Here is a 141924-nt window from a genome sequence, read left to right on the forward strand (position 1 = left end):
TCTGCCAACCTGGCTTTCCCTCCACCATCCTTCATGTAAGAGGTATCCACATAACCTTTAATTCCCAAAACGGAGCCTTGTTCCTTTAAACCACTAGCAGGAATGCTGTTCTTCACCTACAAAAATCTCAGGAGCAGACTTGGCAAAATACAAATCTCTTTTGAAACAGCAGCAGCCAGTAGAAATTTCATTGTATCAAACTGTTCTGTGAACTCATTTAAGGTTCATGTGGTTATTCCTGGAGAACAGAACGGCCTTTCCGAAACACAAGATGCATTGCCCTGGCATTTTCCTCAATGGAGGTTGCCTTCAGGTATTTTATGCTTAGACATGTCATTTGATGTATTTCGGGCACGTTTAAAAGTTTGCTCTCAAGAGCAAAGGGAAGTATTTTTTTAGTTTTTTTTTTCAGATTTCCAGAAAACTGAAAATTGATCTGTTCTTGCTACTTCCATTAGGAATAAAACAGGGTTACAGCAAAAATGCCCAGCTGAGGAGAGAAACAGAGTAGAAAAGGGAACCTTAAGGACAAAGCAAGAAGCTGCAAGACAGAACACAACCTCCAGTTGTGTGGGTTGACATCCAGACACTGGGGAGCTAAATTCATTAAATAAATCCTAGTATTCCCCACTGTGGAACTACATCACTTTGGATCAGTAAGGATCCAACCTTATACCTGTTGGGGTTTTTTTGAAGCCTCTCACTGAGTGTTCTAGAAAAATCATTTCAATTTTATTCCATGTCCTGGAGCTCTGTGCAAACTGCACAATTCTTCCTGTGTTTGATCTCCTAAGCTACTGACTAATGAATAGGACATTTTCAGAGAGGAAAGTGGGGCTTAATTAAGAGATTACTCTTGGGAGGATGTCAGTACAAATGAGGAATTGCAAAAATTCTGAAATGACAGCCCTTGCACATCTACCCATGTGTTTGGCTGTTTTTATGGACCCTGGTGAGCAGCAGCACCCACAGAAAACCAGAACATGACCTAACAAATCAAATGCTCAGATCAGCCCTAGATGTCTAGATGAGCCATCTCATCTTCTTAAAGTGATTTAAAATTAAAATTCTCTAGTTTCAAGTGGACAAAGTCCTGTCTGGGTGAGTTGTTACTGCACAATACCAACCTGCTTTGCTTCTGAACAAATACCAGCAAAAAAAAAGGCTATAGGATTAGCCCTGATGACTTTTTCGTCTGATGCCTTGAACTCCTTGTTTGTCATTTGATAAGGAAATTTACGCAAAACTTTATCTTTTTGGGTGCTGGAAGGTTCGACCTCTTTGGGACAAAAAGGCCCAGAGTAACAACACCTAATAAATAACTAATATCAAATTCATTTTTGGCAAGGGCAGCCCAGGTTTTGTAATCTTCTTTGGGCCAGATGGAAATGTACAAATGCCAGCTCAAGGGTTAATGTTTTACAGGCACAGCTAGTAAAGGGTATATAAGCACATGCTCTCCCTTTGCTCTTCCTAGCAGTTCTGAGCAATTTTGCTCACATCATAATCTGAAACCATGAAGTGGTTAACGTTAATTTCATTTATTTTCCTCCTAAGTTCGGCCAGATCCAGGAATCTGCACAGAGCTGCACGAGATGCAGGTAAGAAAGGACTAATTAGTTGTCTCGGGAGTTCTTTGTTCTATCAATTTAATGCCTTTAATGCAGTTTGGCAAACAAGTAAGAGTTGGGTATCTGCAGACAAATGGACAAGAAAGGTTGCCTCGGCCAAGTATGAGCTGAAGTTCTTATGCTCTTAAGTGTAAAAGCTGGGTGAATGCTGAACTCTTGTGACAGTGTGGCCTGTGGTGCCCAGAGTGTGCAGCACAGCCGGAGTGGCAGAGCATCACTGTTCTCTTTGCTTTCCTTCCTAGACCACAAGAGTCAGATTGCCCATCGCTACAATGACCTGAAGGAAGAGACATTTAAGGGAGTGTAAGTGAGCATTCAGCTTCCATTTTCTGCTTGCTTTTTTGTCTCTGTTGATATTGTCCCAAAAAGGGAAACTAAGACACACAGTATGAGCTCGTGAGGAGTGTGGATGTCTCACTGAAACACTGAGTTAGCCTCTTACTGTTACTATGCAAAGCCTATGAATATTCTAAGACCTGCAAAAGTCATGATGACTTTCTTGCTCTCTGGGAAAAGAACTCCCTGCAAACCTTAGGAAAAACCTCTGTTCCTTATGTGAAAATAAAATAGACATGAGGAATATAGGTTTGATATCCTTAGAATGAAGAGAAATTATGCTGGATTGAGATGCTGCCAGAAATATCACAAACAAACCACCAATCTCAAAAACCGAACCTGCAATGGGTTTTCTGAGACAGTTCAGTGATTTCTGTTTCAAACTGGATTTGGGAAAGGCAGAGGGCTCTGCCAGGAACATAAGTAGTGAGAGAAGACAGCCTGAAGATCATAATTTGTAACAGTGGCCAAATCCAGTTTAGGTTATGGCATTTATGAATATGCTGGTAAAAGTGGCAGAAAACTCCAATCAACAGTCTTTTCTGGTTTATTCCTAATCTATTATTCAGGATTCTGGTTTTGGGATGTAAGGTTAAAAACATGTTCAGAAGGGAGGTGAGAAGAGAATGGATGTGGGATCTGGCAGGATGCTCGTCCTGGTACCCTGGTTAACCTTTGTGCATGTCATTTGACCAAACAATTTTAATTCAGAAGCACCTTTGAAAATCCTGACTGAGATGTTTCTCAGCTTCATATTCGCACCTGTGTTTTGTGTTTCAGTGCCATGATCACATTTGCCCAGTACCTCCAGAAATGTTCCTACGATGGACTGTCTAAGCTGGTGAAGGATATTGTTGATTTGGCACACAAGTGTGTGGCCAACGAGGATGCTCCCGAGTGCACAAAGCCACTGGTAGGCAGTGAATCCTTCCATGTTGTGTTCCTCCTCGCCCTGTGCAGCTGCCAGGATCACCCTTGCTGAGGGTTTATACCTGAACCTCTCAGGTGTGGCTGCTGGCATCAGCCAATGCTCAGCTTTCAGTGCTCAAATAAAGAACTTGGTTTTGTCGGGTTCTAAAACTCTGCCTTTCAGAAGTGCCCAAATGATCTGTGGCACCTTATATTGGAGACCAAACACCACAGTTTGGCACATTAACTTTAGCATTGCCTGGAAAGAAATGTTGGCATTTAGTACAAAATCCTGACCGTAAAGTACAGGCCTAATTCTAGGTATTAAAGTGACCCAACTGCATGGGTCACCTAGATATTGGTTCTCCCTAAAGGCTTCCCAAGCTGCTCATTACACAGAATATCAAATACTTTCCTTGATAATTCTGAAAATTCCTTTTAGTTGGATTATAAGTAAAAGAGATCATTGTCTTGCACAGAGTATTTTAGATTATAATTAACATTTTTTCAAAAAAGCATTGGAACAGTTTGGATATCAGATCACATAAAACTTCATAAGATTGTGTGAAAATTGATTATTTTGATTTATGGTCTAAATCTTAAACAGTACAAACATATTTGCTATTCAGCCTGGCCTTTCTTTTGCAGATAAACAGAACATACATCCCCCTGTCTGTAAACACTAATTCTGACCCTTGGCATCTCCCTTGCAGCCCACCATTTTCCTGGACAGAATCTGCCAAGTCGACCAGCTCCGTGACTCCTACGGTGACATGGCTGACTGCTGTGGGAAAGCTGATCCCGAGAGAAACCAGTGCTTCCTGTCCTTCAGAGTTCACCACCCAGACTTCATTCCTCCATACCAGAGACCTGCTGCCGATGTGATTTGCACCCAGTACCAGGACAACCGGGTGGCACTCCTGGGAAAGTAAGGAAAATGGATGCTTCTGCTTCCTTACACTTATCACATTCTCTCATTGCATGCAGGCTTTTCCATTCAGAATGGGGGTTAAGGGATCACATTTTATACATCTTGGGTGACTTTTCTTCTCCAAAACCCCTGAAAGCCCACGGCCTTTCAACATTTATTTAATAACTTAGTTACTCCAGCTTCCCACTACCCCCGTTGTAATCGGCAAGAAAGAAGAAAGATAACAGTACAAAGAATAAAAATTGGCAGTAAAATCTTAGTGAAAGGGCCACAGATGAATTTTTCACACTGAAAATCAGAATTTTCAAATATTTGACAATGCATTTTTTAAAAAGAAGACATACATGAAACCAGGTGGCAGACAACATCAGGAGTTCACTCTTCCCTCACTTTACTGAGTCCTATGGGGTTTAGCAGAGCATTTCAGGCTTTATGTCAGGAAAATAGATTGCATATCCAAACTGGAAAAAAAAGTTAGAGAAGCTGCAAGAGATTTAAGGCTATTTGCTGTTGTTGTTGGCACATGGAACTTAGGTTTTCCTCTTCCTTCTAGTTTCGTCTACACTGTTGCAAGGAGAAACCCCTTCCTGCACGCCCCAGCAATCCTGGCTCTGGCTGCTGAGTATGAAAATGCCCTTAAAACCTGCTGCTCAGAGAGTGATATTGGTGCTTGCTTGGATGAAAAGGTACGGCAGATTTGTCTCTGTGGATGGACACTAAGCAACTGAGTGAGAGACAGGCAGGATTTTGCTGTTCATGCAAGTCTTGGCATGAAGAACTCGCTGAGACAGGTCAGGAGAGATCCCACGTGTTGGATGCGATCCGTTGAATGTGACAATGTGCCCCCTGTCCCCACAGGCATCTGCCATCAAGGACAGAGCCAAGATAATCGGGGTGCAGCAGCAGCACGGGTGCCGAGTGCTCGAGAAGTACGGCGAGAGAACCTTCCAGGCAGAGTAAGTTCCAGTTGCTTTTCACCTCTTTATAAAGAGTGGGCTTGTCAGCCTGAGAGTGAGGACTAGGAAAAAGCTCAGCTGCGGGAGTTGCAGAGCAATGAAATTGTCTCTGGAACAAATCCAGGAGATGCAGAGTTAAATGATGGAATGTCACTCAGAACCAGAGATTCCGGTGTGTTTGATCCATATTTGTTCCAAAGCTGTGCCCCATTCCAATGCCCACAGCTTTTAGTGATGGGTACATCACTGTTCAGCAAAGTAGGTTGCTGGTTTGAACCTTAAAGCAATGAGAAAGTCAAATTTGGCAGAATCACAGTTGTTAAAAGATTGAGAAAAACTTTTACAATTAAGAAGTGGATCCCCTGCCTGAGCAGAGAGAACTGCTTCGGTGACCAGCCTGATACACTAACACTGACTAGGATTACCTTATAGATATGGTCAGCTTTGATTTAAAGTTTTAATCAGGACTATATCCGTCTGTGCCAAGAATCTGGAGTGCTTTCCAATCACTCAAGAGCAATGGGGAATTCTTACACAGACAAGAACCACCAGAAACCTGTTTCTTTCTGGCTATATTTAAGGAGCTCTGGTTTACTCTAGCAGCTGTCAGTGCCCTTTTTTTTTAGCCACCAGAAATTAGATAAGAAGAATGAATATTTCATTGGAAGAATCCTGACCTACCATATCACGTGTTAGTGACTTGCAAGGTTTCTGTTCCCCACGCTGCTTTAAAACAAGGGTATTTCTCTCCTTTTCTCCCCAGCAAACTTGCTCGCATGAGCCAGAAATACCCCAAGGCTTCGTTTGCAGAACTCATCAAGATGGTCCAGGAGGTGAAGAATGTCTACAGAGAGTGCTGCGAAGGGGACATGGTCGAGTGCGTGGATGACTGGGTAAGCTCACTAGTTCAAACAAATGCTTACATACTTGAAAAATGTTCAGAAAGATAACAATTTGTGCAGGCATTCACAGTGCAGGGAACTCACACTTGTGCTCAACACTGCTGGGAGGTTCCTCAGGCACTGAAAAACTCAGGGGCAGCTCAGCTGTTCCTGGAAGTAGGTTTTGGCCCAGTTCTGGATCTAGCCCTTAAGGATCATGAGGGCAAGGAGCTGTTGCTTGCAGCAAGTGTGTTTGGCTGAAATCAAAACATTTATCAGGGAAGTTGTTTGATGGTATTTACTCCCTTTAAATCAATCATAAACAAAGGAAAAGGCAGCAGAGGCAAAAGGGCCACAATTTTTTTCCTGTCCTGTCAGGTGCACTGCCATTAATCCAGCTTTCCCGTAGTGCCAATGAATGCTGGAGAACAGATTAACAAATCTGTGCAATAGTGACATGATTTCAATATATCCTGGCTGACTGAAACTTGGGCACACTTATTGAACCAGCTGGTGTCCAGTGCTCTGGGATTTTATCATGTTTTGTCCTCTGCCAGAGCTGGGCATCTGTCAAGACTGACAAGATCCATCAGGTGCCCTTGTGACAGAGCACTCAGTGACTTGCCTTGGTTTTCCAGAGTCTGTGAACATTGTGTTTAGCACACACAGGACGTGCTCCTCCCTCTTGTATGGAGACAGCATTTCTTTAGGAAAGTGCTAAGTACATAGGTGACCTGAATGAAAATGGGAGAGTCCAGAACAGAGAGAGGAGAGTGATTAATTAATGTCTTTAAATTATTATTTTATAGCTTGTCTGATACTATCTTTTAATTTTACAGTCAGAGCTCATGAACAGTTTGTGCTCTAAACAAGATGTTTTCTCAAGTAAAATCAAACCCTGCTGCGAGAAGCCAGCTGTGGAACGGACCAGTTGCATCGTGGAAGCAGATTTTGATGAAAAGCCTGACAATCTTCCTTCACTGGTTGAAAAATACATTCAAGATAAGGAAGTGTGTAAAAGCTATGAGGCAGGCCATGATGCATTCCTGTCAGAGTAAGTAGTGCCAAAAGCATTCCAAGCTCATTGCCTGACTGGATCCCACCTGCAGAGCTGTCCTTGTTACTGTGTTGTGCTTGATGCAAGCAGCCAGTTATTCAGGAGCTCTAATTCTGGCTGCTCGTGTGCCTTGCAGGTTTGTCTATGAATATTCACGGAGACACCCCGAGCTCGCCACAACAGTGATTCTGAGGGTTGCTAAGGGATATGAAACACTCCTGGATAAGTGCTGCAAGACAGACAACCCTGCCGAGTGCTACGGACACGCTGTAAGTGTAAAGCTTTGCTTGCAGATTACTGGAATGCTTGGTTGGTACTTGCCGTGAAAGTACTCAACTGGGGTTGAGAAGCTCCTATGGAAGAGCAGACAGAAAGCTTTGGAGAGTCCAGTCCCAGGGGAAATTAAGCACTCTGATAGGACATGAAGCAGACCAGGGCCAATGGCAAGAATACAGGGTTTTTCTCAAATCACAGAGTAACATTTCAGACTAGTGTGATTCAAGTGCCTGATGCCTCTGTCTCTCTAAAGTGATTCTACTTGTCTTGAAGACAACAATTGATAGCTGAATTATTCTGTGGGCTCCATGGCCTGCACTGCTTATGGATTGTGGCTGCTCATGGATTGTGATGGGAATGTGCAGGACCAGCTCACACAGAGACACCTAAACTTAGGTCTCTTAATCTTCAACTCAATCACACACAAGACACGACACAAGTTGAGCCCCTGACAACTTTGGCTAAGAGATAGAAAGAGTTCCCTTCATGGCTGATAATCCTATACTTGAAAAATATTAACTTGATTTAAACAAACATAAAACCCCACTGCTTAGAAAGTAAGTCCAACAGATAATTAATATAAATTAAATTTCAAAAATGTGTCTGCTTTCTTGAAGGGAATTTCTGTTAGAACAGGGAATCAAGTCCTGCCTATTCCATCCTGGCTGTACAGAAGTGATCAACCTTGCAAAATGAGTATTTTGTAATTAATAAGGTTTAGAGGAGGTATTTGTATGACTTTTACCAACAAGTCCTGCTCCAGTGTTACTGATAAACTTGTGCTTGTTTGCAGGAAGAGGAACTGAACAAGCACATCAAGGAAACTCAGGAGCTTGTGAAGACAAACTGTGACCTTTTCAATACCCATGGCGAGGGAGACTTCCTTAAAGGGTGAGCATTTCCTGATAAATATTCTGGAGTGTAATCAGCTATGCTGGCAGCTTTGGGCAAATTGATTTGTCTTCAGAGGTTAGCTCTGCTCACATTTGAAGAATGCTCTACTAACAGTCATTTTGATTTGATTTTGTCAGAATTCTGGTCCGCTACACTAAGAAAATGCCCCAGGTATCAACTGACACCTTGCTTGAGATTGGGAAGAAAATGACAGCCGTGGGCGCCAAGTGCTGCAGCCTTCCCGAGGAGAAGCGCTTGGCTTGCTCGGAGCGCTACGTGAGTCCATGCATTTATTCTTCTCCCTTCTCCTCTTGGAGATTTCAGTTCTCAAAAGTACTGAGTTCTGGTGAGCGAGCAAACTCACAGTGATTTTTCATCAGCACCGTGCTAAGCATCTACCTAGCGGAATTCCAGGTCTGTTCATTTCTAATGGATGAGAGAGCCTCAATAGATGTTTGAAGGTAGCTTGGGAAAATTTTACTTAAACTTTTCTCTCCCTCAGAACGCAAAAGTAAGTTCATAAAATCATAGAATCATGAGTCACAGAACATGAACCCATCGAATGGTCTGGGTTGGAAGGAACCTTAAAGATCATTGAGTTCTAACCCCCTGCCATGGTCAGGGACATCTTCCACTAGACCAGGTTGCTCAGAGCTCCATGATTGAGTCTGGGGCAGGTTGCATTTGGAAAAGCAAAACAGTTTCTTAAAAACCCCAGACTTACTGGTTGTAGCCCAACACCCAGACTGTTAGCAGATAGGAAATGCCCAACTCCAGGAATATCTATTTATTTTAAATTTGAAACCAATGCCATTTCCCAGCAGGTGTTAGATCCGACGGCTTCCACTTCCAGTGATGCTACTGTGACACAAACATCACCTAGTTGTTCTGTTTCTGGGGAAAGTGTAACTCACCTTTGTCCTTTTCTTTTCAGCTGAGCATTGTGATTGAAAAAATGTGCAAGAAACAGGAGAGCACACCCATCAATGACCAGGTCACACAGTGCTGCAACGAGTTCTACTCTTACAAGAGACCATGTTTCACTGCCATGGGCGTGGATACCAAATATGTGCCTCCCCCATTTGACCCGACGATGTTCAATTTTGATGACAAGCTGTGCAGCGCTCCTCCTGCCGAGCGGGAAGAAGGCCAGCTGAAGTAAGCTCCAAGAAACACTTTGTGGGAAAACCTGGAAAGCGTAGCACTTTGAGGGGGTGCAGAAGGAAGCTCCACTAGTGACAGAGAAAAGCAGATGGAACTCCGTGTCTGCACTGACCTGGTCAGTGTGTAACATCATGCAGTTTGGAAGAGGCAAAATAGGTTTTTTTTTTCAAATAAAATCACTCTCTTAACTGACAAGTTTTAGGTAGGTCCACTGCCAGTGCAAGTCTTAAGATGTACTTAGATAAGACAACATACAGATCATTTCCTTAAGTTTTTCTGCCCCTGTAGGTGGGTTAACACAAAACAAAGAGATGGTTGTGTAAGACTGGGAGTTTGGAGTCACCAACAGGCACAGGCTCCTCTAGGCATGACCAAAAAAACCCCATAAGTGAGCTGTACCTGGTTAGAATGGGGTCTTTTGAAAGGGGGCACCCAACTACAACAGGCAGCATTAACTGTGTCCTGTGGCTTTGCTTCCAGATTGCTCATCAACCTCATCAAGCGCAAGCCCCAGATGACAGAAGATCAAATAAAGGCAATTGCTGGGGGTTTCACTGCCATGGTGGAAAAGTGCTGCAAGGCAGCAGACGTTGACACGTGCCTCGGGGAAGAGGTAATTCCTATCTTCTTTTTTTAAAAAAAGCCCAAACCTAACCACAGAAAAACCCCAATCCAAAAACACATATGGAAAGCTGGAAACTGTGCACTGGAAAAGTAGTTCTGCAAACCGCTCTGGCCACTTGTCTGCGTGCCCTTACAATACATGTGCAGAGCATAACATACACCTTGGCTGTGCAGATTGTAGTCATTGAAGAATTTCTTTGGAAAGGTTGTGTAAGGGTAATCTAGTCCAATCATCTGCTCAAAGCACATCTAAATCTTAGATTAGATAAAGTTCTTCAGGACCTTGTCAGAAGAGTTGAGTATTTACAAGCTACAGTTGAAAAGTATCCATTTAAATTTAAATATCCATTCAATTTAAACTAGATCTCCAGCATATATAAACTTCCTTTTGTGCTGCAGATCCTTACTGAACTCTGGGATTACCAGTAAAAATTGCATGTGGATCAGTTATCAGAACTGCTTAGCAAATACAGATATATTGGCAGGGGGAGTTCAGCTGATTATGCCACAGGAAAAGTTTTATATGGAGCCACATTGCATTCCCAGGAAGTATAAATGACAGTTTCCAATAGCACCCTCATTATCATGTAAGGCATAGAACTCTACTACTAATATCTTAAACTGCTTATTGACTGAATCCTCTTTTATTTATATCCAAAGTATTGCATAGGTAAACATATTAGGAAGACTCAGGAAAGAATTATTTTGTCTCTAATCCACTCCAAAAGCTTCTTTTCTACCTTGGCAAAAACGAAAGATACCCAACATCCAGGAGCAGATAGATTATAGGGTCAGGAGGTACCATTAGAATGATCCTTTGAACCACAATTCAGGCACAAGTTTAAGTTTATAGCAGTTCCTGCTCTTGGTTTCTCTCTCATCACTGTGTGTGTTCCTTTTTCTAGGGTGCAGCCCTAATAGTCCAGAGCAGAGCCACATTAGGAATTGATGCTTAACCCAAGGTAGGCGACAGCAATAATGCACGTTATCTTTGTCTGTCTGTCTGCCCCTCCCTGCCCACCCTTCCATCCACTTAACTCCTCTGTCCCCAAAAAGTACCCAGCTTCCCTTTCACCACCGCCTTTGCTTTCTCTAATGGATGTTTTACCACCTGCCATTGCACAGGACACAAAAAGTTGAAGTACTGCCAGTATGCTGCCATTTTACCAAATACTCCTTTTTGTCTCTCCAGTCTAGGTCACCAGTGGGAAAAATATGAAGAAAAAAATCCCTTCTTTGTAACTTCTCCCACCCCTTACCCTTTTTCCTTCAGTACTGAATGAATATTTCATGACTCTTCTGGTTTTTGTCGAACTATGTGCTTTTCCAGAAACTTTTCGATTCCTTTACTTTGAAAAAAAAAATAAAAAATAAAAGCTTTATAAAACTGCATCTGACCTTGTCTGTTGGTGACTACCATAAGGCAAAGCTCTGCAGTGCTCCCTACACCAAATGGTAGCTCTAAGTAGAATATATGGGCAGGGATTCCATATTCCAGATTTTTGTTTTCTTTATTGCTCTTGGAAAGTTTGTAAGAAAGAATATGAAAGGTGGTAAGATATTTAGCCAGACTTTAATACTCTGATTCTACTGCAGATTCATTTTAGGCTTTACTTCAGCCATTATAATTACATACTTAAGGGAAGGTTCAAAGGTACTGTTTAGTCTAAATAAATGTATTAGCAAGGAGCTCTTATTAAAAAAAGGATTATTATTACATCAGCCACAAATCAAGTATCTCTTCACTTGCAAAGAGTTGCAAACAGCACTGATTTTTAAACACTTTTCATGTCTTAACTTGTTTTTAAAAAAACTTCTAAAATTTTCTCCTGAAAAGCCCACCACCTAAATCATGTCCTTCATTGCAGGAAGCTCCCAAGGGAGACATTTCCTGGTTCCATGCCACCAAAGCAGTGTGATTTTCTAGTACATATTTCTTGTCAGTCCATGACCACAATCCCCCCAAGTCTTCAACACTTTAACAGGGACCCTTGCACTGCTAAAAGAGCCCTTTGTGTAACAAGGCATTTCACAAGGGCAGGTTTCTTGGCCTTGAAATGCTTTGTGCCTGGAGTTCTTGAACTGGGAGTGCTCTCCAGGCCATAGGGTTAAATATTTAAGGCACTGGCTTGAAAATTGAACAGAAAGACTCACCAATCTTGTTACAGTTGAGAGGTTTGAACATTCAATCACTCTGAGTCATAGTTACGTGTTGGTTTAGAGAGTTGACGTGACCCCAAGGCATTCACAAACATCAAGATTCCAACTTTTGTGAATTTGGGGAAGAATCATTTGGCAGTTTCAGTTCAGCTTTTCCCCTTGGCTTAAAGTAGCACAAGCAGTCCTTATAAAGACCATTCTCATATCTAATTAATCCAAAAACGTGACAGTCATTCCCTGCAGCTAAAACCAACCTGCTCTAGGATGGTGAGGCTATAGTGAAGTGGGACAGGTTAAGCCTGTTGGTGGCAGGGGTTCAGGGAAGATTCTGAGGCACAAAAATCAGCACCAACCCCACAAATCTGTCAAAAACCTTGAGTTTCTCATTAGATTTCCAGCTGCTCCTCACACCATTCTACATTACGATTCCTACATGTGCCCCTTCCTTTCCTGTCACAACTGGTGTGGCTTTTCAGCTGATCAATTCCAAATGCAAAGCAGGTTAAGGATTCCATCCAGCTTTAGTAATTGAAAATGTGTTTATAATTCATGTGTCTGTCATTTTACTGGCTCCAGAGAGATACAGAATTAACAGAGAGATTCTTTCCAGAGAAGGAGGAGGGCAGGGTGGAAATCTGAGTAGTGAAACTCACAGGGTAGAATTCTGTCCTCTGACCAAATTGCACTTTAAATGAAACCTTGGCATCCCACAGAACAGTCCTCCTGGAACACCTGGCAATTTATTCCTAACACCGGGGCCACGCCAAGCACCCAGTGCACTTTCCACCCACATGCCATTGGCACAAACCTCATACCCAGTATGTCCTCACAAGCCAGAAACAAATGGGATCGAGAGAAGCACTGCCAGAAAAGCAGCGAGGAAAGTTGTGACAAACAGAAGTTTCCAAGTGATTCTGGTAGAATTAATCATTGACAGGGGCTGAAAAGAGTAATTCTTGCCATCAGACTCCCCAGCACAGCCAAGTAATCACAGAATCATTAGCGACAGTGAAGTGAACAACTTGGGATTTCCATCCTATATTGCCTGCAGGCCACACAGTCTGGAAAAGGTTTCCTGAAGAGACAGGTAATGAGGTTGCATAGCAACATCCCTGCCACACCTTAGGTTTTGAGGCACAGATTCAGCCACTGTCACACTGTCCCAAGTATCTGAAGGGAAAACCTTCCTCTCTCTTCCATAAGCTCCCAAGGAGACCCAAAAGCCAAGCAGAAACCCCTGCTGTGCCCCAGCAAGCCTCGAGTGGTAACACTGCAGCCAAAGAAGTGGATTAGGCTGGATCTGACCCAAACTGCCACAGTGTGTGGAAAGTCAATCCCATGTATCCAGTAAAACTGAATCTGTCCATGCAGTTTCTGCACTTTGAAGGACAATGGCAACTTCTTAATGATGAGTGAGTTCCCCATTGGATCTCATTCCTAGTGTTGGCCACACTCCTTTCCAGTTAAGCACTCCACACGTGTCCCTCCTGCAAATGAGTGTACACTGGACACAACCTGATTGCCATCCCAAGAGTGGCAAGGGTTTTCCAAGGAAAGTGAAAAGCAGTTCCCCATCCTGCTGAGCATGGAAAGGGACGCTGGAGACATTGAATTTAGAGGGTTTAAATGGGTGCCCCATCCCTGGAAGTGTCCAAGGTCAGGTTGGATGGGGCTTGGAGCAAGCTGGTGGGGTGGTATGAGCAGAAAGGTGCCTCTGGGTGCCCTGCCCACGCTGCAAGTGCCCCCCACAGTGCCCTGGTCCCTGGCAGGGCCGTGGGGACACTGGTGCCACAGGTCTGGTGGAGTGCACAGAGGGGGGTCTGTCCTTCTGGATGATCAAGCACCGCTGCCACTGCTGGGTACGCGTACAGTGTTGATTTGGAGTCAGATCCAAAGGTGCTTTACAGCCACAGCTGCCAGTTTGCGGGGCTGCACTGGGCAGACAGAGCCTGCTGTAGTGCCACTGCTCGTCTCGTGCTGTGTTTGGGAACCTGCCGGTTCCTGCTCATGAGGAGGCTGATACACCAGACTTACTGCCTGAGGTACAAAACACTCTCCAGAGTAATCACTCCAACAACTGGATCAGATAGAAACACATACTTAGAAATAACAATTGTGATGCCAGGGTTTCATGTTTTAAATGTTCTGTCTCTCCCTCCAGAGTTCTCCTGGGAATGTAGGCCAGCCCTGGCACTGCAGGGATGGTGTTTAATAGCAGCATAAGAAGAACTGACAGTCACTGTTTCCTCCCACATTTTTCAGAATAGCAACACACCCAAACTGAGCTTGTAACATAGACACTGCCAGGATAATTTGTGTATCACGTTAACAAGGTTTGACACTAATGCTAATTCTTCATTAGAAGAAATATGACAGGGAGGCTGATTTCATATGCATTTAGCATTGAAAGATTTCCAGCACATGCAGTGAGACTTGCACTGCTGTCTGACAGCTTTGGCTCTCTTGGTCTCTGCTCAGTCAAAGAAGAGGTGCAGCCAACAGTGCTGCTGTCCCCTTCTTTGACTGTGCTGGGGTCCTGGTGAAGAGAACAAGTCTTTGTGTACAGGTAGAGACAGTTTAGTTTAGTTTGGGGTCTCCCTCCACAGACACTGCAGAGGAGCACAGAAATGGGAGGATGTGGCTTTGCTGGGGTGTTGGATGAGATTTTAGAAGCTGCCTGTCTCCGGGGATGGGCAGGGAAACAGAGATTTCCTGTGACTGGGAGCAACACAGGGCCTTGGCAAGGCAAGAAAATCACTCTGGCTTCAGGTCACCGTGTGCAATTCCATATCCAGGTTGTCTCACACAACAGCAGGTTCTTGTCAGCCAGTTCCCAATATCCCTAAGGCCCATATCTATCAGCCCAAATGCTGCACAGCTGCAGCTGTCAGCAGGAGGGTGGATTTCAGCCTCGAGGTGCCCAGTGGTGAGCGGGCAGGAGGCTGCGGTGTCAGCCCGGCACAGCCCTCGGGACCCTCCCTGGGCCCGTGGCAGGGAAGGGGCAGGTCCCTGCTAACGCGGTTCTGCTTCCAGTTGGGCTCCAGGGGCTGAGCCGGGGACAAACATCCAGGTCTCTCGCCACAGGGAACAGCGGAAGGAAGCCCCGTGTGCCCAGCTGGAATGAGAGCAGGTGCACCCTCCAGGACCGACTGGCTCTGATTTCTCTTCCTGAATTCTCTCCAGGCTCAGGAGGGGCACACAGCCCCCGGCACAGGCCACGCTGGGCTTGTTCCTGCTGAGCTGGATGGGAGGCTGTGCCCGTCAGACCCGCGGGTGCTGGGGACCTTCCCGGAGCCGTGCAGGGGACAGGGACAATCCCTGATGGAGGTAAAAGAGCCCCCTTTTCCCTGAGGCTCTGAGCTTCCCATCTCAGCTGCTGCAGTGCCCCGTGGGCAGCTGGGCTGGGCTGGAGGGGCACACGGGGGGAGCAGGAGGGCGAAGGCTCCAGCCCTGCTGCTACAACCTTCCACCACTACAGCCAACAGAGGAGCCTCTCCAGCCCTGCCTCCCAAGGCATCCTCAACAAACCCAGCCCAGCTCCACAGGACAAACTGCTCCCTGTCTGCCCAGGCCAGTCTAATCCCAGAGGCTCCCAGGTCATGCAGAAGAACTACTCAGGAGATCAGAGACTCCAGTCCATCTCTTCCTAGCACAGGTTTGGGTGAGTTTGGCAAAGAGGGAAACTGAGGAATTCCCCAATGTTTTCCCAGTTTAACCCCTGTCACACCAGTCACCTTAACACTGCCAGTCCTTAATTCTCCCTCAATTGGGTTAAGGACTGAGGAAGTTGGACCTGTGTCTGACCAGGACATGTGCAAACCAAATGCTGGGGACTGGAACACACACCTGGCACTCCTGCAGCTCTTACAACTACATTCAAGAGAAAACAGCCAATTGGACAATCACTGCTCATTTCTTAATCCCAATCCCACACTGCTTTGGCACTTGGAGTACCACTTTTATCACCCAATTGCAGTCCATTAGAGAGCTCCCTGTCTAGCAGGGACAGGGACCCCTGGGATACTCTCAGCAATGCCTGAATCCATTGCAGGGACCTTGCTTTGAGCTCCCCAGGGCCGGGCACCCCGAGGATCTCCCCGAATAATCCTTTCGGTGCGCGCTGGAGTCCTCGGGGTGCCCCAACCCGGGGGGCACCAACAGCACTGTCCCTCCAGGGGCCAATTTGGTCCCAAAATGCAGGGGGATCTTGCCTGTGTCCCAGACTGGTCCGGAGATCTGAGGCCCTTCCCGAGAAAATCTCGGTGCCGGCGTGAAGGGCCAGAGATCCCTTGGAGCCACGGGAGAGCAGGCACAGAGTCCCTCCTGGGGGGGCAATTCTGCTGCCTGAAAACAGCTCTTCAAAGAAACCTCTAAGACTCAGCTGGTGAGTTTTAGAAGCCAGGCATTCCTACACACTCTAACATATTTTAAGAGCTTACTGAGCTAAACACATAAAGCTTTTATCAGGGACATCTGACCTCCCACAGACAGCTCTTTTCCCCTTTCAGTATAAAATTATTTTCATGGAATCATTTAATGGGAAGTGCCCAGGAACCCCAGAATGTGCTTTCCACGACAGAAAATAAACAGAGGGAAGGAGCTCTGCACAAGTGTAACACACTCCAGAACAAACCTGACATTAATTTTACTCTTTATGTTCAAATGTAGGAGAAGATAAACACTCCAGCAGGAGAGCTGGCACATGACCCATGGTACCCTCAAAGTCCCTCTCACGAGGGCTGTAGGAAAATTGCAGTTGTACAAGTGCCTTGTGCCTGCAGATGCCTGGGGATCCTCTCCATCCACCTCGTGCTCTTCCAACAGGAGAAAGGGTGACCTCAGGGACACGGTGGCACTCGACATCCTGCTGAGAGAGCAAGGAAACCTTTAGCAGAAAGGTGAGTTGGAATCTAAAACTTCCTTTCCTGGGAGCTTTGTGAAGCCTGCAACCAAGAGGGGGAAAATTTGCATCTCCTTTGGTGCAGGTGTCAACAGAGGCCAACAGAGCTTCCACCTTTTTCAGACAACTGTGCCCTTTTTGGCTCCCTGGCAGCTCCAATGGCACCAGAACCCCCTTCCTGCACACCCACGGCTGTCACACACAGGCACCCACACACCTTTGCTCCAGCCCACACGTGGCCAACATTTCCTCACCCTGCACATCCCAAGGGCAGTAGTTTTGCTAGAGAGCACAGCAACCCCCCTGTCCGTGCAAACTGCCTCCCTGCAAAAAAGGAACCATTTCTCCTGGACACTTCTCCCACAGTCAAGGTCTTTTCAAACTGCTGTCGTGCCACCAAACCTGCTCAGGGTCCCTCCCAGCTTCTGCCTGTCCTTGCATTTAAAGGCACGGGCATATTCTACCTTCCAACAGCAAACCCAGCTCCTCACTGGCAGTAGAAGCCCTGCTCTTACCTGGACAGACTGCCGGGCTCGGCACAGCTGTGGCTCATGGAGCAGCTTCCCAAGGCCCTTCTCTCTCCCGGCAGGAAGCACAACTCGCCTCCACTCCCCAGCACCAGGGGAAACCACGAGCCAGGCTGCAAACTGACACAGAACGAGCAAAAAGCATTAATGCAGCACCAAGAAACTGAGACCAGTCTTCCCCTCGTACGGGGAAAGCCTTTGGGATTCCGAGGCAAAGCCTGAGACACTCAGAGAGCACCAGCCCCGCAGCCCTGCCACAGCTCCCCCGGGGTCACCCGGCAGGTCAGCAAAGGGGCTTACCCGGGCCCGCCGCCCAGCACAAGGCGCCCCTAAACGCCCCCGGCTCCCCGGTGCACAAACCCAGCGGCCAAGGCGCTCTCCCTCAGGCAGCAGCGGGGCCGCACCTCAAGCCTCCACACACAACCCGCCCCCTTCCCCGGCCTTTTATACCGCGGGCCGGCAGCGCTGCCAATCAGCACTCGAGCGCCTCCGCCCAATCCAGCCCGCCTGGCCCTGCGGCCCGCCCCGCCGGCGCTCGAAAAAAAAGAGCCGCGGGCGCGTACTGCGCATGCCCACGGCGGAGCTGCAGCCGACCGCTAACATCTGCGGCGCTGGGGCGGCAGCGCCCCCTGGCGGGCTCCGAGCGGTGCCGCCTGGCGAGTTCCAACCGGTACTGCGGGCGGGGGGCGTCCCGAAGGCGCTCCCTGTGGAATTCCACCCGATCCTGTGCCTGCTGAGCACAGCCCATCTGTCCCCGACCCCGGCCCAGCGCTGCCCGCGTGCCGCCTGCAGGAGCAGAGCAGCAGAACCTGATGTGCCAGGGAAAGGCCAGGTGCTCCCTCCTGCCCGGGGAAGCTCTCGCTGCATGTCCTGCGAGGGACACTCCTCTTTGCTGAGGGGCCCTGAGCCAGAGTGTGGACTTGGTCCTGACCATGGAAACAACCACCCACCCTGTATCCCAAACAGACCCCTCACCTCCCTCACGTGCACTCCAGGCAGAGCACTCCATGCTGGCAGGTCACAGTGGCCAAGAGGTGACACGAGAGCTCCAAGTTTGTGTGACACGAGAGCTCCAAGTTTGTGTCCTTGGTCCGTCAGGACAAATGCGGTGACCACACGTTGCCAAGAGCACCATTTGTGTAGCTACACTTTGGGACTTGCTGGCCGTGAGGGCTGCAGGGCACCCCCTGGTCCTTGGTGCTCAGCTATCCAATAGATCACTTTTCCATGCTGTATTTCTCCACATGAAATGCACCACAAAGGTGTTTGTGAAACCACAGGACTCTCTAACCGGGCCTGAGCATGGGCACTGCCACGGGAACAGGCAAGGCCTCAGCAGCACAGAGCAGGTTGCTGCTTTGTCACATCCCTCAGCTGCTCTGGCATTTCCTCACATTTTACTGCCACTGCAGGCCTAAACATAAACTCTGCTGCTGATAAAAGGTGCTCCTGAAGAACTTTAAAGATGCAAGACTTTGTGGCACAACTAAAACCAGGCCCTGGCTGACCCTGTTTGGTTTCGGATCCCATGATGTCCTGCCCTCCCCCTCAGCCCCAGAGAACACAAGTCTGCACGATTTACCTCACAAGCCAAGACCCCAAGGCCTGAACATGCAGGCCCCCAGCAGTGGCACAGGGGATTGTGCTCCTCCAGGCATCTTTGGTGCCAGCAGATCTTGTACCTGTCGAGGCTGCTCCTCTGAGGACTTTTTGGTGACTCCAGATCTGGGGCTTCTATAGGATCCTGGTTTTTCATTCCAGTGTTTCAACTCACACAACTGCACCACTTTTCAGACACTTCCCAACTGCCATTTATCAGGAAATACTACTGCCAAGACATGCCCTTGGCAGGACACAGCAGACAGCAGCTACCAGGAATTTCACCCAGAGCAGAAGAGCTCCAGATTCCATGACTCAGCCACACCTCATCTATGAGCAGTGTGAGAATAACCCTTTTACCAACCTTTTTGGGTAACTTCTAACAAACACAAGAAGTAACAAAACAGGGACAATCACTTCTGCACCATCAAGAGTAAGAAGCCCTAAAGTGCAAAGCAAGCAATTCCAGTTGATTTTTTTAAGATAACTCAGCTCACAATTCTCCCAGCACCACCACAACATCCACGGAAGCTGTATCCTGTAGCCGGATGCTGCAGCCTGGCAGGGTGTGGAGGAATACCACCTGGGACACCTCTGAGAGGAGCTTGTGTCCTCCCCGGGCCACACATACCCTGAGGTGAGAGAAGCCACCGAAGTCAAATACTTCAAGGTTCATGAGGCCGCGGTACTGTGGGTTCCCACTGTCACTGGCCAGGTCAGCACCAATGTTCTTACAAGCTTTCCTGTAAGCCAGGGGTGACAGTGCTCCACAGCACCTGCATGCAAGAGAATTAGGGACATGGATAAATGCTGCAGACATCAGTAGTTTATTGGTATGTTTAGTCAAAACACATTCAGAATGGAAACTTAAAAATACTTTCCACCTGCAACAATTAAACTAGAATCTACTAGCATATAATGCTTGACACGTTACAGCAATAAAGATGGTAATCCACTGTCTTGAATACCTACTAAAGCCAAGATGGTCAGCCAAGTTTGTTGAAATGGAACCGTAATGACAAAATACTCCCACCATTCACAAATCAGCAACTAACAGTAATGGTCAGTGAATCCCTTCCTTTGCTCTAAGAGATACATTTATTATTGAGAGGGTCGAGAACACATAAGAGTCCACAGTACAGCAGGTGAGCTATCACCATGTAAACTTCTCTGGATGATGTTCCAAGGGTTCGTGTCATTTAAACAAGAAGCAAGCCAAAAAGCAGAATGGCTCAGTGGCTCTTTTTACTACTCTGTTTTTGTTCTTGATTATTTCCAGTGCCATTTGCCATACGAATGAATTAGGTGGCAGCAAAACACCACAGCACTATAGAAGGAAAAAAAACCTCTAGGCTACACAAACCACACTGGTGGCAAATTGCTAACTGGTAACAGCAATTTGTCCGAAGGCTTCAAACCTAGAGAGTGGAGTTGTGTGGCCAGCAGTTCAAGTACTACAGATTTCCAGGTAACAGCTGAAATTGCGAGACCTTCAACAAAAAAACTGAAATATGAAAATGCAAACTGGAAGAAATGCATCCCGGGAAAAAAAGCGTATGAAAATAGTGCAAGACTTACCATGGAACACAGAAGACCTCAAGTCTGGCAGAGAACAGACAGATGCCACTCCACCTCGCCTAGCGTAACAGAAAATATGTGCAAAATCCTCCAGCTTACTGGAAACCAGCAAATGATTGCATAATCCAGAGACAGATTGCTAGCATGCCCTCTCTGCTTCTGCTTGAAATTGCCAGTTTTGTATTTGAGGTCTCCCGTGCTCAGCAGCAGCTTCAAGTGGTCACACTTTCGCACAGACGCACCCCCCCTCTGCTCCTGACACCTTGGAGCCGGCGCCGGCCGCGCGCCCTGGCAGAGCCCAGCTGTACCGTCTGCTCCAGCTGCAGGTTACAGGAATGTGCTCCACAACATCAGCCAGGAACACAGCTCTCCGCTGGAAAACCCACCGGTCAAACTGCAGAAGAGGAGGTCTCCTTGCTATCCTTCGCTCCAGAGCCACATCAGTGCCAACTTCAGCTGAGAGTTATGTGCAACATGAGTACGAGTTTTTTAAAAAGTGCAACTGGAAAATGCAAGAACTTAAGAGCTGCTGTTTAGTTCTCTGAAAATTGCAGTATCCCCGTTTTAGAAGCTCACCTTCACAAAAGATGCTCAGGTCTACTCACTAGGAGCTGCCCAGAAGCATCCACCGTTCTGGACTGACTTCTGCAATTCATGTCCAAGAGATTGCAACTCTGCTTCCTTTAACTCTGACATTGATTAAAAAGAAGAGACAACCTGGAGTCTACTTGGATGCCTTCTTCCTCCCTTCCCCCCTCTGCAAAAACACAGGCGAACTTGTTAATTGAAGAGCAAGGTGGATGATCATTTTAGCAACGTTTACTCATTGAAAGATACTGCAATTTTTTTTAATACAATTTTCCAATTATTTTCTTTAAATGCTTTGCAGCCACTTGGCTTTGCAGCACAGTAATTCATACACTATACTGTACAAAATCACCAGCAAGACTGGAATGATGTATTCATAGAAGGCACCATCATGCTTATTACATTACCAGAGAACTCAAATACAGTCAAGACAAGTTTCACTGTACAACGCTTCTCGAAGGGGAAAGGGGAAGGAGGAGTGTGTTGAGCAGCCATCCCTGCACTGAAGAGGGGCAGATAGAAAAATCTGACGTGAGCTATCAAACTCGTTGCGTACTCAGGGCTACGACTTGGAAACTCTGGGTTCTGGTTAGTTTACAGCTAAATGGATTCCTTCTGGAACAAAGGTGTAGTCTCGTTAAGGTTTGTGTGTGTACAGAGGTTGGTCACAGCAAGCAGAGCGGACGCCCGCACCGTTCCCCAAGCTATTCTGTCTGAGTAAGAGGATGAAGGCTTTCCCTCCAATGCCTCCTGCAGCTGTCAGTATGAATGAGTTCAGAGGACCCATTAGTGCATTTTGATGAGTGCGTAAACACGAGTTGGTTTGGAGCCGAGTGTTCTAAGAAGGAAAAAAAAAAGGCAAGCTTCTCCAATTGCACAAATTGCACTATTTGTGTTTCCAACAGTAGTAGGCAGAAACGGCAACACTTACACAAAATGTGCAGCAGAGGGTTTTTGACTGAAAGGACCTGAAAGCTACTGGGCGTGTCCTTTAGTTCACTTTTGTTGCAGATAGTTAACCGGTCTTTTTTTCTTTTCTTTTTTTTTTTCTTTTCTTTTTTTTCAGTCCTCAATTCTCCAAGTCTACATTTATAAATTAACAGTGTGACTCCTGTTGTGAAATTGGGGAAAGAACGTCCACCTCAATTTAAATTGGAAACCAAAGGATGCTTTCACATCAAAGAAATGATCAGAAGGGCTGTGTCACATTCCAAAGCCAAAAAAAATTAACAAGAATGCAAACACGATGGATAATGTACCACTGACAAGACTGTCTGCCCCCAGTGGAGACTTCAGCGGCGCTGTCCAGTGAAACGGCCTTCCATCTGCCCGGTTCCTCGCCCAGAGCCGAGTTTCTGTGCCATGCCCCCCCTGGGGGGAGGTCCTCTTCCGTCCCGGTCTCTCATCATGCCGCCCCCCACGATTCCGCGGGGCCCGCCGGGGCCTCTCTCATTGCGGCGGAGATCCCTGCGGTCGTCGCCCCCGCCGCGGGTCTCTCGCTCCCGAGCAGCTCTGGTTTTTTTCTCTTCCACGTTCAGGCGCACCTCGCCCCGGAACATAATGGGCTTATGGGGAAAAGGGGTCAAGGCACACGTTAGTCACCGCGTCACACAGGCCACCGACACAAGGCACGCGAAAGCTCTGCCTCGGCTGCACGCCTCGTGCCCAGCACAAACAGCACCTGGTCAAGGTTCCCTGCAGCACGCAGCCTTAGCCCTGCACAACACCACTTTTACATTCACTTGGCATGCAAGGAATAAAGTGTTTGTCTCAAGGAAAAGCAGGGTTGTCTTTAGCCTCTTTCACATCCAGCTTTAGCCTTTTCACTTTAGGGTTAAGCTTCCTGAAGAATTCTCTACCAGGTCTCACTATCACATCATAGAAACGAAAACTGCTGCTTTTTCCTCTCCAGTTCCTCCAGTGAAAACTGCAAATAACCCTGCTCCTTTCTCTCAGACCCAGAGTGCAGAATTCAGACATCCAGGTGATACCCTTTGAAGGGTTACTTGCTCCACTTTCATCTCAAAAGGATCTCTAAGAGCAAGCGCTGAGCTCAGTGTGGTGTCTATGTGTGGAGGTAAGAGACCCAAATTCGTATGATGCGGTTTGAGGAACACTGGCACAGCTTTTGTGAGCTACACAGCACTTCTGACACAATGAGAATGACAAAACTCTGGTTTTCTTACAGCTGTTTTTCGAATACCAGACCCAACAGCAATACAAACTAGGATGGCCCACGTTACTTGGGGTTTCAGGCATTCAGTCCATCCCTGGAAGGGGCAACTCAGTGCCAATACTTACTTTCGCAACTAAAATTCGCTGGACCGGCTCAGAATCATCAAATACCACGAAACCAAAATTAGGCAGTTTTCCTCCCACTCCTTTAGTATTTATGCGAAGTTCTACCACATTTCCAAAGCCTAGGAAAACACAAAGGAAGAGGCACTTTACCAAAACCCACAGTGCCAGCTGTATGACTGCTCTGCTTGTTCCAGACCTCTGCAGAGCTGCTCCCTGTGTGGCCCTAAGTCACTGCTATGTGCCTTTTTAACACAGCTTTTTGTCTCAGTCTCTGCAGCTGAAATCACTACTTACTCATGAAGAACTCTTTCAGTTCACTCTCATCGATATCATGTGGCAAGTTCCCCACAAAGAGCTGGTGGCTGTCCGGATAGCGGATTATCCGACGATTATCCGACTCGTTCTGTTCCATGTCCCCTCTCCCTGTGCTCAACAGAAGGAAGGCAGAACCACTGGGGTTAGATGATGTGCATAACCTCGGATGAACACATCTACGGACAGCACCAAGCACACACAGTCAAACCAGCCTGGACTCCAAATCACATTCCCTCATTTCTAGTGGAAGGCAGCAGGAACAGGCAGTTAATTGTCAGCCAAATACAACACAGGCCTGTCCAGGAGACACCTCTCATTAACTAGTCCCAAGCAGACATGCAAGCTGAATCCACATTACCTGGTCGAGGTCCTCGGGGTGGAAAACCTGGTCTTTCCCTGGGACGCTGCTCACGAACGCGAGGAGGTTGAGACTGAGCTTCAGGTTTAGTTTCCACTCTTGGCTAAAACAGGAGAAGGCGCATTATTTAACACTGGCCCAATAAAAACCAACCCAAACCCCCAAGCTCACCAAACCAAACCCCCCCACAAGGCAAGGCATAGGTAAGTGGCATGCACAAAACAAATTCCAGAAGATATACATCCATGTCAATGTGTTTGGGAATATGTTTTTTTTCACCTCTATAAATTCCTCTGTACCAATCCAGGACTGCAGTGTTCAGTTATCTCTGTTAAAAGGTGCAAAGCAAACATCTCTCCACCAGAGCATCTCCCCAGAACATGGCTAAGGTGAATTTTCCACGTTTGACCAGGCATTGAGACCCCAATGCTCCATTATTCACAAATCCCTCAACCTGACTTAAATCACAGAGGACATAAAGCTTCCTCATGCCAAGCTCAAACTTCACAGATTAGGAGGCAGTCCAAGATGAACACCGAGAGATGGGAAAACCACATTTTCTGTCCAAGTTCCTGAGGAATTCTCTTCCTTCAGTGTAGAACAACTATATGAAAACTACCCAATAGAAAGAGGAGAACAAAAGAAAAGCCCTTGGAAGTGTAATAAGTATTTCTAATACAATAAAGCCACCTGAAATGATTACCCTGCTGAGGATACTGTTCAACTTTGCTGATGTCAACACCAAGATGCTCAAAGTACACCCTTCATATTTGGGTACTAGAACACCTATTCCATTTATATTTTGCCAGGAAAATTGCTTCTAGAGATAATTTGAGAAACAGAGACAGAACAATAAAAAATATTTCTATGCAGTCTGCTGGTCACTGAAGCAATTCTCAACATTTTTTAAATTCCATTTTCTGTACAACAGTTAAGCAGCTGCTGCTGCGCTGGGTTCTTATCTTAGAAAAACAAAATTATCCTTAGGAGCATACAAATACAGGACTAGCCTGCAAGTAAGATTAAACACAAGGGGAACAGCTACAGGTCCACACTGCTGGGGAGAAGTAGTTTATGTTAAACATCTCCCTTATTTTCCTTTAAGCACTCAAGACAACTGGCAGTTCCAGCCAGCCAGGACCTCCCAGGGGAAAAAAGAGTGGATTTTACAGGAAACACGCAGGTATTGCACACCAAATGAATGCTTCAGCCCTCCTATCGCTTGTGCTGTACACAGCTAAGCCTTATTCTGTCCTAAAAATGCTTCTAGGATCACTTCTTCAATTCCAAGAATAAGCTAGAAAAATCAGCCTTCCTGTTAAATCTTGTTCCATTATATTTCCTCATGGGTCACTGGAGCTCCTCTGCCATCTTTTACTGACACATCTTTAATGTATTATAAATTATACCTCAAAAGCAAAATTTAATACATTCAGACTCCCATTCCTTAGATACTTAGTGTCCTCCTATTAAATCCTGAGTAACAGTTAACTTGTACCTGCTTGCTTTGCATTCCACTGAACTTCTCATCTAGCACACAAACAGGTAATCTCATTAGTTGTTTTCTAATCAGCATCATCCCTTTCTACAGAGGAAGACTGCCTCAGTGCTCCTTGGTGCCAAACTGTGCTCCCCAAAACCCTGCCACTATTAGCAGCATCCCAAGATCCCTGAGCAGGGCTGCCACTCACAGCCCAAGCAGCAGCCAACTGCAACTCCCATCTGCCAGCACAGAGTACACCCAAAGACACCCAGAAAGGATTTCTGCAGACAGCTACTAAAGGAGCCAAGTGCCACAAACCCCTGCTTGATGGAGCTTTGACAACAGTGAAGGAAAAGGTGACATTGTCTCTTCTCTTCAGGAGCTCACGTGGGGAGGGAAAGGGACTCACCCCTTCTGAGCCAGAAGACAAGAATCAGGGAGCACCCTGCCTGCCTCTGCTCCTCTGCACCCCTATGATAGCTGGTATGTTAATAAAAATGGGAGATAAAAATACCTGAAAATGCTATAAAGCAAAGTGCCCATTTACGAATGCAGGCAGGTTGATTTCTAATCATCCACAATCAGAGAAAGGACAAGAAACGCTTCACTCCACAGCTGTAAATAAACAGAACTGAACTGGTTTATATCCAGAACAGTACATGTGCAGTCCTTGGAGGGGTTCTCAGTTAACACTACGAGGGCTGTATTTTTAACTTGACAGAAGAGGGGGGGAACTGGAACAATGCAGAGAAAGGAATGAGAAGTTAACAACTGCTTTGTAACATCCCCGACACCAGCTAGAACTGCATTCCAAAGGAGCCACCCACCCAGCAGTGCATCTTCTGTCCTCGTTTACATGCACACTGTCTGGCACTAATGGATCCATGAGAACAGGAAAAATCTGCTCCTGATTTGCAGCCCCTTGCAGAAATGGTTTAGGTGCCTTTCCTACCAGACTTCTGTGTCCCATTTCTGAAACGTGTGCAAGAAAAGGAGCTCAGAACTGAGTAGTGCTGGCTGCAGAAGAGCTGAGAGTTGCAATGCCTGCCATGTCAGTATTGTTCAGAAGCTTTCACACAGGACTACTTCAACATAAAGTCACAGCACAAGTTATCTAAAAGGGCATGATAACAGCAGACGCAACATGTACGCACTTAAGGGACATCTGTAAGCTCTCTTCTGCTCTCTGGCACGCATCATTTGAAATGATTTTTGCAGGCACATCACAAAAATCCACCCTCTCTATTGCAAATAAATTAAAACTCATTTTGGTTTTGCATAAGGAAAATCGATTCTGTACTACAAACCCCACAGTTTTTACAGGTTAAATACCACCTAAGTGTTCAAAGCCCCGTTTAGGCTGATGAAGACAGACAGGCTTCCCAACTCATTACACAGCCATTATCTGATGTCCATGACAGTCCCAGAAAACCCAAAAGTAACACCATACAAGGTGCTGGAGTTTGTTTGAGTCTCTTGTTTTGTTTTTCCTGTTTTCTTTTTTAACATGCATTTGGCTGAAGGCTAATCCCAGATAGGTTCCTCTCTCTCAGTAAAAAATTGAGAAGAAACCAGTGCAAAACCAACAGCTGCAGTAACCCAGCTGCTCTACTGAAAACTGAAGTCTTTTAAAAAGGTTGGACATGAGCTACCATGACATACAGCGCTCAGGCACACAGTGCCAGGACCAGAGGTTAAAGGACACACGTTTTCAGGATTTCTATATTTCAGGAGGAAGCTGAATTGAGAGTCTCTGTGTCTCACATCAACTTGGCATGTGCAGGACATGAGCTGTCACCCGGTCAAACTTTCTTTCCTCTTTCCCCTCCTCACCCAGGCATCATAGGAATGGGAAGATAGCATTGTCCTGGCAAGGAAATGTGAATCCTTCCATTCCTTACACAGTCATAAGTTGGTACAGGGTTCTGTGACAAGCTAATTACACAGGGGTAATGAAATCCAGCATATTTCTGTGGATGTTAGCCTTGCAAGGCAATCTTGCACCTCAGAAATGGTGTTATCCCTTTTTACTGCTGGGGTAGTTCCACCAAGGCCCTTTTCAAACATACGTCAGAAAACTAACATTTTGTGGGGAGCTGGTGTTTTGTTTCCCCTGTAAATCAAACCATATCCCCTTAACACAGGTAAAAAACCCTTCAGCAGCGATTCCTAGTCATGATTCCCTATGAACAATTTTAACAATACCACCACCCAAAGTTACACCTGTTACGTGCACGTGCCTTCGCTTGCGACAAGGAGGTGAGTGCATTAACATTTAAGACACAATTAATTTGTGCAATTTAAGTCAAACAAGTTGATCTGTTAATTTAAAAAACTGAAGCAGTTTGCAGAAGTAATGAGACAATCCAAGGTGTTCACAGATGGGTTACCTGTGAGACTGGTGCTTTAACATGGGGTGGAATTCCAGAGGAAGAAACAGTACCACTAGGAGGCAGGTTTTTACTGGTCACTGAAGCCCAAGAGAAAGCCTGCAGGAAATGCAACAAACCTAGGCTACTAATCATGGCAAACCACTGACATTCCTACAGGGAAACTCGTCTGCTGAAAATACACTTTTGGTTCACATCTGACTTTTAAATCATTGTTGTGCAAGCATTACAACGGAGAGACAGGAGGCTGTGCAGTTCTGTGGACTCCGATGGCGTGGAGCAAGTGTGTACCGTGCTACCTGAGTGAGCCCCGTTCCCTCAGCACTCCCAGATCACTGCTTTCCATGATGTAACCAAACCTAGGACTGAAAACCCTGGAGTGGTAAGTGTCTTCTGCACGAAGAAAGACAGTGGATGCCAGAAGTTACAAGTGAAAATGCAAAAGAGAAAAAGAACTGGGAAAAACAGTACGGGAGACATGCTGGAGCTAGAAAATGACCTGGTCCAGCTTCCACTGGCTCTCCCAGCACTTCCAAGCCTCCCAGGTGTCACCACGGCAGATGATGCACAGTGTGCACTGTGGTTTTTAAGATTAGGCATCTCACCCCTAGAGGAGACAGTCAGTGCCCCCATTCTCATTTTGAACCCACAGTGCCAGCAATTTTGCATGTGTTAGTGTGTTATGTTTTTTTTTTCAAGGAAGAGCAGTGGTTCCTACTGTAGGAGATTTTTGGTGGTGGTAGCTAGAGGTGTTTTCTTAACATGTTAACTCCACATTTAAAAACGTCTACACATGCATTAAACCACACACACACACTTTACAAGCAGAGCATAAAATTTACAATAGGTGATGAGCAGCACTTAAAAATACCATTTTTTCCTTTTTTAGTGAAACTTCCCATTTTTACACGTTCAAGGTTCATGTCTAGCTGTTCATACAGCATGACACTGAAGAGAGGGACCAGTATGGCCACTCAAAAAGGCAAAGCTCAAAAGCAAATCTGTTTTACCATCTGCACCCAGTAGCACAGATATGACTTTTAACTAACCTTCGGTGGTTCTTGTGGTAGTGAAACAGGTTCTACAGGAGGTGGAGACGGAGACTTCTCTTCTAGCTCCTCGAGGGTCTTTTCTTCTACTTCAGCTTTCAGCTCCTCGGTTTTTGTTTCAGATTCCAATTCTGGCTCAGGTTCATGAGATGATTCTTCCAGTGCCTCCTCTATCCCATTGCTACAATAATCAAATGCATTTGATGAGCTTTTCAACTGCTTTGTATTTTATGACTTTTTGTAAGCCATGCTGTGGTAACAGCTGGTATTAAAAAGATCATTGATGCACTCAGCAGACGTTGTCTAGTGATGTCATAACTGGTTTTTTTAACAAGGGAACCAGGAAATCATTTCTGGCCCTTATGAAGCCATTCCTACACTTCAAAAAAAGCACAATGGTTTGGTGGTGTTTGTGGGGGTTATTTGTGTGTTTGGTTCTTGCAATAAAATGTATTTTTCTGATAAAATGATAATTTTTTTTCTTTAAACTTGTTGAGATTTGAAGACACACAGGACAGAGACCTATTCTTCCAATACAGCTGTACAGTAGCTTCTCCAGAAGTAGATCTTCCTCTCAGTTTCAAGTGATACCCAAATTTGAGGAGTAACACTCCTGCTCAGTGCAGAGGGGTTGGACTAGATGACCTTTAAGAGGTCCCTTTCAACTCAAACTATTCTGTGATTCTATGATGAACCACCCTTTGTCAACTCTTCACATTAACTACATCATATCTGAACAACCTTGGTCCCATTAAGTGTGTACATACACGTAGTTGTTTCCTTTTCACCTCTCTTTTGAAACCAGAAGTAAAAATAACTAACAAACATAAGAACACCTTCCATTTCCTCTCTCCAATAAAGCAGCACTGTTTCAAAATAATGTAACACTAACATAACACACACCCCTGTACCAAGTGTATTTTCCTGAACTACCTGTTAAATCACATACAGAATCCAAAGCCAAAGCAATTTGGTCATTTTTATTAAAAAAGCAAGGTCATGTAATAAAAAGGACTTCTTACGTTACAGGATGGTTTTCATAGTAAGTACTGCTTGCATTCTCTTGCACAGGTTCAGGTGATGGTTGTCTTTCCTCCTGCTCTTCTTCCACCTCTTCCTCAGACTCTGACACAAAACCAAAAACTTCCTTATACATTTCTGCAAGTGTACACAAGCTGCACTCAAATAAAAGCATATTAAAATAGTAGCAATCAAAATAAAGCTTCATCAACGTGAAATAAGTAAAATTAGCTGCAAGAAAAGATGGAAGACCCTTCCTCTCATTCAAGAGGTTTGGTTGCTCACGATTTTCACAAAAAGAAGAAGCTGGAGACAGCTGTGCACACATGCCAGAAGAACAAGAACCACACAGACTCTACTCGTTCAGTCCTTCTCACCTTCGTCAAGTTCTCCTTCTGAATCCCCAAACACTTCATCTTCATATCTGAAGATATCATTATGGACATAGAACTTGTTTGGAACAGATCCCTGTAAAAGAGCAACATGCAGTGTTTAGCAAATACAGATTATTAGCAGTGCACAAAAAGGATGGGTTAGAGATAAGCTGTGGGTACACACCAACATTAGGCAATAGGACTATGTCCCTACAGCTGTTTTTCAAGCAGCACCTCTTCCCTAAGTACACAATTGGGCAGTAACTTCTGCCCAACTGTGACACATGTAGTGACAGCCTCCAGACCAAGTTTTAAAGCCAGATCATCTCTTTTGTCCCAATGTGACAAATTGTAGCTACAGGTCAGGTTTCCATCATCACTATTCGAAGTTTAACACAATCTCACACACACTTACTTCTGGAGCAAGCACAAAAGTCTGCATGAACTTCCTCATGGGCTGCCCATTGTTTGACAGCTCCCCCATGACCTGCACGACCACGCCGTCGCTCAGAGTGGCGTGAGCGTCCACGTGACGGATCTTGGTGTGGCACTCGCTGAACTGCAGGGACATCACCTTCTTGTGTATCTCCTAGAAATGCACACAGACACTTCAGCTACAGGGAGTTTTGTACAGAGCTGTGGAATACCTTTGAAATACCTGAGCTGGAACTAACACAAAAAGCAACTCCCCTGAAGCTCAAAAGATAAATGCAGGAACTAAGAAGTGTCTTCCACTGAGAAGAGTCTACCTGAGCTCATCTAACTTTTAATCTGAATTTTTCCACTAGGATTCAAACACTTCTCAGAGTAGTCAAATAGCATACAACTTGCTATCCAATTTTTCCTGCTGCATTAAAACCAATGACATTTTTCATGGCTTTCGTTTTTTAAAGGGCCCGTGAAAGAGACAGGATTTATCTTGTGTTAAAAAATAAAGAAACCCCCAAAAAACCCCAACAACAAAATCACTCCAACTCAACCCTCTATCCATTGTCAAAGTACCCAAATGTCACAGGAGGGGGGAACACCTGCACTGCAAAGATTTTTGTGCTGCTAAATAAGCCACACTGCTCAAAGACGTGGCTGCCACACGAACAGATGTCACTAGGTGACAAACATTACTGTGATAAAGAGGTACAACCAAAGCAACCCTCACTTCACTTCTTCAAAAAGTTTTATTCCACTTGAGCAAAACTGCACCCACAGAAGAATTTACTGCAATTCACAAAAATCAGTCCCTTTCCTAAGGAACCACTTCTAACCAAAATAAGATACATCAACAGCACAAGTCTGTCAGGTCCTCTTGATTTTGTTTCCCATCCCAAATGCACTTTCTGCAGCCCAGATGCAAAGCTGATGAATCAAACATGACCCTCAGTAAAAGCAGAAATAAGCAAACAAGAAAAGTCAAGCTACCAAATTCCTATTTGTCTCTGAACAGGAAGCAGTACCACAATACATTATTTACCAGATAAGAAAGTCAAAGTCACTGGTAAAGAAAAAACCTGATTTATTCTGAACATTAATGAAGATTACATGACTGATTTTGATACTCACAGCTTGACCATACACTGCCTCTTGCGGCTTCCCGCTGGCATCCAGTCCTCCGTGGACATAAGAAGAATTCCTGCCATAAAACCTGCAAGTAGAGACGTGAAAGTCATAGAAGTGAAAAAAAATAGAATCAAACCCAACAAGTATTTTAGTCAAAAATCGTAGAGCTCAATGCAACAGGAATTTTCAGCTCACGAGTGCCTATCCAGTCTCCCCAGCCTCAGTAAGGATTTCTGGGATCTGTCCACATTACCCTTTTATCAGCTGAGAAGCAGCTCGCTTTTCCACAGAGGGAACACCTCGATAACATGCCCTATATCTGTACGATCACACTTGGTTCCAGAGGCTAAGGAATTTTCAGTAAGAGTTAGTCAGGTCCATTCCCTGCCATACTCAGGAATTAATGTACAAGGAACATGAGTCCCTTAGAGTGTGGAAGTGTCACCTGTGCAGGAAGTCAGGAGCTTTGTTCAGCAGGGTGTAGTACTGTCTCACGAACTCCCGCCCTACGAGCAGGGGACTTGGCTTCTCCATCACCATTTCTTTGGTACACAGTGTCAAACGCTGCAACCAAAAACAGTCACCTTAGTTTGAGGATCACAACTTCCATACAACTTCCATACGTCACAACTTCCCCATAACCGGATGAACGCAGAGATATTAGAATTGAAACAATTCTGTGAACAGGGGTTTAATTCATCAGAAACTACCCACCAAGTCAGGACACCCTCCCAACCCTCATTCAAGTAAATAAAAAGATTTCAGTCAGTTCATGTATTACTTTGATGAGCAGGGAACAGTGGATACAAGGTCCCTTACAGAACGGGTGCTTAAAAAACCCCCAAACCTCAAACAACCAAGCAACAACCCTGTTAAAAACCTCTTGCACCATTTACTTAAGCCTCTGGCAATAACCTGATGAACATTTAAAAACCTGAGTTCCACAGCGCTGCAAAGCAAACAGGAATACACTTTCTTAAGGCAGTTGGTACCATTCCTTCCTCTTAAAGCACATCTGCTTCAAAAGGTCACTGTCACATGCGTAACATGAAGATGGGAGCACCAATATTCTGAAGCAATTGTGTGGGCTGGATTCACATCCTCTGAAGACTGGGGAGGGAAACCCTCAGTCCTCAGAGATGACTGAAGTCTTAGGTACTATTTGTCCAACCAAACTGCATTTCACATTTGTCATACAATGACTGGAAATAGTTGGAAAGGACTTCTGTGGATCACCTGGTTCAACCTGCTATTCTCCTACCCATTCACACCGTCTTGCAGACCATCCATGTCACAAAATGATCTTCAGTACCCTGGAAGATATTTTGATGGTTTGTCAGCAGCCAGCACATTGTTTTTTCCAGCTCACTTAAAACTGCCAGTGTCTCCAATCATGAAATTCCCTCCAGTTCTCACACTGAAGCTTAATCTACTTTCCCTCTCCAAAAACTAATGTGCAGGCGAGGCAGCAAGCAAAGAAGACCAAGTCAAAACCCCAAGTTTCCAACTTCAGAGATAATCCTAGAAACAGATTTTTGGTTTCTCACCAAAATAACCTTGACCCGTCAATCTACACCAAGGGCCAAGGGACTGTTCGCAATTCCAGCCAGACAGGACATAAAGCACGTGAAGTGAAATTGGGAGATTAACCTCAGCTCAAGAAGGGCCTGTAATAAAGGTAAAACACACACAGGAGCAGTGCCACAAACATGTCAGATCCTGCATCATAACGGAGCTCACAAGGAAAAAGCCCCAACATGTAGCTCAAACAGTTTACACTCACTGGACAGTCAAACCAATCTCAAACCAGCAATCCAAGACACAAGACAACAACAAGAGCTGTTCCCAAAGACAGTTATCCAGGAACCACACCTGAAACAACAATCTCACAGTCTTATAAGTAAGGCAGAAGGCAAGGCCTGAAAGAAAAATCATGAACTTGGGGATAAAAAAATCAGCAAATTTATTTTAGGCTTATCCAAAATTGTCAATATAACCTTCCAAGACTCTGGAACACAGTATTAGTTGTGCCTTACAGGAAGCCTCAGGGCAAGTAATTGTGCCAATAAGACCCAAACCCAAATGTCAAGAATACTAAGGGACATTAAAGGTTTGAGCCCTGAGCATGTTCGAATGGGGAACAAAGGAAAGAAAACAAAATCTGAGCAATTTGAGGATCTTCCCAGTATGACTCATACTACAGCAATGGCAGCACATGGGAATTCTAGTGAGAAACCAGCCTTAAAAGAACAAGGACATCTCACTTTCTACAGGTGAGACTATTCTTTTTTTTCTTCCCCTGTCCCCCTTGCAGATGATGAACACAAAACTGGTGACAGGATCTTCACCACAAGTCCTTGAAAGAACACACAAGGATGGAGCTTCATCATGGTTTTTTTTTAAGACCCTATTAAAAAGCAGATGATAGCCACCACACATTCTTATGAACGCAATAAGCAAAGTACATTTGTTAACAAATTGCTGGCATACCTCAAGGAACACTGAAAATGCCCCCGGGGACAAAACATAATAATCTGTGACAAGTCATTACACTCCAAGAGATCTGTATCACACTACATCTTTTCTTCACTGGAAGCTGTCCTGTTTCAGGAAGGGCTGCCAAAACCTTTCAGAAAATCTGGAAGAGGCAGGTATGCAATGATCACACACAGCCGGTTCTTCCCTACTGACTTCAAACAGAAGCTGGTTTAAATCTCACAGACAGGAGCGCCTGTCCATGCTCTTCCACGTTGCTCTTCCACGTTTCCAGTGACAGTACTATCGATTTACATCACACAGTCACAGGATTTTACAGGATGCCTCTACAGTTCCTCACCTGTCTCAGTATTATTTCATTCTCTCTTCAGAGATCCCAGTAGGGGTAGCAGAAGCTTAATGAACTGTTCAGGTCTCCCAGGTCATTAAAAGGCAGTAAAATAAAACAGCAGGTACTCCTTGATAGCAGCACGGGCGCCATGAAACCAGGTTTCCAAAAGATTAAAATCTCCACGTGTCCCAATTAGTAAAGCGCCTCCCTAAAGTCAAGAACCTGAGTCTTAGCAGGCCCAAAGGGGTTGGAGGTAAAGGTAGCAGTGAAATGTAAGGCAAACCTCAAGGCATGACCCTCAACAATTTACATAGGCCAAACTTACAAAGAACTCTATTTTCATGACTTACCAGGCACCACATATGCTCTATAAAAAGTATATTTCCCCCTATCTTCAGTACATACTCAAGAAAAAAAAAATTAGTAACAGCTAAAAAAGAACCTGAGTGCTCTTCTCACTGAAATGAAACGAGCCACATTCTTTGATCAGCCTGAGCAGCCACTGGGAAAGTGTCTTAATGAGAACTTATGGCTCAAGGCACTCGTGTACACACTGGCCAGAAACAAAATACTGAAACTGGGATGGCAATCACCAGAAATCGAATACATTTATCCACTCATTTCTTTGTAGTGCAAATGTACTGTCCAAAACTCCCTCCACTATGCGCTTGACTAAATAAGCTACACACAGAGAATAACACAAACAGCCCTGCAATTGCTGCCTGTCCACAGGTAATCCTGCCCATGTCCTGCTGTCATAATTCATTGACAAATGTCATTTCCAGCCTTTCAGTACTTCTGGTTCCTGTGCTGCCAGGAAGGCACACAGGATTTGCAGTATGTTCTTGATCCAAGGAGAACCAGCAGCCACTGGACAGATCTTGCAATAAACTGGCAAGCTGGAAGACTAAATGAAACATGCAATCTCTTCCCCAAACAAGACTCAGAGGTGAGGGACCCAACTCCAAAACTGAAGGAGCATGCATATGTGCCAGTGCAATGCTTCCTGCAACTTTGATAGGTGTGACTCAAGTTCAGAACAACAACTTTAGCCTACAGGTGAGATTTCTTTCAAGAGAACAAAAACAATGGGAGAACTGGCACAGACAGGAATTTGTTATTTGCAGGCAAAGATAAGCAAATGAACAAAAGCAAAAAGAATATTTTCCTCCAAAGACCAACTGCAGGGTAGTGCTGAGATTTATTTAACATCTTTAGATGGCCATCACAAATAAAGCACAAAGTCAGCCCTTGCAAGGATATGAAACTGCTGTGGGCTGAAGGGATGACACAGGGCTCACTCACATTAGGATCTCTGTGCTGAGGCATGGGAGAACCAACTGCTGCAATAATCTCTCCCGTCTACACTGAGGTGAGAGTGTGCAAATTCATTCAGCCTGTAATCATCTCTATACACGGAACTTTATTAGGCTGTTTGTTCCTACAACTAAATAAAAAACCCCAACCAAAACTCAAAGCCCAACTCCTCAGCCATCGGTTTGCACAGGGGGGCAGCCCTGCAGCTGGCTCGGCAGTGAGCAGTCAGTGTGCCCTGGCACACCCTGTGCTCAATAAGCAGCTCTCGCTCTGGAGATGCCTTTTCCCCTATAATACACGTAGGCATTCCCGTTATTCTTTCCCCTGCCCTGGAGAAAGAAGAAACGTGACTGGTCCTCTGTGGCAAGGCACTGTTACCTGAGGCAGTGACTAAGCTACTGAATGGTGCCTACATGCTCAAATTTAGGTATCCAGAGAATAAACTTTGGCACAAAGTCTTTGGTTGTGCCCAGAGAGGTAGTTCAAAACCAATTCCATCCTGTTTCAAGACAGATCAACAACAGTGATGCTGCCTGGACTTCACCATATTCTACTTGGGAAAAAAAAAAAAAGAAAGGCTGAACTGGGTTGTGACAGCAGCTCAAGGAAGTGTCACCTGAAGTTGAAGGTAACATCCATCAAGACAAACCTCTAAGCTTTGTGAGGGAGACGTGGGCCCCACCACTTGTTTTAATAAAAAACTATAAGCAAGTAAAGTGTTTTGTTTTATTGACAAGCAAATTTTACCCTCTGAACAGTTCATCCACAGCATTTGTCATAACTAAAGACATGCAGACATAAAGTTATACTTTTACATAAATCTGCAACAGTGTGGCTCCTGTCCAAGCTGCTGATCAGATTTGAATTTACCATTTAAACAGAAAATAAAATTGGGTAAAATGTTCTTGCAAATCAGAAAGATGCTCCTCACACCATGAGCAAACCAAGCAACGCCACAAGAGCCACCGTGCTACTTCCCACACCACAGGAGCCCAGGGAAAACAGAAGGGAAGGGGAGAGCAGCTTTAACCATCTTGGACAGGTTTCTCTTGAACCCAGGTTACTCCTTGTAAACCGTGTTTCCTACTGCAGACAAGCCAGTAACATGTTACAGTGTGTTTGCTCCTGCAACCCATAAGCATGACTGAGGTCCCACCACTGCCACACATCGTATGAAAAAAGGTAAAAATCCAACTGGCAGCTGACTGTCCAGCTGGCATCTGAACACAGCCCTGCAGAGACTGGCGGGTACCCCATGGAAAAGTAAAGTTAGCATCAGCTGCCAGGAAAAGAATCCAGAAAGAGCAATAAGAAGTCCCAAACAGCTCATTTCAGTACTGAAACCACCTTCCCTCTGTCATGGCCTGCAAGGTAAGATCATCCTCCACCTGCAGTAAGGCCCAGCAGAGCTGAGTAATCTACCAGAATCCCTTTTACTTTATGATCTCTTTTACCCAATCTGCTACCACCCGAGTTGGCTGAGCCCCAAGGCACAGCATGTAGCCCTTTCAAATCATGCTGTCCTGCAAGGTTGGTTTGGGTTTGGTTTGTGGTTGGGATTTTTGGGAGGAGTTTAACAGCGCCCTGTATTTTAGGCCCATGACTACCATAGGGGACCAGCTTCTGGGCAGTTCAGCTGTGCCATCCAAAAGGGCTGATACCCACTCGAATTGCAGCAACAAGAATGACCTGTTCTGGGGAAGCCACTCCATCTCTGTGTCATCATCCAACACTAGGTTCAGTGCCTTTCTTCTAGTATCTCATCAGATACATCTATTAGTTTGACATATTCATCTTCTCGCCTGTTATTTGAGTTGCAGTGCAGTCCTTCATTTGTCAAACGCTCTCAATAGCAACGATATCCAGTACCACAACTGCTACAGTAGAAGGAAGACTCAAATCCAACACTGTGCATTTAAAGTACTGCATTTCCTCAGCACATTTACAGTGCTGTGAAATAATCCTAAGTGTGAGAGCTGATGCCTAATTTGAAACCTCGGTTCCATGAAGGAAAACGTGTTATTCCCACGGGCACCAGCAGCCAAGCAGATGGATGGCTGGCTCTTCAGTTTAAACCAGTTTGCACAGAAAAGATGTCACAACGGACACAGAATGCCTCCTTAATGACAAATCAACTCCAGGAGCTAAAGCAACGCCAGTTTGTCAGCAACCACAACTTCTCAGCTCAGAATTCAAGTTGACAAATCCTGTCCCCACCTGCAGTGCCACAGTAACAGACACAGTACCTCAAGAAACCTGGGTATGGATAGATATAACTTACCCTATTTCTCAACAGCTCAAAACTACCTTAGGTATCTTTACACTCCTTTCTGTACCAAAGCAGAACATTTGCACACTGAACTTGAAGTATCTAGAACATACAGAGGGTTTGGGAATTGCCAAACCAGAATGGAAGGCTACAATAACAAAATCTGTATGAATGACTAAGTCTTTCTGGTTGAAATCAAACAATAATCTCCTATCCTGTTGTTCTCTCCTGTGACAGTTCTTTCATGCAGTGGTACTCGGCACCAAGCTCAAGACCCAGGTTCACCCAGGTACCCAAGGGATTTAAAAGCTTTGTTGTGGAGATGCTCCTGGGTACCCACACTGGAACTGCGGTGACCTCTGAGGGGAAGGGGGGCTAAAGCCTGAGAACACACTGAGCTCAGCTCAGGTGACAAATGAGAGCAGCTCAGAGAAGATCTACTCAAGGCATCCAGCTCTGCAGAATAAAAGGTGCTCAAACAACTTCTGCCATATTACTGTGTGAAAACAGGGCAGCCCGAGTTATGAGTGGGGAAAGGGGAAGCGGAGAAGGGTGAGGTCTGCAGAGCTGGAGGAGCCCTCGGAGCCAGAGCTGCCATGGCAGTCTTAACTTGCAGGAGAGCAGAGGGCCCGCCGAGCCGAGGACGCGAAGCTAAGGCTGGTTCCGCAGTCCGAGCGAGGCCGACGGAGCGGCCCCGTCCGTGCCGAAGCCCACATACCTGCGGAGGGCCCTGCACGGCGATCGATCCCCGCGACGAGCCGGGAGAGGGACCGCAGGGCCCAGCGCCGCAACCCGCACCGAGCACCGCGGGCTTGGGGGCGCCTTTCCCCGGCGTCCCCGCGCCGCCCGGGGCGAGCGAAGAGCGCCAGTGACGGTACAAAACCGCCACCCAGCCGAGCGGGAGCCATCCCGCGGGCGGTCGGCGGCGCAGGCACAGGGCTCGGGGCGCTGCTCCCTACCTCAGCACGAGCCAGCCGCCGTCTGGCGCGGCGCGCGTCGTTCCCGCCTCTCGCCGACTCGTTCCGCCGGCTCTCCGCCGCGGCGCGGCGCGTTCCCGCCGCGCCTCCGCGCGGCGACCGTTGAGCGATACACCCCCACAAACCACACACCTCCCACAGCCGCGGCAGGGGCCTACCCTGCCCGCAGATCCCCGCGCCGCTCACTCACCCTAGGACAGATAGTCTCGGTTGGCGGGCCAGGGGCGTTTCCCGCACGCCGCCGTGGAAGCTGCTCGGTGCCGGGAGCGCGAGGGATGTCGTGCGGCGGCGCGGCCGGGCGGGAGTTGCGGGACGGCGTGGGCGCAGGCGGCGGCGCTGCGATGTCACAGCGGCGGGGGGCGCGCGCCGCGGGTCCCGTGCGTGCGTGAGCGCGCGCGCCTGGCGGGGAAGCGCGCGGGCGGAGGCACGAGGACGGAGGGGCGGAGCATCCCGGGCGACTTTCCGCAATCGCGGCCGGCTCCGCGCGGCACGGTGGTCAGCCGCGCGCGGTATTTCTCGGCGGCGGAGCATGGCGGCCCAGGAGCACCGGGAACAGCGGCGAGGGGGTCACGGGCGGTCTGCTCTTTGCTCCTGCTTTAACTGATCTGCTTTTCTAGGTATGCCTGAGGGTCCGAGTCCTCCTACGGGATCAAGGCACCGCTGTCCGCCGTGGAGCCCGGCGGGCGCGGCACGAGTTCGCCGGCAGTGCATTACCTGGGGAATTTGGCTCCCGACACCTCCTCGGCTCGGTGCTGCCCGACCGGAGCTGCGTTTCGCTCGGACGGAGGTCTCCAGCCGCCTGCAGAGCGAGGGGTGCGGTCAGTGTTGGGATACCATGCGGGTTCGTGCAGAGCTGTGCCACTGTCTGTAGCTCAGGCTGAAGTTCAGGGCTTCTCGCCGAAAGAGCAATTTTCTTGAGTTATGCTCAGATATTAAATAATCCAAGGTTGCGGGTGAAATACTAAATAATTCTTTCCCGCCGTGGCAAAAGCTGCCTCTTGTATTGTTTTATCTCCAAGAGGGCAGCTGGAGCGTGTCCAAATATGTCTTTTGCAAATAACTCACTTTTGTATGGGCTCTACGTGTAAGGATGGAAATATTTAGAAACAAATAAATTTTCTTTGGTGGAAAAATCTTGCTTTGGTTGTTTCTTTGTTTCTTGGTAAGGAGCAGAATCTCCTTATGCCTGACTTGAGTGTGTCAGGTGAGTGCTGATGTGTGCACTGGCCCAGAAAGGGGAGTACCTTCAACCATCCCTGTTGGGAAGGTGGGGGGATCCTTTTTTAACTCTGTGGTGTCTGAAGCCCTTGGATTTAGGAGAGGAACTTAAGTTTTCTTCGAGGAACAGAAAACATATATTTTGCTGCTACTGGACAATGAAGTGTAAGAGCATCTTGGGAATTTCCATACTGGGGCAGTTGTGAGTGACCTGGCTCCAGGTGCCCTGCTGGGAAGGGAAGTGGAGAAGCAGAGTCAGGGATGCCCAGCCTAGTTTTGGTGTGAGGTGACTGCAGGCTGGAGTTGTCCTGCTGTGGCTTACACAACTGCTGACTAGCTGTGGTTGCTGTAAAGCACATGGTTACTTGGTGACCAGACTTGGCTGAAGGTTTCTTTGTTGCCCAGCAAGATAAAAACCCTCTGGGGCCATGTGCTGGATGGTGTCTGTATAGGTGAAAAACAGAGGCAATGGAAAAGCAAAACTGGCCAGCTGTGACATCTGGGTGGGTCCTGAAGGGCTGGAGGTGCTCAGACCTTCATCTCCAGATGCTACAAGAAGTGCAGTTAGAAATTAAGGTAAGTGCTTGACAAATTTTGTAATGACTGCTGTGGTGTTTCATCTTTTTAAACCTAATACATTGGGTTTTGGTGCTTGTCTCCAGATAGAGGAGAAAGCTATTAATTTTAGAATATAGAAAGAGTAAATGTTCTCTTTCAGTTTCATATTTCATATTAAAGTATTGATTTTGTTCTTTAATTGGGGAAAACCAAATCTCTGAAGCTCCTGATTTAAATTGTGATGTAAGAGGGGCTTTCTCCCTGGAATGAAATTAACCAATTTTAGGAACTGATCATCCTAATTGGAGCTTTCTGTGCTCATTTACTGTATTTGGAATTAAAATTGCTTTAATTAGATATGTAGAATAAACCAAACACTGCCAAACCCTACCAGTAACCATCAGGAGAGCAGCATCAGACTGGGATCTGGTCTGTGGATGCAGTGCCTGAAGGGTTTCGAGTGATGGTTCTTGGCTGCTGCTCTTCAGCAGGAATCCAGGAAGTGCTGTGGTAGCGTCCAATGTGGGGAAAGTCAGCGTCTGAAAGAAAATCAACTCCTTGGTGCTCTTGCCTTGGACTGAGCTGTCAGTGTTATTTGGGTAAGCTTCTGTTTCTCTCTGAGTGAGTTAGGGTTAAACCTAATAGTGTTTTTCTACTTGTAGTTAAAATAGAAAAGTGATAGCTACTCTTAAGTCATATCAATTTCTGAATTCCAAGTCTTGGGGTTGTTGTGGATGCACAGACCCCTGAGAAGTCTCAAGGAACTGGGTTACAGGGGTGTGCTGGGTTTGTTTTTCAGACAGGTTAATGCCCCCAGCATCTGCCCATCTGTTTGTCACCGGGAGCCAGTACACAACAAAACGTTCTGCGAGCTGACCCTGCTCTTCGCACCCGTTTGGGATGTTTTTTTTTCCTTAACGAGAACTGCAGGCCAAGCAGCGGATCCCGAACAAGGCTGGGAAGTGCGCTGAGGGCTGGGATCTCTCCTAGAGCGCAGCTGCCGCTGGCCGGGGCCGGGGTGCCGGTAGGGCCGGTTTCCCCGCTGTTGCCGTGCTGAGGACGCGCGGGCCGCCCCGCGGTATGTTCCCGCGGTGTTCCGCTGTCCCGCCCGTCCCGCCCTTGCCGCGTCCGGCGCCACGTGGCAAGCGCAGGCGCGGCGGCGCTTCCGCGGGGGTTTGCGGCGGAGCGGGAGCGGCGGGCCGTGGCCGGGCCGGGCCGAGCCGCCATGAACTTCTTGCGGGGCGTATGGGCGGCCCCAAGCGCCGGCCCGCAGCCCTCGGGCGCCGACACGGTGAGCGGGATCGCCGGGGGCCGGGCAGCCCCGCGGGACCGCGACGGCCGTGCCGGGGCTGCGCCCCGCTGACAGGCCCGGGGTGTGCCCGGGGCCGCGGGGTGGGAAGGGGGCACCTCTCCCCTGCGGTGCCGGAGCCCGGACCGGGTGTCGGGAGCTTTCCCCGCGGTCCTGCCCGGCCGCCTTAGCCCGGGTGTTATGTACCTTTCCAGATCCAGAAGCTCTGTGACCGGGTGGCTTCGTCCACGTTGCTGGATGACCGGAGGGACGCCGTTCGTGCTCTCAAGTCGTTATCCAAGGTAAGTGCCAACTTCCGAGGAGCCGCATGGATTTGAAGTACCTTTGCCATGTACTACTAAAGAAGCTTTGTTTGGTGTTCGGGCTTCGACCGCTGACAAATCTGGTTTTCTCCGAACAGAAATACCGGTTGGAGGTCGGCATACAGGCCATGGAACACCTCATCCACGTTCTCCAGACAGACCGGTGAGTGCTGCAGCCTCCTCTGGCTGGGAACGGGACCCCCTTCTGCTGAAACAACAAATACGGAATCAGTGCTCTGGACTGACAAGACATAGAGGGAGCTGTGTTTCCACTAATTCCTATCACAGTGGCTTTTTGTGATGATCAAGTTTATCAGAGCATATTCAGAGGGGATAAGGACAGAATTCCAGGGTCTTGGATGAGGGACAGAAACACTACTTCAAGAGTGAAGGTAGTACCAAAGTGCCTTCATGCTTCTCAGTGGTTACTTTTCACTGCTGTGGGAAGGCGAGTCCAAAATGACCATGTATTTAACTAATACAGGGTTTGAAATAACCCAAATCAGCCTGTTATTGGGCAAAAGGTGAAGTAGACACAATTAACAGGAAGTGAATGAAGTCATCAGGTGTGTGCTTTTGCTGCTGTGTTAGTAAATGAATTGGTAGAATAATTCTGCCTTGGATAGTAATGCAGGCACTGACATTGAAGGATTCAGGTGAACAGGAGAGCAGGATGCCAGGGCTGCTGCTGTGACAGATGACATGAGTCTGAATGCTCTGTGGGGACCAGAATGTAGTATTTGTGGAGTCCAGTGTTTGAAATATGTTATCTGTCTCTGCAGCTGATTGCATTGCTGTACTTGATAGTAGGCGCAGGTTGTAACATGGAACCTGTTTGCAGTGCTTGGATTGGGACAGTCTTTTTCTATCTGGGTTTGAACCATTAAGCTGATAAACTGATATAAAACAGCCTTAAGGTCTTATGTGGAATACCTAGATGTGCATACATGGGAAGGAGGAGTGTGTCTCTTGATGTCAAGACAAAGGACAGTTAGGAAAGCAGCAGTTGTGTGTCTGGAAGGAAGCCTCTTGCTCCTCTTATGGATGTAGGACATGAAACTCTTCAGTGCTCAACCCAAGGCTGCTGGTGGAGGCCTTGCTTGCCCAGCCAGTTATGCCAGCTGGGAAGAAGGTGTGGGGCTGCTGTCTAGGTGAGTCCATGTTATTCATCTGCCTGGATAGTTAAAACTGAATGTCTGACCTGGTGCAAACAGCGTAAGGGAAGATTATAGGAGTAACTGTCCCTGATACGATGGGGAAGCACTTCAGAAAAACTAGGTTAAGGAGCCTTGCTTTCATCTGCTTCTCTGCTCCTGAGGGCAGATTTGAACTTAGAGAAGGGAGGTGGGGCTCTATTCTTCTCCTAGCTGAGATGCCAAGCTGAACCCCTCAGGGCAGGGACTTGAGGCTTTTCTGTGCTTTTTGGGCTCTAGTTGATCCTTGGGAATTTGTGTATCCTGGACCCCTGTGGATGTTTTCTGTGACTCAGGCTGCAGCTCGAAAAACCATTTAATACATGTTTGTTTGGGTTTTCAGCTGCAGAAATGCTGTCTGCCACAAGATATTGGTGAATTGATTTGCTCTTGCCAGCATGGCAGCCACCCGACGCTGTGTGCCCTGGCTTACTTGAGAGAGCATTGTAGGCCCTGTGGCCGACCAGTGCAGGTGCTAAAGGTGCTGGGGTGCTCTGTTTGCAGTCAGCGATGGTAGAAGTGAGAGGGGTTTAGGATTATTTCAACACAAATCCGAGCCAACTCATCTGGATAACTGGTTAAGTGACTCCCAGGCTCAACTGTCCCCTGTGCCCAGTGTGACAGGCATATTGAACTGAGGCAGGTTGGCTGCCAGAGGGCAGTGCTGTGGTTGCTGTTTCGGTGTGTGACCTTTGGTACCTCTCCAGTGTCCACCTGAGGCACCCTAAAGCTTTCTGCAGCAGTAGAAAATGTTCTTTTCCACCTGTTGTTCACTTGCTTGAGGTGCAGCTGCATGGGATGAGAAAAGAGAAGTCAATGGCTGACTCAAAGTGTCTTCTCACATGTCACTGTTTTCATGTGAGTCACTCATGCTGGCTGTGCACACTGACTGTGTTGCTGCGAAGTTTAAGATTACAGAAGGTTTAATTTGGTAAGTGAAGGTGTTTCTTGTGTCCTGTTCTCACTTCTGTCCTTGGATTTTGGGCTGTTGTTTCAAATTAGTTACAGCCTTTATCCTGGAACAGCAATACACCATTTCCTAAATGGAAGACAGCATTCTACTCGTTAAAACAGTTTTCGATTGTCTGAAGCTCTGTCTCCTGCTTGAGTGTTTAAAACTTGTTCTCTAGCAAACTGGCTTCTTGGACTAGTGTTCCAGCTCTGTGCATCAGCCATCCTGGAGCCTGAGTCAGCTTTACATTTTCCAGACTCTTACACACACCAGAGTTCTTATGCCATATGTTTATTTTGTAATATAAAGTAGGATGTGGTAGAGGACTTCTACTGACGAACTGTCTAGATGTTGCTACATCCCACCAGGGATTATTTTGAAAGAAACTTGGCATTGAGTGTAGAACAGGCCAGTACCACTGAACGGTTGGTGTGAGAGAAGGCATAGGAGTGAGAAGCCAACTTGATCTTTTAACTGTTTTGTCTCTATGTATATTAGAAGATTTTTGAAATTCAGTCTGACATTGGAGAGAGCTTGGAGCCTAATGTGTGGCCCTAAGAGAGCTGTTTTTCCTAAGGCACAGACCATAGTTATATATGTGTAGGACAGCCCATACATGGGTGCCTTCCTTTCCATGTGGTTCTGCTCAGCTGTGGTTTGTGAACTCGGAGCACTGCCCTGACATCTGGGTTGAATGCCATGTCAAGTCACAAATGGCAGAGGCAGGATGGGGAAGGTGGCCTGTCCAATGCAGCAGTCCAGCACAGGGGCTGCATCTTTTATGGATGCCTGACAATAGAAGTGTTATTTCTTGACCGATTGTCACTCCAGAGGAGAAGCTGGACAGCTTCAGTCCTAGGAGAATAATCCATGAAATGTGGTGTGTGCTGAACAGCAGAGGTGGGATGCTGCTGTCCTCGTTTTGTGATGTGTTCTCTTTCAACTACAGAAACGTGTACATTAAATTTGCTTATTCTTTTGTAGCTGCTGTGATTTCCTTAACAATGGAAAGGAAAAGCAAGGCCACAGCTTGGTGGGTGTTTTTAGGTTTCCAGGGAACTTCTGGGTGTTATTAGATGTGGAATTGTTTCAAGTCTATGAAAAGGAAAGCATAGACTTTGTAGTAGTGTACTGAAGAACTAACATGACACAGGGAAAACACGAGCAGGCTGGAGATGTGATCATACCTGCTAGGTGAGACCATTTCCATGGATTAAAAGGTGAGGTGGTTTTTCAGGCCTCTGCTCTGAGCCAGCCTAGCAGCCTCTTAAAATGCAAATCTGTCTTTGGTGTGGAGCCTTATTTGGTATGCCTTGGTATGCCTTACACAGTGCAGGCAAGCACTTAAAGTCAGCGTGAGATCTTTTTTGACAATGTGCTTTTCAGATATTTGGCTAAGTCATGCCGGTACTGTGAGGTGTCTTTGCAACCAGAGGTACCTTTGTGATCTTAGCTTTTATTTTCCTTTGGTTTTTGATCAGCTGTGCTTTGTTTCCTGGTTTAAGAGCAACAAAGCAAGCAGCAGCAAAATGGCTACACTCAGCTCCTGGACTCTTGGCTGTGTCTTGGTTGTAGTGCAGGGTTTACAGATGCTTCAGTCTTGGTAATGCAGAAGAAACAGGTCTGTCCTGAGGCAGGCCTGGGTGTGAGCAGGTGAATTAATGCTTTAGGGTTAGCAAGGCTGCCCTGCAACTTCATGGGGATGCTTGGAATTCAAAACCCCTTAATAACTGGGTGTAGCTGGAGAGGCTGGCCTGTTTGGAAGAATCCACAGCTGGTCCTGCATTCTTCCAAGCTTTGGCTGGGGTTCTGGCTGACATCCTGGGATGGTGCTGAAGCTTGTCTGCAGCTTCCTTGGGTGACTTCCTGGGAAATGGTCTGAAGCCTTCCCAGAGCTTTTTCCTGGTACACTTGAAGAACAGGTTGGAGGGAATGACTCAGGAAATAAGACACACCTACAGGGAAGCTTCCTGTGGTCATCTTGTGTCTCCAGACTTACTGAGGCTCGCCTGGGGGAGCAACCTAAAGCTGCAAAGGGAACTACCTGGGCAGAAAAGCAATCTTGTAAGAGTAGCTGGAAATAAGTCATTAAAGAAAAGTGGTTCTCTCATTTGCAGTTCAGATTCTGAAATAATTGGCTATGCCTTGGACACTCTCTACAATGTAATATCGAATGACCTAGAAGAGGAGGAGCAAGGTAAGCACTCAGTAGTAATAGTTGTATTAACTGTGGGGCTCCTTTCCTTGGGGCTTCTTCAAATCATCATCAAATGTGATTTACTAATGCTGAGACTTGCTTTGTTACTGTGTAGCTGTTAGGACAATGCTAAAAATCTTGTATGCAGCTTGCATTAAAATAACACTGATCTCTTGCTTATTAATTTTAAAAACTATGTTCTGTGAACAGCAGTCAGGTTGGAATGGGATAATTGTTCTTTTCTAGTCTTGTAAGTTAAAAATCAAGTCATGGTTTGTTATTGTGAAAGGATAATTTTGGCTGTTACTGTCAAATGGGACCCTACAATCTGATGATTCAACAGAGATGTTGAGATGTAAGATCTCAGGTACCTGTGATAGTGATACTATGTAAGTATGAAGATGTTTTTCAGCCCTGCTGTGGCACTTTGCAGAGTGATTGTGCCAGTCCTTCCCAAGATGTCCAAGCAGCCACTGTACAGCTGGGCTGTGAAAATCCATGCCACTTCCTTGCTAGGCCATCAAAGCTGGTCTCAAAGGCCTATGAATGTTATTCTGAACAACTATCGGATTGTTGCTTGGCTTACTTGCCTTTCTTTTCCTTGTTCATCAAGTTCCCTGATCTTAATGAAAGATGTTTTGAACAAGGTCAGAGTCTTACAGTGCTGGTGAATCCATGTTTGTGGTAGTGGCTTTGATTATGGACTGGACTAGAGTGTTATTGGCAGTCTCTTAAAATGAGCAAAGAATTGTCAAACTGGAGTTGTGTGAGAGATCACCACTCCTTTAAGAGTAAGGGGTGGTTTGGTTCAGCCCCTTCCATAAGAACTTCCCAAAGGAGTCAGGGCTCCTGTAGGAAGCTGGGATGGCTGTTTGGGAAACCTCAGCTTATGCTGTCATGGGTTGTGTGGTGTGGAAAGCTGTTCAACTTGTAAACCTGTCTCTTCTTTCTTTTTATTTTATCTGCACTGACAGATGACTCTGAAGGTAAAAGAACCTTTACTTGTATGAATATGGCACTTTAGCCTTAGTTGCTACTCACACCAGTAACACTTGCTGGCACTTAAAAGGGACACTGTAAAAACCTGAACTGGAGCTCAGGGGAAGCACTTTGCCTTCTGCTCAACACTTATTCCTTGGAGCTCAAGTGTTTCCAATTGGATTTCTCCTGTGATTTGGCATGTTGAGTGCCAGAATATCTCTACAGATTGTATGATAAGTTTTTAATAAGGATGTCATGAAAGTGTGCAGCTCCAGAACTGGTAGGATTTTCATGGGCTGAGATCTGTGAACAGGGTTTGTTTGCAGGAAGCCCTGAAGTTGGACACAAATGCACGAGCTGCACGTGAGCATCCTTTACAGTGTCTTTTTTAAGCAATGCATGTTAAAATAGTGTTCACTTCTACTCCAAGTCACCACTAATTCCTTCCACGTTCTTCTTTTTTAAACTGATTTTATCAAAATGCACTTCATCTGTTTATTTTGGGATTAAATTCTAATTTGCTGTGCTGCTTGTTGGTGAATTGCTAAGAGCTGATCTTACCAGATGGAAGTTTGTCTTTTATTTGAGAACCCTGTGAGTGTCTAGATTCAAAGAGCAGTTATGGGTAGAAGGCTGATTGCAAGATCTGTGGTGTATCCATGTCAGTGAAAGATGCACTTTCCCTTTGCCTGTTTTTGTCCAGCTCCCTCTTTTCCTTAAATGTAGCAGAAGAAATACTTACAGAAAAAAGCAAGAGCTGAGAGAGAAAAAAGGTGATTTGGCCCTTTCATAGAAGAATCCTGAACTAGAGTAAATAAAGTACAGCAAAGCTGAAAGAGGCTGTGCAAGCTGTGGGTACTGCTTAGGTTTTGCCTTACCACCTGGAACTTGTGCAAGGACAACAGTTGGGATCAAGAGTTCAAACACCTGTTATTTGCAGCTGGGCTTGGGAAAAGGACAAGATGTTCAGTCACAGCTCATGGAAAAGTCAAAATGAGATATTTTGACTTAATTTTAAAAGGAAAATGTTTAGGGTTTGGGGCTTTCTCTCCTTGGCTTGCAGCAAACTACAGTGTGCAATCCATGTCTGGTTGATTGCCAACTGAGTTGCCTCTTACTCTGCAGTAGCAAGTGCAGAAGCTGAACTCCTGTGGAGTTTTTATTTTCATTTATGTAAACCAGGAGTGTGCCAGACTTGCTAAGACCCTCAGCTTCAGAGAGCTCACTATGGGGTTTATTGTGCTAGGTGCTCCATGCCTAGGCTGCTGTTATTTTTGCATGCAGTCTGTCCTCTCTTCTATCACTTCTTTGTAATGTTTCATTGTTTTTGCAGCAAGAAACTTACAGGAGAGTGTTGCTGCTTCTCTGTCCCTCTTGTAAACTCTGTACTGCTAAGCCTGCTGAAGGGGGAAATGCAGCTGTATGACATGGGAAATGATCAGCTATTCTGTATGGAAGGCCATACAAAAGACTTCTGCTGCACTGGAAATCCTTAGCAAGTAGATGTTACTGATACCTTGCAGTGAATCACCATGGCCAACAGTTTGAATTAGGTTTATTGAATTTAATTCATGTTCTTGGCACCAGGTTTGTTTTGCCATACCCCCCAGCAAGTGCAGAGCTTGGAAATGGTGTGTGGTCTTTGACCCTTTTTATACCTGCTCAGTTGTTAATGGTTTATGTCTCCTTGATAAGGCTGTAAATCCTGCACTTCAAGTAGGAGGAAAAAATCCAAAGACTCTTAGATTTAGTCAGAAATTCATTGGCTTTACTGTTTGTGTTCTGTTAATTTATATTATAAAAAAATCTGTTTCCCTTGGGATTAGAGTTGCTCTTCCTGAAGTTTTTCAGCTGACATTGCCTTAACTGTGCCAAGCAGTAGTGCCTACATGCCATTGCTTTGTGGGGCAGTTATGTAAATTGTCACTCAGCCTAGAAAAACAGCAGTGGTGCAGAGATGCTGTCTGCATGTTTTTGTCACTTTGTGGGATACTTCTGCATTTGCTTTGTGTTCATGCAGCAGTGGTGTGACGTGTACTTTGCTTTCACACATCAGTGAGTGGTCCTTGTGGGGAGCTGCTCTCCTGCATTGGTTGAGCTGCATGGGGATGTCCTGCTCTGAGACTTCAAAGTTACTCTTACAATAATGTAGGGGTTTTGTTTTGTGAAAAGCTTGTTTTGGTGTTTGTCCTGAAAATAATTCCATTAACATTATACCAGTGACTCAAAGTCTTTTGGTCACCCCTGGCCTTATTTTAATAAGAATAAAAATCACAGCTGCTGAAGTTGTTCCAACTGTGTTGTAATACGTTGTTTTTTACTATTACAGAAGAAAACTTGGCAAAACAAGTTGATGATTTGGGAAGTCAGTTCACAGAGATTTTCATAAAACAGCAAGAAAATGTCACTCTGCTGTTGACTCTTGTAGAGGTGAGTAACAGTGTTGTACCTGGGCTGGAGAGAGCCATGGTGTTGTCCCAGTGAGGCCTGTGTGAGGTGTGCTGGCATCTAGTGACTGTGGGGTTGGAGGGGACTCAGGACTGACCTGGATGAACACCATTAGTGCAGCTTTTCAAACAGGGTAACATTGAATAGAATCACAGCATCTTTGAGGTTGGAGAAACCTCTAAGATCGTGGAGTCAACTGTTGACCCAGCACCACCATGTTCACTGCTAAACTGTGTCCCAGAGTGCCACATCCACATGTTTCTGAACACTTGCAGGGGTGGTGACTCCACCACAGCCCTAGGCAGCTGTTCAATGCTTCACCACCTTTTCAGTGGTGAAATTTTCCCTAATACCTAATAATCTAAACCTCCCCTGGTGCACCTTGAGACCATTTCCTTTCATCCTGTTACTTGGGAAAGGGTTTTAGATACTTGATTAGAAACAATAAAAATTATTGCTCCCCAAACAGCAGCAGCTGTGACTTGTGCAAGGATAATTTTTGAGATAATTAAATGATCATGAGACAGTAGTGTCTGAGATGCAATTCAAGTGGAAAGGGTGACTGCTTTCCTGCAGCATGGTATGTTTAACTCATTTTCCAATGGTTTTATCTTCCAGAATTGCCTCTTCACTTGCAGCTGTTAAAAAATTTTGTTCCTAAACTAGAAGTATTATGCTTGAAGAGAGCAACACAAATACCTTTTTTTTTTTTTTCCCCTTGGTAATCCAACTTCATTATGATCCTGTGCTTTTCCCACATGGAAACCATGTTAGGCTTTCAGCAGTATTAAGCATCTGTCAGAGTATCTGAGTTAAATACTGAGGGATGGATTCCTTAATGTACTCCTCTCCATCTCTGCAGGAATTTGATTTCCATGTCCGTTGGCCTGGAGTGAAGCTACTTACATCTCTTTTAAAGCAGCAAGGCCCCCAAGTGCAGCAGATCATTCTTGTCAGCCCCATGGGTGAGTGGTTGAATTCACTGCTGATAACCTTGGAACTGGAAGCTCAGCAGAGATGGCAGAGGGCTTAGAGGAGTCTTGAGCAAGGGGTCTTGAAGACCCCCAGCACAAACAAGCTGCACCTTTTAATGCTACTTTTTAAAAAAGTGTGTTTCTTGCAGGTGTTTCCAGACTGATGGATTTACTGGCAGACTCTAGGGAGGTTATACGGAATGATGTAAGTACAGAAGGAACTTACCCCTCTGTTCTGTGTGGCCACTTGGCATCCTCGGTGTTGTCCACGAGGGAACCACTGCCTGGTGTCCATGGTGGGGTTTGAGATGTGCTGACTTGCAGGGCATGAAGTCCAGGCTTGTGGTCCTGGCTGAGGATTATGCTGTTCATTCAGCATCCTTCTGAGAGCTGTGACTTGAGAAAAGCAATGGAGTTCTGGAAAAACTAAGCTGAATTTTTCCTCTCCCCCTCCTGTCAAGGGAGTCTTGTTGTTACAGCAGTTGACCAAAAGTAATGCAGCCATACAGAAAATTGTTGCCTTTGAAAATGCCTTTGAGAGACTTCTGGATATCATAACAGAGGAAGGAAACAGCGATGGAGGTAAAGTCTGAGACTTGGTCTTGTGCTTCTGCACCAACTATTAGGAGATGTTTACATTAGGTTTACCCCTACCTACAGTGGGTAATCAGACCTGGGTCAGTGGGTAGAAGGAGCAAAACTTACACTGGTTGGAACAAACCAAGCAAAACCAGATGGACCAAGTAGCAGGGCTTCAGTGTCTTGTGAAAAGTGACAGTTAAAACATCAGCCAACCTCTCTGAGCACGTGTGAGTGAGTTAGTGTGTTCTTGCCTGGCTTAGGCCTGGGAATGTATGTGCTTGGAATGGCAGCGTCAGATGTGTGTGCTGCATTTGTCACTTACAGAGTTAAGCATCTGCATTCCTCCTGTGAGATCTTTGGATGCTTGGAGTGACTGGAGGTAACAGCTTGCTGAGTTCCTTCAACTGCTCTGATAACTTGAGTTTTCTGGTCAGCTCCTTGCCAAGTGATTTACCTGTTGGGATAAAGGATAAAAAAAATATGAGCAAAAATAGTGCAGCACTTTGGGGCTCTTTTTTTACTAGCAACACAGAATGAGTTTACCATCAGTTGTAGTTTACTACACAATCTATTTCAGTAATATGACAGGCTGCTGTTGATGACATTTTTGTGGGCTGCAGGAGCAGCTAATGCTTCTCTTCCAGCTCAGTTATTCCAGGTATGTTGGCATGGAAATATTAAGCAAACCTTTGATTTAAAGCTGCTATTTTCAGGCAGTTAATAATTTTAGGAGCCTTCGTATGTAAATTCCTAAGTGCTAAAACTTCTCTGCTTCCCCCCCTACATATCTGATCCTCTGATAGGAGGAACCTCTATCTGAGGATAACACGAACTAGAAAGTAGCTTTGAAATGAGTTGAAGATGTAGCCAGTGATTGAAGAGAACAAATGTGTAACCCAGGAAGAAACTGCTGCCTTGGAACCACAATGCAGTTCAGGAGGAACTTCATTTGAGTGCATATGATAGAGATAGTGTAGTCTGACACGCAAATAGGTGAACTTCAGGACACAGAGTGATGGTGAAGTTTTGTTTTAGGTCTTTCCCATTCCTACCCACTTGACTAATGAGCTGTATATGCTTTGGAAATTTGCCCTGGACTTGTGGAGGAAAAACAACTATGATTTCCTTGGAAATATGCTGGATCAACATCAATGTGTTTAATTTAGAGTGTCCTTGGATTACTTTCTTAATTTGTGAGGTTCCCAGTTCTTGATCCAAGTGTGACGTGTGTTCAGAATGGAGAGCTCAGAAGTGTGTGCTCTCTTCTACCCAACACGTCCTGCCTGCAAGGGGAAACTAGTTTGCTTCCATCTTTTCACTTGTACTTTGATTTTTATTTTTTTCCTCTCATCAGGAATAGTGGTGGAAGACTGTCTCCTCCTCTTACAAAACTTGCTGAAGAATAATAATTCCAATCAGAACTTCTTCAAAGAAGGTTCCTACATTCAGCGTATGAAGCCTTGGTTTGAGGTGGGAGATGACAACTGTGGGTGGTCTGCACAGAAAGTAACTAATCTTCACCTAATGCTGCAGGTAAAACCCTTCCCCTAACTCCTAAGCACCAATGCCAGCACTTTGTCAGCTCCCTTGTGGTGAAGGGTCATGTCACAACTGTGAGACTTGTGTTCCCTTTAGCTCAGAACTAGCTGCCAATGCTCATGAGCTGTGCTGCTTTCAGCACCAGCACTGCCAAAGGTGGACCTGTAATGGCTGGTATATCACACAGCTTCATGTAACCTGAGCTGCAGCAGTGAGTTAAGATGAAAACATAATCAGGGATGTTCTGTGTAAAGAATCCCCCTGTATGGAACTCAAAATGAAGCAACCATAGGTAGCAATGAGATGAACATTCTGTTTTTCTCCAGTCTCCATTCTGAGGAGCAATTCTATTTCATGGTCAACCTCAAATGAGCTTGGTTTTGCATTTCAGAATGTCTTGGGCTCTCCTCACGTGGAACTGTTTCCCTTTTTTCCAGCTTGTGCGGGTGCTGGTGTCTCCCACCAACCCTCCTGGTGCCACGAGCAGCTGTCAGAAGGCCATGTTCCACTGCGGGCTGTTACAGCAGCTCTGCACGATCCTCATGGCAACTGGGGTTCCTGCCGACATCCTGACAGAGGTAAGAGGGGCAAATGGATGGAGGGATGGGGGCAACCAGAGGGGTGGTAACAGCAGTCTACAGGGAGAACCAGTTGCTGCAGAGACAAACTGAATATTTGCTAAGCAAGTATTTCAGATGCCAGACATATCAGCTTCCTCTGTGGGCAGCACAAACGGGAGAGTCACTTACATTGTGTTCTGCAAGCAGAAAGGATTTGGATTTGCTTACTTTTTCTGCTGGATTTCAGCGTATCCCAGAGCAGCTGAATTGATCTCTGTTTTCCTGATTTGGGGGTGGGTTTTTTTATTGTTTCTCTATTGTGAGAGTCTTCAAGTGTTCTTTTTGGCAGGCTTCCAATGATGAGGAATTCTAGGTTCTAGAAAGCCCTGTCAGCAGTGGATTGAGTGTGGACTGGTTACTCTGTTGCAGTTTTTTGTTTCATAAAAAGTTTCACCTTTTCACTTTTTTAAGTGTCCAGTTTAACTGGCTGGCACAGCAAAACTGATCTGGCAGAGAAAATTAAGTTGGAGGTGACTGGGTGTGGTAGAGCCCCCTGAGCTCTTTGTCCCTTAACCTTAGGTCAGTGTTTCACAGCTCCTAAATGCTTTGATTTCATGTGCAGTGGTTTTACTGAATTGATCTGTGCTGAGGCTTGGTGTGTGCCTTTACATACTGAGCTGTCAGGGTCGGACTGAACAACTTGAAGTGATCTAGGTGGTAGATTATGGCTCACACTTCAATTTCTCTTAAACTTTTCTCTCTGCCCTTTCCCTAGACCATTAATACTGTATCAGAGGTCATCCGAGGATGCCAGACCAATCAAGACTACTTTGCCTCTGTAAATGCACCTTCTAATCCACCAAGGTAGGGGAAGAAAAGCGTTGAACTCTGGTAGTGTATTGGTATGGGCCATGACAGTCTAATCCAAAGGACTGTTTAAATTCAGAGCTGGAATTAGGCTCTGGAGCAACACCTTGAAGTTCATGTGGGGTGTATTGGGTACAGCATGAAGGTGTCAGGTGTGTTTGTACAGAGATGAGGCCTAGAATTCATGTTTGGTGGCACCTGAAAACTGAATGAGCAATAGCAGAGAAATTCCTGGATTGGATCAACTGCCCCTGTCAGCCAGAGGACAGTCTACAAGAGCATTTGGAGGCAAGGAAGATGGATAATCCATCTGCTGTTCTGTGTTTTAAGTAACTGAAAAACTTGAGTAACACCTGGTATTTTAATGCTGTTGTTTAAAATGGCTATAGATGCAGTGGTAGGCCACGGTATCTTTCCTTATCTGTATAACACCCTTCAAATTGTAGCTGTGGTTGTCTGCATTCACAGCTTTGTTCTGATGGCTTTCCCTTCCTTTTCCTACAGGCCTGCCATTGTTGTCCTGCTGATGTCCATGGTGAACGAGAGGCAGCCCTTTGTGCTACGCTGTGCTGTTCTCTACTGCTTCCAGTGCTTCCTCTACAAAAACCAAAAAGGCCAAGGAGAGATTGTGTCCACGCTCCTGCCATCCACCATTGATGGTAGGGCAGGCCCACATGGCTGCAGGGAGCCCTGAGCTGGCACTGTGCTAATGCACCAGCTGCTGTCCTGGGGGGAGTCAGTACCTGCTGTTCAGTGTCTGATCCAGGCAAGGCAGCTTGGCTTAGAATTGCTCTAAAACCTCGTTTGTTTGTTTTCTTCATGCAGTTAAAGTCTTTGCTGTCCTAAATACTTGGCTGGTTTTGTGGCTTGTTTTAATCTCTTGGCCTCTCTGGTAGCTACAGGTAACTCTGTCTCGGCGGGTCAGCTGCTCTGCGGGGGCCTCTTCTCCACGGATTCCCTGTCCAACTGGTGTGCTGCCGTGGCCCTGGCCCATGCCCTGCAGGAGAATGCCACTCTCAAAGAGCAGCTGCTGAGGGTCCAGCTGGCAACCAGCATTGGCAACCCGCCCGTGTCCCTGCTGCAGCAGTGCACCAACATCCTCTCCCAGGTACGGCTCTGCCTGCACCCTTGGGATACAACTCTGGGTGTCCTGGGGAATGCAGCTCCTGGGCAGGGGCATTGTGAGGATACAGGTGGTACAACGAGGAGGGTTGTCTTTTGCAGATAGTTTTTAAGCACTCCTTAAAGCACTCTGTGCTTCACAGGGAGGAGAAGAGCAGCAAATCTTGCTTTTCCATCACATGGCTTCTTGATGCTGCCTGCTCTCAGATGCCCTGAACTATCCAGCCCCAAAACTTGGCTTAAGAGATAAGGCCAACTGGCAGGATCCCCAGTGATGATGTTTTTGTGCTCAAGAAGTGCCTGTTTGGTGTTTAACCTGGGCCTGCTAACTAGAAACATCATGAAAACAGCAGGCTCTCATGTATTGATTGTTGGCTTTGCTATGAAAGGCTAAAAGCTTTTTTTGAACTTGTTCAGCATCTTAATACCTGACCTGGCAAATGACCAGTGAGTGAAGTTCCCCTTCTAGCCCAAATTTCCTTGTGACATTCCCCTCTGTTATAACCATGTGGGGGGAAAAAGCATGTGGAATAGTAAGGAGCTAGTTATTCTGGTGGTAAATAGACTTTTCCTGCAAGTGCAAATAATGGCTGGAATTTTGAATTCCTTCATGTGACTTCTTTCAGCTGCTGTAGCTGAAAAGAGCCAGTACTCATTTTTTATCTTCTTCCTGGCATTTTTGCGTATGGTAAATTTGAGTCAGTAAAACTGCTTTAGGCTCTTCAGTCCTAAATAATAGAAGAGACTCAAACTGGGGGGGATGTGTCTGAACTGTGTTCCACTTGAAGGTTCTCCAGTAATGTGTGTGTAACTTGCAGGGTGATAAGATCGACAGACGGGTATGTATTTTTTGGCACAGCTTGGGCATTTTCTTGCCAAAAGCAGGCCTTTCCCTCTTGTCTGGGGTTTGCTGGGGAGGTTTTCTTTAACTGCTTTTTTTTTGTGTTTCCACTTACAGCTTTGTGTTGCAGTGGGTTTGGGTTTTCCCTGGCATAACAAACTCCTTGTGTCTCCAGGGGATTCTCCGGGGGTGCTCCACAGAACTGTGGCATACAGGGCAGCACGGGTGCTTCTTTTGCAGTGGGGTGGACTCATGGACCATCTGTTCATGTAACAGATGTGCTTTCTTGTAAGGAAAACTAAAACTGTTGGAAACGCTGTTTTCTGACTGGCCTGTAGCAAACAGCTGGGACCATCTGAAGTGGGAACATGCTGCTGGTGTCCTGGCTGCTGAAGGAAAAACTGTTTAACCTGCCTTCCAGACATGGGGTGTGTTCTACTTACCAGCAGCTACTTTAACCTTGGCTCTACTGGTCCTGAATAGCTGGGTTCTCATTCTGAGCAAATGACCCCTGAAGAGTTGTTTGACTTCCAGGCTGTTAATTGAAGCACAAAAAATAGTTTCATTTACTCTGTTGATCACAGCTGTCCTGAGGGGTGGGATTGTGTTGTTCCCAAGCCTGAACTGTAGAACAGCAGCCATGGAGCACTGTCATCTCTGAGTGGGTGTTACCACAGTGTGCCTAGAAAATAGCTGTTGTTTATAGAGGGTGTTTGGCACTGTGTGAAAATCCTTAGGCAGAGCACATCAATATGACCTCAGAATAGGAAGCAGTGCATGAGAATAAATGTGGTTTGCAGCTGCTTCCAGCATAAATTGTGTGTGCTAAGTGCTGCACATAGTAATTCCATGTAAACAAGAGTAATTCCATGTTTCTGAGTTAAGGGTGTGTGCCAGTGTTCTCAAGAAGCTTGAGATGTGCCCACGTGCTGTAGGGCAACACTGCCAGTTCCAGGGGTTATTCCCAGTATGGACTGGTTGATGGTGCTGGGCCAATCAGAACCAGTATTTGGAAATGGAAGTGAGGGAACTCTTTTGCTTCCATCTGACTATTGACTGTTGGAAGAGATGGATGCCTGTTTTAGCACAGCTGGGCCCAAAACCCTGCAGCAGAGACAGAAGTAGTCATTTTGGAGACAAAACTGAATTTTGTCAAGTTGACAGAAATAAAGTACTGCAGTTAGCATTCCTGTCTGAACTGAAAGCCACTCCAGTATTATCTTTCTTTGACCTAGAAAATAATAGGAACACTTGGCAGTTTTTAGTCAGCAGGGCAAGTCTTGGTGATGCATCTCTTCCAGGGAATCCTTACCTGACTACATGTACACCTTGTTCCTTCTTTACAGGCATTGTGTGTATGTTCCTTTGTGTCACCCTTGTTTTAATTACAAATGCAGAACTAATGTGTTATGACTTTATATTGGTGCTAACTTGCCTTGAATCATTTTTCACATATGTGTTGCTTGCTGGTGTGCTCTGAAGACAGTTCAATATGAATGGTTTAATCTCTGTTTGATCCAAGCACTAAAGCTGTTGCCAGAATAGCTAAAGAATGGGTGGTTTTTAAAGACATGACTTGCTTTTAAAATTATGAGGTGGAAGTAGGTGAGTTCTGATCCAGTACAGCTTTTATTTTTTTTTTTTAGTCATCCACTGTGTGAAGGTGATGATGGGGAGTTTTATTCTTTGCAGGGCAGCAAAGTGCAGACCAGGGTTGGACTACTGATGTTGCTTTGCACTTGGCTGAGCAACTGCTCCATTGCTGTCACCCACTTCCTTCACAACCCAGCCAATGTACCTTTTGTATCCTTGACCTGCTTGTGGATAGAACCCCTTGCCTAGACATTACCTGGATTCTTCATTTTCAAGTCAAAGGTTTGTCTAGATGAGTTTACAGGGATTCTGCATGACATGAAAGAAAATGCAGTGGACCAAGAGACAAAATGAGCCTTTTGTTGCCAGTGCTCTGCGTACCCTGCCCTGTCTGTAGGATGCACATACCACAGTGCAGTGGAAAAGCACCACAACTGACCAGCCAAGTGGGGTGTTACTGCAACAAGCCCAGTGATGATTTTAGTGTGAATTAAGCTCATGCTCAAGTGGCAGGAAGAGTGTTCATACTTCTGTTTAAGAAGAAATTCTGTGCTTGCTTTTCAGGATAAAAATACTGAAGTCTGTAAGGCTAAACTGTCACCTTATCTACACTGCAAGTCTTTAGTTTTGAAACAACTAAATCTCTTGGGTTAAACAGTTACTGAGAACTTACAGGGAAAGCACTGATTACTCAAGTCCTTCAAAACAGGAGTTAACTTGGCAAGGGTTTTACCAGCTCTTCTGTCTAATTCTTAATCAAGCTTGGCCTTAGTGTGAAAATAAATGGGAATGTATACAGGGAGAAACTCATTGCATGTGCTGTGATGCCGAAATATGTCCAATGTCCTTAACAAGAGCTCCAGCTCACAGGGCAGATAGCTGAGAACCTGGGAGAAGAGGAGCAGCTCGTCCAAGGCCTGTGTGCACTTTTGCTTGGCATTTCCATCTACTACAATGACAATTCCCTGGAGAATTATAGGAAGTAAGTATGACGTAGGAATAAAAGGACCGTAGGGAAAGGTTCTGTGAGTGGCAGGTGGTGGTTTAAGAGGCTTTTAACTGGGACAGGGCAGTGGGGTTGAGACAGATAAGAGTTGCAACTGCAAAACCTGCCATGAAGGAAGGAGGGGTTCACTTCTCAGTTGTTGCACTGGGATTGATTTGTCTCTTGCTTTTAGAGAGAAGCTGAAGCAGCTGATTGAGAAGAGGATTGGCAGGGAGAACTTCATTGAGAAGCTTGGCTTCATTAGCAAACATGAACTTTACTCCAGAGCTGCTCAGAAGCCCCAGCCTAGTTTCTCTAGCCCAGACCACATGATGTTTGACCATGAGTTCACCAAGCTGGTAAAGGAATTGGAAGGTGAGATGTTGCGCTCGTTTCTCTAGTTTATGATGAGCTGGTGGCTACCAAATATACTGAATGTAACTCTCTTAAAGCAGTGTGATGACATGACAAGGCTACAGGAATAGCTGGAAGTCATCATATACCTGAGCTTGCACTTAGTGTTTAGTAAAAATACTTGAACTGGATTACTTGATATCCTTAGAAGAAATGATTCTTAAATTCTTAATAGATTCTGGGAGTTACCACACTGGCCAGGAGCTGTTTACCTGTGCTCACATGGAAACTCAAGTACCGAGCACATGTGATGATCATAAAGGCTTGATTTGTGGAAGTACACAATCCAAATGTTGGCTGTTTGCAACTGTTTCGTTAAGAAAACTTAATGCTGAATTTCCTGTCTTTCTAGGACATGATGGACACTTGCTTTAGTCTTTTCTGTCCTTCACAGAATAGACAGGTTGTCATTGTTCTTAACATGTAACTGGTGTCCTGTTTATTAATATTATACTTACACCTCAGACTAGAGAAGGAAAAAGCCTTAAAGCAGCGACTGTAAATATGGGTTTGCCCAAGCAGTTTGATCTACCTTTTGCCACTGTAGTTCAGAGTCTTGCACTTATTGTACAACCACTTGTGCTGCAGTTATAGTGCAGACATAGTGCAAGTAAAACACAACTTTTCTGATAGGATAGGCTCAAAGCACCCATTTACTTGTCTGAAACCAAGTAAAGCAGTTAAGTGTGCAAACCCTGCAATAAAGAAATCACCACTTGCTATTAAACCTTTGCTTTTTTTTAATGTGCAGGTTGAGTTTATCAAGCCATGAACTCAGACTGTGAGGTTTTGGGACTCTTTTGAAGACCAAAAAAATTGAACTGGGCTCTAATTGACAAAGACTGTTTTTGACAGGTGTTATAAGTAAAGCTATTTACAAGTCCAGCGAGGAGGATAAAAAGGAGGAGGAGGTCAAGAAGACACTGGAACAGCATGACAACATTGTGACTCACTACAAAAAAGTCATTAGGGAGCAGGTAAGAGGACATTACCCTGTACATGTGCCTTTACAAGCTCTTTGTTTTGTCTTCCAGAGGCACTGCAGTGCAGTTTGATACCCTGTTCCAAAACAAGTGACAAGGAATCTTGCAATGCAGAAACACTTGTAAAAACACTTCTGCCTAGGTTTAACTGAAATGTCAGTGTTTAGAACACCGGATAAGTTAATTTTCTTTTTTCTTGAGGGGCATCTGTTCTTGTGTTGGAGCGTTTCTTCTCAAATGAGGAACTGGAGAACTTGCATCCCCTCAGAGATGCAGTTCTTAATTCTGTGCTCTCACCTTTGGAAAGGCGACAGATGAAATGGGGCTGAAGGAAGAAGTGGTTTGTTGGTGTAGTTTGAGTATTATACCTACTATGGGTGGACTCTCAAAACCTTTTTTCCAGTGGTAGTTCAATTGTGTGGTTGCTGCAGCAAGTAGAGGAACAAAGGTAATGAACTTAAACTGAAAGCAGGTGTTGAGTTTAGGGATGAGGGTCTAGGGGACATGTGGAACTCAGGGGCACTTCTGAACCATCAGTGAAGCTTTAGTGAACATAGGATGTCTGCAGTTGCTGTGACTTCTTTAAAGATTCTTGAAGTGGACTAAAGTGCAGGTCCTGTTAAGGTTTTTTTGTCTTTATTCACCTTCCTGACAGGATTTTTTTCAGAAGTGTTATTAGTTCTAAGTGCTCTTTTTTTCCTTTCACAGGACCAGGAGCTTGAAGAACTAAAGCAACGAATCAACACTTTAACATCTCAGAATGAACAGCTCCAGGCAACTGTCACACAGCAAGTGTCCCAGATCCAACAGCATAAGGACCAGTATAATCTCCTCAAAGTGCAACTAGGTAGGCTTCATGAAGAATAATGTAAAATATTAGGAGGAATGATATAAAATCATATATAAAGTCTGCCTTGTGCTGAGATGTTGTGTGAGTTGTGGCAAGTTGCAGCAGAGCTCCAGCAGACATGTCTGTTGGGGAACTGTGGCTAGCAGGAAGCTGCTGGGAGAGGCTGCCTCTGCTCTGCTTCAGGTTAATCCAAACCAGTCACTCCCTGTTCAGGCTCGGAACAGGTGGGCCACAGAGTGTGCTGAAGTTTGGATCTGGAATGAAAGCAAGAGTTGGGGAAGATGTCAGTAGGGCACATGTGCAAGGTGAAGCCTGTTGCTGTCACTAGAGAAATTGCTGAGTGTTTAAATCAGGGCAGTATGTTCCAGTTGATTCCAAGGTCAAGATGCCTGATAAGCTGGTTATGACATTATTTGAAAAAACTCTAAATTATCTATGATTGGAAACAATTATCTTCCCTCTATAGAATTTGTCATGACCTTACTTTGGATGGACTGAATGGCTGAAGCAGCATAAATACCTGAAGGAATGGCAAATTAGAGCTCTTTATCATGTGCTTTTATTATTATTAAAGAATTCTTACATACTGTGCTTTGCTTCCTGAGTTAGAATGGCTTGTATTGCCCTGTGGGGCAGAAGGGGAACAGGCAGTAAGGACTTGAGTGTGTTTGAAACCAACTTTAGAATGATGTTTGTTTCATCTTTGTAAACTCCTGTTCCTTAGGAAAGGACACTCAGCATCATAACTCCCACAGTGACACGTTCCAGATGAATGGCATTCAGACAGAAGAAGTGAGCAAGTTGAAAGAGGAGCTGGAAGAATGGAAAAACAAGCATGAACTGCTGCAAGGGCAGTTAAGGGAAAAGGATTCTGTGATAGAAAAACTAGTAAGTGCTGTCTCAGCAGAACTCAATCCAGCTGCCAGTTCCTGGTTTCAAGTGTAACTTGCCTGAAGCTGTGCATGTCCTCATGGTGGTGGCAGCCAAGCTATCCTGACTAATGGCATGCTGGAAAGAGGGAATGTGGTAGGAGATGGCTTGAGCAGAGCCTCTGCTGCTTAGCACTGTTGGCACAAGAAACTTGTGCATCTTTAGAACCAGTAGTCTTAGTGTGTTTTGGGTGGGGAAAAATGGTGGGCATCTCCTAGGAGCTTAGTGGGGGTAGTGCCCCAGACCTGCTCCTGGTGGCCTGCCTGTCAGTGCAGGCTGACAGATGCTGCTTTCAGTGGTGTCTGTCTCCTGCAGCTGCACTGGGGAGGGGTGCTTTTGCACCCACCTTAGAGGAGCTGAGGTCCCTCTGAATGCAGACCTCTGAATGCTGCTCTCATGTCATCAGAGAGCTTTGATGTGCCTTTGAGTCTATTTGCAGCTTCTCTGCTGAGAGTTTTGATCATGCAAGAACACTTTGCTTGCTCTTTTTTTTTCTGACAACATGACTATATTTAGGGTTTTCATTCTAAGGCTGATTTTTGTGTTGCTCTTACAGAATTCTTCCCAGTTGGAAATGGGAACCACAGAACAGTCTTCACAGACTATCAGATCTGCTGGCTTGGAGCACAATAGTGAGCTGCAGAAGGTGAACTTGTGACATTTCAGCAAACCTGGGCTCAACAGGGGTAGCTTGGGATGGGAAGGGAACTTTGTCACCCTTCAGGGAGGAGCACTGATTCTTGAATGTGTTGCTGTTTTTAATCATCTGTCTTTGTAATGATGGTCCTGATCTTGGAGCATCAAGGTTATGCATCCAAAAAAAAAAAAATCAGTTTTCACTAAGCAGGTTTCAGGCAGGACAAGACATTTGACTTGTCAGACTTGCAGAATGTGTTTATCCACTGCAAAGCATATGTTTAAATGTAGCTATGGAAATTTCCAGGTATTAGATGTACAGCACAGACTAAGTGTTTAAATGACTGCAGATCCAGGAATTTAAGGTAGCTGTTGTTCAAAAAAATACCTGGCAGAGTTTGTCTGATCACAACTAATTATGCCTGGATTAGTAAGTCATAGTGGGTTTGTGCTCTGAGAGGGATAATGGACAGAAGATGCTCATGAGAGTTTAGGTGGTGTTAAACACCTTGATAAACATGACTGGGGCTCAGACAGGTGCCTCGGTTGGGCATTCCAGAGAAATTGGTTTGTGAGAGCAGGGTAGAAAATAGTCTAGTTTAGTCTCCTAGGGAAATGGTTGCTGTGCTCCCACTGAGAGGGAGGCAGATTTCCTGACATACATGCTAGTGAGGCGGTGAGTCTGGTAGCATTGAACTTGAGAAAAATATGATTTGAATAACTACCTTGCCTTATCAAATTAACTTTAAGTTTTTGTCTGTTTCCTAAAGGAATTAGAAATGCTCAGGAGTCAGATACAACTACAGGCTGCAGAAATCTCCAAGCTTCAGATGGAGAATCAAAAGCTACAAGTAATGGTACCAGTGCACAAGTTGCTTCTGTTTTTACTGGGGACTAAATCTTCAAGACCTGCCTTGCTGCTTACAGTGTCTGTAGCTTCTGTCCTAAACCAGTCTTGTTTTAAGAATACACATCAAGTGATTCCAGCAGTGTTTTAAATCCAGTAATGAGTTACTGAGACAAACCCCTCATGAGAACAGAGGGGACTGGTAGTCAAGTTAGTGCTCTGGGAGGGCAATGTTCCTTGGTATTCTTAAAAAAGCAAATACCAATTACTGGGGGTTTAAGCTCATGCTCTAATGAAAGGAAATAGTTTTGTGAGAGACAACTGTGATATCATGTACATGGAAGGGATTATTCTTACAAGCATTGGAGAATGCTGACTAGAAAGTTGAGGTACAGCTGAATGGCAAATGGGAGGTGCATCTGTCTGTACAGGCCTTCAAATGCTGCAAAGCTTTCCTTGGCTGGGTACTGGAGTGATAAACCAGTAAGGCCTTACAGAATGGCTAAATCAATGTGACTGTCCTCAGCACTAGCAAACAGCTTTAGGAAGTGAACACTGAGCTACAGAACTTGAACAGCACGTTGTAGGGAAGTGTTACAGACATTTCCACAGCCCACTATACAGATGAAGCTGCAGGAACACGGGCCACGCAAACAGCTGCCAGACAAGTGTTTAATGTACAGCTGGTCAGAGAGGAAGGCTTTGAACACTGCTACAGTCACAAGTGTCAGCTGCTCTCATGGGAGATGCCACTGCATGTGTGTTGGCCATGTGTGCTCAGGAGGCAGAGGTGTGTCTGTGTTCCATTGTGCCATCAGCTGTCAGGCCACCTCACTGCCATCCTACATCCTCCTGCCTCCCTTGCTTGGAGCATTGGCTCAAGTGTGGTACAACTGGGAAGGCAACTGTCTGGAATTTGTGCTGTGTGGCCGTTGTAGCTGACAGACAGTTGCCACATTATGGACATTATAACTGGGCAGGGCTGGCTGAGGTTTCACTAGTGCTATTTTTTAGTAGTCACACACAGAGATTTGGGTATTAAATCTAATAAAAGCATCTTTGGCCCTTCAGAAGTGTCTAAGTGGGTTGGCTTTTACAGAGTCTGCCTCGAAGAAACCTGAACAGTGTTTCAGCTCTAGCTTCTATGTAACAAAGATTTGCACCTTGTGATCTCTTTGTGTGAACATGTGCATGTGCATAGGAGTTCACTGAGACCCCACAATCACAAATCTGTTTCCTGATGCTTTGCAGCATGGGATGTATATAATGACCATCCCTTGGCTATGCTGTAAAAGGAAAGACGCTTTAAGAAAATGACTGTAATATCTTAGCTTACTGTGTTGGTGTGTGAGGCACTGATAGTGAATTCCTTGTCCACAGAATGCAACTGCAGATCCTGTGTTAGGAGATAGTGGTGCAACAGCAGCAACCAGCTCTGAATTGGAGGCACGACTGGAGCAAGAAATAAAAGAACTGAAGGTTGGTAGTGGGTGAACACCAAACCAAGCCACTACATAATCAGCCTTCAATTAGGAGGGCTTCTACAATAGCAAAGGTTTTAGGTGGAAGTGGTTTGTTTCCTTAGCATCCTCAGTGTCTCAGGCCATGTAGGGGAAGCTGGATGTCTCCTCTGTTTTTTCCCTTGGGAAATGTAGACCTTGTCTGCCTTGAAGGAGTTTGTAAGGACAGTCTAGGAATGAGCTGTACTCTGGCATGGCCAGTGCAGTTGGGCTGGGCAGAAGGGAGCCCCAGTCAGTACTTGTCCTGGTAATGGTTTGGGTAAGGGTGTGTAGGTGTGTGTGGGAGCAGGGCCACCAGGCACAAGGTGGGTTGAAGCTGTTAAAGGTATCGTATGGAACGTGGTTTTAGGAAACGGCTGTTCCTGTGTTTGTACTGTAACCTGATGTGGGATTTTTCCTGTTGCCAGAGTGAAGTGAAAACCCTCTCTGAGGAGAAGGAGTCGCTGAAGCAGCAGCTGGACTCCTCCAGCAGTACGGTTGCCATATTGCAAGATGAGAAGAGCAAACTGCAGCGAGAAGTTGCAGAATCCAAGAAGGAACAGGATGATCTCCTGGTGCTTTTGGCTGATCAGGATCAGAAGATATCTGCACTCAAGATCAAATTGAAGGATCTTGGCGTACCGGTACGTGAAGGAATGCAGCCAGTGAGTTCTTGGGTCTGAGGCAGATATGACCAGTCTGGGTATGGCAAAGCTTGATCCAGAAAGTCTGGTGAGGCCTCTTTCTATGCACAGAGGGGTGTTAAACATAACAGAGTTACTTTCTCAACTTAATTTGGCAGCCATCAGTAAAAGATGACCCCTGCCTCTTGTCCCCAGTACTCAACCACCTTTAGCAGAGAAGTAAAAACTGTGACATTATGACAGTTGCATGTATGAAGCATTAATTGATCTGGCTGATACTCTGAGGGTAGCTATAAGCTTATCTGCACTCCCTAAGCATTTCTCTTGTCTTCCACTGGCTGGATAAAGTCAGAGGGGTTACTGCTCACAACAGATCTTCTATTAATTTCAGGTTGAAGATGAAGATGATATTGAATCTGGAGATCAAGGGGACGAAGATGAGGATGGGGATGAAGATGAGCAGGACTAGAATGCTTTTGTGTGTTACTATGAAAATGAGATTGCATTGTTATTGGGGAAAAATCTATTACTGCTGTACAAAGCAAAATATCTGCTTATGGGAAGCAGATGGGAAATGGCAACCGTGGGCCTAGTTACAAGTTACTGGAGTGTTTGAAAACCCTTCGTACTAGGTAAAGCAAACAAATCACCGTTTCAGTTCTACATGAATATCCCAAGTTGTACTTGTTTAGAAGTTGCTTTAGACACTGTTTAAAGCAGGGACATGACAATGCTGATGCCTCAGTTCATTGTCATTGATAGTCCTCTGCATTTGTCTATAATTAAATACAAAAGTATTTGGTTTAACACCTGTCACATGGAGTCGTTGCCCCTGCCTTGAGCGTGGAGCTTCAGGGTAGTTTGTGGCTTCCTCTAAAGAGCAGTGGGAGGCAGAAGGGCTGGGGTGGCCTCTGCCAGCCTCGGGGGCTGGTCCTTGGGGTGCACCTGCACACACGTGTGTGCCTTGACACCCGCCCTGGCTGCAGTCAGACCCTCCTGGGGAACCACAGTGTTCTGCTAGTACCACGGAAGAGTTTCCCTTAAAAGCTGTGCAAGAAAGGTAGCCTTGTGGAGAAGAATCTTTGTGGAAACCCAAGACCAGTACACTCTTGGAAAAAAACTAACATGCTACTGCGTCAGCATAAGAAGTTAAAATCTTGTTGACTACTTCATTGAGGAAATGAAAACTGCTCTGATTTATATAACTTATTTGGTCTTGATGAGTGAATAAAAGATAACATTTTAAAAGAAGACTGAAAATGGTAAATGCATCAAATTCTTCTTTTGGTAATAAAAATAGGTATGTCTACTTAGCGCTCATTTATTCTCTTGTCCTGTTTTAATAAAATATATTTTAATACACATAAGAGAGTCTAGAACTCATCCACTTTGGCACATGCAAGTACTGAAATACCACCTCCTGAGGCTCTCTACCTGAGTATGGAGAGTGCACCTGGTTCACTTTTTGATTTTTGGAACACTGGATTTCATTAAGTGCTTAAATTCTTTGGACCTTTTTTAAAAGTAAAATCATTGCTTAAGCAGGTGACAGTATGAAGAACAGCAGGAAAGACAGACATAAATGGTACTCATGAGCTTTGCAGGGATGTTGTTTTTATTCTAACTCTGAGCATAAGTGGGGCACAGTGAGAGTGGTGGGCAGCTGCCAGGCTTGGAAAGTCAATTTTACCAACACCTTTCTTAAGAGCCCTGGCACAGGTGCCAGCTTCAGTACCCAGGTGTCCAGCAAGCACTGCCAGCAGTGCCACCCCCAGGGAGCTGGTGACAGTTTGCCCATCCCTGCTTGGACAAGGCAGACCTACTTATATCTGCTTGAACCTCTTCCCCATTGCTGTCAGCTGTTCCACGAGGCTGCTTTTCTTTGGAAGCGTTGGATCCTGCAGGAGAGAGCGAAGGGGACAGTGGAGCAGGAGTGGTATCAGCTGTGTATGTGGCTTTGTTGTGTATGGCAAACCTGGAAAGCTGATGTGCCCTGTAGGGTTGGACCAGTGGGGACATTGCTCCTCCCTCCCCGTGTCCTCTTGGGTGACCTGTGACCTTGCAGTCTGCTCTACACACCTTTCACACTGCCCCAGCTGCTTTTACTTTATTGACTTCTGGGAGCTGTTCTGCGAGGTCTCTGCAAATGCTGAGGGCAGAATGAGCAGGTATTCCTGCAAGTTGGTCAGATTGTACCTGAGGAGGCACGTGGGCCTCTAGAGAAACAGGGAAGGGGGACGGAGAAAGGCAGATGGGAAAACGTAAAGGAACCTTTTCCTTGCATGATGAGACAAAATCACACGAAAAATAACTCAGCCTCAGTATGTGAAAGCAGAAGGGATGGTGTGGCCTGACCCCAATCAGTGCCCTCCCCAAAAGGTGGGATGCTACAACATGGTTTGTGTTGCCGTTCTCTGCAGTGTTATGCTTGGGAAGTTCAGCCCTTTGGATGCAGCTCCAAAATGTTGAACATTGCAAGAAATGAAGGAAGAGGTAACTAGGTGGGGTAGGGAGTTCAGGGTGCAGACACACTGACTACTAACAGGTTTTAAAGCAACCTGCGTGGCACAATTGTGCATGGAACAGCCTCACCAGCGCCCCTTTGCAGAAATGGGTGTTGGGAAGTGGTTCCCTGCCATGTTCACCTGGCATGCTGATCCAGCTAAATTGACTTCTGAAAGCCCACAGGCCTCTCTGTGGAGGCAGATGGTGAATCTGTCACTACATAGGTAGTTGTGGCACGTACAAGCTGCTCTACTACTTCTATAGCCCTGTTGTGCAGGCTGTAGGTTTTACTGTACATACCCAGCTCCTTTGCTCCAAGAAGCAGGTGCTAGAACATGGCATTTATTTGAACTGACATTTCAGAAACAAGAACTGGGTCTGGGCAAGCCTGTGGTCACCTCCTATCACTTCTATAAAAACTCAATAATCTTATGACACTGTTCTTGAAGGACATCCTACTGGGAGCAAATGGTGATGCAATGGTTTTGAACCCTGAGGCTTGTCTGAAGGTCAGGCCAAGGCCCAAAATACCGTTGGTGCAGTGCTGTGCCTCAGGGCTGGAAGTGTCACAGCCATGCAGGGAGGGGACAGTCAGCGGTCATTAAGGGCTGCTGGCAGGACACTTTACAACTCCCGGGGCAGACAGCCTCTTGATTGAGGGAGATAGAGTGCCAGTCAGGAAGGGACGTGGCTCTTCGGGCTGCTGCCTTTACACATGGGAAGGTCCTTGAGAAAGCACGTGCTCCAGGGTCAGTGTTACAGAGGGGCCTCAGACCGGCCCCGGGACAGCGAGTGACAGATGAGCTCAGCACCAAGAACATGAATTAGCCCTGATGGTTGGCGAGACCTGAGGCACAGGACAGCTGGGACACCCCAGCCATGTGAGCAGGCACAGCCCCTGCACCCAGATCATATCTCTGTGCTGACCCCGGGTGTTCAGGCTACGTGACAGTCCAGGGGAACAGAGGGGCTTCCCACCTCCCAGGGCTGACACCGAGTGCACAGGTCACAACATCGGGCCCGTGCTACAGCAGTGAGCCACTTCTGACTCTTCTGTTGCTGTGTCTCCATTTAGGCATGGGAAGAACAGTCTGACTTTTATGCAAGTCCCTGGCTGTGCCTGGAAGTGTCACCATGAAAATGAACAGGGCAGCATGGATATGTGTCCAGCTCAGCAGTCTGCCCTCATCAAAGACAGCACAGGAGAACTATGCCCCATCATCACACAGGGAAAGAAAAAACTCTCATCTGAGTTTCACCACCAAAGAGGGGTTCCCATAGCTTCCTGCTGAGTTCTCTGGTGCAGCCGGGGCTCTAGGCAGGGCAGGGAATCCTAAACACCCTGCCTTACACCAGGGAACCATGTGGTGAGCCCAAGGAAGGCAAATTCTGCATCCACAACAGGGAATCACCTTGCTCTTGAGCTTCTTGACTCTACATTTGAGCCAGGTAGAGGCCAAAGACAGAGCTGGTGCTTATGCCCTCAATTCTGTTTGTCCTAGTTTTCCAAATGGTGGAAGTGCACGAGTCTAAGGAGAAGCTTTGCTAGCACTTGCATAACTTAATCTGCTTCTTGAAATCCCAATCACCCGTTCCTCCCTTGCAGACAGATTTACTGCCTACATCTGAACATGCTCCCATGGAAGTTGCCTGAAAGACATTTCTTACTCATTCTGTACCTGACTTACTCCGAATTTCAGCCTGTCCTGTCTATTCTTACCTCCTCTTTCAGAACAAAGTGCAAAGTGGAACAAAGTGTCTGCACAGCTGCTATTTGCAGCTTAAGACACAAAATAGGTGCACAGTGGGAGGATCTCTGCTGCCTCGGTGGCAGAGGGGCCACATTGCTGCACACTCACATTCCCACTCTACAGGCTCCCTCTGTGGGGTGGGCTTGCACCTGTAAATCCATCACGGATTTGGACATGGCACTGGATAAAGAACTTCTCTCCCCAGGGACACATATGGTCCAAAGGCAAAAAAGAAACGAGGCTTCCCCTCTAAGTAGGGGACTCCTGAGACGCTCGGGTTTAAGCCATTAGCACAAGCCCTCCTGGAGCCTGTTTGGTGACATGTTCTCCCTGCTGAACTTTCTCAACGACACTCAATCTAAACTGAGTCTGGGCCTGCGGGTTTGCTGCAGGCTGCATTCTTCTCCCGGCGGCTCGGGGGGACACGAGTGAGTCTGGAAGGGAGAAAGATGCCAAAGCGATTATTTAGCCCTTGCTAATGCTCCAGCATGGTTCCGTATCCCTGCCGCAGTGGTCCCAGGGCTTTGCTATCAGACACCATGATGCTTGCAGAGCTCCACTGTGGCCACCAGCTGTCGTGGTGTGCCCCCAGACGGGCTAAACCCAGCCAGAGCTGCAGGCCACTGGAGTCGGGGGAATGGAAGGGTTTCCCACACATGGTTCCATATCCATCGGGGCTCACCGCAGTGATCCCAGGGAATGCTTTGCTACCAGACGTCCCTATGTTTGCCAAGCTCAAGTGTGGCCACCACATGACACGGTGTACCTACAGATGGACCAACCCAGCCAGAATCACAGGCTCACAGAATTGGGAGGGTTGGAAGGGACTTCTGGAGATCATGGGGTCCAAACCCCCTGCCAAGGCAGGGTCACCTCGAGTAGGTGACACAGGAATGCGTCCAGGTGTGTTTCGAATTTCTCCAGAGACCCTTTGCTCCCAGAGGTCCTGACACTTGCAGAGCTCCACTGTGGCCACCAGATGCCGTAGTATACCCACAAATGAACCAAACCAGCCAGAATCACAGACTTGCAGAGCTCCACTGTGGCCACCAGATGTAATGGTGTGCCCGCAAATGAACCAAACCAACCAGAATCACAGTCACAGACGCACAGACTGGCAGCTCGAGTGTGGCCACCAGACATCATGGTGTACCCACGGATGGACCAAACCCAGTCAGAGCTACAGGTCGGAACACAAGTAGTGTGGCTGCTGAGGTTACACGCAGGGAAGGGTTTCCAAGGCATGGCTCTACATCCATCTGGGCCTGCCACAGTGATCCTGGGGAATGCTTTGCTACCAGACATCCCAGAACTCACTGAGCTCGAGTGTAGCCACCAGATGTCATGGCCAGCCAGAGCTGCAGCTTTGGAATCCAAGCGCTGCAGATGCAGTGGTTACACGAATGGAATGGTTTCCGCACTAACTAGATGGTTGCTTTTGGTTTTAAACAGAGCTGCTGGCAAACAGCTATAATATAACTTACTGTCCTGCTGCCTAAGTTTGGTAATCCTCAACCTGAAATAGTTCCAGTAGCTGGCTCAGTGTCAGGACATAAGTTTATTTGAAACAAGGGAAAAACACTTCCTGAGGTGGCTAGAGAAGAGAGCAGCTGGTAGGATGCCTGGTGAGGAGCAAAGGGCTTCTAGGGCCTGTCACAGCCACGAGTGAGTACAGGAATATGGGGGCTGCCAGGGGTCTGAATTACTGCAGCTGCTGCTGGGAGGAGGCAGTTGGTTTTGGCCCAGAGGAGCAAGCAAAGACAGCAGGTATGGCATTCCAAGGCGACAGCAGCAAGATGCAGGTTAGTTCTCCCCTGCTCCCTCCTGCAAAGCTGCCCCAGAGGCTGCATAAGGGCTGGGGTTGCTGCAGCAGAGGTGAGGACAGAGCAGGCTCTAACACAGTATTTGTGAGGCAACTGCTCCTTTACCACTAGAAATGGATGAGGCTGTGTCAGCCCGCCCAGATGTACAGGCATATGCCAAAGGTAGAGTGGAAACATGCCAGGCTCACTCATCGCTCCAGGAAATCCGCTTGGATAAGAACAAACTTTCTCTGTTGTTTTTTTTTAAATCTCTCAGACACCTACACTCAACTTGTCATCAGCTGTCTGGAGCCAATGCTATCTTGCATGCCACATGCTTCACTGGGAAGGAAGGGGGTGATGGTTAGGCAACCTATACAAGGCTTCTACTCTGAGCAGCTCAGCTGCAGGTACCCCATTACTCACTCCTCTTGCTGGCAGGCCCCAGGCATAGCTGACCCCCTCTGGACACACTCCCATGTGTGGGAACCAGTCCACAGCAGTGTCTGCACTGGGTGCAGCTGTGTCAGATGCCCCCTCCCCAAGGCTGAGTACTAGCTGTGCTCTCTGAGGCACTCACATCATCTCTGTACTCCCTGACCTGGCCACCTAGAGTCGAGTGCCCCAGCTCTGCACACAGGGCGTGCGAGGGCCTGAGCCGGGCCTGGTGCTTGGGGTGAAGTGCTCTGATGTCACAACTGTGGGACTTGAGACCATTTCCTGGCAGTTTCATGTACACTTGAGTCACTCTGCCCTTTGCTCTAGAAACCTCCTGTTTGACCTCAACAGAAAAGACCAAGCGAGAAATTTCCCCCCATTTCTGCTCATACCCCTGCAACGCAGCGTTTACAATGGGGTGGTATGCAGAAACTTTCTTCTGGCTTCACCTCTGGTTTAAATGTTCCTGGTGACACTCCCAGCTCCCCATCAGAGGTTTGTGCAGACTTCTGATTGTGCAGATAACTGTTATTCCTTCTTCCCAGTTGCTTCATGGTATGCAACAGGACATTAGTCAAAACAGTTGTTCCTCAGGTAACATGCTTTTTGACCTGTCTACAAATATCTGTTACCTGCAGATTTTCTGCTATATTTCCCTGAAGAATGTCCCAACTGAAATGTCAGGATAACAGGATGGATGATGTAGCACATCTTTTCATCTCTGAGATGACAGGACTGACAGCAGCTATAAGTCAATGTGAGACCAGGATCTGCACAGAGGATCTTTGCTTTTTCCCAAAGCCCTTCCTTATGTCCAGTCCCCCCTGCCAATAGTGGAAAGCAGTGCTGCTTTCCTTGGAGGATGCTACCAAAGATGTGCTCCCAGTGCCTGCTGTGCCTGGCATTCAGCCGTGTGTGTGAGCTGGCTGAGGCCTGGGGGCTGCCTCAACTGTCTGCTCCCGTCTGGTGCCCTGACCCAGACCTGCCAGAGGCCAAAATGCTGCCTGGGAGGAAGGAGCCCATGCTCAGCTTCTCCCTGCATCTCTAGCTGTGGTTTTCCAGGCAGATTTCCAGGTGTATGTGTGTATGTCTTGCATCCAGGCCTCCAAAGAAACCCCCAAGTCTCAGATTCCCCAGGAAAGAAAGAGAGGAAGGGAAATCCCCCTTTGAAATGGCTTCTCTCTCAAGAGGTGTCAAACAAAGAGACCAAGGGGACAATGCATGGCTCTGCACAGTCTCTTGGCAAATGAACAGAGATAACTTGGAAGCTGTGCTTCTGTTTTGCTCCCTTTCTTTCCGTTTGTTTTCCATTTCTACACTATCAAGGTAACTTTTGGCAAAACAAAACTGAGCGAACCCTCTGGCTCACAGCAGGCAGAAGGCAGCACAGACTCAGCTGCCAGGATGGATTGCACCAGTTGCAGAAGTCAGGCCTCACTCCCCCAGTTGAAAAATTAAAAACGAATTAAACATGCAGCAGGTGTTAATGGAAGGTATGAACCAGCTGGCAAACCACAAGCCTTGGAAAAGGTACAAACCAAATGCAGACAGGAAATCCCCCACCCAGCCAGGACCTGGAAGTTGTCTACACCTGAAGGAGAAGTAAGTGGGGGTGGTTTACTTTAGGTCGATTATTTGCAGATGACTGAGCGTGAGTGACGTTTGTTCCCTTAGTTCTACAGCAGTATTATCAAACAAGTGAAAAACCAGCCCTTGCTAATTCCTGTGACCCCTTTCCTCTGAATGGTTGCTTCTCTCCCCTCTGAAGACCTGATCCTGACCTCCTTGAGTCACTGGCACTTAATCATGATGTAGGTGTCAAAGGAGCACTCCTGCCAGACAGTCTCTACACAGCTGGGTCCCAGTTTTAGGGCATTCAGGCCTGGCTGAGGGATGAGGAAAGGGAATTATGTCCATGAGCTGCAAGGAAGGCTAAATTTCTTGGTGGAACCAGACTGCAGTGTTTCAAGGATTGCTGCTTACATAAAGTGTGTTGGGTCCCACCTTTACTATTCCCTCACGGAGATCCAAAAGCTGAAAAGATTACAGGGCAACAGCCAGAGGTGAGGATTTTACAGATAAGGCAAAACGGTCTTAAACATGGCCAATACTCACAAAGAGGAAGCTGGCTGAGACAACAGTCCCATACTTTTCTCTCTGGAAGGCCAGCTCACCTGGCCTGAATCTTTGCTAGAGTTATACACCTTTTCTGAAACCCACCCACCCACCCTTGTGAGCAGTCCATTTTTCATTTCCCCATTCCCACCCCTCCCCTGCCCCGCATGCCCTCGTTACTTCGCACTGGCTCCAGATAACTCTACGTGTATTTATCTTGCAGAAACAATCCATCACTTACGTTTTCTGCTTTATTGACCTTCTCCCATGTGGCACCTGGCTCCACTGCAGCTCGCTGTGGTACGTGACCTACCCGTCCTCCTGCAGACTCTGCCACGGCTCCAGCTCCACCGCAGCGACCGCAGCCACGGCTCAGGCCCTGCAAGGCAACGGGGAAGGACTGTCCTCACAGGGGCCAGCTACTCCTTTGGTTGGGAAATGGGAATTCATTTCAACTGTCTGCTGGCAAAGATGGACTGGGCTGGGTGAATTTTGGAGTTCTCTGTCTAGTGGTAGAGATGGGACACAAAACTGATCACAGAGACACTAAACATACATATTTCCACATGGATTTTTTTTTTGGCAGAGAAACCACTTGTTATAAATAGAAGGAAAAGAATAACTCAAGGCCTCTGAGAGGCTGTGGCAGTGACAAGCTCTGTTCCTAAAAGAGGTATGAGTTTGTTATCTAATTCTTAGTGTACCAAGGGAGCATATTTACATTGCAAAGTGTTCCTGAATTAGTAAGTATTTTTAAAGCTTTCCAAATAAACTTCAAAGCAGGAGCACTTCCCTTTGGTAGGGAAGGGCTGGCTATGAGTGGGAGCTCTGAATGTCACCTGCTAACCACTTCCTTCCTGCCATCAGACCTCTCCCCACGGGTGGGCTTCTCCTGCCTTTTTTTTGTCCTACCAGAAAAGCCTCATGAAATACAAGAAGCTCCAGAGGGGGCTCAGAGTAGGCTGCTGTTCATCACCTCTCTCCCAGTCAGTATTACTCGTTTTAGAAGCAGGACTACTACAAGAGGCAGAGGGCTCAGCTCCTTGGCAGCCTGTGGAAGCTGTGGAGCAGCCATTAGATGCAAGGAAAGGCAGGCATCAGCAGAAGTTGCTCAGGGGCTCCCAGCCTGCTGTCCCCATCCCCACCACATTTCCCAGGGCAGGGTCAGACTGCAGGGTTTAACTGGACACCCAGTGTCATTACAGAAACACGTGTCTTTTGGAAACACGACTGACCCTTTGGAACTGACACACCATGAAGGTGAATTCAAGAAAAGCAACCACACATGGCAAATACTTGGGCAATTTCCTCTTGGTACATAATTGCTTGTTTTGTGACCTAAAAAACAGTATTCTTTACAGTCCTTCACAGGGGACAGGTTACCGAAACTATTTATAGCTGCTTTGATCCCTTCTGCAGTGGAGGTGGTGATACATTGATCAACCAGACGTGACATAATTCCCGATGCTGCCATCCCCAGCAATGCCCCGTGTGACCTACTCCTCAGCGTTGCCGTGGGCACACGTTATCAGCCCCATCTATTGCAGACATGGAAGAGGTCCCTCCCTAGCAGAGGACGCTTGGGAAATGCAGGATACCAGGCATGCTACATTGTGTCATTGGCCCTTGATGAGGGGGTGAGGGAAGTCCATCCCGGCAGTACTTTTCCACTTGCTTTCCTACCCAGGAGCTGGTAGCGGGGCTGTTGCGACACAGGAGCTTCACATGTCACACGGAGGAGCTCCAGTGAGGCTGATCCTTGCAGAGCCAGAGGTCACATGTGGCCTGGAATTCCTCATTAGTTTGGTGGTGCTAATGCACAGGGAGTTATTCTCAGGGATGAGAGATCTCAGGTGTTCCTTCCTTCCAGAAAGTACCTGCAATTCAATTGCAATGACTCTAGATAATACATATTCAATGGTTTGTGTTAATAGTCATTGGAAATGTCTGAAAAACAAGAAGGTTGAAGTATGTGGAGCCTCTTTTCAATCAGCAGTGACTTTGTAGCTTTTTCCATGGTTGGATAGGAGCAAAAGTCTGGCAATTTCCCAAGGAATGGGAATCCTAAAGAACACAAACCTGCTGTTTTGATTATGCAACTGCTTTGTTGCCATAACATTTGTGTTTCCTTTTGACAATGGTGACAATACTTTTATGTCAAAAGGCAGTGATGACACATTGCATTTAAGATGGTCATAAACACAACCGGAAAAGCAAATTGTAACACAAAGAAACCCACGGAAAATACAGGTATTCTTTGGAGGTAGGATAAGGGAAGGGGAGCAGTCCCCATGGAAAAGAAACCTGAAGGAAAGAAAGAGGGAGAATACCCTGCAGAGGAGCATGGCTGGGAAGCCAAGAGGCTGTCTGAGGAGCAGAGGCACCACTGGTGCTCAGGTCCAAGGAGGCTGAGGATGTTTAGAGGCCTGGGACAAGCTGCTTTCTGGACCATGACCTACTGGAATGAGCTAGTCAGATTTTGATCCAAGGCAAAAGAAACCTGGAAAAGGCTCCTCCTCTTAGAGATTGTATTACCACTGCAACAGTGAGAATTAACCTGGCACTTCCCCCATGGATCTTCAGCTTATGAAATCTTGGCCTTTTCAAAGTCTTTATTACCATTTGAGCCCCTACCACAGTTTTATTATAAAGAACTTACAGTTACATATACAGGGAAATCCCTCTGTCTCCTGCCTAAGAAATCATGTGACATATAAGCAAAAGAGCCTCCAAACAGAGCATCTGAAACAAACTTTGCTAAGTGGCCTGTTCCTCAAAAATTCCACTTCCCATAAATATTTTCTTCTCTCATTTCCTGTGTTCTACTTGTTACGTTGTTTAAGTCGAATCACTGTGTGGCAATTGCTCAGATACAGAAGGTGACTCTAAGTGCCCCAGGAGCAAGTGCAACTGCATGGATGAGAAGGACAAGTGAGTGATCATGGAAACCACTGATATGGCAAAGTGCAAACTGATAAAACAATTTAAAATCCTCTCCTTTCCTGACTGGCAACAGCCTCCTCAGTTAAACTGGCCTTTAACATGGGTGCTTTAGGAAGGGTTTCTTTAAAGACCAGAGGGCACAGGTTTGGCCTAACGTGGCTGTCCATGACTCAGGGCCTCTGACGTCATTCTGCTCCTGGCAGGAAAAGAGAGAAAGGGCAGTGAGTTCAGATAGGACCGATGCAGCTTCTAACTTAACACAGGACATGTGCCACCCACCAAACCTGAGTAAGGCAGAGGCATACAGATGCCCCTGGAGTAACGCCTGCAAGCACAATCAGGGGGAACAGCATCTCTAGAGTAACTCCTCTCTCTCCGGTCCCCAGGATGTTAGGGCCTTCTTCTGTTGTCATCCTTGCTTCCAGTGGTTTCCCTTCTCCCTTTTTCATGAAGCAGCATTTTCCCCCCCACATCAACACATCCTCTGCAGCCCGAAGGCAGCATCAAAGAAACCCAGGACAAGCTGTGGCCTGTCCCCAGGAATGCCATCCCCAGGCAGAGGAGCAGCGGGAGGCACATGGGGCTGACCTCGCTGGAGGAGGCAGGGAGCTGCACAAGATAAAATGCACCTGTTTTATTGAAGGCGTGTTTACACTGAGGATCAGATCCTGCCTTACTCTGCTAAAACCGTACAGTGGAGTGGCTTTTCTGGAACAGCTCCTGAATGGGCTTGTCCAAACAGCAGCAGGGGAACATCAAAAGGTGCAGCGATCACCCGCAGATAAGCACCCAACTGTCTGATCCTGAGTGCCCCCGGGCACGGCTCAGCAGCTTGTCTGCCCTCCATGAGCTCTCTGTATGGCCCTCCCCTGTACCAGAGCCTCTTTCTGCAGTGACTGCTCCACACCTGTGGCAGAGGAGAACTGACTGCCAGTCACAAAGCTCTGATCTCCAAAGAATAGTTAGTTACTGGTCAGATAACTCTCGGTGGGAAGCCTTTTGGACAGAGAAAGGAATGGGAACACAAGCTTGGGTCAGTGCTCGAGCAAGCAAGTCCCTGCTGCAGTGACCCAGCCACAGTGGGAAGTGTGTTTGCATCAACCATGGCTCAGTAATTATAGCAACAGATGACTCGAGATCAAAGTGTGCTTGTGAATGATGTGGCGAAGTAAATCGATGGAAATCTGAGCTTTTTTATCTCTGGATCTGTCTTTAATGCTGACTTCTGTCCAGCTTTAACCTGCCCTGGGAAAGCATCTCATCTGGCAATGCAGCAGTGCTGGCCCGGGCACACCCTGCAGGCCACCCAGCTCCCCCAGGGCTCCTGCCCTGTGCCCAGTGTGCCTGGGGCCAGCAGGGTGCCTGTGGGGCCAGTAGACACTGGGCTCTGGGGCTGAGCACGGGGTTCTGTCCCTGCAGAAGGGCACGTTTGCTGTCACAGGGAGTCAACAGAGCCAGGTGCCCGGGAACCTTGAGTTGACAATGCAAGGTGCTGCTGGTGGTTGCTGCTTCCAGGGGCTGCTCCTCCCATTATGAAAACCCCAGGAGGCATCTGCTCCTCCACTGGATGCAGCCCAAGTGCTCCAGAGGTAGGTTCTGACCCAACTGCTCCCAGCCTTGCCCACCCATAAGGCTAAAGCCCAAAGAAGGTTGGACAGGACAGCCCCTTCCTTCAGGGTGACACAGCCCACAGAAACCATGGCTGGGCAGCACATGGGAAGGATACCATTTGCACAGCCCTGTGAATAAATCCCATGATCACCCTTCACCTAGGTTGGATCTGTCTCCTTTCTGTTGCGTATGCTCCCATCAGCTTCTCTCCTGTGTTTATCCTGAATTTTGGACAGAGTTAATTACCTTGCTAGGATGCTGAGCTCCAGCCACTGCCCACACCAGATGTTCTCTTGGTGCCAACCATCGGTAAGTGCTCCACTGGGATTGTGTCATCTCTGCTCTGGTTCTCCAACAGGGCTTAGCAGAAGTGAGGCAGGGAGAGGTTTTCTAAATGTAAGACACAAAGAAAGAAGTTATTTCACACACTGGTCTCTCCTGTGGTTGCACACTGGCTCCAGACACCTTTCCTGCACGGTTCCTGGTGTTTGAGTCAAAAGTGGCAGAGTGTGGAGAGAAGGCCAGGGTGGCTATGGGTTAGGTGGAGAGAACAACTCCTGACTTACAAAGTGTTCCCCAGGTGTCTCCGAGACAGTCTTGATCTCTGTTGGTGATCTCTGCTGCTTTAATTTGCTGGTTTAATTCCACAGGCAGTGCCTCCTGCACAGTCACCATGCGGCCCATGTTGGGTTAAGTTTAGAGTTGCCCCCCCGGGATTAGGCACCGATGCCACCTATACATGAGATTTCCCAAATCACATCAATCATCGGGGTTTTTCCTTGCTTATGCTGAGATGCTGTGCTGCTCCTACATGATGATTTCTCAATAGAGCAGAGAGGCTTAATTATCGGGTTGCGAAGTTCCCAAGGGTCTTATGAAAGTTGAACTGGAAGAGCGAAGTATCATGACATACTGGGACTCCTTAAACCGTGATAAGTTGTTACCCAAAAATTTGCTGTGATCCAGGGGAAGTCTGTCCCCTAAACCAGCTGCCCAACGTGCATGTGTTTTGGTTTTATCATCAAAGTCCACAAGATGAACACGCAATTCATTATCATTTAGGGTAGTGCTTTGAATGTTATCATTTGAGCTTCTTAGAAGGTTAATCTTTCTGTCCCTGGGATCACATCTTCCCGATGAGGAACAATTAGAGTATCCTGTGGTGAAACACTGGATTATTATTAATGAAACCTATGCTGCCCTGGAGTTTTAATTGACTCAAGCGTTTAAACACAAGCCTGACTTAAAACATGTGGGCACTCTCATTCCTGCCACAGGAGCTACCAATGCTTTTCATACAATGCCGAGAAATGTTAACTATTAAAACCAGGTTTGATTATTTATTAACCTTAGTTCCTCACGTCATACCCCAAACCCCTCATCAGAAAGTGCTGAGCACTTAATGCGCCCTTGAAACTAAGCAGGGGTTTAACTACATCTTTCTTTCCCTTAAGTCTTGCAGGAAGAAATGTCTGGATTCTGTCAGTGCAACAGCTATCCACCTTTCCAATTCTCCTTTCCCACTGCAAGCTCTTGGATGGAGACAAAAAGTTTCCAGGCCCAGCCCCTTTGTGCTGCCTGTGTGTATGACCAGGATACAGCTGCCTCTCAGTTCTGCATGGAGACTCCCGGCTATTCCCACAGGACTGGCTGAATTTCCCAGGCCATGTGCTGGAGCAGATGCAAGCTGCTTGCACAGAAAGGAGCGGAGCTGGCTGGATTTGGATCTTCATGGGAGCAGGCCCACAGGGAGCAAAGGCACTGGTTGCTGCCAATGGCTGTCAACGAGGAGCAGTTCATGCAATTCCCATCTGCTGGCCCGCTAAATGTCATGGTCCAGGAATGCAGCTACTGCTCAGGCAGTTGCCAGCTGGCCACAGTAACTGCAGGTGTGTATCTTTTTATTTGTTTATATATGTAAATCGAGTCCAAAGTCTCAAACGATTAAGTCATGCGATGCAAGGCATGTGACAGTGGTTAATAGTGAAGGGCAGACAAGGGTGACAGGAGGAAAGCATTTCAAAGTGGCAGCTGTGAGGTAAATCATATTGGAATTGGGTAACCTGGATTTAGGGGAGAGGTTGGAAAGGAAGGGCGTAGCACTGGGAGAGGAGCTCTTTCTTTTTTTTTCTCTGTGGAGGGCCCTGGTACTGAGGCTTCGGCCCTGATTTTTGTTTTACATCTGCTACTGCAGTGCTGATGTGCACCCACCAGCCTCATCAGAGAGGGGCCTGACTGACACCTAGAGAAGCCACAAAGTACTGGGGCTGGCTGCAGGTTTTGGGATATGCTCTTGGTACCAGAGGAGGCTCTCCCTCTTCCCTCTCCCTCTTCCAATTCCTCTCCCTCCCTCTCTCCTTTTCCTGGGCTCTCCGTAGCACATGAGACAGGGCAGAGAGATGAATGAAATGGGCTGATGGATGGAAGGAACGCTGCTGGACTCACGCTGGATCACACGGGATGTGGAAGATGCCCAGTTGAATAGCAACTGGATCTGACCCCGTAATTACCACTGCCACCACGTGTCTGAGCTGCAGCTGAGTGCACAAACAAAGCACTTGCCCATGCACTGACTGTTCTTCACATTAAGTGTTCCTGGGTCCTGGTCTTTTAAAAAAGAACATAAAACCTGGTCTGATCCTCCTGGAGCTGAGTAGGGACCTCTGTACGGACTTCAGGAGAGCTGTACCCTGACATACAACTAGCCTTGTGGCAGACATCAAATGATGTTGTTCCCCAGCAGTCTGCTGATGTTATCACCCTTTCTTTGAGGAGTGAGAACAACAAGATCCTACAATGACAAACCACAGTGTTTGTTGTGGTAGCAGACAGGTAAAAAAAAAAAGAAAAGAAAAGAAACCTTCCCAAATAATTACAAAAAAAGAGTACATTTCATGTCTCATGTCCTTTGTGTTTTTCATGGACCAAGCACCTTACAGACAATTTGCTCATGATCTGCCATACAAAGGGGACAAGGAACCATCATGGAACACAGACATAAGCCAACTGGAGAGGAGAACAGCACCATTACAGGGGAATCATTATCTTACGCATAAAACTCTAAATCAGCGCCACATTTCAGGCTCACAATTCCAGGGAACAAGGAAAAGCTTATTTTACATTAAGTTTCTTGCTGGTGGGTGCTTTCACCCAGAGACTAAATGTTGTTTAAAGCACTGCCACACGGAAAGCTCTGCAACAGCCAGAAGTTGTTTCACCTTCACCCACTGTTGGCTTGATAGGAATGAAGGATTTGCATTTTTGCTACAAGTATTTTTCTTCTAGGTATAAGGCTACTACAAAACCAGCACAATGAATTAGGTTTGAGTCTCTGATAAGCAGGAGTGTCAAATATTACAGGCTGTTGTGGCTTTGGGTATTGTTTGGTTTTTTTTCCTTCAAATTCATCAAATTCTCTGAGGTTTTGAGTCTATAATAAACCAGCCAGGTGGATACAAAACTTGTCAGAGACCAAACTTGTGCCTAAAAGCAGTCAAAGGGAGAGTCAGAGCTGTGCATGCACCCAGCAGGATGAACCCTGCTGTGGCCCTTCAGCCACTCCAGGTCTAGAAAGATGCCAAGAGGGTTGAGCAATGTGCCCTTAGACTTCTGTGCCCTGTCATCACGAGGCCGTATGATTTCACTCAATTACCAAGTCCTAATAGGCGCGTGGCACCTTGGCCTGACTGGCCGTTGGCTTTTCCAGAGTTGCTAGAGGGAGGAAAGGATTTTTCCATCCATGCTATTTGTTTGTTATTCCACTGTGAACTCCCCCAACTCCCTGGTGTCAAAACACCTGGCAGCGCTGCTTGTTTGTCCTGTTACTCTGAGTGCCGTGGCGGGTGGGAATTTGGCTGGCCCTGGGAAAGGAGCCACATCAAACACCTGGGCTCCGAGTCCCATGGGGATTGTGCTGCCTGGTTACTTGGGAAGATGATCCTCCAAGAAGATGTCGCTGCACTGATGGGGATGATGGGAAGGATCTCTACAAATGCTACAGGGTTAGTGTGAGGAGTCACTCTGGATAACACCCCAGTACCTCCAGTACTGGCCACACTTGGCTTTGGAGAAGTGAGCTGTAAGTCTGAAGGAAGAACCATACAGCAGGGAAGTGCTACATCCCTGTGTGCATCCCCAGGTCTGGGTGCCCTGTTCTCATGGTTATCAGAAGGCCCACAAACTCTACCAGGTCAGCTGCAGCCCCTGCTACTGTACAGCCTCACACAGAGAAACTCTACCAGCACCTGCAAATCCAGTTCTGTCCCTGGAAAAACGTGAGTGGAGCAGTGCTATAGACCATACTTCAGGGTGGAGACTCTTCTCCTCAAACCAGCTGCAATTGTTTGTTGTGTAATGGTGCCAATGAAGTTTTGTAACTCCCTCACATACTGGGAGGATTCACTTGATCATAAGAGCAATTTCACTTTCTGGCATCTACCATCCATCAGAAATTCCAGGCCAGAACTTTAAAGAGCAACTAATGACTTAGGATCTTATGACTGGTAAACGTTTCGACTGAGGTACCTCAGCAGGCAGGTACAGTCCTCCTCCTGAAACCTCCTCCTCAGAACAGGTATCAAAACTGTGGCTCGCTCCAAAAGCCCCACCTAGGCTAACAGTTGTCCCAGACAAGTCACAGAAGCTCCTTCTGAACCAAAATGTCAGCTCCAACTCCCAGATGAATCTCTGTGCAGGATTTCAGGGAGCACACGCACCCTTCCCTCAGTTCTGGGAAGTTTTAGGTGCAGCAGAGCCACAGGCACGTGGGGCACAGCTTAGGAACACTCGAGGCCACCTGTGGCCGTAAGGCCTGGCAGTGCTGACAGGCTTAAGGTGGCACCAAAACACGACCACCCTCAGCCTCCTGTCAGGCTTTGAAGTGCTTGCAACCAGCTGGTGACTTGTGAGGGGAGACATGGGCAGAGGGCAGGATTGAACACAAAGGGTCTGATGGAAGTTGGTTCTACTTTGGACGTGATTTGGACATGATTAGGCTTTCTTTATGAGATCCTTCAGATAGTTCCTGCAGGGCAAATCTAGCTAAGTAGTTTCATGACCTTCCCATACAGTAAGACTGACCCTATTTGGGAAGTCTGAATCCAGTGAAGCTTGGTAACTCCCTCTTACAGCTAAAGATGTTCAGTTAAGATCTGAAAAAAGCATCCTACCTCCCCTGAACCCATCTTGAACCCTGCCCTACACCAGTCCCTAGCAAAATGGTACCTGCATCCGTTCCACCCAGGCATACAATCAAAGGGTGACTCACTGTCACAATTCCTATTCATGCATTTATTGTCCAGATAACTCTCCATTAAGCTAATGAGTCATTCTTTTACACCCACCAAATGCATAGTTCGGCTGCTGCTGCCTTCTGCTATTCATAAATTAGAAGGAGGAGAACAGCCTTGATCCAGAAAATTTATCTCTACTGGTGAGCTCCATATTCCAAATTTAAGGAACTCAAGGTTTTCTGCGTGTGTTACAGGGAACAAGCAAGGCCCAGTACCTACTGCAGACCAGAGACACAATATTGCTTGGTGAAGTGCCTCACACCAGTCTGCTTCCAGAGCCAGAAGATGTTGGCCAGGGCTCTGCAGGCCTTGGGTGCCCAGGACTCATGGGCCACGTTGCAGCAGCTTCACTGAGATGAGCAGGCAGCTTCATTCCAGGCATCATTAAATTTCAAGCAGGGCAGGAGACAAAATGCTTGGCATAGCATTAAGTGCTGTTTTGTGATTTCAGTGCATCCAATGAACTGAGAAATGAGTTGGCAAATAAGAAAGTGTCTGTAATACACATTTTTCTGAGAATAATACAGTGTCTAGGCAGTGTCAAGATGAGGAGGTCCAATCATTTATTTTTTACATGCCTCATATGGTCTATAACATAAAGCTGTAGCCGAATGCTCTTTTGACCACTTTTAGCTGTGCTTTGCAGCTAAGATGAGCTGCCTGAGCCTTGTAAATAAAACAGAGAAAAAGGTGACTACTGGCCTTGTCTCTGGTTTGTGCTGCCGGCCCAGGCCAGGAGTGTCAAAGCAGCCCTTGGTTTCACACTGTCCTTCCCCCTGCCAGACAGTGGTGCCCTCAGACAGCGCACTGACAGCTGCATACGTCAGCAGCCAACCGGTTCAGCTTCCCAACGCTTAGCAAACTGTTTGCATAAGCACTGGGATCAGAGCAAGAATGAAGGAAGGATGGGCTTGAGCTTTAGAAAGGCTTTTTCCTACAGGTTTCTTATCTTCTCTCCTCTGTCTGTCCCCTTACTGCCTGTTTAAAGGACTTACTCCCCAGGAAGGAGCTCATGATGCCAGGTTTCCTCTGGACCGATGTCTAGAGCTGGAGCCTGCGGGGTCTCTGAGCTGAGCTTGCACTGCTCTGGTAGTTCCACTGAACATGGTTCCCTCTCAGGTCAGCTCAGGTTTGAATCCCAGGAGACTGCTCCTGCAGGGAGCAAACCAGTCCGTACACACACACAGTGAAGCGGCTCCCATGGTTCCCCTCTGCCTCCGAAAGTCTCGGCTCCCCACTGGACTGCCAGAGCTTTGGAAAATATTCTGTGTTTCTTTTTCTAAACATCTTTTTTTCCCATCTGTTCAAAAGGGCAAGGATGTGACATTGACCAATACTCAGAAATGTACTCTCCTGCTTTCAGAGGCAGTTATTGGAATGTGCTTGGTATTCAGATGATAACTTACATCTGCACCAACTTGCTGAGTGATGCTTTGAATCACGTCGTGATAAAGGGATGTGTTTGAAGTTTCTGAAGGCAATACCTCACTATCATTCCCTTTCAGTGCTTGGCACTCAGAGCTCTTCAGCCTTGCCTCTGTCAGCAGGTAGTCAGACCAAACTAAACTTCCCATCCAAGTAAACCTAAACCCCATTTGGGCTTATGTGATTATTGAATAAAAATAGGCAACTGGAAAAAACAAGGAAAACAATCTTTTTCCTGAACATGTTCACTTAATACAACCAGCAGCAGTGTTTTCCCCCAGCAAGTGTGACCTGAAGGGTAAGACCCTTCCAGGCCCCCCTCAGAGCCCAGCTTTGCACGGGCCATGTCATGGGATTTTTGGGGTGTTGGCTTCCCTTGTTTCGAGGCCATCTCCTCCAGAAACGGGCTTTAATTGCTCCTGCCACGAAGCCTGAGAGAGGAGTGCTAACACACCCACTGGCTGCGAGCAGGCCTGTGACTGCACATCAAAGCTGATCCCACCTCACAGCAGCAGCCATGAGCACATTCCAGGGAAACGAGAGCCCTGCAAAAGGGAGGATGGGGAACCCTGTATCCTCACAGTGCTCCCCACCCACCGCCGACTTCCATTAATTAATTAACTCTGCAGCTTTGTTCCCTTATCATAATCCTCCCAGCAACAGCACCGTAAATTGTATTTGCAACGATGCTTAAACAAGATGATCTCAGGTCTTTGCAACTTGACTCAAGGGTGGGAAACTCACAGCTTTGTGGTGATCTCCAATTCATTCATTATACAATCGGATCTTAATTGCTTGAAGAATGTGATTCTAGTAAATCTGGCCTCTAGTACCACTCCTGTTAAAGACTTCTGTTGCTAAATCTCTGCTGCTAAACACAGTCAGTCCATTTCTTGGGGTCTTTTCTCCTTCAGTGGACTCTGAAGTATTGAATTATCTGCAGAAATTCACAGAGTGTTCACCCAGCCCATATTTACCCACGAATAGGCACCAAACCTATTGAGCTGTTCTGAGAAGCAGAAGTTTTCAACAGCCCCCATGCTATGAACAGGTGACACAGAGTGACATCCTTGGGGTGGTTTTGAAGATGATTCTTCCTTCAAAGGAAAGACTGCACAGAGCAAACCCATCCCAAAGTCCTGCTATCCAAACAAAATGTGTCTAAATACAAACGCGGTGCAAGAGATTGATGCTGCTTGTGAAAACTTCAGCTCCAAGGGTCCCTGACTGAGACCCTCCCCTCCAGCACTGCATCAAGCTGTGCCTGCCTGCCAAAGGCACGCTCAGGTGTCACCAGAGCCAGCTCTGGGGACTCAGTAGGTGGCAGCCTTCACCTTGGCTTTGCAGGGATGTGTCACCCTATGGAAGGTGCTGGGGGGTTGCTGGGCACAGAGGACACTGACATCCCAGAAGACACGTGGTGGGCAGCCCCGGGAGGTACTGCCCCCATCTCTGACTCCACTGTGCTCCAAAGGAGCAATTAAAAAGGTACTTTGGAAGAGCTTTGGATCAGTGGAATCACTGCTCATTCATAGGGTTGACAGGAAGAGGGAGCAGTATAGATTTTCCCTATTTTTGGGGGAGAAATTTAGTACAGGGATGAAAATGCAGCCCATGAGAGCCATGTTTTGGGACCAGGACAATTTGGGCACTAACCAGAACCTAGCAGAGCTTTATGGGGCATATAACTCACATGCCCACAAAGAGGGGAACACTTTTCCCATGCAAGTCAACATTCATCCCTCAAGGAAGGTGGAAGGAGAAAGTGGGGGGTGGGATCTGGCCACAGAGGAGGTGAGACAGGCTCCTGCAAGAGACTGAAATTGCTGCTTTCAGCCTGCCTCCTTCTGGAGCCAAGATCAGGGACCAGCCCCAAGGCATCTGTTTGGTGGGGAGCAGCATCCTGCCCCTGGGTGGGGTGGGCTAAGTGATAGGGGCAGAATCCTCCTTATGTGGTACAGCTGCAGCTGGAACGGCCTAACTGATCCCAGCCTTGGCCCTCGCATCCCCACAAACCCAAGGTGTCCCTAAGCATTGCAGTTCAGATTTGAACTATGATACTGGACCTCTTTCCCAAAGCTCTTACAGTTTCAGGCACTGTCAAACTGATTTTTTTTGAACTGTTCACCTGAAAATGGGAGGAGGAGCCACCGCTAACGTGAGAAAGCATCCCGATTCCCCCAGTGGATACTGGCAACGCCTGCCCTACTCCTCAGCGTTCCGCCTGCCTGCCCTTCTCTGTCCCCCTGAGCGAGCTGCAATGACATAGCAAGCATATTTTCCCTCTTACCCAAAGGCAGGTGTATATTCACACTCCTGCCCTTCTCTCACAGCTCCTTACATAAATCACCGTTGGTTTTGGAGAGACGCCAACACAGTCTGAAGGAATGTGCACAGGACCTACCAGAAAAGGGTTTCCCCGTGTTTCTGACTCTATAATCCCCTTATTCAGAGTTAAACCAACAGGCTCACACCTCCTGCACTGAAAACCTTTTCCAACTCCATCCACTGCCTTTAAAAACAAACAAGGAAACCCACAAGCTCATGCCCAGCTATTACTATGAAAGAGAAAACAAGAAACACAAAGCAGAAGAATTTGCCACATGCAGCTCTGTAAGTGCTAAGTCCATGAGTGAGGAGACATTTGCCTTTGTTCCGCATAGTCAAACATGTCCTAATCTTTAGAACACCTTCACTCCAAAATTGCAGCTGATTGCTGAGTCAGAGGGGATTTGCTATTTAAGCAAGGGCCAGTGCTGAGGCCCCAAAGTGGTGATACTGCTAGACTAGGAATTTAGGCAGGGGCAAGGTCTGGGGAGAGGCTTCTGTGAAAAGCTGCCTGAAGTATGGGGGTGGCAGGACTCACCTGAGACCCCTGTATTGCCACCACAGATTGCAAAACTCAAAGCTGCAGCTCCGAACAGGCTCTGCATGGCGAGTGTCAGGTATGGAAACCATGGCGTGTCCAGTAAATGCTTTGGTGACCAGCTTTGGGGAAAGGTGCTGAGGAAAGGCAGGGTTCCCTCCATGCTGCTGAGCCCTCTAAAGCAGAGCAGCCAGTGACACCAAGAGTGACAGAATTTGGCTAAGGCCAGAGCACCCTCACTACATGCTCATAATAACAGCTAAATATCTACCTGGAAAAGCCGATAGTCCCTGTGGGGCCTAAAGAAGGTAATTAGAGCAATGCAGGCCAGGGGGCCGTGCTCACGGCATGGCTTTTGGAAGATGTTTCCCCTAACCCAAAGGGCACAGGCAAGAAGCAGAGGATGTTAGGGAGTCTCCTCTAAGCAGTACCTACCACAGCTCTTCATGAACCCCCTGCTCTGAGGCTTCAGAAAATCCCCCAGCTATTCTTTCATCCTCAAATCTCTACAAAATCCCAAAGCAGCACAGGGTCCTTGGGTGGCACAGACCAAGGTATGTGCACACAGCTAAATGTGCTTTGGCCGTCTGGCTATGGAACAGGATTACTCAGGCTTGCAAAACACCGTGAGAACGTGTGAATGAAGTCTGCAGACTTCTTCCTTGTTCCCAGTTTACTCTGGAACAATAGTTTACTTTACTCAAGCTCTTCCTGATCCATATCCACAGATCAGCAATGGGCTCAGCACTGCAGCCTGTCATGCAGACAGCCGAGATACCACGGGGCAATTTTCTCCTCGACACCGGTCTGCGATAGCTTTGAGGATGTCGCGGCTTTTTGGCACGAGGCAGCGAATCAGAGGCTGGCCCTGGGTCTGAGTCCCTGCCTTTCAAGCCTGAGCATCTGGCCAGCTGTTTGGCCCCAACAGAGTGCTGCCATTTTCCAGAGCAAGTGTGGCTGTTCTGTGGTTTCCATTGTTTACGTGCTCAAGAACCCTGGCTTTTATTCCCTGGTTCCCTGCCCGCCTCCCACCAGTCTTTCAGGTCTCGTGTTTGGCCGAGAGCATCCCGGGAATCTCCAGTCACATCTCGCTGGTCCCAGCCATGTGGCTGGCCTGGGCTCCTGCCTGTGCCTGTTTGATGTGTGCCCCATGCACAGGCTGCCCCTTACCCAGAGGCTCTGCTCAAACGAAGGAGGGACACGGCTCTGGGTGCCACCCAGGGGGAGGCCACGCTCAGACACCCTGTCCTGATGCCAATCACCCGCCTTTGATCCGGCTGCCTTTCAACTACAGCTTCCATCTTCTCCCTGTCTCCCTGCAGGCTCCAAAGGAAGGCCTGTGCAGATGCCAGGGCACATGATAGGAAGTGCCACATCCAAGCAGATCGCAAATCTCAAGCCCTGGCCAGGATTTTCGAGAGGTAATTGAGGGTGTTTGCATTTTGCACCAGCAAAATCAGTACCGGTTTGTGCAGTAAGTCCATGGCTGCACTGCTGCCTAGTCTGAATGTGCAAATAGTCCTTGCTGAGAGCAAGCACAGCCTTTGGAGAGACAATCCAAACCTGAGATCTGAATTTCATCCATGTCAGCCCCAGAAAACTGGGGTTTACTTTGCTAGCCCAAAACCAAGTAAGAAATTCAGTTGCTGGAAACCAGTGCCAATCTCTTGATTTCAGTGATCTATTAGAGATGGGTGAAGCTGCATTCACAGCCCTTGCAGACCTTCCTGCTAAGGTACGAAGTTTCTTCTAAGTGTATTTTCTATGCATCAGTACTAGAAATGTTAGCATTTGACAGTTATTTTCATCTTACTCATAACAAGAATTAACTGAGATTTCCATGGGCAGGTTATCTTCATGGTCTGGGATTAATTTTACTTTGGTTTTTAGTTAGTAGGTTTTAAATAGTTGCTTTTCAATTTCTCCCCTCGATCCACATCAGGCTGGATATCAAACTCACAACCATTTGGGAGACATTATTAGCCTAACCAGAATCCAGGTTTGACTCCAAATAGAGGCAGATTTTTAATTTACTTTGAAATCCACAGCTCAAGCCCAGACTCATGTCTGGGTTTGGATCCAGGTATCCCATAGAGCACCAAAGTACAGAGGTCCCCCCTCCTCCACCTAACTCTCCAAACTAGTCCAAAAGAGTGCATTCCTGGGTAGCCTGTTTCTAGGAACAGTATCAGTATATGAGCCTTGTAACTCATTAATGCTAATAGCAGTTGCATAATGCACAGTTGAAATGTGACTGTACAGCGAGCTAAGAACATATCCCAGCTACACGACTGCCTGGCAAAGTTTCTGATGAGCAGCTTTCCTCACCATTACAGCTGGTAATTTACCTTTGATTATAAATGCTCTGGAGGGGCCACATTTCAAAGTATCACAAAGTCATGCCACTAACTGTAGCATAATCCTCTGCCTAAATGCTGCCCACGTGGCCACGGTCTGGAAGGAGGCGTGAGCTCACCTTGTTGTTGCACTCTCTGTGCAAAACCTCAGGAGATGTCCAGAAGGGTCACCCAGTGCACCTCACTGACAGGGAGCTCAAGCATCAGAGATGGCATGTTGACCTCGAGCCCTGGGGATTTCAGTGGAAATCTCCACCTTCCCAGGACCTGCTAACACCTGGTGCGCTGCACACAAGCGCACAAGTGATTTCTTTCATATCCTGCAGATTTGGTCGGTTCCCATGACCCAGTGCAGCTGTCTCACCCCGTGCCTTGCTAAGAGAACATTAACTATGCCCTCCTCAAGGCCCTGTTTCTCTTCTGCCATAGTCTCATTTTAATGCCCTTGACTGCCTTTGGATAAAAAAGCTTTGGACCGTATTTAAAATCCAAGGCCAGTTGTCTCCTAGGCTTTGAAGAGTATTGAAGGTTGCTCCCTCCCAGCTTCTGTGTCTGCTGCAGTGTCACTTCCATCTGGGAATGTGTTCTGCTTGTGGCTGAGTGAAATGAATGATGGGGCTGAATTATGACGACCTGGGGCTGTGGGAGGATAAAAAGTGCTGCTGCAACTTTGAAACAATGGAAAATATGAAATAAACCTCAATTCCCTGCTGGCACATATAGGCAGTGTAAATAAATCCCATAATTATGTAAGTAACAGACAGCTCCTAGGAGCTGGAGCACCCTCTGGAATAGCAGGCAGAGGAGTCTGCTACTCTGCAATAGAGGGATCATGCTTGGCTAAATTACACAATTCATTTAAATGCATGCTGTACAGTAGCACAATTTTTGAAAACCATATTGTTTGGCCCACCAAAGTGATTCCCAGAAGTAATTCCTGCGAGGAGCACACACCCAAGCCAGTCAGAATTTCTGGAATGACATTCCAGTTGCTCAACACCTGGTTATGCAGATAGAAGAGAAAACAGAGCGACGCCTTAGCCAGTGTAAGAGATAAGGGTGTGAGAATCCAAGCCTGGCTAGCACATGAAAGTGCCGATGACCTCGCCCCACGTCCAGGATTGCTCAAGCCAGAGGAGATGCCAGTATCAATACACACATCTTCTTTCAGAGTCACAGGACTCTTCTCAGTGCTGGCTGCTGCCCTCAGATCTTAACCCCAGAATGGAGGGAAAGTGCCACGCTTGCTGAACAACCTGCTCACAAAGCTGTTTGTCTCTTCAAACCGACTGCAGAGAAGGATTAAGGAAATTCTCTTTTATTATTCAATCTAGTGGAAGACCTTCCACCTCTTCAGATAATCTCACGTGCAATTAGAGGGAGGTCAAAGTAACGGGTTCTCCGTTTTCTTCAAAACGAGACCCATGGCTCCACTGTATTCCCTCCCATGGAATGACTGGGTAACCTTCCCTGGACCTAACAGAAAGCAGCTCCTCTGGGTCAAAGTCCCTGAGTGTATTCACCTTCTTTCTTATAAAACAACTACTAGCTTGAAGCAAATACCATTTTGGATCTGTGTCCTCAGTATCTAGCAGGAACGGGCTGAAAATTCTCATTTTGCATCCCTAAACAGAAGCAAGGATGTGTATCAATAGCAGTCAGTTAATTCATTGACTAGCAGATTTTGGCAGCTGTAGCCCAAGCCCTGAGGTAAGGTAGGAGGGGTAAGGGGAGTTGCTTGATGTGGATTCCTCCTTGGCCCTACTGAGGTGCAGAGACCACTTTGCAAGAGTGAGAGGCAGGGGAACTGAGGGTGGGTACAAGCTGGGGATAGATGCTGGGTGAAGGGGCACCTAAATCCTCATGCCAGTGACACCCGGGGAAGTTCTGGAAGGAGTCCAAATCCAAGCAGCCTGGTGCTAATATAACAGGCCCAGCATGTGTCCTGCAAATCCCTGGCTGAAATAAAGACCACAGGTATCTGGTTGCAGGGCAGCGGTTCACATTTCAGGTAAAGGTTTCCCCTGAGCCAGAGGGAGACCTTCAGCAGCTGTTAGTGCCCCTCGTGCTACAGTTGGGTTCCTCACCTGGCTACAGCTTTGACCAAAGTGGTTAATCCAAACCTGCAAAGGCAGCTTTGGTAAACAAAGACCTGTGAGCATGAGTAGGCAGGATTAGGTGAGGGAAAAACACAGCAAGTGGTGCCTCTCCCATAGGAAGAAAAGATGCTTCCAACAGGTGCTGGTAGCTGTCCCAAAAGCACTAAGGAGTCCCTCCATCAGTGAACTGGCTGGCAACTTCTGCTTTTCCTTATTAGCAATGAATCAAACCCTTCATTCCTACCCAGGAAGTTCCTAAGGTATATGTTTTTCTACTAACAGATGGTAAAGGTAATAAAAGGTAATAAATTAGGAAAAACTTTTTTTTTTTTTTTACCTTTCTAACAGCTTCACAATAACTGACACACAAAAAAAATCACATGGGAGCCTTCTCTGACTTGAGATATGAGGTTATAATAAAGCATGTCTGGGTGTCTCCAAATGGTGGGCAAGACCCTTAATTCTTCCTGGAAGAAAAGAATCTTTTAGTTTCTGGATCTGGCTGTCCAATGTCCTCACCTAAATATTTCTATCTGTAACTTGTCACAGTTTCTGTAACTTTCACAGTAACAGACAGATGTGAGACACTGCCCAGCTGAGGAAACCCCCTTGGCCAGCACTAAAAAGTCTTAGTGCTTGTTAGCCAGCTCTCTACCCAGAAGGCAGAGCATGGGGCAAGTGACCAAGTGTGTTCATTTTATCAGACAAACCTATGCCACTGAGAACAGATACATTAACAATTCCTTTGATTTAAAATGAAATAAAAGATATGAAGTCAATAAGAAGGTTTGGGTTTACCTCAAAGCACTGCTCTGCCTGTTAGCTGAATGAGTGTGCCAGGGCAGCTTCCCTTCAGTATCACTTTGGTTCTATATGCTTTCTGGGAAGAGCAGTGGTTCCTGGGCCATTCAGTATTTGCCTGCATGGCTGGCGTGTTTCCCTCCTGCTCCCCTGCACTGCTAACGCACTTTCCCTGGGAGATGGAATGTTTGCCATACCAATATAGCAACTAAATGAATGAAAGTTCAAGCGGGGCTATAAATAGAAAGGGCACCAGGTTTTCACAGTGCACATATAAGCTACTCCACACCCACTTCCTTTTGTCTGCCATTAACTCTGAGATCTGAAGCGGAATAACCTTTCTGCACTTTGGAAGAACAAACAGCAGAACAATTAAGAGACCAAACTGTTATGAGGAAGTCACTGAAGTGCAGTGTAGGAAAGATGGACAGACTATTTTAAATAGATAGATAGGTAGATAGATAGATAGATAGATAGATAGATAGATAGATAGATAGGCCAGAGTTGCCAAATAGTAAATTTTAGCAAGACTTACAGGAGAATGTGGGGACGGCTGAATAAAACTGCTTTGGGTGAAATTTCACTCTGCCCATCCTTCTTTAGCCGACCCTCTCCTGCATGGTGTGGAGCAGTGCCAGAGCTCAGGCAATAATGGGAAAGGCACAGTGGCCCCTCGTGGTGGAAACCAGCTTCCAGGGCTGTGGGCTGCAAAGGAGGGAGAAAGATACTTGATGAGATGCAAAATAAGAAAGAAAAGCTAAACAAAAAGAAACAACTTTTTTTTTTTTTTTAAAGACAAAACCTGTTTGCTTTTCCTACCAAAGACAGAGCACACTGGCACTATCCTAGCATTGCTTTTCCATGTAAATAAATGCCTTTTCATGTTGGCACAAGACATGTTTAGGACAACTATGGGTGGAAGGGTGGGGGTTACAAAGGCAAAAGAGGTGGGGAGGTGCTCCAGGAGGCAGTGTCAGCTCAGGACTCAAAGCTCACAAAGCCTTCCACTCCACTGCATTTTCTCATGCTTCCCCTGGACTGGAACTGGCTAGTTCTCTCGAGGAAGGCTGTTAGTAGTCAATAATTGACACTGAGATAAAAACCAAATAGACCTGGGAGAAAGTAGCTGAGTCACGCAAGGTTAGATTAGGTGGCAATTTACTATTTTTAGTTTTAGCTGTTGGATACCAAACAAAATCTTACTGAAAAGAAACTCTTGCCCCAAATGTAGGCTCATAAAAAATGTAACAAGTTCACAGGTTGGGTTTATTATGGTTTCGGTGTGTGATACGAGAATTGCATGTACAAAGGGAACCTTTTCTCTGTTTAAGGAGGTTCTATGGAGGTTGGCATGGCCAACACTCAGCCTGGTGGGAGTTTCACAGTTTCCATATGCAAGTGCAATAATGAGTAATAGAACAAAGTATCACAACATGTTCCAATGTGTCTGGTCGCCTGCTGAGAATTCCAGGGCATTTCTGCCCAGCTGTCTGAACAGAGCTCCTGGCTGATCCTTATCGTTTCGCTCCTCACAATGGAGGTGGCTGTACCTTTTTTTTCTCTTTAAAACTGTTGAGGAAATTAGTTTGAAATGCTGACAGAACAAATTCCTGCCTTTTCTTCTGAGCCACTGGCCATGCCAGATATTTTCTCTCTCATCCCCTTTACCTCAGTGTGCACTGTGCTGGGGCTGGCTGGAGAGGTGACTACTGTTCACACTGCTGAGCGGGTCTCTCCTGCAATGCCCTGGTGCATCAGCACTTGTTATCCCTGGGTCTACATTTACCCAGTCGCATGGTCACTGCCAGTCTGTTTTCTCTCCCATCTGTCCCAAAATAGCCCTAAAGGGAAGTGCCCTCCATGAGAAAGGAACTTTAGTTGTGTTTAGAAAAGTGCTGCAGCGCAAAGCTGCTTATCCCAGGACTTGCACGACTGTACACACTGTGAGCAAGGGAATAATCTGTCTGGGAAGATGCTGCTGCACATGAAAGCATCTGCCTGCAGCTAGATTCCATCAAAGAGCAGATCTGCGGATTGATTTTCCCAGTATGACATCTTCCATCTGCAGAGCACTCAGAGGCTCTTTTATTGGCCCCGCTGTTGTTCGTGATTCAAGCAACATGATGAAACAGCTCACAAAAAGGCACTCAGCTCCCAAACACTGCCCCAGCAGCACAAAAAGGCCCAGGATGGGGTGATGGCAGAAGCAGAGCCACGGTGCAGGGGCAAGGGAGGAGCACAGGAAATGCTGTGAGGACAGGCAACGGGAGCGGTGACGTCCCACACTGGCAATTGCATTTCCCAGCCTGTGTGTTTATGGAAGCCCACCCCATGTTCTGGGGACAAAGGCCAAGAGAAGCCCCTTGTACCAGCGCAGCTCACCTGAGCAGGGCACCAGGAGCGCCGCAGCTGCTGGCAGTGAAAGCTGGCACGTTCGGTTCCTCTTTCTGTCTCTGTGCTTGAGCTCTCCACACGCTCGGGCACATGTTTGTGCAGTTTTATTTTATTTGCAATGATGTCACAGGCAACCTCTTGATGACTTGTGACCCACAGCAGGCCAGGTACCACTGGCTTATGAAAGGAGAAGAAAGTCACGAAGAAAGCTGCAATAACAGTAATTAAATAAACTCAGCAACTAAAAGGACAGAAGTGGTACATAATTTCACAGTAAGCTGCCATGGATATTTCAGGAGGAGACAGTGAATAAGGGAGGCTTTTGGTGTACCTAAGAGATTTGGACACAGCAGAATATGTTCCCTGGGGCTGAGCACCTGAAGCCTGAATAGCCACATCAAACATTTTTGGGGCATAGCACACAGCATGTCAATTTGCCAGGGACTGGGCTCTGCCACGGGATATGCTAATAGTGCACAAGAGGTCTGAATGCATCCCTGGAGTAACCACACAAATTTACATATCCTTCTTCAGAAATGGATCTTATTAGACGGCCTGAACAATGTATTTAGCACAAGTGTGCTTTTATGTCCTCAACCTACCAGAAAGCCCTATTAGATCATTATGCTGCTGAAATGTAGTCCCTCACATGTCAGATAGAAGCTATTCCTGGGACATTCCCTCTGCTTTTAATTGATGGGAAAGGAATATGTCGTTCCCCAAAAGCATTTCTTACTGATTCACTTTTCTTTATCATCTGATTTACAGGTCTGATCTTGACTTCTCACCACACCCAGATCTCCCATTGACTTCAAGGAACAGGGCTCTGTGGGGGCAGTGTGAAAGTCACTCAATAAAGGTTTTCAAGAGGAAGCTGCTGAATTCATCAACACCAGAATTTACATAGATCTAAAAGATGCCAGCAGGTTCGCTATGGCAGGTCTGATGGGCTGTGTCAACAGAAGTGGCCCGATGCCGTGAAGAGGGGCCGTGAAGAAAGGCCCATGTGTTTGCAGTGACAGCCCTTCCCACTCCCCACAGGCTGGCACGTCCAGTGCGTGCACTGTCTGCGTCAGCAGGGACTCCCCTCCTGCACTGCTGGGAGGGGAAGCAGCTCCAATAAACACCACTTGTTGCTCAGGGGTGACTGTGATGTGTACAGACACAACACCCACTGCACAGTGACACCAGAAGCCGAAGCCTCTAAGAGAAGCCAGAACGCATTGTGATTATTTCATTTTCTACACGAAGAATTTGCCAGACACTCAGCTAATACTCAGCTCAAATTAGAGATCTCTTGTGCAAGATGCTCCATAATCACAAAAAGCACGAGCTCCCTTCAGAGATGGACAAAACCCAGGAGTTACAAAGAGCTACACAGAGCCACAGGCAATGCTGCAGCAAGGGAAAGCCTGATCTTGGAGAGACACTGGGACACACTGAGGCTTTTTCATCTGCATCCTTATTACCTAGCACATCCACAGCAGAGTGGTCTTGTGTCTGGATAAACCTAATACTGCAGTGATTACTTATAAACACTGCTTCTGTAAGATTTGGAGGGGAAGAAATCTTTTCCTTCTACTGAGGAGAAAGAGAAATGACACCCTAGAACAGCATAATTTGTATAAACTATTGTGCATTTTACCCACGGCTCATCTGCCAAGTTCTCTTGTTTGGGAGGAGCCTGCGTGCGTTTTGATGTGCAAAGTAGGATAATGGATCACCATTATTAAAGGGCTTACAAATTGGGCAGGCAAGCCCCAGGTGAGAGGTCACTCTGACTGTACCAAAGGAAAGCTTGAGCTGAATGAGGAAGCTTGGGTTTGACTGAGACGACAGGGAAAAGAGGTGTGCTCTGCAAGACTGCAGGTCTGTGTGTCTGCACAGAAACCAGCTACAGCTCTTGGGTTTGTTCTCAGTTTCTCACTCTGCCCTTTGTGGAGTGCACTGAACATGTGTGACAACACAGTTCTGCCCACCCCGGGCTCCTAATAAATCCAGCTGCTGAGAGAGGAATGGGAAACAAGCTCCTCATCCTGTGGGGCTGGGGTGGGGTAAAGAGCAGGAGGAAAGCTGTCTGAATGACATGGGAAGCTTGAGCTGTCCTTCCCAGAGGGTGAAGTCCTGGGATGGAGATGGAGCCACAGCTTCATTTGTTCCAGAGAAACAGCCCTACACAGACGGCTGGTTGCCATGGGTGTTTGGCTGAAGGGTCACATCATAATAACAGCAACGATACTTGTTTAAAGTAGGACAAGTGTTGCAGCTGAAAGGGGTGCCAGCCCTTAGGAAAAAAATCCACCGTTGTGCCAGGGCAGGCAGGCAGAGCTAATAAACAAGACTGAGGTGTCAGCTTACCTGCTTGGAGCCTATTGCTGCTCCCCAGTGCTCAGGCTGGCATTTTCACCAGTATCAGGGGTGGAAAACACAGGCTTCAGCCACAAGAGAGAAGTCTCATGAAACAAAACTAGAAAGAGGAATCAACAATTTGGGTTTCCTAGAAGGCTGGGGAGGGCCTTAATCTAGCAATTCCCAGAAAACAGTCTGTAGTGTCACTGGCTATGGTGACAGCGCTCTCATCTCAGAGCAATCCTTGACTTTTACAGATGAAAATCCTGCAATTATATGAGATTCTCACCTTCCATTTTAAAGAAAGAAAGGAAAAAGAACTGCCTCTGTAGCCCACAGGATTACAGAAAGATATTGAAATGGTTGACCCCTGAATTCTGAAGGCTGATCAGCAAAAAAATGCAGTTCAAAATACGTAGGCTAAAATACTGTGTCATATCAAGTTTACACCAATTCTAGGAGCTTTTTGAGGGCTCTACTTGTAATTTCTGAGTGTGAGGGTTAGTTACATTGTGCTGTATAACAGCCATGCTTGTTGTCCTAAAAATTCCCTATTAAATACACTTCATTTACAAGCAAAGAAATGCAAATCTAACTCCTGACTCCTTGCTCTTTGGCCCCAGCCATGCTCTGACAGCAGTAGTCTAGACAGGACAATTTGGGGTGGCAGCCTTACTTAAGGCCTCTGGAGGAGCCTCAGGTACACATAAGCTTTCAAGCTCTTGTGTTCAGCCCTACCTTAACCCAAACCAGAGAGGTTTCATTTAGTCTTTAACTCCTTCCCTCCATGGCCCTCACACAGATGTCTTCCTAGAACAGAACACTCTCCTCTCCACCCCTACACATCGCTGTTCTCCAAGCTGCCAAAAGCTTTGCCTGTTTTTCCTTTACATTTCATCAGAGTGTGGCAGTGAAGACCCTCCTCAAACTCTCTAGCCTGGATGCAGCACAAGTCTTCCTCCTCCTACAGAGCATCCTGCAGAGGTCAAAAAAAGCCAGAGGGATATTAGAAGGTATGAAGAAAAAAGGCTTGTGCCATGGGGTACTTGAATAACGTGGTACTATCTTGACCACTTGCAGTCTTACTCAACCCACTGCTATGACGTCCTTTTCCTTCAGAAATAGGGAAGTCTAAGGCGACACTGCTGATGAGGGATTTAAAAAAGCTGCAGCAGCAGGAGAGATGAACAGATGGGGCCCCTCTCACTTGAAAAGAAAACAACTGGATGGGAACATGCTGGATACTTGGAGTGAAGCAGAGAATGTGATCAGGAAATGATTTTTCACTTTGTCCCGTAACGCAAGAAGTAGGCAAAAATAATGGCAAATTTTAGAGCGCAGGTGTGAAAGAGAAGAGCCTGTTCACCCAGTGATGTGTTCTGAGGCCACTGTCTGAATGGGACCATCATTCTTTCTTGGTGCTTCCTTTACCTGTGGAACTCACTGTCACAGCCTGAAGTGAAAGTCAGAAATATAAACTGGTTCAAAAACTACCTGAAAGAATTCAAAGAAGGATCATCAAACACTAGTGGACATAATGGTGTGAATGGAACGCTATTGTTTGTTTTCTTTTTTTCCCCTCAGTCTTTTCCACCTATTTTCCTTTCTTCAACCCATCTATCATTTGCTGTGACACAGTTTTCTGTATTACTCCTGCGCTTTTCTTTGCCTTTCAGTCATAGGGTGCAATTACATTTCACAATATTTAAGAGCCAACAATAAGGTTTTAGGATGTGATGAAATGTTTTTCTTCAGAAAGCAGATTTCAAGGTACCAGAAAGCTTGGCAGAACCATGCACTGTCAGCCAACAGAGAAAATTTGTTGTCCCAAAAGGATGGGCTCAGCCCCGGAAGTGTTTCCTTAGTGTTGCAAGTTTTTGTTCATTGGATCCTTTTTTATTTTTCAACTAAATGCGTCACCGTAAGTTGGATGTCAAGTACTGCTGATCACTAGGAAGGCATGTGACCATGTCACTGTAATGTGTTTGGTGCTGGATCCATAAACTCATAAACATTTGACCACTGTCTCTGCACCGACGTGGTCATGACCAGAAATGATCCATGACACACAAAACACTTGTGTCTGGCCCAAGAGAGAGCTGTTAACTGCTGTGTGGCAACATGGCTTCCTGTGGGGAAGAGGATTCTCATAGACCCAACAAAATCAGCAAGGATTGCCTGTGAAGTCACTAATTTATTTATCTCTACTTCCAGCACCCCCACAGGGTGGTTTATAGTTTGTGAAGTACTAAACAAACACTGAAATACACTTGGGTTTTACATCAGTGACATTAACTCTTCTCCATCCCCTGCTCCCCATCACTGTTCCAGGGGTTTGCAGAGATGGGACTGGCTTTAGGAAGTTATAATAGAGGAAGGAAAGGGCACAGGGAGATTGCTTGCCCCAGGGAAAAACTGTAAATCCTTCAGACAGGAGAAGGAAGTAACATGCCAGAAAACAAGAAAACCTTGTAAGACCCTCAAGTGTTTTGTCTGAGGCAGTGTTGGAAATGAATGCTGTTCTTTTCCACAGCAGAAAAAGAAATAGGGTGGGGGAAGAGCTTTCTGCCACCAATCAGACACAGGTGATCTGTGAAGGTGCAGCTGCATGGCCTGTCCTGCCCCAACAGCTCGATGTAGCTGAGGGGAAGGGACTTGATGCCGTTTCCCTCAGCTGCTGAAGGACAAGTCTACATTCAGCACATGCTGTGGCCATGAGAGTGACTGTGGGTGCTGCAGCCCTGCAGCATTCAGCACGGTTCAGTCACTTTACTGCTGGGGCAAGAAGGTCCCACTGTGCGGAGAGAAAAAATGTAGAGAGGTTTTTTTCCTGGGAGGTAAACGCCTCAGCGCAAAAGAGAAGGAGGAAAAGCAGGGGATGCAGTACCAGTCCAGCTGTGCTGGGGCGCTGCTTCCCAGCACAAATCCAACAGGTCCTCAGAGAAGACAATGATCCCCCGGCAAGAGTCAGTGGGGAAGGAAAGCCAGCCAGGGGGTGCAACCTTCCTGTCAGGGCCTCATGCCTCTCAACTGAGCGTGAGCCTGCTCAGCCAGAAAGACGGGAGGGAATTAGAGAGTGCTTTTACCTTGCATTTGATGAACAAATCAAACAAACCCCTAAAAAGCATGTATTTCTCCAGGAAATGTGAGTGCGCAGGTCTGCAGACACAAGTGCTTTGTTTCCATTGGAAGGCCAGTAAAGACTTCTCCACAAACAGGCACACATGAAATAATGCCAGAACACAAACTGATCTCTTGTTCTCCTCACTTCTAAGTCATAGCCAAGATTAGGGTGGATATCTAGGAAGCTTCGTGGATAATCTGGGTACTGTACATCCAACACTAGTAGCTTGATGTCTAATTTATTCTACATCTTAAATGCAAAACCTACACATTGAGCTGACAGGTAGTTTTGGTTGCTATGTGTGTCAATATATTTTATTTATGCTCTGCCAGACTTCCCAAATGGTTACAGAGCTATGTGGATCAGAAGGTACAATACAGAGAATATAGAGACCGTTGGACAGATTGGAAGTTTCTGACAGAGAAGGTCACTTTGAAGCATCTTGCAGCACCAGGTACTTACCCTACCTCCTTTCCCATCCTAAGCTACACCAGAGGGAATAGGAGATGCTGCTGCTAGCAGAAGTCTGCAGGAGGATGGGAGCCTAAGTTCAAGGTTCTGTCTTCCCTCATGCCTAGGTAAAGATCACAAATCTGTGTTTAATCATTCCCTACACCACAGCAATCGCCCTCTCAGTGCACTGTTCAAGGGTCTCTCCCTCCCTGTCAGGACAAAATACCTGCTCTTGTTGCCTCGACAGCCTACAGGTGCTGAGAGTTGCAACACGTGCCAGAAGCGAGCACTGAAACCCTCACTCTCCTGATGGTATCACAGCACCAGCAGAAGAGCTGGAGGTGATACGGAGGAAGGGGAACATGACCTGGGAGGTCAGCAGCTCCATCCCACTGAGAGGTGGCTCTGGGAGAAATGAATCACTTGAGACCCAAAACCAGCAGAACAGGACTTGAAGAAGTGCTTTATCTCAGGCAGGTGACCCAAACAACGAGCCATAAACTGAGTCTTTTTCTCTCTCCCTCGCACTCTTCTGCTGGAGCTGCCCTTCCCCATTAGTTGTCAGTGGTCTATTTTACCCCTCTGCCTCTGCAGTCCAACAGAGCTGCCAGGAGCAGGACTGCTGTCACAGCCAGCACCGTCCCTGCTCACTAAAGAAAGGAACAACCTGCTCCTTTCACAAACGTGGCATTCTCAGAGCAGTATCTTCTGATCTAACTGTTCCTCTCCACTAATATCAAGCTGAGCTGAGGGTAAGACTTCAGATGCATGTGGCCCTGGTTTGAGGGCACATGGCACAGCTTGTTCTTACAAGTTACCCTGGGGAGTGACCCTGAGCATTTCTCAGATCTCACAAAGAGCTGATGAAACCAAAGGAGAAGCACTTCAGTGGGAGGGTAAGAGATGTAGAAGTGGCTCCTGCTGGCTTAGCAGCCTGCTCATAAACATGTTCTCAGCAGAAACAAGAGGCAGTTCAAGCCTCAGTTTGCACCTCACTAAGGACATTTTCTGGAGGGCAATCCTTGCAGCCACCACCTGTTCCCTACAATATGATGTTCCCTCTCACCTGTACCAGCACACTTGCTAGTGCAATGGAGACCAGTTACAGTAGTATGAAAAAAGTGATATCAACTGAGATTAACCCGGAGGAAGATCCTCTGCTACAACTTCTATAATCCAGGCACAGGTTGGATTTAAGAGCCAGTGGTTTGGAAGAAGCCTCTTCTAGGACTGACCAAGTTGAGCTGATGGATCCTTTGACTAGTGTCCAGGGCTTTTTCAGTTCTGACCCTCTCCTTTCCCCCTGGGACAAGTCACAGCATCGCTACACAAAGGCGTGGCTACTTGAGGAAAGGCTCAGCAATCCAACACAACCACCCTCACCCACCATGCTCACCCCTGAGCTGTTCAGACCGCCAAACACAAGCCAGATTCACCCCAGAGCTGGCTGGGTCACAAATCTGTGCAAGTAGGAAGCTTCATTTATTTGGGTACCTTTGGAAGTAGTTTGTCTGTACAACCCTCATTTGGCTCTCTTGTGTGAACGCATTATGAAACAGCCTTGTTATACACGCAGGTAATATTGTATTTTTGCCTCCTTTCCTACACAGGACAGGGCCTGCTCTAAGGATGAATCAGAGAACACTATTGTCTGTAGCATCCCAACTTCAACATCTGCTGAATTTGGACAAGAGTGTGTAAGTGAAGCAGGAAACTGTAGGAAGAGGAAGGATTAGGGCAGCCAATTGCTGCCCTGAGGACCTGGCAGCTCTCCTGCCCTGCTGGGCGAAGGCATGAACCGGAATTGTTCGTGTTCACTAAGGGTTGCTCACTAAGAATGTGTGCACGCACCCCTTTTCTGAATGCTCATCTGCACAGCCTTGCACTAGGCCTGCAGAAATGCAGGAAACTCAGTCGCCGAAAGGAAAGAATGGAGGCTTTTTAAGCTTAGTGTTTACCAGCCTCAGTTTAGTCCATACAACGTGGACCAACATCTCTGAGTTTTTCAACAAGAGACTTGCAAAAGACAGAGGTATCACAGGGATGGAGAACACAGAAAAGCTCAAGGACAACCTAATAAGCTTAGGCTGCAAGGTACTATTTAAAGAGTGGATTGCAGCAAGGTCTCGAGATACACTCACATGGAAAATGAGAGAACTTAGACCAGATGCTGGCTCAGAGCAACCTTCTTCCACTACAGCTGTGTCTTGCTCACTAAAGAATGAGAAGGAGAGTCACTGGAGCATCACAGACCTATAGGACAGCCAGAACCATCTGCAGTTCAGGTTGCTACACTAGCTGAGGAAGGGAGTGTTTTGTTTAGCAGTAGCCAGGGTTACAGTCACCTATAACTGCACATTTCCGTTTTGGAGCATCGGTGGGGTAACACAGATTTCCTTGATGCCACAGGCCTGTTAAAACACAGTACAGTTATTTAGTGCACTGGTGACATAGTGCTCTCCGGCATGGCCGGCCCTGTGTGGGCCAGCGTGCGAAGTGTCACCAGAGGTTTATGGGAGGAAGGAGTCCTGCTGCTCGCCTACTTAGGAAGGCAATTGGGTAAGAGGTGTTTGACTCTCAGTTGCCTAAGCACAAAGAGACCTACATTCTCCACACACAGAAACAACCAGGCCCAAGAGGGCCTGTGTGAAAGCCCCGCAGATTTGAGGGCAAACCACCCAGCACCTACAGCACTGAGTTTCTGTTTTACATAGGGGGGTGAATATACTTCAGTTTGAGATCTCTGGCTGGAATTACCCAAAGCCTTAAAAGACACAAAAAAATGACCAGCCTAATTTGTGGCTTCTGCCTTTATTCCATGCAGGTCGAAGCTTGCTGCAGAGCTCTGATGAGGTAACCTGCCAAAGCAGAGGGTGAAGGATACAGTAAGTAGAATATAACGACTTTATTACAGTAATGATCCAGCCAGGCAATGAAATTGCTGCAAGTGGTTAGTTCTTTTCAGTATCTTTAAAGGACAACTCCTTGAGCAGGTGCAAGAGAGTGGGCGTAGGCTTTGCCCCACTGATGTCAGTGGGAACGCCCAGCTCCTTTTGAAGCAGCTCCTGTGTGGAAATGCTCCTCTGCTCCCCTCCTGGGAGCGTGTGAATTCTCAACAATCTGAGCTGCCGTTTAGCTGCAGAGGTGACTGATTTACACAAAACCGGATAGCAAGAACTTCCTGAGATGACCCTGTTTTGTGAGGAGATTCTAATCTCATGACAAGTTTGTCTAGCCAGATAATGACAGTAATTAGCCAGGAGGCAAGAAGGTGGATCTAGGTATTCTGCTTCATGAGTAAGAAGGATGTTTTATGGGAGTGGAATCAGGAGGAGGATGGAAACTGCTAATATCCTCCAAAACGGAGCTGGAACAAAGAACACAGTGCGGAGGGCTGCTCTTGGGACTCCCCAGCCTGTTCTCCTCCCAGCATGGAGACACTTAGCAAGGAAGAGGTCCTCTTCCAAAACGAGCCACTGCTGAGCTCGTGCTGGCACTTAATATCAGCAGCATCACCTTTGTCATTCCTCCTGCAGCACAACCGGGTTTGAATGAAACATGGAACGGGGGACAAAGAGGACTAGTGCAATAAATAAATAAATGCCAGCATTTCAGATACTCGAAACAATTTGCAGTGGATAAATGAGTAAACAGAAGAGGCAGGCTCTCAGAAAATACCATATTCCTTCTAAGATACAATAAACTGAAAAATATCCCTGCAGTTCCTGTGTAGCTTGGTAGGGGCTTGCCTGCTGCAGCAAGGGCACATTATCACCTGTCCTTATCTCTTGTCATTTCCATTCAAATATTTGCAAAGCGGTAACATACGGGGTAGATAAGAACCCACAGGAATGGAGAGAATAGAGTACTTAATTCGTAAGTGCATGGATTTTTTTCTCCTAGAAAAAAAAAGGTCTTTATAAAGCAAAGGTGAGATGTTCCTTGCAAACAGGTAGCTCTGGTGGTATCAAGTGATGCGCTTTTTTCTTTCTGGGGTGCTGCCAGACACCCTGAAATGATAGAGTGGAGAGGAATGTGAGATTTCCCCCTTTCATCATAATGGTTACTTTGAAGCCTAATTACAGCCATTTAAACAGCAGCCTATTAGCCATGCTACTGCTGATGGCTGCATCGAAATGCACAGCCTGACGGGAGCTGGCTGGGCAGCTCACACATGGCACTGCAGCTTGGAAAGGGCAGGGAGCAGCGACAGCTCCGGGGCCTGGCAGCCTCTGCCATGCCTGCTCCAGGGCTCTGCGGAGGGCAGGAGTGCCATGGGATGCACTGCAGTGGGACCCACGCGAGGTGACACTTCACGTGCCACGAAGGCCAGTGCCAGGCAGGAGCTTGGCCACTGCTCCTCAGAAACTCTGCAGGCCAGAGCTGTGTCAAAGGATGGCTACAACGGTACAGGAAACCAAGAGACACCACATCACCTGTGGCTCTCCCTGAAAGCCAAGCACCAAGAGCCCCTGCTGACCCTCAGCTGCTGACAGACACTCTCATTAACCTGATCCCCACCACTAACGTAGCTGTGACAACCACAAGGCCTGGTCACATTTGGTGCTGCTTTTCTCCTGCAAGACTTCTCCTCTCCACTATGTTTCACATTTTTGCCTCTGTGCACCCCAAAAACCAGGCAGCTCGGCTTAAATCTTGAGTGTCCAAGCACTTTCCCTTTTCCTGAGAGAACTGTGAGTGGTAACCCAACTCTAAAATAAAGGCCTAGCACAATGGTGTTCCTTCAACAGTGGAGAAGGAGCAGAGAGCTGAGAACACCAACCCTGTTACAATCTCATCTTCTAATACGAGTTATACCAATTTCTGCACAGTTTCTCATGTGCTTCTCACAGGTGGGCCACCCAGCACAAGGGAGGTATAACTGGAACAGCTGTTTCTACTTGAAGTCTGAGGGGGACATTCATGAGCTGGAGATCTGACACTAATGCAGTTGTTGTGCGTCTGGTCACACTGTGAGGTAAGTGAAACCAGCACGGTGCTACTTTACTTGTTTGGTTATAAACTGTGGCAGTTCAGCTGCTTCGTGACCGACCGAGACACCCCTGCAGCGGAGGCGGGATCCTCTGAGGGCTGGAGCAGGGAGCTCGGGCAGGAATAACAACAGCTGTCCCAATACAAAGTGTTCCCACTTGTGAATCAAAGCCCTTACTAAGATCCTGTCATGTCCAGACATGTTTAATTCTTATTCTTGCAGACATAATATGAAGGTAAGGATCCATCCTTTTTCAAGTGCATCTTTTTTTTTTTCCCTTTTGCAATGGGAGAGGAAGGCAAACCGAAACATGCACTTGCTGAAAGGTTGGAAACAGGAAGTTCTGTTTGATTTGCACATTCCCTGTTTCTGATGAAAAGTAGGAAATATAAATCACAGCCTTTTATTTCAAATTTGGCACAAAAATTTGCCTTCGAGGTAATGTCAAATAACAGACTTCACACTGCTTCGAATTAGGCTGATGAGGAGTACAAGGCAAAGGCTCAGTTCTGGGAGCGTTTCATTTAGTTACATTTCCCCATTCAAATCTCATCTTTGAGAAGCCCATAAAAATAGCAGTAGTAAGATAATAAATAATAGCTATTTTACATAATTTTTACCTATAAAATGCATCTTCCCTCTTAGTCCCTCACATCATCTTAGGGCTGGGGAAAAGCACTTAATTGAAATATTTTTATGGAAAGAAAACAAACTTTTTTTTAAATTATTGTTTTCCCCTGTTTTGCTTTTCTCCCCTTATATAATTTGGCCTTTAATCTTTTCTTGTCTCCTGCTACTTCCATCTAGGAACACTTCTGGTTATACTGGAAATTCAGACAAAGACATTTAGCAATCCAGAAAAAAGTGTCAAGTGACTTTTACGTTTTGAATGTGAAAGAACAAAATCAACTTGAACAATTCAATGGAACCGTAATGAGTCCAACAGACCTATCAGGCCCTATGTCAGGTGTGTGCACAAAAGTTTTCCTGAAAAAAGTGGATTTTGTTAGAAGTGTTATTTTTTTCACTACAGTTATTCTGGTCAAAACTGTATCTCATTTATCTGACTCAGACACAGAGGGATTCTACAGCAGACTGACACTTCCCACATCTAGTGGGAGGAAAAGAGGCTACACGGATTTACCTGAGAAAGGAGAGGTTACAAGCTTGCAAGCCATGACCACCTAGATCTGTCCTCATCACAGATAAACTTTATCACAGATAAAGTTTTATTTTACTCTGGCCTTGAGAGCGGTTGTGCACAAGCAGCACCTGAGCATAACTGACTCTGTTGTTCTCCTTCTGTCACTTTGTGAGCAGTGCTCCCTCCAGAGTGGACTGCTCCTGCCATGTGAAGTTAAATCCCTGCTTTATTCCCTGCACACCTGATGTTTGTGCAATGACAAGGAGTAACTGGGCTTCACATAAAAACTTCATGCCATCACTCCAAATGTGTGACGCTGGATTTAAAAGCAAGTCCTTCACATTACTGCTCTTAAGTTTCCACTTTATGACTGCCACTGTGTTGCATATTTATTTGGGAATCTATACTGTTGCAGACAGGGAGAAAGCACAAGAGACCTGATCACCTGCTGTCTTGAGAATGGTTATGAATGACTTCATGGACCTGAGGTGAGAAACTGCTCTGCAATGTGACCTGAACCCCCTTGGAGGAGCTGCAAACTATCAGGAAGCCTTACCCCATAAAATCAGTCTTGTACTGTATATGAAGTGCTGTATTCTGGTTATTCTGCTCCCGTTCAAAGGCATCTCCTTTTGACTACCTCCATCCTCCAAGCTGAAAAAGAAATATTGGATTTAATCTTGAGGGACAGGGCCTATACAAGTTCTATCTAACTACTAACAGCACTTAGGATTGGTGGTTTCTAAAGATTAAATGGAGTTGATGTGTGGCTGCACTATTCTAAAAATCAGACTAGTAGTTCTTCTGGATCTGCCCCATCTTCTGAACACAGCACTGGTCACAAAGTGCCTCCTCTCTGAAGCAGCTCAGGAATTTTGATCTGATTTGGCTTTTCAAAACTTAACAAACATATAAGCGCAGACCTGTTTTGGAAGATACAGACAAACGTCCCTGTCCAGCAAGCTGAAACAGAACGATTCCCAGCATTTCAGTAAAACCTTGTAACAATCACCATGTAATTGCAGGAAGGTTTGGTGCCAGTAAAGGAGCATTTCCTGAGGTTAATTCCAAACAAGCTGTTCTTTGAGTAGTGGAATTAATGTTCACTGGGCACATCTGTCCTTTGTCCCTTAATCTCCTCACCACAAAAACCTCTGCCCCAGTGTCAAATGTAGATGAAATTTGTCAGTGCCTTCAAAAGTCATTAAAAGGAGACTGATAAATGATGTGACAGATAATACACTTGTGCAGGCTCTCCTCCTCCAGAATCCAAGCTCAAAATGACCTGCACAGCTTCTGCCCAGCCCAGCAATTACCATTGCTCACAGTAAATAGCAACACAATATAAACAACCTAAATTCATTTGCATGCAAATATGACACTGGTGTTCCATGCACAAGCATAATTCATGTTGTTGGGGCTATAATAATTCCCTGATTGATTTTAATAACTATTCCTCTTAGTGATACAGGATCTAAGGCTCCAGGGAGAACTTCCAGTACCTAAAGGGGCTACAAGAGAGCTGGAGAGGGAGTTTGGAAAAGGTATGTAGTGACAGGACAAGAGACACTGTCCCTGCCCATGGCAGGGGTTGAAATTGTGTGGGCTTTAAGGTCCCTTCCAACCCAAACCATTCTGGGATTCTATGATGACTGCTAAGCCTAACAAAGATTACAGACAAAGAGGAAATGGTGAGACAAGTTCTAGAATCAAATACCAGAAGAGTTCCTGAGTCTGGCCATCTGCAAATAACACAATGAAACTGCTGTCACCAGCAGCATATGGGTCTTCCCTCCTCTCATACCCAGGTATTGTATAAACAGCTAAGTGAGAGGGAATCATCCAGAAATTGTTCCCTCAATGAAACTTCAACTAAAAGAAAGCCACCCAAAACGAGATTTTTTTCTGAAGAATTTGCCCAACTCCTGTGCAGGAAACATCTAGGTCATCAGCATACAATACAAGTATGTGGTTAGGGAGTAACTTTAATGACCTGGCTTGGCAGACCCACAAAAGCCTGAATATATCTGAAAAGGTTCACTTCTAAGCTATGATTCCATATCCTGAAAGGGGAAACCACCCTTTTGTGTTTCTGTTCTCCTGGTGGTTGCTCAGAGGGCTTCTTTCCCTGGATTTGTTTTTAAAAAGCCTGTGTGTTCACACTTCCCTTTTAATGTGTATCTATGAACTCTCATCTACACACTGCTGTGGAAATGGTTGCCAAGAACGAAGAACTGTGACTTCAAGGAGGAAACACATAAAAGCAGACGTCCATCAGCCTGTCCACTCCTGTCATCATTACACAAGCAAATTGCCAACACTTATGCCACAGTTTCGGAGTTCTGGACCGAGATTCTACAGCTGAAGTTGCTGAATTTCAAAAGGCTGACTTAAAAAGCATTCCTAGCTCCAAGCTCTTGAGCTAAGGAATATGTCCCCTTCTGCATACATTCCATATGAAGACCCTGGGGTTTTGTTCTACTTGACTCTAGCCAAAGGCTGGTATGACTGATCACCTCCCTGCTGCTCATGTTAGCAGAAACTTCTGCCCACGTCCAAGTACAGGCTAATCTTGGGGCTGGGCACAGTGCAGCTGGCCTTGGCCTTTCCTGCTCTAAGTCCCTGTCCCATGCTGAGCCAAAGCTCTTTGTTTAAATTTGGGTTTCCCGAGGCTTTGGTGTGTGTGTGCTCCACCTGCCTAAGAGAATGCAAGCAAAATTTGATTCCCAGTACCTGGTATTGCTGCCCTAACACAGCTCAGCCGGCGTGCATTCACAGTTTCAGCAAGTGGGGCCATTTGTCCTCCTCCAAGTCCTTTGCTGGCTTGGGTGTTTTATTTCCCTTTTCCTGTCACCGTGCAAAGCTTCATTTTGATGGTTTAGGTAAAGAAAGACTTGCCAGAATAAAGGGCCTGCTTTCATGAACAGCTCACAGTGCCCAGGTGGGAAGAGCCACGAGTGCTCGAGAGGATGAAGGTAAAGAAATAATCAGGTTTATCAAAAGGAAGACTACAAGGTGAGGAATGTTGATGTGGAGGATTTGCCCCTGTGCAAGCACTTAGGTGTGTTTACACAGGGGGAGACAATCTTCCCAGTGCAAGAGAACAAAAAGGGCAGTTCTAAGGATACGGATACAAAACCAGCCCTTGGAAGCATAGGTAATCTGTTCCTGTTCCTCAGTACAGCTTCTGAGTAACAGCCTCCTTGCCACATATCAGGTGTGTTTCTTAGCACTTACACCTCTCTCCACTCTCATCCTTTTCCTCTTCCAGGAAAGAGCTTATAGGACAAAGATGATTAATCTCATTTTAGAGACACAGAAACCGAGGCAACAGGGAAGCTTAAGCCCTCAGTAATAAAACCTATGCCAGTCAGTAGGCCTGGCAGTTGCATTTCCCCTCCTGCTGAAGGTTTCTGTGCATGGAAAACCACAAGCATGAACAAGAAGCACTCCCCTCCCAGGTCCCAGGAGAGAGGATGCTTGGATTTCTCACTCCCAGAGGATGGTGCAACCCAAAGACACAGAGTCACCTAGACCCAGCAGCCTTTGGAAGAAGCCTAAGTTAATGAAGTTAGCTCTATCTGTGATCTTTATCTAAGTCGCTCTGATCTCCCCACACAGCTGCAGGGCCAGGACAGCCCTGTCTGCAGGGATGCTCCGGGGATGAGCCCCCAGCTGCCAGCCAGTGGAGAGCAGGGGCAGGGGTGTGTCTGCCAGCACAGCCTTGGCACAGCTGGCCACACTCCCTGGCCCCAACCAAACACCAAACCACGCTGGACTTGCAGGCCTTACAAAAGGAAACATCAGTGTCACCGGGTCAGACTACAAGGCAAGAGGGCTGAAAAGTTCAGCTTCTCTCCATTTCCCTATTCCCCTTTGTTCAAAAATTCTTCATGCTTACATATTCAAAATCCTGATGTTTTTGCAGTTGCCATTGCAAATGTAGTTTCTGCAGATTCACAAACTTCCATTTTTCCAAGGAAAACAAGAACTGATTAGTTTTGGAAAAGAAAACAGATTTTTTTCCCCTTCTGAGCTTTTACCTAACAGAGCAAACTATGCCACTGGATCTCCCTGTTGGACTTTCTTTAATTGAATAACAGAGCAGATCCTCACTGAACTCCATCACCCCTGAGGGCAACGTCCCCCAGTGTGCACTGCCAATCCCCCTGCGAGGTACAGCACAGGAACACAGGACTTTGGGGACCTTATCACTGCTGTGGTCAGGTGCCTTAGGTCAGAGAGGATAACAAGGAGGCAAACAGTGCTCATAAAGCAGTGTACTGTGGTGGGAAAACGTGGCTTAATATTGACCTGACTTACACTGAAGTGTTTCCTGTTGGGGTAAGGAGCAGTCTGAGTCTAGAGAGGCTGTGCAGCTGAGAGAGAATGACTTGTCTCCAAAAGCTGCAGCCAATGGAAACAAGTGGGTTTGTACAAATGGGGATTCAAGAGATGATTGTAACAAAAACATGAGACAGCACCTAACAGGCAAAAGTACAAACACACAGGCAAGCACTTACGTAGGGATGCAAGAGCTGATGGAAAAATCAAAATGGAAAAATGTGGTTTCTTCAGGCTCAAGTGAGGGAGAAGCTGCTCTTGTCTTTCCTGTGTTAACAGTGCTGAGCTGTGCCTTGCAGCATGTCCCAGCTGAGAATCCATGGAGCAGCTCAGCCAGCATGCTTAACCAGATTTTCCACCACACCTTTGGGCTGCAGCACACTGTCATTATATCATGCATGCCTGAAATATCTCAGTGAAGCTGGGATGAAGGAACCAAGGGACCTGTTTCTGACTTTGGCCGGAGCTAGGAACAGCTCTGTGTGGCTCCTGGGGAAGGGCGCGCCAGCCAGTCCCCCAGCCCCTACCTGCTGTCTCTCTGTAAGCAAGGCCCAGCATCTTGGCAGAAGGGCTGAACCATCGCAGGGCAGGAAAGCGTCCACATCATTATGGGGCACACAAGGCCTTTCCTTCGCTGGGTTCAGCATGTGACACAGAGTCACGTCTGCAGACACGTGTGGGACAGAGCACGCGAGCATCCAGATACACAGGTGCTCCTGGAATTCCCTTGCAGACAGACTGCAGGGCCAGAAAGAGAAAAAAACCTCAAACCCAGACAGCTGCAGAGTCCTTGGCCAGTGCAGAATCTGCTGGGCTCCGGGAAGTGAAACAGCAGCAAAAACATGGTGACTTGTGCACAGCTTGAGAGTTGGCCTTCAGCAGCGATGGGTACCTGCACACCTTGGGAAGTCCCGTGGAAGCCAAGCTCCTGTACACACACCTGCATTAAAAAAAGATCCCATTGTCTCCCTGCTCCATCACCCACGTTCTGAATGGCCCCTTGCTTCACAACAGTTTTCAATAACTTCTGAAAAGTTTTGGCTTCTTCCCATTCATGGAGAAAAGGGCTGGGGCTTTTGCAGCTCATTTTTTGCCCAGCCTCAGCTTCAATTATTGACTTGTCTTATTCTCCCAAGACCCAAACAATCTCCTCAATGGAAGAGCATAAGTGTTTCTATAGGATGGGCCCTGTCATTTATATCAGGAGATCATGTCTTGCACTTTCCTCATTCCTTTGTCCTGAGTAATACCTTCTCCTGCAAATAGAAAAGGGAGGGAGGGAAAAAACGAAGTCAAGCAACTCCTTCACTGCCTCACAATATGTTAATATTCCCTGAATATTTCTTTGGGGCTAGTTTGAGCCCAATCCAATGGCTTTGCTTGACCAGGACCAAAGCCTTATTTCAGCCTGCAGCTGGGCTGACACAGTGCCTTTGATCTCCTTGTAGGACGTTCAGACCACTCGTAGCTCTCTGGCTGCAGCCCTGTAAGAAAGAGCCCAGCTGATCAGTTCAACCCTTAGAGCAGAGGAAGCTCAGGCAGCACCTCAGCAACACTGACACGTCCAGGTTAGTCCAGCATAAACTACGTGTTTTGGCATCTCCAGGCAGAACTTGCTGGTGCACAAAGCACCATTCTTCTCCCATTCCCAAGCTGAAGCCAGTACAAAAGCCCAACTTCTGGGTTGCACTAGAGCAGCCCTGTGCTGACAGAGCTATCATTCCTGACTCTGCCTATCTCTGCTGTCTCCACTTCTCCACTACCATACTCCTTTTCTGTGGGCTGGCTTTACAGTGCCTGTTATTGCTCCACCTCAGATGTACTTGACAGGTGGCTTCATCAAGACCCTACCAACCCTACTGCTGCTTTCCTGGCTTTTCAGTGGCATCCAGCCCTGGCTCAGAGTCTCGACGTATTTCCTCCACACCCAGACTCATGGCAGTTCCTCACTGTCTCCTGCTGAAACCAAGAGCCCACTATATCCTGCTTCTGTCCTCCCAGCAGGGCTTGTTCCTCTCACTCACCACATTCCAAGAGCATACCTTAAAAAACCCCAGGGATTTGCACACAGACCCAATCCCAGGAGAAACAAAGAACAAACAAACATCAGGACTCAGTACACTGCAAACTGCCCAGGTAACCCCAAACATGAGTGCAGTTATCTACCTGCACTTTCCTGCCTTCCCAACAGAGAACAAGAACTTAATGAAATTCTGACACTCTTTGTTATTAAGAGCAGTGGTCACTTCATTAGTTATGCTGTATATTTAGTTCCTAATGGGTATCTGTTAAGCACTTACGCTGGAGGTGAGCAGAGCTAGCAAATCTTGCAGTCTCTCAAGTGGTGAGACAGTGAGTTCACAGGAGGTGACGGGACCAGATCCACGACTGCAGAGCAGCATTGTCAGAAGCCTTCAGCAGGGGCCCAGCTCTGCCCTGTGGAGATCAGTGGGGAAACACCACAGTTAGTGACTTCAGGGTGTGCTCTCGGCTTCGGAAAACAATCCGTAGATTTCAGCAGGATTTCTGATGTCACTCGTGAAACTGGGACCAAAGGACGTGGATACGCCGGGCCTGCCTTTTGCCTTAAAGGATCCCAAACTATTTATAGTCTCTTGCATTTTACTTTGAGGCGTGTTTGGGTGGATAAGCAGCAAGGACAAAGCCATACACCTGTGTCACCTTACTGCAAACAAAGATACCTTCAATAACGTGCAGCGTGGAGGGAATGAGCGGGCAGGTACGGGCACACACATGATTTGTGTCCTGTCCCCACTGGGCAGCCTGGAGAACTCTCACCTCACAGTGGATGTTCTCCTGCCACCTCAGCCAAGCAAAAACACACCCAAAGACAAAACTCCAGGTCAAATAAAATGTCTTCTTTTATTTGGAACAAAATACTGTTTCTGTGAGTGATTTTTTCATTTTACAAGAAATGAAAAAAACAAAATTTAAAAACTGAATAATAATTTTTAAAATAAATTAAATATTTCTGGATTGAATAGGGCGAAATTAGACCTTACTGTAACATTTCTTTTTTCCCGGACTAACTTCACAGATCTGCTAGACAGCTATTGAGATCAGAAGAAAGAAAAGCAGTATTGTCCCCAATAAACCTCCCGGCTGCAATCACTGTCAGACCAGCAGCCAGGTACTTTACTAATAACACTCATTGCTGATCCTAGGGCAGAATTTCCCTACAGAGTCTCCCCATGTGAGATTATACGTTAATCAAAGGAAAACAACCCAAGTATTAAACGGTGTTTCTTTACCTCTAAAACAAACACACAAGCCTTCAGATCACACCCATTGTTTCACATACCTGAACATTCTCACGTGAACTGCAGTATCTCCTGCAGCTGCTGGCAGCAGGGAGGTCACTTGGGGTCCCTCTGCTAACCCTGAGCTGCACAGCACACTGGCTGTGCTCCCTACGGGGCTCGTGGCTGCCCCATCTGACTAAACTTCCTCATTTTGCATCATGTCCCACCACTGAGAAAAGGTGAGAAATCCCAAATGGTACCTCTGATATTGTACAGCAAAGGAAAAACCAAGCAAGAAGCCCCTAAGCCCTTCCTTCTCCACCACAGGCTTTCCAGAGTGGTTCTGAACCACCTCTGAGATCCCCCTACCTTCAACAACCAAACAGCTTCTCTTACAGCAAAGGCCATTCTGAAAGGTGCCCTGGATCACAGACACGCCCTAATATGACAATGGAGAGAGAGATTTTGTTTGTTATTTACACTAAAGGACTATGAAAAACCAGATGGGGAAAAGTCACCTCTGTATCCGTTAAATGAGGCAAAGTGACAGAACAAACAGTGTAGGGCACAGTAGGTCCCACTAATTCCCAGGGTTTCCATAGTTTGTTCCTCCTCTGCTGCTGGGAAGTGGCATTCAGTTAGAATATGAGGCCTCTGGATATTTGCCCAGGATTTCTAGATGTCCTCCGGACGAGCCAGGGCATTAGTTCTTCAGAAATCACAGCCATGTCTGCAGCACACATACAAGCCAGCAGCCAGACTACCCATTTCTGAGTCGCTGTGAGAGACTGTACCTGTTTTATTTATGTGGCTCTCAGTTGGGTGCCAGATGGAGTCCCTGGAAGCACACCCCTTTACTGGGTGCTTGCAGAGAGCAGGGACCAAGAGAGAAGCCGGGGATCCTGCCTCTAATGCTGCCTGAAAGGAAGAGGAATGGTTCAGCAGCAGTGTAGAACACTGGGCTAAAGAGCCTACACGAGTCAGTGTCTGGCATCATGTGTCTCAGGGTCTTCTTTAGGGAAGCTGTACTTTGATCTTTGCAGTCAGTGCCTTTCACTGGAGTTCTCCTTTCACTGGCTCTTTGATTTTAAAGCCATTTATATTCCAAGCCAATCCGTACTAAAAATAGGATTCCTTACTAAGAATGGCACTGGCATTACTCACTTTGTGCTCTGTTCTCATCTCAGGCTCCGTTTCCACACCTCCGGCTGGAGGAGTGTGCTGCAGTAAAATCATCCACAACTATGTGCTTCTGAGAGCAGGTTTTGAACCTCTGCCATCCTTTGGAAGCTCCCACTGCTTTTTCTTTCATGTGCTAATACAGTTCAGTGGCTTATCTCCTTTCACATCCTTGGGGCACACCTCTTCCAGACTGTATACTGACAACCCAACCAAGTGGGAAAAACGCACAGGAGATAGAGCCATCCCCTTCCTCCCCCTTGCAGTTTGGGCCAATCTGCAGCTCTCAGCTGAAAGGGATGCCATTCTTACTTGCACTCAGGAAGAAACAAGTTGCTCTCCCTGGAAGCTACTGCATCCTTTGGCTTTGACCATCAGCTGCTCCCCTCCAAGTGCTCATCAGTTACCGGCAAGGAGGCCTTCAGGCTTACCTAATGGCAGGGACATTTTTCCAGCTCAGTTTCAGGGATGCTGAGCATTTCTGCCCGGTATCACTCCTCCTCAACATGCCTGCAAAGCAAAGGGTGTGGGAGGTGGGACATACCTCTGGTCAGGTCTAGCTTCGTGCTTCAATGAATCCTATATGGGGCTTTGGGGTTTTTTCCCAGCTTTCTCTTGAGTTTTGCACATCACTTTCAAGTGTAAGAACGTGTTTCCTCCTGCCATCCATGTCAGAAGTGCAGCCAGTGCCAGAGCTGACTGTCACTTATTTGCTCTGATAAGGGGTTAAATATGCACAGGTAAACCTGGGCGTATGTTCATAATGCAGGTGGCAGTGATACTTTAAAGGAGGCACCTTTCTTTGTTCCCTTAATGATTCATTCATTGGGAGTGTGGGAATTAACCTATATAAATTTTTGCTACTAAGGAGATACACCTAGATCCTGAAATAGTGGATGGGTGAGAACCAGTTGCAGGGACTCTGCACCTTGTCCTGGTAGCACAGAAAGAAACAAACCCACGGCAGCAGGCTGGGAATAGATGACTGCATGGTATTTCCCAGGGCAAATTCTCTTTACCTCCTGTTTTCCAGTGACTCACTAAAAATCCTACAGGACTGCAGAAGACACCTCTGAGAAAGGCCTGACTTGACCAAGACCTTTACTGGGACTCTCTCTTCTGGAGGCTAAACTCTGACAGCCGGAATTCTAACCAATATGGCTCAGACCAGGCAGTGAGCAGAGGCAGCCAGACTTTGGTTGCACCAGCACTGGGAGGCAGGTGTGGGATTGCATCAGGAAGACAATATGAACAGGGAGGTTGGCTTTCCAAGCCTGGCTCAGTGCCCCCTTTGTACACTGCAGCTCATGCCTCATCAGCTGGGAGGTGGAGAAGAAACAGTTCTGTATTGAGGACATATCACCAAGGGAGAATTTGGCTCCCTCCCACCTAGCCAGAGGGGGATAGAAACTTTTCTGGGAGGCTGCGCAGAGTGGCATGAAATCTCCAGACTAACTCCTGTGCTCCTAGTGTTTTCTGATTCTGTTGGAAGAATCTTGAAGGCTCAACGAACAAAAGTTGATCAGAGTAAGACTGCACATGAGCAGGAAGCACGAGGCACTGGCCACTGTCCTGTTGCTGGTTTCCTACAGCTCTGAAAGGAGGTCACATAGTGCTCCTGTTGCAGTGGGATGAGGTCTTGCTTGCCTAATCTCTTCAAGGAAGGCTCCATAGCCCATAGCGAGAAAACACCCCAAACACTGCAAACCTGCCTGCACCTTGCTGGAACCCCCAGCCAACCTTCCCCTCACCACAACAGCCATGAGCACATCGCTTTGGATAAAAAGCAGGGAAGAGCGTAGAGAGCACAGGCCTGAAGGAGACAGCGAAGATGTCCAGGAGAGGCATCCCCATCCCACTGTGGCTGGGCCAGGACATCAGAGAGGTGCTGTTACACTAACAGGACTCTCAGTGGTCACAAGTGAATCACACAAGCTAGAAATGTGCAGGCAGAGCTGAGGCTCATGGGAGATCCTGCAACTGTCATGTCTTTGTCTGTGTCAGGGACGAATTCCCCACTTACCTGTGCTGGTTCCCTGACAAAGTGAAGTACATTCCACAGATCTGACAGGGGTGGTGAGAAGATGATGCTTAAAGATGTGAAGCACCATCAGTCTCAGCTTCCCAAGGCAGGGAAAGCAGAGGGTTGGCATTCGTGAGGAAACACACTGCAACACATGCTCAGAAGGGCACATGTATTGAGGGGAACAGCTATTCACACACATGGCAGTACCACACTGCCTACAGGACAGAGCATAGCTAGGAGGAATGAGAGGTCCCAGGAGACTACACTCCAGGCAGAATGACCCCCTCTTGGCAGAGCAGCACAGAAAAAACCCACTACCAGTAGTTCTTTCCTGCTCAGTGCCCAGTGGCCCCAATCCCCTTGGCCAGGCCTCTGCACTGCAATCAGCCAGGTGAGCACAGCCCCGTGTCCGAGGGCTGGGAGGAGTGTGCTCTGGGGGGCCAGGCAGACACGCCACGCCAGGTCATGGCAGAAGGTGTGTGGGCACAGCAACCCCATGCAAAGCACTCTCTTGTGTGGCATATCCTGTTTCTCCCCAAGACATGTACAAGCCGCGCTCAGCCGCGCTCGTGGGTGATACCATCTGTTTAATCAGTGTTCTCTGTGCTACAAAGTCATCCCAGATACTTTGCATTGGAGAAAGACTTTCCAATAGTCATTAGACAAGTAGGGGGGTGAAGAAGCAATTGTCAGGCTTCTTTTGGCATAGGTCATGGCATTAGCAAACTGCCTCCCCACAAGCCCTGCTTCCTCCTCCCCTGGTAACTGTGAGCCTTCCTACATTTCACTTTGGGAGCTGCTGCATAGGAATATTTCATAAACAGGCCTGAGGGTTTGTCTGCTTCCTGTCCTACTTCCTTCAGAGCACACGAGATCAGCTGGGCTGGAATGTCGCCCCATATCCCACTCCTGTGCTGCCTGCATAGGAGATGGGAACTTACCTGCTGAGGATGAAAGACGACTTCTCACTCACGGTCTCAGGCTCCCAACTTAAGCCATGCTACAGCTGGCAGATGGACCACCCAAATCATGACATTGACTCTAAAAATCAGGAGAGGGAACAGAGTTAAGTCTTGCTATTTCCAAAAGTCTTCAGGGTAACATTTAAGTCGTATATTGAACTTCATCCCTTCTGGTCCTAGGGGCCATAAATGTCCTTGCTCAGAAGAGACATGTGAAACTTTAGGTTCCCAGGCCATGCCTCTAAGCTAGAAGCCAGGCCTTTGTGTAATTAAGCATCTCCAGGGACTGGGGCCCTGAAGGGAGTGGCCTGGTCTAGTCCTTTCACAGTGCCAAGCAACTGTGGATACTCAGACCTGATGCACACATGTACAATTACATGCAGAAAATACTTTGAGCTCCCTCCAAACTTCATACTGAAACAGTGCTCATACAAAAGACCAAACACTAGCACTGAAGCCCCATGGCTGATGGACAGGTTCACGGTGAAGTCACGAGTGCTGATAACCCTGCACAAAGCAGTCAGTCTGAGACAGTCTTTCTGAAAGGCTGGAATGCTTTCCATAAAGTTATCTGCAGCATCAGCTGTTAATCAGCACAGACCTATTGATTTCATCTTCCACTAAACAAGGGCCTGGCTCATCCTTGTTTTGGTAGATGTTAGTCTGCGATAGTCCTATAGCCATGACGGTGGAAGACAGTACAGCTTGCAGCACTTCTGTGCTGTTTCACTTACCATTCCACTCTGTCACCAGGCTTGGAGCCCAGGGAAGGGTTAATCCCTTCCCTGCTTTTGCCAGGTAACAGCTGTTCTACTTTCAGGATCCCTGGATCACCCAGGTTTTGGTGAGGTAAGTGGATGTCCTTGTAGGAGCTCTTGTGGGAGGAGCTTTGGAAAACCAGTCAGGACTGGTCCCGCCAGCCCTGGGAGCATTCCTGCTCCCATGCTGATGCAACTGGATCCAATCTCCTGGCAGACCAGCTGGCTTCTTTCCAAAGAGCTCCCTCCAGACTGGCTTGCACACTGAGCCCAGGGGACAGCTGTGATGAAATTTGAGCAAGGGGACAAAAGGCTTTCGGCCTTCATTAAAGTTGGGAACACCTGATGAAGATAAAGTTTGTTATTAATTGGCTCCTCCCAAGAAAACACAAGCTGCCTTGTTTTGCTGTGAGTTCCCCATTCTGTGGAGGATCTCCCCAGCACCAGCGAGACCGTGGATGTTGAATCACCGTGCTGAACTGTAGCGCAGTCGCTTGGGATATGGAAGAGGGATTCATTTAGGGTCCGTTGTGCAACACTGGTGTGAGGTGGAAAAGCACGGAGTAATTTCAGTGGCAACACATCCTACTCCCACTTAGGATTCAGCATATAACAGCTTTATGTGTCCCCCAGCTCTGCAGCAGAGTGGGGACTTAAACACATCCTGAAGACAAAACAGCCTAACAGTGAGCATGGTTTAAGTAGACTCAGAATCAGATAAAACCAGGAATTTTAACAGAGAAAAGGATGTAAAGTCAAGCCATGTGTTCAAACTATACGCCAGATGCACCAACAAGGCCTCAGTTAGCCATGTATGTCTTCTGAACCAAAGGTGCTTTCAGCACAAGCCAAGATTATCTCAGAAAAAAGAATTATGAAATGCTTTAATTGTGTCAAAGCAGAATTTTTCAGACCCCAGCAAAAGAATGTTATCTTCTGAACACTGCTCTTTTCCTTGAGCTCCCCCTAATTCTGCAACAAACTTCAGGCTGGGATGCAGGTGTGACAGGGCTGATGACTACCAGACATCCCACCATCACTGCTCAACACCCCGTACCAACTTTTGCAGTGAGTTTTGCTAATAGACACACATTGTTGTGTCTTGCACTGCTTGCTCATTAGCATTGCAGTAAGTGATTTCTTATGTAAATTGTGCCAGCCCACAGAAAAACCAGTTCAATTCCAGTCTGCACTGCTGGGATGGACATAGAACAGAGAAGAAGAAGTGCTAATGATCTTTTATTTCTGTTTTTTTTGTTTTGGTTTTGGGTTTTTTTTTTTAAATAGAAAACGAAGGACCAGGCATAAAAGCAGTCATTGCTCATCTTCCACCTCAAGTAGAAACTCCCTCACATCTGCACAGAGACCTCTCCAAATACAAAATTTCCCTGGCTGTCTTTTTGCAGTCACCAAGCTCGCACCTACAACAGCAGTTTCTGTGCACCTAATTAGAGGTTTGAAACTGATGAGCATTTTTGTCTGTGGATCTCATGCCTTCTCTCAATCTTTATTGTCTAAAGGCACAGATATGCAGCTAATGGCAACATATCCTTTTTACGTGGTGTCTCGTAAACTCAAAAGACTAAATGTGACTGAGAACAAGAAGTGTGCAGCCATGCTAAGGGGATCCTTTTCTCCTTACTGCTGCTGTTAAGAGCAGCTTCTCAAAGTCCTGGGAAGGGTTTCTGGCTTTATGCACACCACAGAGTGCATCACTGCATCAGTATTCCCCCAAGTCTCTCCGCCAGCACAGACAGGGAAGAGGTGCTTCCTGCTGAGTCTGCTAAAGGCCCTGAATCTGGTATGCACTGGCACTGTGATATGCACTTGCATAGCACATGGGCCATTCCTGAATATGCCTCACTGTGCTTTAGTATTCTTTGCTATGCCTTTCCTTAATAGTTGTGGTGATATGAGAGGTATTTATCAAATGTAGCTATTAAAGAGCTCCTTCATAGGTGACAACACAACTCATGGCAATTATCCCAGGTAAGTCTTTAAAACTGAAAGGGAAGTTACTATTTTTCCATGGCAGGGGAATCTGCTGGGGAGTCATGATGCCGAACCCTGTCCTCATTCTGGTCCATTTTGCTTGACTCTGCTCCCTTGTCCTTCCACCTCACTCCCCCTTCCAACTGAAATCCCAACTGCTGCTCTCTTTTCCAGGCAATATGCTAACTTGTCTACAACAACCTAAAGGATTAAGACACATCGCTGCTGTTCATGTTCTTGAAAAGCTTTCATCACAAATGAGAGGGCCTGAGACCTGACAGGACATTCGTTGCCCTAAGCCCTGGGTTGGTTTTGTTCCGCTCTGCTCCACCCAGGAGGTGTCTGCCTTTCATTCCCAGCACTAATCATCTCTGGGCATAAGACGGGAAAGTGCCTTCTAACTGGAAGGAGCCAGATTAAGTCTGAAGGCAATGCAGACAGGTATCAGCCACACTAACTCTGTGCCTACCCAAATTACACTTGGAAGTTTCACTGGGAGCTCTTTCTACCTGCATTTGCTGTGTGCACCTTTAATCATTTCTGAACATAAACCACACTACTTACAATGTGGGGGCAAACAATGCAAGAGGAAGGGAAGCCCTGTGGGTAACACTGGGCACAGCTAGCAGGCTCAGTCCTTGTTCCATCACCAGCAATTCCCATCACCATCCCAGCAGGGATGCCAGGAGAGGAAGGCAGATCTGCCAGCACATTGTACAATCTGAGATTCTTCTGAGATGCTAAGACTCTGCACTGACAGGGGCTGTGCATGCTCTAATGGAGATATTTTAAAATATATTCATCACTTTAAACATGTAAAAGTAATTTCTCTTTCACTGGGTTTTTAACTGGCTACCTGCAGGTTTCCTTTCCTAAGCAAAAATAATGTAATTGATGACAAAACATGTACTTCCTTATGCTTTGGAAGATTAGCAGGTTTCAAGCATCACACGTGATTTAATTCAGCCTGTGACTTCTATCTGATGCCCAAATAGGAAATTCATTGCCAGCTGTGTAAGGAAAATCACACCCAGAGAAGGAAGCTGGTCCAAAGTCTGGACCAAAGTGTCAGTAGGCATGAACCCAAAGGCAGTTAGAAGCAATGATGGTGTTATCTGAATTAGGATGCGTGATGCTGGAATGAGGGTATGATATCTAGGTTAAGACATATTGGGAATGCTGGATTAAATCAGACTCTCAGACTACTTATCTTTGCTTTTTGTCCCAAAATGCAAAGAGAACGGGCTGTATTATTTCAGTCAAAAAATGTTCAGCTGAAGATTGGCTATCTTTCTGATTCATGTCTTTCTGACACAAAAAGCCTATGAATGAAGACTTGTTCTTCCTCACAAAAAACCGCTACTCTCCTTACTAGGAAAAGGTATTTTGAAAGCATTTCTCTACCTTGGACTTAGGATGTGCCACCTCACAGGTTTTCTTCGGTTGAGAAAGGCACAAATCCTGCTTCCTTGGCTTTGGTCCTAGACCCACAGAAAGCAAACAATGGCTGTTTCCCTCTGACATTCACAGGCGTAAGTCACAGGCAAAGCCAGACCTGCAGCAAAGGAGGATTACTGGCTCACGGAAGGTGTAACCAGCACAGGAACGATAGGTATGCACAGCTTTGTGCACGAAATGAGAAGGAATCCAGGTTTGCTTATTAAGGACGATCTGACCCTTCCATCCACTGATCTCCCTCATGTGAACAGAGTCCAACAGAGACAGCGACAAGCAGCCCTGGCTCTGGGAGCACTCACTGCATTCAGCTGTCACCAAGGACAGCCATGGCTTCCCATACAGGGGAATGCCTCAGGAGCCAGGTGACTGCAGGATTGCTCTCTGGAGCGAGACATACCATTAGGGCATTGGGAAAACCTCTTCAAGAAGAGGCAAGCACATGTCCCAGTTCACAGCCTTGACTTCAGACCTGCCTGCTCAGGTAGTTCACTGAAGTATCAGCAGCGCTAACAGGCCAGGTAAGTACACTGCTATAAAAAATGCCCAAAGGTACTTTAATAACTCAAACCTTTACACCAGTTACTCCAGTAACTGCAGTTACTGGAGAGGGCATCAAACAACTCAAAGGTGGATGAGGCAAACTGCTGCACAACATCTACTTGTGGCCAGTCAGTACAAACACCTTCAAAGATGTCCATGTACATCTGGATTTACCACGGAAAACTTCTTAAATTCAAAGTACCATCTGCTACTGCTCAGAGGGAACAGGGGCATACTGGGAGGAGGGCAGCAGCAGGGAAGTGAAGTCCCAAAGTAGACAGGAAACTGCTCTGATCATGGACAACTGCAAAACACTCAAAAGCCCCATAAATACACAACAGAGCACACCACCATGACAAGCTATCGTTCTTTCTACAATAGTCACAGAGAACAAAACATTCAGGAAAGAGGAAGGAATTGTGCAAGCACACATGACCATCACATTATCCCTGGATACTGATCTGGATATCGAAAATACCTTGCCAAATCAGCCCTGTGTGCACAGAATTGTGCAAGAATATCAGACTCCTCCTCCAGGTCTCAGCTGAGGCAGCCACAAGTGACAAGGACACAGATGCTCTCCTGTCAAAGGAAGATTGCCAATGGAAGGTCAAGAAAAATCTGGAGGCACAACTTATTAATAAGATGTGGGACCAGAAACCCAGGCATGCTCAGGGAAACGCAGGTAACTCCAGGGTGAGGGGAGAAGGTCAAAAGCCAGGTGATGCATATCCTGAAGAGCAGACCCGGCTGTGCAGGATCCACAGTAAAAATTACCTTTGGCCTTGCCCTGCAGTAGATCAGATTCTTGCCATAAAAGCACAGCATCCTTGGACAGCAAGAGATTTCCAGACATACAGTTCCACCCATCTGTTGTGGTTTTTTTTTAAGCAACCAATCCACTGGACACTGCAATGTCTGGATGGTGCTTGTGCCTCACAATTCTATCAGGAAGCTAGTAGCAAGCTGTTATTAGCCAGGGCCACAGTTCAAGTAGAAAAAATGCATCACTTCTTGTGAGAACTCATAATTGATTAAAACACAACCAAGCGAATTTTAACTTTTTTCATGTACATCAGTGCTGGATTTACAAAGACCAGTGCCATTCCTAGACAGCCAGATGAGCCCTCAATCCCCTGCACTAAATTTCTCACACACAGCAAACACAGAAAACATTTCAAAGTGCTCAGCAAGTCAGCACAGGGAACACGGGCAGTTTCCTGCCCAGCACAGGACAGCACCGTCTCTCAGGCACACAAAAGCCCTGCTCTGCTAGTGAGCACTGGTCAGTCCAGCCATCCAGCAGTGCTGGATGTGACTGACCCAGAGCAAAAGTCTTGTTTGCAATGGAGCTGCTAGCTGCTCTACCTCTCAGAAAACCTGGCTGTAACATAACTACTTAGCAAGGAACAAGTCTTCTATGAAGTCTGCCCTCCACTGTTGCCTTTCCAGTTCCTAATTGCTAATTTTTGGAAAATACCCTCCAGTCCACTCAGTAAGCAGAGTATTAAAAGTACACAACAGACGGAATTGACAAGTTACATTCATATTTTCACTCCTGTCAGGTCTGCAAGCTGGGGAGGAAAGAGGGAGAACAGCTCCATTGCCTACACTAGCATTGGTTTAGCCTAACAAATAGAAAACCTGGTGCTTCCCCCAAAACACAGACTGTAGAGAGAAAGGTTTCTGGAAGAAGAGGCTAATGGCTTTCAAAAGGGAGTTGTAATCCATCCCCAGTCTCACTAGGCCATGGCTTGGTTACCACCAAGATTGAGCTTGTTTACTCCAAAGCAAAAAGCTTGGCAGGACTGACAGAAACAGCTTTTCTTGCCAGAGCTCTAATAGCCAATGTCTGTGGAAAAGCCGCTTGGAGAAGTGCTGTTTACTTTGGTAATGAAGCAAGTTCCCTGGAATGAAGTCTCGCAATCTTCCCAAGAGATGTTGCAATACGTTTACCTGTACCTCAGCTACATATAGTCCTGGTTGCTCTCAGAGCCTGGGAACTCCTTGGCCAGCTCAGGAGGACAAGGACAAGGCACCTCAGCAACTCCAGCCAGGACTAAGCTCTAGTCCTACACTGGATACACAACCTGGCTCCTAATTGCCTTCTATTTCCTTAGCTCTACTTCAAGCTAAGCCACAGCCAACAACACCTCTTGAAGATACTTATGAAAAAAGGGCCTCAAAACAAAGTTCTCTATCTCCTTCTTTTTAATCGTGACTTGAAAGCCAAACTCACCCCCCGACACTCATTTTTTTCAGGCAACTCTGAGCTTAGACCCCAGCTCACTGCTAGAAGTGCTTAAAGAGCACATTAGCACACAGTTGGACTAATAACTACAGGGGAAGAAAAGAAACTCCAAGCAGACTGTAGAGGTCAAGGCTCCCTTTCTGCTTAGGGAGTCAGTGGCCTGAGGCTATGTTGCTTTTCCTCATTTATTTAAGGCCGTGTTTCAAGCCGCTGTCCAAATTCTCTCTGACCACAGAGATGAAAGGCTCTCTCCATTCAATATTCCCAGCTCCGGAGTCAAGTGCAAAGGGATACCTGTTGGCTCAAACTTCAGTCTGAGCTTTTGCTTCCAGTGAGGTGGCTCGCTTAGCCTCTCCTGAATCCAGAAAGTAGAAGATCCCTTGGTAGGTGAATGAAGTGGACTTCCTACCGAAACAGGCACTTGCATTTCTACACCGTGTTAGTAAGAGCACCCAGACTTGACACAAGCTCCTCACAGCCCTACTTTGTGCTCCTAAGCATTGAAATTCCTGCTTTGAGGAGAAACCAGGCTCTAATTTCAAGTGTTTACTATGTATTCCCAAGAGCAAGAAAAAAATCTTACCATGATTAGGTTATGTAAAAAGTTTAATTATAAAATAAATAAGTTTGTTATGGAAACATTAAATATTAAATACAGTAATAAATATTTACACATTTACAGATATGACTTGACAATTAATGGTGTTTCTCTGCTACCAGAAGAATTCTGCTCTGTTTATACAGAACACAATCACTCTTCCAAGAAGAAACTGAACTCAAATAATACTCTGTGCTCAAGACTGCAGTTAAGAAACCAAGGACACTTGGGTCAGAAAAGATTGAGGTAAGATTCCTTCGCACCAGAAGGTAAAGCACAAGAGACCATTGCTTGCAGAGTGCCAGTGCCTGAATTTAGTTCTTCAAAGGAACAGGTTCTTGGTCAAGTTTAACTGATGGGATCTGATGTGAAGCATTTTATACTTTAAGCACTGCTTAAAGCAGCAACAAGTATCTGGGTAACAGAAGTACCTTTGTGTTTAGAACACATGGGTCCAAGCTTATCAGCTGGTTTGAGCATGGATCTTTTCCTTCAGATACAAAGTTCAGGTCTTGCATTTACTGTCTCAGCATCCTGAGGAGACTGATTTTACCCCAGGCTAGCACACACACAAACGGATAGCTCCACTCACACCACGAGTCCTACAGAACTCTGAGGGATTGCTTCCACACACACAGTAACAGAACCCAGATGTGGCTGACAAAGATCTGTCACCAACGCCCTACAAGTCACAACTAGAGATGAAGCTCTTGGAAGCCAGTATCGACAGGGAGCACAGTGACAAAAGAATTGGGTTTTTTATCCACTGAGGTCTCGGGAGAGAAGCCATCCCAACCTCTTCCCTTTTTCGCTTTGGTAGAAAAAAATTTTCTCCCCTCCATCCACTCCTGAAAGCGGCAACAGGCTCTCTCCCTTAGAGCTAGAGCTGCCAAAGGAAACTTGCTAAGAGAGCAAAGTCCATCCACACCACAGCAGAGACTGGAGCTCCAGCAGGGACAGGGAGGGCTCAGCAGCAGTAGTCTCTTGCAGGTCTTGACAGCAGGTCTGTCCCCCACAGTGCCAGCTCCTTCCACGTGGTTGTGCCAAGATGCAGCAGTAACTGTCCTCCCCAGCAAGCGATTCAGCAGCAAGTGGCCTGTTGACATCTCCTTGGAGCAGCCTCTGTCTTGATGAATCAGGGCTTAGTGGCAACAGCTCCAGCCCACAGTGTCCAGGTGGATGTGTCAGGTAGCCAGAGGTACCCTGCAGGTTGGCAATGGCCACTTCAGAATTGTTCTGTAAGGGGTAGACCAGGCACATTAATCACCACCCAAGACATGAGCACTTTGTACTAGAAACGTGGCAAACCTGCAAGCAAGGCAGGTAGGTTAAGGACATGCACACACCTGAGAACACTCTGCCAGATACTCTTCAGCTTTGAGTAAGCTTTGAGCAAAACCCTCCAACTGTCACTGGAAAAGTTGGAAAATGTCTATGGCTGACACATGGCAAAGCAAAGCTTCACAGCTCTGCCAGAACTTCTCAGGGCTGTATTTTATGGCTTCCTCCTTCAGCCTGCAGCATAACTCCTATTCAATAAGGGTCCTTGAGTCTGCTGTTTGATATACTTTGGCTCAAGAGAGACTAACTTGCCTGCTCATTAAAATCCACTAGATCACTCTCAGAAGCAATTCATGCAGGCCAAGGAACTTTAGGCCTCAGTTGCTATGACAGCATGAAACTTGACTGAGAGGCTATCTGTGGTGCTCACAGTTGGCAGCTTTGTCTTGTTCTACAGCTTCTAAGCACCAGAAACTTCCTGACACTCTCCTTGCACAGAGGACATGGAAATGCTCTGCACTTCTCTTCTAATAGGTCGTGACTCACTTGGCTGCAGCACCATCTTCCATGATGGAAGTCTACCACTGTTTCTTGCAATAAATCTGCCTCTGCCAAGATATTCAGGACTCTTTCTTCTTAGCTCTCCTTTTCTCACTACAGCTTCCTATCCTCACTTGGTCTTTAAGACAGCAGCCAGAAATTTAACAGAGCTGTTGAACAACTTGCACAACTCAGGTGGTTTTGAGAAACCAGAAAACCAAGCCAGTTGTTCATATGTAACCTATGTGTTTCGAGGTACTTGGAGTGTTAAAAGTGAATTATTAGCTTTGCAAAACAAGCATGCAATTCTCGTACAGGTAACTGCAGCCTGGAAGGGTTGAAAGGCATTTAAAGTCAGCATTCATACCTGCTTTCTCCCCATTTACACACCAACATGGCCATTTCTGTTTTCTTGTCGGAGTTTTTTCCTTTCTTCTTTCTCTTCATACTGAGGACACTTTTTCCTGACCCTGTGGAATTACGGCATGTTAGAGATGATTTGGAACCCCGACATACGTCCTGTTGTCACCTGCCTCCACATCCTCTGCAGCATTTAGACTCATGTCCTTTGAATCCTCAAACAACTTCTTGGCACCAGGGAGTTTTCAAGACAGTTTTTAAGCATTCAGCATCAAGCAGTATCTGACAAAACCAGTAAGCCCCCAAGCTGGACACTGGCAGTTTTGCCTCACAGAGACAGGGCTTCTTGGCTTAAGGCGGATTAGGGAGCAAAATGAAGAGAGTTTATCGCTGGGACTGAGCAAAGCACCAGCAGACCTTCTGAGTGTCAGATTTCCTGGTGGCTTTAGCCAACAGCTGCAGAGACCAGATTGCTTTCCTCCTCCCAGCTTGTGAGGGTTCCTAACATGAAGCAAATGAACCCCAGAAACTACTGATGATCACTTGCTCTTAACAGAACTGGTTATCTCCCCTAGCAGCAAGGAATGAGGCAGTGTTCAGAGAGCAAGCGTTCATCCCAGCATTCCTCAAGTTCAGAGCTAAATATGAAGCAACATTGAAATGACAAACGCACACCTTGTTTCCTGAATTGCAGGAAAGGGTACAGCACGTACCCAATTCAGCTGATGTACCTCATTAAGATCTAAAATTAGACTGAACCTCTGAGATTCTGTAGCATCCCAAGCCTACAGTGCTGGAGCTGCAGTGGCAGAACTGGAGGGCTGCTCTAATACTCAGTTTGATATATCACTTGAAACACATACCCAGAAAAGCTCTTTGAATTTATTTCCGACAAAGTCCCAGATTCTGATGACCCACCACACTGAACTGTCAGCAGCTGGTTTGGCTGGAATAGTTGTTCCCCCCATCTTAACAGCCAGCAGAATTTGGGACCAACAGCATTTGTCTCCCTATTTGCTTTCTCCCAAGTTTAAGTACTGAAGCCCAGCAATCTCCGTTAACAGATGGATTCCCAGAGCACCATTTCCTTCCCTCCAGCTGTGTACCCAGCTGTTGGATAACAGCCATGCATCAGGCTGTCACATGGCCGCATGCAGGCTTCTCCACAGGGATTAGGGAAGGCACTGCTGTGTCAGCATCAATGCTCCTCAGCTTCCTGCTCATGTTGTGCAGCACTGTAACTATCCTGGTTGTACCAAGAGCAGAAAGGCTCTTGGTATACAAAGTAAGGGTCACAGACCTTGCTTCTGCCCTCCAGATCTATCTGAGCTGGGATAAGAATTCAGCTCTTTTGGATGCTTTTCACACAGGTAATTCCGATGAGCCACGCACATTTCAGGGTTATTGGGCACAGCACCACTCACACTTCAGGCAGACAGACACCATAGAGGATAATACTTACTGCACTATCACAATGATAAGTACAGTAATGAAGCTGATGCTTGAGAGCAGGACAGCTACCACTACCAACACAGTCTTGGAGTAGTCTGCCACGTCATTCTTCCTTTGAGTCTTCATGAACTGTTCACCACAGCGCTCACCAAAAAAATCCTGATGACACCTGCAAGTAAATATTAACACATGTTCTTATCAGCTCTGGTGCTGTCTGGAGCCAAGGACACCCACACACAATCAAACCCGACTTAGGCATCTTCCGAGTTTCCCATGAATCTCAAGATGCTCCCTTCAGAGCACGTTCATGAAAGGCAGTCACTGCTCTAGCACAAGGTTTGTCAGCATTTCAACAAGTCGAGATTAGTTTGGGTGTGATGTTCCAGAAAGACACGCCTTTTCATTCTTTTGGTTTGAGTTTATGACCAACTGATGAGTTCAGTGGCTTTTTATGCATCTCAGATTCCATCATCACTTAATTTACATGGCAGAAAGATTCTCAGTCAAAATACAGCAGGAGACGGACTTAGGCCAAGTTGACACCGATTTTTCCTCTGAGCCCTCATACGCCACCGGCTCATGGCAATCACACCTAACTCACAAGGTACAAGTAACTTACTTGCAGGTCACCATCTGGAGATGTTCTAGGTATATGCATTCTCCGTGGATGCAAAAGTTTTTGTATTCCATTTCACAGGGAGTCCCTTTTTTCTTGTTTTTGCCTCTGTTTTTCTTCCTTCTTGATTTGCCAGCACTCTTCTCACCCCCCCTCTTTGTAGGCTTGGGTTTAACCACAGGTTCAACTGGAAAAAGGACATGATGACTCTATGCAAGTGCTAAGAAGCACAATTCTGAGAAAATTGAATTAGAGAGTTTGGGGAGAGGAAGGAGAACGGTCACTGCAAGAGAATCTGTGACCAGGAAGCACGGGATGCAAGTGAGCATATACCTGGGCATCTCACACCCAGCACAAAGGCAGCAAGCTCAGCAGCTCATTAAAGCACAACTCTGCCACCCTTAAGTCCTGTGCCATGCAGAGCAGAGGCAGTAGGAACAGACGGGCTGACAGCCACCACAGCTGAAGTGCAGCAGAGGTGAAGGACTGCAGCATTTCACAGCACAATATGCCTGAGTGCAACACACAGGTTCAAGCAAAGGCCTGTAAAGAACATAGAGCTGATGCTGAGCCAAGCCATCCCCTAACTTCATATTGACTCAGATACAAGGCTAATGGCCTCCATGGCTCTAAACTCTCCATTTGCATCAGTGATGAAAGGCATTGTAACTCGCTAGATAGTCCTGGCACTTGCTGAGGGCAAGAGAGCTTGCTATCCTGGTTAGCATACTTGTTTCTCCTCAACAACCTGCACTGCTGTCCTCAGCAGGACAGAGTTCCTTTACAGTTCTGCTTAGTGAGAGATGCCAAGCGCAGGGAAGGAGTGAACGCAAGAGAGCCCGTGAGAGTCAGGTTATTTGCTCTGCCGCTTACTGCTGCCCCTCATTATCTCAATTAAGACAAACCTCTAGAAGAGTGTGGTTTAAAACCCTGGTGACTTAGTAGCCTTTGGATTTAAGAAAGGGCAATCATCTTCCCTTCGCTGAGGAGAACAAGCCAGACACTTAGAGTCAGAAGCTCCAGAGCTGCCCCCCTGCAGCAAAGTTCGGTAGTGCGGTTTTAGAGGGAATTGGCAAAAAGTTTTTTCTGAAGAACCCACCCTGTCACTGCTACCCATGGCACAAGTCTTCTCAGAGCAACACGCTGCTACTCAGGACTAACAGTTACCCGGGAGAGTTTGAATAGGACTTAGAAACAGCCCAGTTATTTGCAACACACTTCAATTTCCCTCTTGCGCTCTGCAGACCTAACGAAAATCATTTTTGGATGATTAACATTTCACCCAGAGCACTATGCACACAGGCAATCACCACAATAGGGCACAACTGGATCTAACTACTTCCTAACCCTGTATTTCTGGTGCTGAGAGCCCACACAAAGGAACGAGGTGTAGTTCACTGTTGTCTAGACAGCTGATCATTTTAACTTCTAGGGCAACAAGCCTGGCTTGAAGTTACTTAAAAGCAAAAATGCCTTCAGCAACCAGAAGTCTGATTAAAATGGTATAAGCTATATTAATATGTAAACGAGGAGCACTGTTCCTGCAGCAAGGTTTCCTGTCCCTGGAAGTGTGAGCTCACTCCCGACAGCCGAGGCCCCTGTTCTGTCCCGTCCAACTTGATCTTTAGGTTTGCGCTTTCATAATTGAGGCCGCTTCCCTTCCTCCCTCTCCCAGGCTCAGCTTGTCAGCTTGATCTCCATGTCCCTGTCTGCAAGCTGCATGGCCAGGAAAGCCATCCCAAGCTGAATCATAACAGCTTGGAGGCTCCACAGATAAACCTCATGCCAAGCAGAAGAGCTGGTCTACAAACCAACCACCTTCAGTAACAAGTCTGGTTTCTGTGCAGTTAGACAACACTTAAGTCACCCAAGCCAGTAGTTTTACAGGCTGAACTGCTTGATAACACTGACAAGCCTGTTTCCCCTGGAGGTCCTCATGAAAACTTTCAGCAAAAAGTCCATAAATTCTCTGAACTAGCCCTCTGGAGCAAGGTCCCCCCCTCCTCTTTAGTCTCATTCATGTCGCAGAGCGTTCCCGCAGAAAAAGCAGTACTCAGATCCACCCTGGAGGCAACAGGACCAGCCTACTCACACCTACTGAGGTTCAAATCACTTGTAGATACCTGGCTTGTACTGCAATTGCACTTAGCGCAGAAACAACAAAATACTCCCATCCCCACAATCAGCCGGGCTACTCACAGCCCTGTTAAGTAGGCAAATTACAATAAATACACACAACAGCTATTGGCAGCGAAGCATTGCTCTAAAGCTGCTTAACAAACTTTCCTGCAGCCACTTAAGGAGTTTAAGTGTCTGCTTTCCCAGGACATTTCAGTCGACTCCAACCCAAATAAGCCACCATGAGAAAACACCCAGAAAATTCTTGGAGCAAGACAGACAACCTGGAGTAAAACAAACCTGGAGGTGCTGCCAAAGAGCACTTTCAAATGCCACTGATGCTTCCACGCTAAGCAGGTGGTTGCTACCTCACCGCAGCCCTCCTGTCAGGTTTATCAAGACGTAAAGCTACACACAGCAAGTTACCAGCTAACCTGGAGCTTTCACACACCCTGGGCATACTCACGCTAAGTTCCCACCCCTGACAGCTATTTCTAAAGCAGCAGTTTCAAGCACAAGCACGTTTTTGCTCCGTACTCCACGAGCTAAGCACAGCAGCCTTTACAAGAGAAATAAGGCTTAAGTTGGGGCTCGTTAGTCGCGAGACACCAGCCCCGGCGCCGCCGACTCACCTCGGATCAAGTCGTCCACAATGTACTGGTGGACGGGCGGCGCCTCCTCGTACTCCTCCTCATCCTCCTCGTAGTCGGGACCCGGCACGGGCTCGCCCTCACGGCTCTCGGGCTCCCGCTCCGCGTGCCGCTGCGGCTCGGTGGCGTTGGGCGAGGACCCGGCGGCCGCACGGCTCGCTGTGAGGGAGGGGAAACGGCGCCGTGGGCAAAGGAGCCACCCCAGCCGAGTCCCCTCAGGGTCCCTCACTCGCCTCAGCACCTTCCCGCCCGCGGCGCGAGACCCCTCGCCTCAGCGTCCTCCCGCCAACGGCCGTGCCGCGCGCAGGCTCCCCTCAGGCGCGAGCCCCTCGGCGGAGCGCCCCCCTCCCTCGGGTGCGATTCCCGGCCCCTCAGGCGCGAATATCGCCCCATCCCCCGCCGTCCGTCCCGTGCTGGCCGCACGCACCTGCCAGCACGGCCAGCGCGGCGATCAGCGCCACAGCGCGGCATCGTCGGTCCCGTGAAGGGCGGCGACGGAGGCAGAGAGGGAAGGGGAAGGAATATCGCGACAGGTGCCGTCGGCGCACAGCGCTCCATGAAGCCGCCCGCCGCCACGCCCGCTTTATGGGCGGCCGGCGTGGGGCGCGGACGTGGAAGCGGCGTCAGAGGGGCGGGGCGAGAGGGGCGGGGCGGGAACATGGAATCACGGAATCCCAGGATTACAGAATCAAAGATTCCCAGAATAGTTTGGGGTGGGAGAGACCTAGATGACCATCTGGTTCCACCCCCTGCCATGGGCAGGGACACCTTCCACTAGACCGGGCTGCTCCAAGCCCCGTCCAGACTGGCCTTGGACACTTTCAGGGATGGGGCAGCCACAGGTTCGCTGCGTAATCTGGATCCGCCGTGGGTCACAGCGCCGGGGACGCGCCGCGTTATTGCGGGCACACCTGTCTGTCTGCGGGCTCCCGTGCTCCTTGTTCTCCCCGCCTGTGTCCCAGAGAAACGTTTTCCAGCCATAAACCCATCGATCACCCACCCCTTGCCGAGATGCCTGTGTGTGCCTGCTTGAGCAGCGCATGAGTAACAGCTGAGTAAGTGGTGGCATCCACCCGGGCAGGGACAAATGCGCTCCATGGGGGCACTCTGGCTCACAACTGCCCTTCCCGGAGGGCACCTCACAACGGACATCTCTCCGAGATGCTGTGTGGGGAAGCGGGAAGCACACCCACTTTAGAATCACAGAATCATCAAGGTTGGAAGAGACTTTTAAGATCACCAAGTCCAACCATCACTGCCACTGTAACCCCTAAACCACATCACCCAGCTCCAGAACCAGATGCTTCTTGAACACCTCCAGGGGTGGTGACTCTACCACCTCCCCAAGCAACCTATTCCAATGCCTGACCACCCTAACACTGAAACCATTTTTTTTCTAATACCTAATCAGAATCTCCCTTGTTTAAGGCCATTTCATTGAGTCCTCTCACTGAAGGCATGGCAGAAGAGACGAGCCCCCACCTCATTACGACCTCCTTTCAGGAAGTTGTAGAGAGAACTACTGCTTTGAGGGGAAAAAAACAGAACAGCAGGTGGGCTGGGCTAGGGTGGGAACCCAGAGAAGCACAGGGGGACAAGGATGAAGGGACTGGTGTCCCTCTGCTCCAGTCCTGCAGCACAGAGGGGCAGGAGGGCAGTGGGTGGCAAAGCTGCCAAGCGTTGGGAACGGAGGACCTGGACCTTCTAACTGAGAGGGGCTGGAACGCTACTTACAGCTCAGGAAGCTGACAGAGCCTTTGCTCGAGGTGACAGGGATCCAGGTCACTCAGTCACTGAACCTTCTCCCTTCTTCCACACACACACAGATACTCCCAGTGTCTTTGCCAGGTCGTGCTAATCCCAAGAAGTGATGCCCAAAAGGTCTGGAAAAGAAGATGCTGAATCAGTCACTCGGATGTTAACCTGGGACACACAGCCCCGGCAAACCTCCGGCAGTCCCTTTGTGCACGGCGCAATTAAAACTGACTGGCAATATCCAACAGCTTTACTGGTGGGAGTTTTGTCATGTTTCCCCTCATTTCCTGTGCCTTTCCTCAGAGTGGCTGCAGCAGCAAAAAGACAAATCCAGCCTGGCTGCCACAGTCCCAGGACAGAGAGCACTGGCAGCTTCTGGGCTATAGCTCTATGTGGGGGCAGGCAGGTGACCCATGGGACCCCTCCTTTCCCCCTCGGATTGGAGTTCCCTTCCCACAAGTCCCCCATAAGTCCCAGGGCCTGGCATTCACAGAGATCATTTGCATGTGAGTGGAGTTTCTCCAAAGGCAGAAAGGGATTTAGGGTCTCTTCTGCTGAACTGTGGGGTTGGTGGTGTGAGAATGGCCAAAGGGAGGTTTGGAAGCAAGGAATTTTCCTCCTTCCTGCCTGCCATGCTCAAGGCTGGCACCTCAGCCTGGCACTGCAGCTTGCCTCATGAATTTCCTTTTTTGCAGGTGTTAAAATATTTCTCCCAGCTTTTTTATCAGAGATTCACTGGAAACATTTCCAATTAGCTTTTTAAAATTCAGTCTGAGGAATATACTGAGCACTGAACATTCCAGTCCTGTGTGCTGCACTTGGCAAACTGCTGAGCAGCTGGAAGGAGAAGCTTAGCAGGGGAAAGGTTGAATGCCCCGAGTGCAATTGCCCGTGTTACCTGCGCTGTTTAGAGACCAAACACGGCATATCCAGCATCTGACTCACACTGTGTTCCCTCTCTCCTCCAGTCTCCAGCTGATGGCTCCATCTCACTGACTGCCAGTAGTGAGGAATTTGGCTTGGGATGCTTTCAACCATTTTACCAACTTCCTCCTGCTGCTCCTGTGTCCTTCAAAGAAGGGGCAGCCCGGCATCCACCAGCACAATTCCTCGGGGTCCAGAAAATGCAGCAAGGTGGTCATGGGCACCAGTTGTGCATGGAGAGGTTCAGGGGAGCTCTTCCCAAATGGCAGTGTCCTGGTCAAGTCCTGCTTGGCTGCTTCTGGGAGAAAACACCCTCCACAGGCCACATGTTTCAGGGCATTCCAGGTGGAATTCCATAGGCCTCACTGCAGTGGGGCCGGCTGGGCAGGGCTCCCCTTTGGGAAGGTGCTGGTTCCCCGTGGATGCAGAGTGCCACCTACTGAGCCACCGCTCCCAGCAGCACCAGGGGTTTCCTGGCAGGACATCCAGGCTGGGGCTGCTGCTCGGGGAGTGCCCTTGCTCTCGCTATTCCATCAGGACCGTCCCAGGGGACAGGGAGCTTCCTCAAAGGCTCTTGAGCCAACAGGGTGCAGCTTAGGGATGAGCACGGAACATGTGCAGGGAGCTGCACTCATGGGCACAGCCAGTCTTTCCTTGGCATCTGCCCTGAGCAGACCTCGTTTTCATGGGCCAGCAGTGCAGCGGCAGGAGATGGGCTGCTGACTCTTGCTGGTGGAAATGTGAGCCTCGAGAGACCAGCTGGCCCTCCCTGGGCCTTGACCATCAGCTTGAAAACCTCCAGCACAGCCCAGGCTCAGACAGCACCCGACAGCACCCAGCGCAGGTGACAGTGGTGCCAGCTTTTCGCCCCTCTGATCCCTGCCCATGTTTGGGGAATAAGGGGTGGCCAGAACACAGCCATCCCATCCCCAGCCATGCCATGGCGACCCAGGGTGTAGGCAGGGATTCGTGGAGGCGAAGTGACATCGATGCTGACAGCTGCTGGGCCTTGGTGGAGTGCGCTTGGACATCGTGTCTTCCAGGAGAGTCCGAGTGCCAACTGGGATCTTATTATTCACTCTCTTTACTTTTGATAAAACCCCTGAGAAATGCGTGAAGGGAAAGGAAGTATCTTAAATACCATCCCATTAATTTTCTTAACTGACATCAAATGTTTATTTTGCCAGGGCGGGCACAGCTGACCTGGTGTTTGAACATGAGTTATCCTTTCTCATCCATCCAGCTGAGAACAGGTGGAAAAGGGTAATGACTCAAACCAGAGTGGTGTCTGTCTGGGCAGCTCACCAGACTTTCACTTCACTTGTGAGCTGCAGACACCACTATCTTTTGCTATCAGCAGCTCCCTCACAGGCAGCGAGGGAGCTTTGAAGTGAGGCATGTGTGACTCTGGTTCCTGCTAACGTAAATCAAGATTGCTGTAATAGAGAGCGTGTTAGTGTGTAGCCGAAGTGTTGGGGAGGAAGGGAGGGAAAGGCCTGGATACTGCTTTTCTGGAAATCATTAGAGTTTGTCAGTCTCTGAGACGTGCAGGTGTCCAGGTGGCTGTACCTCCTTGCTGAGAAAGCCCTCAGCAAATAATTATTTTTTTTAGGATGGTGACATTCTCCCTGTGCTCGACTCCTTCCCCAGAGACTTAAGCTGAAGCAGGAATTGCATGAGCAATCTCAGAAAGGGAATGATCTGTGCACTCTTCCCCCTGGGGAAGCCTGACTGGTACCACAGTGTTTACAGTCTCTCTGCATCTGAGTGCAAAATCTTCTGGAGCATGTCTAAGGAGAAAAGGAACAGAATCTGCTGATCCCATGGTGCCAAGATCTAGAATTTTCTCTCATTTATATCAACACAAATGAAAAAACAGTCCCTCATGAAAAACTAAGGCGTATCTTCTCAGCCAGCATTAACTCCAGTGGCCACCAGCATCCCTGCCTAATCTAATGAAACACACAGCAGTGCCAAGGAGTGTGATGCTACTGAATCACAGCAGTGGGATTTACACTCACTTTCCACAGACCTTCCTGGGTGGCAGGCAGTGGGGAGCACAGCCCCATCATGTGCAGAGTACCCCGGGCCGTCGTGGCTCCTGTTGTTGCCTCTCACTGGCACTAGGCACAGCTCTGCAGGACATGCCAGGCTCGGCTTTGCTTCAGGGGTGTGGAACATGCTGCAAGCCTGCCCAGGACAGCAGTCCTGACACGTGCTAGGAGGATTTTTGGGAAGTTGTCTGCTGTTAGCACAGTGCCCTGGGCTTCTACTGCTCTATTCTCCACACAGCACCAAGCAGGTCTCGTTTGACCAAGCACATCCTCCCCAGCTCGCCCACTCGTTTTTGTGCAACAGCTCAACCTGCAAATGCTTGGGGCAGATCCTGACCCCAGCAGTAATTTTAAGGGCCTGAAGCCAGGAGCCGGGTGAAGCAATACTGGATTTACACTAGAATGGGGAGCTGTCCCTCAGCTAACAATCTCCTCCAAAATACCACATTCTGCCATGCTGCAGAGCACTGAAAATCGCTGCCCTTTCTTCTGCTTCCTCGGGCAATTCACAGGAACTTCCCCCAGGACTCTCTGGCAAGGATGGGCTCATGGTCTTCCCCACGTGCACCCCAAGGTAGGCTCCCCACAGTACCCCAGTGCAAATCCACCCTCCTGACCCCACTGGGCAGAAAGGGGAAGGTGCTTTAGACAGGAATCCCTAAGGAAACCAAGGCCTGAGCTCAGCTGCCGTATCAGTGCCTTTACACCAATTTACCAGGCAACATTACTGTGGCCCTTACCTCCAATACAATAGTGTTTCACCTGCACGGCACATTATTCGATATATTCAGCTTACCACATCATTGTTGGATGGGCAAAATCATCAGGTCATCACTCTTCTGGGTAACATTTCCAGGACTGCAGCCCAGCATGGTCCCTAGCAGAGGAGAGCACCCAGCTCATCACATCCCAAAGGTGTATGGAACCACTGTATAATTATGCAAGTGCTTCTAAAGTCTTCATTCTAAACAGAGGAGAAAAAAAATGTTTAAATGTGGAGCTGTGCTTGAGATAGCAAAAGCTGCTGTTCATTGAGTTTGGAGATCTCCCAGCTCAATCCCAGAATGCACTGACTTTAGAGCATGTGTAGTTACGTGGGTAGTGTGGCTGCTGGAAAAATGATGCTCACAGTTGGGAAAACAGGGGTTTTTTAATCTCTAGTGTTTTATAGAGCCAGAGCGGAAATCTTAAAATCAAAAAAACCCTCCCCAAACCAAAATGCCACTGCAGGGGGGTAGAGATGGAGTGGCAACAATCTGGGGGGTACCTTTAAAGGTCTTGACCGTGAAAGTCTGGCGGACCTAAAGCACATTGGTGTCGCTGGAAGTTGCAGCGGGCAGTCTGACTGAGTTTGTCTCACACCCCTTTCCTCATCTTGGGGGCTGGGGAATGAAGTCACCTCGGAGATGTCTATCACAGCCCATTTGACAACACAGAGCATGTGAGCAAATGCTACAGCACTGCCCGTTCCGAGGGAGTGCGGCCTCACAGGAGGCCTGGGAGCACGTGACAGAATCAGCATGATGTTTTCCTTCTCTGTTGCATGTGATTTCCAAAGTGTCCAGAGTAGCAGAGAAATAAAGGACATGTGAGGAATATTTGGGAATTTTCTCCTGGAAATGCAGCTTAAGTCTTACCTTTTTGCTTTAAAATCTTCCCAGCGCCTTCCCATAGGTTCATCAGGTGGTGAATTTTCTTTACCTATTTGAAGTCATTTGGTATGTGAAGAAAGAATGAATCACAGGAGAAGCCTACAGCAATTAGTAATTCCTTTCCTCTCACCTTTGCCAGAGCCAGGTTTTTTCCCTAGAACAAAGCCCAGGCAAGGTTTCCTACGCACAACAGTGATTACGTAGATCACTCAGGATTTTGTTTTTTTCACAGGCCATGAGCAAGCAAAGAAGCTCAGGAGAACACTCCATTTCACAGGCATGTTTGTTATGCTTCCTTGGAAATCCCATTGTTTGTTGGTGGTGCCTGCTTTTGGCTACCAAGAGCTGTGCCCTCGTGACATCTGGCTGCCTTGAACTGCACCAAGGTGCCAGTGAAGAGGCATGAAATTTGGGAAACCAG

At 47.0% G+C, this 141924-nt stretch overlaps 4 protein-coding genes and 1 long non-coding RNA gene across 14 annotated transcripts; 2 read left to right on the plus strand and 3 right to left on the minus strand.

Annotated features, from left to right (window-relative positions):
• Positions 1-1456: 1456 nt before the first annotated feature.
• ALB (albumin) lies at positions 1457-11023 on the plus strand. The gene is made up of 15 exons (XM_008929297.3): positions 1457-1601; positions 1874-1934; positions 2748-2880; positions 3590-3804; positions 4361-4493; positions 4666-4763; positions 5527-5656; positions 6484-6698; positions 6838-6970; positions 7771-7868; positions 8009-8147; positions 8806-9029; positions 9516-9648; positions 10565-10621; positions 10852-11023. Exons 1-14 carry the CDS (start codon positions 1517-1519, stop codon positions 10613-10615), a joined length of 1848 nt encoding a protein of 615 aa, XP_008927545.2. The 5' UTR covers positions 1457-1516; the 3' UTR covers positions 10616-10621; positions 10852-11023.
• Positions 11024-16445: 5422 nt separating this feature from the next.
• LOC108641690 lies at positions 16446-17628 on the minus strand. The gene is made up of 3 exons (XR_001922204.2): positions 17607-17628; positions 17235-17359; positions 16446-16683 (listed from the first exon to the last, which is right to left on the minus strand). It is a non-coding gene; the product is annotated as an uncharacterized LOC108641690 (long non-coding RNA).
• A 2021-nt stretch (positions 17629-19649) lies between these two features.
• On the minus strand, positions 19650-32419 carry G3BP2 (G3BP stress granule assembly factor 2). Of its 2 annotated transcripts, XM_018084656.2 has the most exons (11): positions 32301-32419; positions 31859-31940; positions 30717-30890; positions 30305-30395; positions 29930-30032; positions 28908-29088; positions 27859-27957; positions 23986-24088; positions 23607-23735; positions 23313-23431; positions 19650-22576 (listed from the first exon to the last, which is right to left on the minus strand). In XM_018084656.2, exons 1-11 carry the CDS (start codon positions 32393-32395, stop codon positions 22304-22306), a joined length of 1449 nt encoding a protein of 482 aa, XP_017940145.1. In that variant the 5' UTR covers positions 32396-32419; the 3' UTR covers positions 19650-22303. The 2 variants fall into 2 exon arrangements, with proteins under 2 accessions (XP_017940145.1, XP_017940146.1); XM_018084657.2 differs by lacking the exon at positions 27859-27957.
• Positions 32420-42227: 9808 nt separating this feature from the next.
• USO1 (USO1 vesicle transport factor) lies at positions 42228-67593 on the plus strand. 9 transcript variants are annotated; one of them, XM_018084665.3, is made up of 26 exons: positions 42228-42312; positions 42525-42611; positions 42731-42795; positions 46895-46974; positions 47949-47960; positions 50285-50385; positions 51266-51368; positions 51527-51582; positions 51839-51959; positions 53314-53492; positions 53936-54076; positions 54834-54922; positions 55430-55584; positions 55822-56033; positions 56866-56886; positions 58581-58691; positions 59345-59463; positions 59660-59841; positions 60736-60857; positions 61572-61710; positions 62438-62601; positions 63200-63289; positions 64050-64136; positions 65507-65605; positions 66054-66269; positions 66661-67593. In XM_018084665.3, the coding sequence occupies exons 1-26, from the start codon at positions 42247-42249 to the stop codon at positions 66736-66738; spliced, it is 2895 nt and encodes a 964-aa protein (XP_017940154.3). In that variant the 5' UTR covers positions 42228-42246; the 3' UTR covers positions 66739-67593. The 9 variants fall into 9 exon arrangements, with proteins under 9 accessions (XP_017940154.3, XP_029820382.1, XP_029820381.1 ...); XM_029964522.1 differs by having other exon boundaries at positions 64050-64130; XM_029964521.1 differs by having other exon boundaries at positions 55828-56033.
• Positions 67594-128103: 60510 nt separating this feature from the next.
• Positions 128104-135778, minus strand: AREG (amphiregulin). Its single transcript, XM_029964530.1, is given in 7 exon segments — positions 128104-129337; positions 130290-130392; positions 131745-131903; positions 132354-132537; positions 135101-135277; positions 135546-135717; positions 135719-135778. Coding segments are annotated over 6 exon segments (840 nt in total). The 3' UTR covers positions 128104-129337; positions 130290-130304.
• Between the last annotated feature and the right edge of the window lie 6146 nt (positions 135779-141924).

This window comes from Manacus vitellinus, unplaced genomic scaffold (assembly GCF_001715985.3).
Source record: "Manacus vitellinus isolate BGI_N305 unplaced genomic scaffold, ASM171598v3 scaffold_73_pilon, whole genome shotgun sequence".
Classification (NCBI taxonomy): Eukaryota; Metazoa; Chordata; class Aves; order Passeriformes; family Pipridae; genus Manacus; species Manacus vitellinus.

Excerpts from the sequence above, each read along its gene's own strand:
- G3BP2 (XM_018084656.2), bottom strand. The coding sequence starts at position 32,395 with ATGGTGATGGAGAAGCCAAGTCCCCTGCTCGTAGGGCGGGAGTTCGTG. Across the intron at positions 27,958-28,907 it reads TACCACAAGAACCACCGAAG|GCTTTCTCTTGGGCTTCAGT; the intron begins GTTAGTTAAAAG and ends CATTTCCTGCAG. Across the intron at positions 23,432-23,606 it reads ACTGAAAGAGTTCTTCATGA|GCTTTGGAAATGTGGTAGAA; the intron begins GTAAGTAGTGAT and ends GTGTTTTCCTAG.
- USO1 (XM_018084665.3), top strand. The coding sequence starts at position 42,247 with ATGAACTTCTTGCGGGGCGTATGGGCGGCCCCAAGCGCCGGCCCGCAG. Across the intron at positions 42,313-42,524 it reads AGCCCTCGGGCGCCGACACG|ATCCAGAAGCTCTGTGACCG; the intron begins GTGAGCGGGATC and ends GTACCTTTCCAG. Across the intron at positions 64,137-65,506 it reads ATCAAAAGCTACAAGTAATG|AATGCAACTGCAGATCCTGT; the intron begins GTACCAGTGCAC and ends CCTTGTCCACAG.
- ALB (XM_008929297.3), top strand. The coding sequence starts at position 1,517 with ATGAAGTGGTTAACGTTAATTTCATTTATTTTCCTCCTAAGTTCGGCC. Across the intron at positions 4,764-5,526 it reads GAGAGAACCTTCCAGGCAGA|CAAACTTGCTCGCATGAGCC; the intron begins GTAAGTTCCAGT and ends TTTTCTCCCCAG. Across the intron at positions 5,657-6,483 it reads TCGAGTGCGTGGATGACTGG|TCAGAGCTCATGAACAGTTT; the intron begins GTAAGCTCACTA and ends TTAATTTTACAG.